Source organism: Parus major, chromosome 5 (genome assembly GCF_001522545.3).
Source record: "Parus major isolate Abel chromosome 5, Parus_major1.1, whole genome shotgun sequence".
Lineage (NCBI taxonomy): Eukaryota > Metazoa > Chordata > Aves > Passeriformes > Paridae > Parus > Parus major.
This window is the reverse complement of record NC_031774.1, coordinates 22,063,510-22,207,688: the sequence shown is the minus strand read 5'-3', so window position 1 is coordinate 22,207,688 and position 144,179 is coordinate 22,063,510. Positions and strand designations below refer to the sequence as shown.

Sequence of the window (144,179 nt, the reverse complement as noted above, 5' to 3'; positions counted from 1 at the left end):
ACAGTGCACAGAGTGAAGGCTGTATTTCTTCTGGCCATTTGTGACATTGGGTGGTTGAAGGCACCTTTCAGCCTCATGTCTGACTAAATAAGGGCTTCAGATCAAGTGAAATACCAGAACATTTGCAATTTCCCCTGGAAAACTACTTGGAAAGGAGGAACAAACTTCAGCTTTTCAAACTAAGCAGAGGATGCCCACTTTCAGTGTCAAACTCAGCCAACACAAAATTCTGAATTTCAAATATTTCAATTATTTTCTGCTGGTTTTGGTACAAAACTAGGTCAAGAGACTTCAACAGGCTACACAAAGGTAAATTGCTTTCATTCTAGTAGAACAGAATTACATTCTATTCCTAATGCTTAACTGTGAAAGTTCATTTTGTTTCTAATGTTTTAAGTGCCTCACTACAGCATTTAGTATGAAAATGAGATGGCCTTTTGGACCATTAACAGTGTTACATTTTCCCCTTCCCCTCTTCCCTTCTCCTTGACCATTGCTGCTTTTTACCCTTTTCATTTTCCTCCCTGAAGCAATTTCCTGTCTGGGTTTCAAACACAATATTTTTTCCCATTCATCTCTTCAACAATTAGCCATTAGATGCTCAAGTTAAAATTTTAATTGGTATTACTTCCAAAAGAGACAAATAGAGAACCACTGCATTCATATTTCAGGATGGTTTCACACTGGATGTTTCCTGCAGAAACCACCATAGTGTCAAAAGCTGCTGTCAGCTCTGTTCAGGAAAGCTATCTGTCGAACTAGATGAACTAAAAACTCCTTAAAGGTGGAGAGGAGGGGAGAACAGAAACAAAACCTTTGAAACGGCAAGATTCAGATTTCTATCAGAACACCTGACACAGCTGTTTCAGACTCTGCTAAGCACCTTTAAAGTGAACAGAACCACTGACACTGCTGGAGTGTTCTGTCCTTTCATTTTAATGTTTCTTAATTTTTTCGCCCTGAAGTTCTTATACTAATTCTGAAAGAATCACCGGTATCACCATCCTGAGCTCCCTAATCACCTTTTAAAATACAAAATTAAATAATAATAAAAAGAAAAATCCTTCCCAGTTTGTTATTATGCCAAGCCTTCAGCTCACTTAATCTCCCCCGTTCTGTAATGCTTTCCCACCTAAGTATTTATGAACAGTAAATGATTCTCCCTACAGTGTCTCCCTAGAGGTAGGCTATGCAAGCCAAGCTCTTTCAGGATCTAAGCCATGCAGTAGGGGTAGCCTGAAGCAGAGCAGTGCCTTCACCTGGCTCAGCTCACCCGTACTTGCTTAGTCCTGCATATTTGCATTAGCACAGCAGTGTTCCTGGGCTAATTAGTGCTGCCACTCAGCACAGCTAAGCTGGCTGCTCTGAAGATGCTGACACCATCCTATTGCTTTTAAATTTAGAGCTCTAGCATAGCTACTCAGCTCTCTGTGCAGTGCTGCACAGTGCACACATCCTCCCGCCATCCTCCTGTACAGCCTGGTCACCTCCCTGACCATGCAACAATTCCTTACCCACGCTTCTTCCCGCTTGGATCACCCCTTTTCAGCATGGGGGACCATGGCTGTACTCTGCTGAGCAGAGCTTTGCAAGGTGATATTAGTTCTTTCCTACCTCTGCTGGAAACACCAGACTTAATACATAGGAAAAATCAGGTCTCCTCCTTCTCAGTTGCCTGGTAGCCGTCTTTCAGTAAACAGAGCAATGTTCCTCAAACCTGAGGCTGTCAATATGGAAGAAAAAAGAGAAAAAAGTCATCTGTTGATATCTCTTCCTCTTTCCTTCCCTTCTCACTACTTATAGAAGCTCTTCCTTTCTAATGTTCACAGGAACAGCACAGCCTTGAGGTGGAGCCACTGGGGACAAAAGAAGAAAAGGCCAGTGGGATTAAAAAAGGCATTACAGCCACAGAAACGGTAACAGCAATCCTCTGACAGGATAGCTGTGGGGGTTTTTCTCATTGCTGTTTCTGCTCATTTTCAGGGATGACAAGACCAGGGGTAAATGGATAATATGGCAGCAGCATCACCATAGCCAGACTAGACTCATCTTCTTGCTGGTGATGGGAAAGCTGCAGGCAAAGGGACAGTTCCACTGAAGCTATGCTGTTGAGACACTCAGGTACAGAATTTGCCAATAGTGAGAAAAGAGCCCAGTGAGTGCAAGGGATGCCATGGTGTAGAGATGGCACAAATCAGATTCATAGGAAGCCCTCAGCTGGGAGCAAGGATGGAGGATTTGGGGATAGTTTTCAGCCTGGTGAGACCATTGTGCTCACTGCAGCTTAGGGCACAAGGAGTTTGGGATATGGAGACTTGGGCTACAAAAATTGTCACAGAGCACATAGAAAGTATGAAAAGGCTGAACTAGTGTCTTTCCTTGGTCATTTAGCATGCTGTAGTTAACAGCAGTAAATTCTGTCCTAGCCCTTAAACTCATACCATTGTACTTAATTTAATTGTTACACGTCTGTTCTTCCAGTTTCACCCAAATATCTCAGATGGAATGCCTTCCCTGTTCTATTTCAGTGGGCACACAACACCTATTTATTCCAATCCAAGGTCAGAAACTGGCACTGCAAAGCTAGAAAAAGTCCCTAAGGGTTCAGAAGAATTTCCTCTTGATGGGAGGAATCACTACCAGCAGAATGAGCTAGAGTAACATTTTACTGAAAGCTGACAGGAGACTAGAATTTCATAAAATGTGGTGGGTATGGCACCTGCATGGAACACAAGTCACATCAATCACTACAAAAGATTTGAAGCTGTGGTCTTCATGTTCCATGTAATTAACCTAGCCTCTATATTCTAGCAGCAGGCTATTAGATTACCCTGAGCTAGTGAATATTTAACTGTGTGCATAAACTGAAAGATTTCTAAGAGAAATACTTGATAAACGGAAATTGACTTTTTTAACTAACTGCTTTTTTCAGTTAAAAAACCCCCCAAAAAATCCCCTGATAATTTTTAACTATCATTTGAATTCCAGAATAAGGCTGAGCATTTTACAGAACACAGTTACTCACTACTGATCTCTCCCAAACTAAATATGATCAATAACAACAGTTCCATTTAGCATTAACAAGAATTATTATGCATATGTGGCATAAGCATTTCTAGTGTACCATGGCATTTGGCTGAAAGCCTGATAATATTTTTGTATTTATAGGGCAGAATCGGAACATTTCTTTTCTATCTTTCACACTTTAAATTATTTAAGCTTTATTTCTTGGCCCTGGAAAATAGTGCTATCCTGGGCTGTCATCCAAGAAGGGCTTCTTAAAGGACTAACAAGTTTGGATTGAGTCTGTAAGATATGAAGTCTCTTGATGTTATTCCAGACAGAGAAATGAAACAGAATTCATATCACTTTAATTTCTCAGTAAACATTTCTGTGGGTGGAAGTGCTTGGTGGTCAGCCCAGGAGAATTAAACTCTCACAGCAAGTGCATCACACGCACCCGGAGAGATGCATGTCCCTGCCTCAGATTGGATTGTTTCAGGAGGAATAGGAAGTGTAAGAGGCACAAAGAAACTTTCTTCAGTATACTGCTCCATTCCTTTTGATCCATTCTGGCACTTTGTTATAGGTGCTGCCACCACAAGCTTATGATTTCTGTGCTAAACTCATTACAGATACAGAAACAGAAAGGTAAATATAAAAAGGTAAGAAGGTAAGAAGGACAGACCAGAGAGATACTATGGGTAAAAATTGCTAGTGTTGGAACTTGCAGCACTTCTGAGAAACTTTTATGAGATGAATTACAAAACCCAAAGACATTAGAACCCTACTATTTTATTTCAGATTTTAGCTGGTTTAGAGTCACAGACTTATAGAACATTTGGGCTTGAAGGGTCCTGAAAGGTGATCCAGCTCCAACCCCCCTGTTCCAGGCAGGGGCACCTTCCTCTAGACCAGGTTGCTCAGAGCTTCATCCAGCCTGGCCTTGAACACTCCCAGGAATGTGGTATCCACTTCTCTGGGCAACCTGTTCCAGTGCCTCACCACCCCCACAGTAAGGAAATTTTTCCCTATATCTAGTCTAAATCTACCCTCTTTTTTTCTTTAAAAAACAACGTCTTGTCCTATCAAAACAGGCCCTGCTAAAAAGTGTTTTTTAAAATCCATCTTTAAGTGCTGGAAGGATGCAATAAAGGCCTCCCCAGAGACTTCCTTTTTCCAGACTGAATAACCCCAACTCTCTCAGCCTGACTTCACAGGAGAGGTGTTCCACCCTCTGATCATTTTTGTGGCCCTCTTCTTCATCTGCTTCAGGATGTTTATGTCTCTCTTGTGTTGAGGGCCTCAGGGCTGGATGCAGCTCTCCAGGTGGTGTCTCATAAGAGCAGAGTGTAGGGGGCAGAACCATCTCCCTCAACCTGCTGGCCATGTTGCTTTTGATGCAGCCCAGCATCAAATGTCTTTCTGGGGTGCAAGTGCACATTTGAGTGCACTTAGGAGAGAATCCCTATCTAAATCCTATGTAAATGTCACCATAAACACTACTTTGTCTTGGGAATCTTCTTCATCTGCTTGTTCTAGAGCAGCTCATTTCAACAGCAAGCGGAATTATTTCTGCCTGCAGCAAGTGGAATCATGTGCTATGGTGCTTCTGAGAATAACTGATCTCTACTGATGTGTACCAGCTGGGGTTCTGGGGATAGCTCCAGCTAGGGATTTTGCTGCCTGAGGCAAGACTTGACACAGAAGTGAGGCTCCTAAGTCTAAAGCCACATTCCAGGATACACACAGATATCTGCATTTCAAGTTTAGAGGCATTAAATTAACCAGCTATCTCCTTGTTTAACCTTAAAGTTTCCCAAGTTCTTAGAAATATGTGTGTCTACTCGTGTCCTGAAATGCCCCAGCAAGAGCAGCTGGTCAAGTATTTTTTATTCCTCCATCCTTCAGTACCTTACTGTGGTAACAGATCCAGAGCACATCAGCATGCAGGAACTCTTCCTTTCACAAAACACAGTAGTAACTTCTTTTTTAAAATATAAACAAAAGAGGTCATGCCTGCCTTTTATATAGCATCAATGTAGTTAAAGTACTACATAGTACTTTAACTACATTGATGTAGTTACATACTTAAACTACAGGATAGTTTGATTGACTTCCCAATGCAGGGGAGGGTTACCATTCTGGGCAAGAGCTCTCTCTGCTTTTCCTCTCAGAGCTGTGATAGTACAAATAGTAATTCAGAGTTTGCACAGTCAAAAGAGAAAAAAACAAGGTTAAGCATTGTGATTTTTCTGTATGATCTGGATGGGTTTCTTTTTTTTTCCACGAAACATATCTTTGATTATGTCTTTTCTTGGGCCAAGCCATTGTCGTACCTCTACTAACATGACAAAGGCTCCTCTAAGATGATAGGTACTAGGCAAGTGTAAATATCCTTTTGTTATTCATTCCAAAACTAAAGACCCAATTAGGTCCCAGATTGGTAACCATTAGAAATCTCTCTCTGAACCCTGGTAAGGAAATTATTCAGAAAGCCAATGGAACAGCTGAACAAGAGCAAGATCTTTGAATTAAATTCTTTGAAGGACACAGTGAAAAACATGGTACTCTGCTGCTGATAAAAGCAGATACTGAAGAGAAAGCTCTGTGCAAAATAAACCAAACCAGATTAAAAGAGTGACAGACTCAGTTTTGCAGACTAGGCACAACCAAATACAGTCAGCAGCAGAAAGTCACATCTTTGTCTCCCCCAGTGATGCGTTCAATTACTGAGACGAGGTTCGTGCAAAATGAACAGCACAGTAAGTAATTAATTGTAGTGCAGATACTTTGAGCTCCAAGAGATGTGTTATGTTCTGGCTGTCACCACTCGTTCTGCAAAAATCAGAAGATTTCACATGTCAACGTTTGTTGAAGACAGTTTCTTTATACTTTCCAAATGAACCTCAGGGAAGCAAGATGTGCTACAAATCTCAGAAGTGATTTACTCCACATTTTATATGAGCTTTATAGGTGCTTTAGACAACTCTGTACAAACATTAGGTAATTCATTGGCTGGGTTTTGGTGGTAGCTGTATCTAGGCCATCTGACAGGGGTAGATGGCATAAAGGCATGGTGGATGGGGAAGGAATCATTCATAGGAGGAAGTTTCCAAAGCAAAGTGGAATGGTAGTACTTGACAGGAACTTACTGGGAATAAGACTGCGGTCAGACACGCCTTTCTGAATCTTTGTTTCAAGGCTGTGAGCTTCACCTGTGCTTCTCTGGGAGAGCCTTCTGCTGTACAAATCATAATTAACTGGTCTTTATCACTGCCTCTTTTCCCAAACTATCATCTCAGTTGACAATTAGCTCAGAGCTGCTGTTTGACTACACAGTTGTGTCACTGCACACATGGCACATACTCTCTATGTAAGCAAACCAAATATGCAGCAGACACTAAAAATCAACACACACTGAAGTTCTTGCTGAGTTCCATTGCAAATTGCACTTAAAAGCCATCTCCTCAGTCTTGAACTCGGAACAAAAAAGTCCTGTTCAGCTTATGTCCATGCTTGTCTCTGTGTTTTTTTTCTTTTTTCACAAATATCCTTTTCCTCCTTTTCCAGCAGCACCTATCTAAAATTTTTGACCATGGCAATGCAGTTTTAAGCAGGCTTTCACTTGTCTTTATTAGACCACAAGATGTATATATAAAATAAAGTCATAAGATGAATAATCTGTAATTATAGGATAAATCGGGCTGAAAGGGAATTCAGGAGGTAAAGACTATTTCACTGAGACATCCTGTACAGGATATCTCCAGGAAAATGTCAAAAAATGCCATAATCATATTTTGAAATGGGTTTAATCAGTTTCTCTCCAAAATGGCCCAAACTGTATCCCAGTACCTATATGATCCAAATTTAGATTGTAAATTTCTAATCAGTTCTCATAAGAGAAGTATCTATCTTTTGACAGAATAAGGAGCTCTATTTCAAGGTAATTCTAAACTTCATTTGTTTTGATAGAGCTGCAGATACTGAGAAGTTTTCTCTTGGTATCCAGAAACAAAAAAAAAAAAAAAAAAAAAAAAAAAAAAAAAAAAAAAGTGAAGTTCTTAGTGTAATTTGTTGGAAACTAACAGAGCACATGGAAGAATTATTTTTGTTGAATCACCTGGGCACGAGAAAGTAGAATTATTAGCACCCCCTTTACGCATGAAGGAGAAAGGGGGATTTATCAGCCCTAAATTCTTCTTTCTCCATCCCCTATGTTTGTATTGCTCTGTGCAGCATGGAAGACCTGGATCATGTGCTCGTAGAAATCATCCTTTCAGAAAACTTTCTATCACATTTCAGCTTCCCCTATTGTTAAAAATAACAAGACTGCTGGTAAATAGACACGGTTATAGGTATGTTCTTGGTGGGATCTTAACTAAAAATCTTTATTTTGTTTCATTATTTGTAGCTTATAACATTTTAACACTGTTTTTCTGTAGTAACAGTTCTACTTATTACTTTATTTATAGCTTCAAAAAGATCTTTTTTCAGATAGATAATTATACTTTTCTGTCTTAGTAGTGTAAAATGTGAGGAATGAGCAAATTGCTGTGTCGTGCTAAGTTGCTGGCTGGGGTCAACTCATCATAACAATTCCACATGCTGAATTTTTTATACCTTACTGAGAGCTCTAGTTTCTGAAGGTAAATCAATATTTTAGAATTCAAATTTTGATAGTAAAAGAAGAAACAATAAAAGAAAAAGTAACTTGCTTGCCCATGATGTGGGGGAAAAAAAATCTGTTCTTTTCTTAAGAACTAATGAATGAAGATCTACTTAAGTTATTTTAATATTTGGAGTTATCAGCATTACCCAATTCATGTGAACATCTGTGCCCATTTGCAGTATCCATATCTGAAACACAGCTCTTAAGTCCAACACATGCTGACATATGTTTATATAGCAATTAAAGGGAGAAGCTGCTCTGCCTGCAATGTATGACTCTGCTTTTGGAGATCCTTGGCGTCTTTACAAAAGCAGCACTGGAGGTGGCTGGAAGCAGTTTTAATTCTTCTCCTTGTACTGCTGCTGTCGTTAATGGCTTCTGGCTGCTACTGCAAGGAACTGTGCCTCCTTCAGGGGATTCCTTAAGATGGATGAGGACTCCACTGGAGTTTTGTGGGAGGGTTGGTGTTTCATTCAGCAGCTGCAGGATCATGTCCAGAGATGCTACAGTTACTGGGAACCAGCATGGGACACCAATGAGATGGGCTTCTGCTCATGAAACCATTTATTCAGCACAGGAACAAACTCAGATGCAGAGACAGAGAGCCCCAAACAGAGGCAGGGTGATGGGTTTTGAGGGACAGAACCAGGGTGGAGTTCAGGGTCAGGGACCACCACTAGGAATACAGCAAGGGAGAAACTTCAGGGGTTCAATCCCAATCAGAACTCCTGGGCTGACACACCATGAGGGTCCAGGGTGGGGAAACTCTTCCAGGGCTCACAGGGCCGTGAGGCAGAAGTTCAGAATTCACACTAGCCCAGCTTTACAGCCATGCCTCTCACTTTAACAATGCTTATCTGAAACTGAATCTTTGCCTCCCTGGGCTGGGGGGCACCTCACAGGTCAGTAAATCAGAAATGGGAAACAGCCTCTGACCTTTTAACTACAGCACACAGGTGTTCCTGAGGTAGCCCACACAGCTACTCTATTCCTTTTTTATTTCAAGGAAAGTTGATCTGCTGGAACTTTGTTTATTTTCTGTGAGACAGATGAGAAAATAAAATCTGAAATCCATTTTGGGGAATTACACTGCTGTCTGGTCTCTGGCAAATTAGTTCAAGTCACACTGTTTCAGACCTATACAAGGAAAAGGCAGGAGGTGTAGGTCACATTTGACCAGCTGCCTTCTGTGCTGTTTGGGTAGAGTTAATTTTCTTCACAGTATCTGGTGCTGGTCTGTATGTGCTAGAAACATTGCTGACAACACAGGGATGTGTTTTGTTACTGCTGAGCATTGCTGACACAGACAGAGTAAAGGGCTTTTCTGCTTCTCACCCCCATCACCAGCGAGCAGGCTGGGGGTGCACAAAGAGTTGGGAGGGGAAACAGCTGGGACTGCTGATCCCATCTGACCAAAGGGATCATGACCACAGACCATGTAGCAACGTGCTCAGCATATAAAGCTGGGAGAAGAGGGAAAGGTGGGTTGTTTGCAGTGATGGTGTTTGTTTTCCCCAGTAAGAACTGCACCTGATGGAGCTCTGCTCTCTTGGGCATGGCTGAACACCTGCCTGCCCACAGGAAACAGTGAATTAACCCATCAATTTCCTTTGCTTGAATGTGCAGCTCTTGCTTTACCTCTTAAATTGTCTTTATTTCAATGCACCAGTTTCCTTACTTTTACTTTTCTGGTTCTCTCCCCACCCCACTGGGAGGGAGTGACTGAGGGCTGTGTGGGGCTTAGCTGCCACCAGGGGTTAAACCATAACATAAAAATCTAAATCATGTGCTGCAAACTGGTGAGGTTTGGGACTCCAAAGAACAAAGATTATTCAAGATACTACACTTGTCTTTTCCAAGACATTGTCCCACCATGGTCCTTTACTTCTAGCAGAGAAATTCTCTGCTAGAAGTGCTGCATATGACATGTCAAAGCTGTTTCTGACTATTCATAGTAATTAAAAATCAGGAAGGACATCATATTAGCTGTAGTAGTTTCCTATCCTTTGCAAACCAGAAATACATTTCTGTGATTTTAAGTGTTTACACTGTTATCTACACTACTCTTTACTAAGCACTGCAATTTTGGGATACTCTCTTACCAATCTTTCCCAGTTTAGTGTGAATGCAGTTCATTTTAATTACGGATACAGAAATATCTGCAATGTCATGCAGTTCCAAAGCTCTTCAGTCCTTTTGGATGAATATTTATGGGGTGCAAGTACTGCTTCTAACAATCTCAAATTACATAGATCCCATGGAAAAGAAAGAGAAATTTTACAGCATTTTGTAAGCTCACACTCTCCCAATTTTTCATCTAATTACCTAATTATTCTCTCACTGATATAAGTTTTGCACAAAGAGTACTGAACAGGGCTACAGAAAGGTGATACCAATTAATTACTAACAGTAATTGTCATTTCATAATCATATTAAGTTTTAATTTGCTGCTGCCAGCTTGTTAAACTGCCAATTACACATCTCCTTCTTTTATGTATTAAGAAAAATAGTAATCATGCACTTACTGCTTTTATAATTCCTAAGTTAATTTTGCAGCAGCTTGAGGTATGTCTTCAGTACTCTGCAGCCATGCTGAGCTCTTTGAAAAGTCCAGTGAATAGGAAATTAACACGCTGAAGCAGCCTCATTAGAACCAAATAAAATGCTCATTTGGAACACTTTAATCTCAACCATCAAGAAATACTCCACTGCAAGGAGACACTAAATGACACCACAGCTTCAGAGCACACACCAGTAATCAACATGGTGTGATTTTTGGCTGTATATCTTCCCTTTGTGGAAGGGGACAGGAGACAGCTTTGTATTCTCCCTACTTGGCTATGACAGCCTCTACAGCCACTGAGCAGGGGGTGGCAGTGCCAGCAGAGGGGCAAGCAGACAGTGTAGAAGCTTGCAAAGTCCAACTTCATCCTGCAAAACTCCAGGTAGAAGCACTTGTCCTGGACATTTCACCTGATATGGACAACACTACAAGCAAGCTCTACAAATTGGATATCAGTCCAATTTCCAGTACCATAACTATAGAATTACTCATAGTTCTTTATGGCTCAAGTCCTTTAAAAATAAGAGTCATATGATTCTAAGAGAAAGAGGAATCTCATATTAACTAGAACAGACTTCTAATATTGAATATCAGGATTTTTTTTATTTCTACTGCTCCTTGATGTGATAACAAAGGTCATGTACCAACACACACTAGCATTTTCAGATTTTGGTTGTTGGGTGAACAAACTCCCAAGTCTCTCTGCAGTTTCCAGGTCAGATGGATCTGGCTTTTTTAAAAGAAAGGTAAGGTATGGGATGTGAAGGGAAGGGAAGGGAAAAGAGAAATATTTCCCGTCAGTCTTTCTAGACCCCAGCAGCCTGTCAGAAACTTGATTTCAATACAATATCACAAAAAGTAAAAGCTACTGGCAAAACCCTCTTGAAAAGAATATAAGAGTAGTTGAGGTTTAGTGAAGGTAGGAGAAAGGCTCAAAGGAAAATTTTGTTATGAAGAAAAAGGAGTAAGATTTTATTGCATATAAAAGACATTGGGGAAAGAAACCCACTGAGGTACTTAGCAATTGTGACATAGCTGCAAATCTCTCTGATCTCTTTATTTCACCTCTTTCTTTTTCTCAATGCAGTGCAGAAGAAAATGACAACCTGAAGCTCAGCAAATTGCTTCATGTGTGTCCCACCTAATATTCAATGATTCTTTTATTTTCTCTCTTATTCTGCTGATGTTTTGTAAATCCTATTCTTTTTTACACAGTCCAAAATAATAAGCTCTATCAAAACTAGCCAAAAGAAACATATCACTGCATATTTCACTTTCTATTTTCCTCCTTTGTTTTGTTTTTGTTTGGGTATTTTTTTGTTGTTGGTTTTTTTTGCATTTTCATTTTTATCTTTTTCAAGTATTTGATGCAGGTACAGTCAAAATAACTGACTATTTAGGTTGAATGTCACAAAAGAATTTTGGCAGTGATATTTACTGACTTGTGAAATATTGCCCCATGAAAGTGTCAGAGCCTTCACTTTAAACAGTTCTTACAGCACTCTAGGGAGCAAGGCAGCACCAGTCTCCAGAAGGCAAACTCACAATATACTCAGTCTTTCCTGCTCACAGTCCAGACAGAAACACCATCAGATCTTACCCTGATTTAGCATTTTGTCTTCCACATTTTGTAATTACAGATCTAACCAGACAAGTTTTTTTTTTTTAATATTTTTACCAGAATTTCTCTGGGTGTTTGCAAATTTAAGGGTTTTGGTTCTGGTTTGAGTAGGAAGAAATATTGAGGTCAGTTCTATCTAGTCTAAGAAAATTCACTAATTTTCAATAAAAATTATTTTGCCTACACAAAATAATTGCAGAATTATAGTAATTTCCAAAGTATGTTTTATCTCTGTGACTAAAGTTACTAGTGACTACTGGCTGCTATCACTGGTGCAGTTTACCAAAACATTGTGAACCATATCTTTTACACATATCTTTGTTTTACATATATAAATATATTTATATATTTTACATCTCTTAAAACTAAAGCAATATTTCATTGAAACATACTGAAAAACAAGATGGAACCTTTAAGAACGATATCCTAAAGTCTACTTTTTAAAAATAGGTCTATGTTTAAAAAAAATTTAAAAATACTATTAAAATTACTCTTTTCTGTACACAGTTCAGTTTCAAAAATCTTCAGGATGTTTATTCAGTGTAGTCCAATCCATTTCATTTGGAAAGTTTAGACATTCACACTCAAGATTTTTAAACTGTATCATTATTATTGTTATTTGTTGATAGTATCATAAAGATAATAATATTTAGATAACCAAGAAAGGTGACTTTTTGAAGATACAACAATGTATTCACTAGGTGCTGCAATGTTCTACCTGATTCCTTGGACTCATCATGGAAAATGGTAATAACCGATATTGTCTGGATAATTTCCACCACCACAAGTTTTCAGACTCTGTGACAAAGTATATAGCTGATGATTTCTTCTAGAGTACTCCTCAAAAATTTGCCTAGGATTTTCATTAAGAATAATTTTCCCTCTTTTCTGTGGTTATGAAATCCAGTAATAATCATTTGGAATCGTTATTTCCATGGCTGCACGGGGCGTCTGAGAGCAGCGTGTCACTGATATCTGCTGTGTGAGGCTGATCATCTCTGGGTTACTGTGCAGTCGTAACTGCCAAGATCAAGTGCAGCAAACCTTCAGGAACAGCAACACTAACATATTCTCCAGTGAATTTGCAATGGAAAATAAGCTTCTGAAGTAAAATGACTGACATGTCAGGTCTGTCTAAGCACTGGGTGTGCAACGGTTCTACTTAAGTGCTCTCCAAGATATTCAAACACCAAAGTAGTTTGAAACAGCAGATAATTTATTCACCAAAGTCTATCATGAGAAGCCATCACTTATCAATATATAACAATTTCCTCAAGCAGAAACTGAAATCGCAGTTGAGTAACATAAGACTCTTACCTGCTGTAATAGCAAGTGAACTTTTTAATGGTATCTGTGCACTTCAATAAAACTCAAAGAAAATATAATATGAACAGAGACAAAACTACTTACAAAACTGATATTTTTTTGTAAGTCCTTAACTTAAGAAAAGTAGTTTACTAACAGTTTGTTGTGTTTGTTTTACAATCTTAAATGATTTTCCTTTGTTCAGGTTTCATGATATAGCCAGTAGCTTTCTTCAATATAACGGGAAATTTCTTGGGTGGTGTGAGTAGGGCCCATGCCATTTTAACAGTGAGCAGTGCTTTAGATTCTCCAATTTGTGTTTCCTGGCCAATGCACCAAATAATGTGGTGGGTTTTAGTGCTGACTAAAATCACCAGGGCACTTACTCATTTTTGCTGTGAGATATGGATTAGGAGAAGGGAAAAACAGGCTTAAAACTTAAAAGGTATAAAGAAACTTTATTAAGAGGACTACAAGAATAAGAAGCATCAGAATAAAACCTCCAGAACACCTTTCCTCCCCCTGCCCAAATTTTTCCTTTCCCAACTGACAATGTAGATACAAAACCTGGGATGTTAAAGCAGTGCCAACTATACAATAGTCTTTCATCATTCCTTGTAGGGAGGGGAGTTTTCTCTTGTCATGCCATGGAGACTTCTCCATAAGAAACAGATTTCTCATGGCTTTTCATTTCCCCATATAACAGCTGCCTGGGCAAAAAGTTCTGCATTGTGAAATTCCTCCCATTTTCACAGCCCTCCTAGAGGTGTGTCCATGGGCCATGAGCTCCTGGGGTACTATTTTTAGGATGAGTTGTTCAAAGGCAAAGGTTCTCTTCATCTGTCTCTGTGATCATCTCTGGGAACAGAGGTTTTCTTCTCTCCCTGGGGGCAAAGGGTCTTCATCAACTCTCATCTCTCTCTCTCTTTCTGTTCAAGCCTCTCATGGGATCACAGCTACTCCAACATCTGCATGGCTTCATCAAAGGATGCCTCTACTCAGATCTACAGTTTGAAGACTTCATCCCCCCATACTCTCATGAATTAAAGGAGATATTTCAGTATATCATTGTCCATCTCCATGGCCCTACCAAAAGAATATTTCAGCCCTGTCTGGTATCTCCTCATTCTCCTTCCACCTGTGGCTTGTCTCTATTCTTTACTGACCTTGGTGCTTTCATGTTGTCTTTCTACGTTTGTGTCATCACTCTGTCCTTTCCTCTCCCTGGAGAGAGGAACAAGGCCTGCAGGTTTCATCTGTGTAGTGAAAGGGTCAATATGTCACCCAGTGACCACAGCAGTCACAGTGATGGATTTCAGGCCGTGCTGGGCACCTGGCTACCTGGCAGCTGCTGGGGGAGGTGGTCCTGGCTCAGCCTGGAGCTGTCTGTGTGGGCTGGGGGTGGGGGTTTGGTGTCAGCAGCCGTGGCCCTGCCCAGCCTGGGGCCAGGACCCACAGCCTCCTTCCCTGCCCGGGAGCTGATGGGGTCTGGCCCAGCCTGGCCAGGACCCACAGCCTCCATCCCTGCCCGGGAGCTGATGGGGTCTGGCCCAGCCTGGCCAGGACCCACAGCCTCCATCCCTGCCCAGGAGCTGATGGGGTCTGGCCCAGCCTGGTCAGGACCCACAGCCTCCATCCCCCTCCCAGGAGCTGATGGGGTCTGGCCCAGCCTGNCCCAGGAGCTGATGGGGTCTGGCCCAGCCTGAGGCCAGGACCCACAGCCTCCATCCCTGCCCAGGAGCTGATGGGGTCTGGCCTGGCCTCCCCCGGGCCCCACTGGTGGGGCCAGCCTCACCAGAGCTCAGTTACCTTTCGAGGCTGGAAGCAAATAGAAAGAGTTCCTGGGTTTGTGGTTTTTAAAATGTGGATTTCACAGGGGTGGATCTAATTTCTCAGTGGTGCAAAATGTTGTGAGTTCTCAGAACTAGCCAGCTATTGGCCTCTCCTAGGCTCAGAGGAAGCTCCCAATAGCTTCTCTTAAAGAAATCACTTCTGTGGGTGGTTTCTTACTCCTTTCCAAATGTCAATCAATGTGAAACCACCACAATATGATACAAAAATAAGCCTACAAAGATAAATAAAAGAGTAAAATATTAGGGAGCTCTTACCTGCAGTCAACGCTGCAGTGAAGTGAAGATGCTCTGCCTTTGATCTTAATCAAGTTGTCTGGAGCACTGGTAGCAGTCTAGTTCTGATGTTACACATCTAAGAGGGGACTATAAGAAACAACAAAAAAAAAGATGCTTGGAAATACATGCTAGAATTTAGAACTAATTTGGACCCTATGTTGACACAAGCACTTTGGCATCAGAGCTGCAACTACTAAAACTGCACACACATATCTCCTACAGTAGATGCAGCTTTAGGAGAGTGCAGATTCAAAATTAACCACTTTCAGTGCTGCTAGCAGGGTCACACTTGGTCCATTCAAATATTTTTATGTAATGTGACCCACTAAAATTATTTTTTTAAAAAAAATTTCACCATCACTGAGTGGCAATAAAAATATATTGGATAAATCTTACCAGGTTTTCAGTTACCAGCCATCAATTCAGTTAATGGACAATATGCTTTATCCAGTGCCAAACTTGAATGAAATAAGCAATGAGGTGTCTTTTATTGCTGTTGATATTTGTGTCTTGAGAGTCTCTAGTCCAATTTTACAAAACAAAATGTTTAGGCTTTGATTTTGCTATGTTTGATTAGAATATGTTACAGAAACTGTTTCTTCTGAACATGTAGTGCCCATTTCTTTTGTACTTTTCCTTTTCTGAAAGGGCAGTTTCTTGGCTTCATCTGTTGGAAGATCTGTTATTACTTTAATAATGAGCATATTACACCCTCATGCCATGGCAATGCAGATGTTTGTGCTTTAATACCACTATTTTTTGACATCAATAGGAGTTACAGTTTTGCAACCAAAGCAGATCATACACTGTAATATGCAGAAGTAAAACTGGGGCAACTAGTTGGTGTCTTTGTAAACCCATTTAGAATAAGAATAATGGTGGGCAGAGGGATTCTATTCCACCTCCTTGTACATGTGATAATAGACCTTCATAGCTCTAGGGGTCAGTTACTGAAGCTCATCAGAGGAACATGGTTAACTACTTTTTGCTAATGATCTCTTCTGAATTTCTCTCTTTCTCAGCGTAGGGATTTAATCCAGAGCATAATGATTGTTCAAACTGATGTTAATTAGGAAAGTTGTGCTTTTCAGCAGCAACTTACTATGTTTGTCTATTTCACTCAGAATCAGGAAGTAAAAATTAAATTAACTTTACTAATAAAATTTTCCAGTGGTTTTTAACGTATTGTTATTCCGTATTATCCAGTAGAAAAGCAAGCTACCTTTTTCATCAGCTGTATTTTTCCTTTTATTTTTAATCTGCATATTCTTTCTGTGTTCCTCCTTCTACCATCAGGCCTCAGTCCCATTAGCTAACTCTCCTTTTTTTTCTGCATTTTATTTTTCTTTTTTTTCCACCAAAATGATAAAAGGGGTCTGTGGGGAAAAAAAGAAAACAAACCCAAAATACTCATGACAATATCACTAAAATCTGTGCTTGGCAGTGTATAGTATATACAGTGTATAGTACACCATCTATATTATAGTATATGCACTCATGATAAATCAAGCTTTCCTACAGAACTTGGCCTATCAAGCTTCCTAACATTTGAGGACTTGACTTTGAAATGTAGGTTAGTTTAGCATTATTTTTTAAAACCTAATACTAAAGGGTCAGAAAGATAGATGCATATAAAAATAGAGACACAACTAATTCATCAAAATAAGGAACAAGGGAGTCACAGCTCTCAATTACCATTGGAGCCATGGTTGCAGGCTCAGAAAGAAAATCATGTGCTGCTTCAAAATAAAGTAACACACAAAATATTACCCCTTTCAACGACCAGAGCTCAAAATCTCTCCTTCAGTGAGAAGACACATACTTAATACGCCCTCTGAGCTGCTTAAACACTCCAAGTACACAATATCCAGACTATGAGCCCAAGCATCTGACACATCTAATTTGGATCTTAAGTTTTGGGACCATGCACGAGTACTTAAAACGGTGTTGTTCTGCTTTTAACTGAGGTTTCTTTGAGCTATTGCTCTCTAAACATTTAGAAACAAAGAGGATTTTCCTGTTTGTGCAGTTTGCCCTACATCCTTTGTTGCATTGTGCTTAGGTCTTTAGGAAAATTCTTGTAAGGACTTCTCACCTGCCTCCTGAATCTGAAAAACAGCATTTCAGATTCTGTTCCCTGTATATAACTTCCTTCAAAGGCAGAGCCTTTGTCCAGAGAGCTGCTCTGGACGATCCTTTCATTGCTTACACAAAGGCATTTCAGGTTTCTCAGCCAGCACTCTGAATGGTCACTTAGAAAGAAGCCTTTGCTTTGCTACAATCCAAGTCATCCTATGCTCAGATGAAAGAAAGCTGTCAAAAGCCTGTTCCCCTTCCAACAGACAATAGCTGAAATAAGGCCAGTGACTTAGAAACATTAGGCATTTCTTTTTACATCCAAGAACCTGAAGCATGCCTTCCCTGCCAGTCAGTGGCGTCATTAAATCTCTTGACAGTTTTAATGATTAGTCCAACAGTTTCTTACCTCCTGTGCAAGCAAAATGCCAGAGGAGACAATTTCAGGCATTAGAATAGTTACACTGCATAGAGTTTTCACCAATGATGCAGTCACAGTCCTGAGTCTCTACATTTCCATTGCAAAAGGCTTCTCACAACCCAGGGATAGTGATGCCATGTTAATCTCTACATGAAGTCTTTTAAGGTCCATTATAATATTTCATTATTACCTCAAACTTAGTGTTAGATCCCCAACTACAGGAATAGATACAACACCTTACAAAGGCACAGCAAGAGAGAAACTAGATCAAAACATCTTACTAGATAAAATAAACCTTTGAAAGTGTTATATTTCTATGAGTTCTTAGAAGACTGTCTGAATGGTTTCAAATGATGTAGGATGGAAGTGTAATTTCCCTAGGGAGAATTGCTGAAATGGTGTGATACAACATTCCTTTTCAGATATTTAGTAATACAATAGTCATAATTCCAAGGACTAAAGTTGTATAACAATAAAGTTGTATAATAAAGTTGTATAATAAAGTTGTAATAAAATCAATAAAATCTAGCACCCAATAGATTCTCATGTTTCCTGCTCATCATACAACTCCTATGGAAGGATTAGCAGAGACTGGCAGAATGCGATAGGATGTGAGCTCAGTAGTGTAAACAATATCAGCAGAAGACAAAAGTGGATAAATCCTAGCTCTTTCCATAAACTCTAGCCAGCAGGGAATGAATCAATTTTAAAAGGAATTCAAATTTTCTAAGCTAATTATTATGCCACAGCATATCCCATTTAACACTGCTAAAGAACAGCTACCTCAAAGGCAGCCGCTGTTCACACCGTGATTCCAAGCAGTGAGCAAAGACAGGTCGGGCTACAAACTGCAGTTAATTCCACCGTGATTACCAAGGGACACACAGCATGCTTCAAGTGAAGATTTCAAAGAGCTGCAACATTTTAGCTCAGAGAAGCCCTTGGTTATTAAAGTCTTAACAAGAAAAATCAACACAGCACATTGTACGATATTCTCACTTCTTTTCCAATAGTCGATTTTCTTTGAACCACGAATAAGATACGACTAACAGATGAAACAGGTCAGAAGTAAGTCTGTTCATTCCACACCAAACCATCAACAAATAGTTACTGTACATGCAGCAACATGCCTTTTTTTTGTGTACACAGATGGCTTTTGAAAAATCCGGAGAATCTGATAAAATATAGGCAACAAGAAACCCATCTTTTTCTCACATCTCAGAACTAAAGTGCATGCATATGGAGACCGGCTTTTTTCTTTGAGCTATTTTGTGTTTCTGTTGCAGACTGTCACCCAGAGCAGAGGGAACTGTATGTGAAAACCAGTCACTGGTAGAAAAAAAAAATCATAAATTTCCATCCTTCAAGTTTTGCATTAATTACTTAACCTTTTCATCCTTGAAGTTTGGTGCAGCAAAAGCATCCAGCAGAAAATAAGGATTTTATGGATATATCTCAAAAATAGTGGTCATGGCTAAACAGTTGAAAAGAGGACCTCAGGCTCCTGATTCCTAGATTTCCTGGATTAGGAATTGTGCTGGAACATGCCACTTTCAGGCCTCTGTGACAGGACTGATGCATGGCTCTCCCAGGGCCCTGCCTGTACCAAAGGCTATAGTGGCCCTGAGCAACCACACCTCGTGGGCTTGGGAGCTGAGTTTGGGCTCTGGTCTGTGACAGGAAGAAATGAGAGCATTTTCCCCTCTAGGTGCTCGGTCTCCTTGCTGAAAGATGCCTGTTTCATGCTAAGGTCTGACTGTAAATGGATGAATTTAATATTGTACAAAGAGTATAAAATAGCCATTTAAGTCTCAGTGACCCTTAAGAGCAAGGAAAGAAGGGAAGCTACAAAGGACACAGCACAATGACACATTCAGTGTGTCACATTTTCAATCAAAAATGAACTGGAGGAAAAAGGTGTCATACATCTACGCCTGTGGAAGGTGAGGGTTATTAAGAGTATCTGGGACCAAGGAACATTTACTGGTGTCTGGGAGCCACATGTGTTCTGCTTTATCTGTCCCTACAAAGGAAACAAAATGCATCACAATAATTTTACAATTATACATCTAACAATGTTGGGTCTAACCTACACTCTTTGGTTAAAAAACACATTTTTCTTTTAAACTGTCATGAAACCAGAAAAATGACATGTAACTTACTATTGCCCTAATAAAGGTTGGTCACTAACCTAGAGTTAAAAGCCTCTAATTTTATTTTTTTTGTTGTTAATATCTAGTCAGTTGTTTCCATATTATAATGGTATCTGCTTATGTGAATAGCTAAGAAAAAGAATTGCTTTTTCTTAAACTTATTCAGTAGAATCTACCCTTTCAGCCTTTGTTTTTGCATTGTATTTCTTATTCCTCCACCCATACTGCAAGCATTTTTTATTTTTCAAGCAATGGTTGGTTAATTCAAAAGCAAAAAGCACCACATATTCATTGAAATATATACACAAAACTAAATTTCAGAAACAGTTTTGTTGTTTTACTAATACACAGCAGGAGAACTGACATAAGATTTTCAGTCCTAATGATTCATTTTTAAAACACTGAACATAATCCAGCACTCAACAGACTTTCTTCTGATGCCATTGAATTCCAGTTCAACCACCTTTCTCCATTTATGTATCTCCACTGCATGAAGTTAAATAGCAACAGGAAGCAACACTTCAGCTTGTTTCAATTTTACTTTATCAGAAGCTTACTACTTTTTTTCCACTTTTGAGACACAAATTGATATCTATTGTAATAAAAAGTGCACAATCTTTACAAAAGAAAAATCTGAAATCTCTGCCAAAACTGAATGAATGTAGCTATATTAAGAATTATTTTCCTTAGCAAGTTTTCTTTACTAGTGTAATGTGATAAAAATATATAACATATTGTTGGAAGAAAAAAAATAAGTACTCATATTCAGATAACTTTCTCCAGTGCTAAAGTATCCTGTATGTGTCCTGCATATACCTCCCCTGAATAATAAAGACACATCTTTTTTTGATTGAAAGTGAAAGCAAGCATTGTGTAAACACAAATTCAATTGGAATATTTGGTTTTGTTTCTAAGACAATTGTGAATAACTTTTCTGTCTTACACAGTGCATCACAGCAAATAAAATCCATATAACTGTCATTCAGAATTGCTTACACAAGCATGGATTTACTGTGGCTCCATAGATAAAATCCCCCAAGAAGGGCTGTAGCTTTTCAGGCCAGAAAAGACTTTTGCAATAATCTTGCCAAACTTTGCCTCTCATAAACAACTGAACTTTATCAACTGAATCTTTTAAAAAATGTATGTCCTCCAACAGAGCTGGATGTATGTTCCATGTGCATATCTTGTCTATATTTAAATGCCTTGGGGAGATTAATTTAGCACTTTCATAAAGAAGTTTTTCCAGCAGTTTATGAACTTCTTTAGTAAAAGTTTTGGTCTTACTGCTGTCTACAGTACAGCTTTCTCTGTTAGACTGAGGAGCTCTCTCATTCTAAAATCATACATATATAAGGCAGACAAGCCACCCAAAAAATAATTCTTTTCTTTTGTCTCTTTTTGTCATACTAACAACACTCTTTTTATGTTGGTTATTATGCTGTAGATATGCTACAAATTGAATTTTTCCTCCTTTGGGTTACACTGCATAGTTCTGAATTATTTTCTTCCCTGCTTTCCAAACTTCTCATTCTAGTAGTCTGTCCTGCATTCTTGACTCCAAGATTTACTGCCTGTTATTCTGGTGTATTAAATTCTGAGCTCAAGGGAACTCTGTTTATCAGGACATTCAGAAAGCTGTAGAACTGCCTTGTGTCCATAATTTAGTATGTCACAATATATTTCTGTCATGGGTAACTTTCTGAAGCTTTCTGACTTGTATTTCTACTTTTATTTTAGGACCTTCAGAGCTAAGATGCAAAGAATCAATAAATTTTAAAAATAAAAGTAGATAGAAATTAGTCTTATTAAATAAATCCTCTTCTGCCACAGTGCAATACATCTTACTGAGGCACCATGATTTAACACAGGGATGATTTCTTCAGGTTCTATTCCTTCTCACTCTTTTGCAGCTCTTCCTTTCCTGTAGGACACCCAACTAGATCTTAGTGAAAAAAAGAAATCCTACACTGTTCTGCGTGTATTCTTGTTTAGGTTGCCACCCTTTGAGAGGTGCCGTATTCCTGCTTCCCTGACCTACTTCTGTTCTGATGCTCCAGGCTGGTGTAAACCTGTTTAACTTTGGATGGATGTCTCAGACTGAACTCAGTGAGGGGGCAAACACATGTGGCTTTGTCACAGATGTGAAGGGAGAGTACATTCCTGCAGCATAGGGAGCAGGACCTGCAGGCAGAGCACACCTCAGCTGCTGACTCCCACCCTGGTTCACTGCAGGTGGTTACACCATTCATTGTGCAGCATGTGGGCTGCCTGTACTTCAGCCCATAATTTATGTGGTGCTATGAGTGTTTTCTGCTCAGCTGTGACTATTCCAGCTTTACATTCTGTTTCTGTAGAGCTAATTCATATTGCTGACTGAATTTTGTGTGACATTATGTAGGAACGAGACATTCCTAAGTGGAGATGTATTGCGTTTATCACTTGTGTAAATGTGGGCAATCCTGAATTTATCTATTACACTCTCCTGGTTTAGGGCAAATTTGGGAGAGAACCTCTAAACAAGGGTCCCCCCAGAAAAGCAAATTCAAGCCTCCCCCAGCTGGTTCAGGAAAAAAGATTTCCTTGGAGAAAAGTGGGAAAAACTGTTTATTTAACAGAAATTGAATAATATTAAACAATAAAACCTCTTGCTGTTTGATGAGATGGCAAATCCAGAAAAGTCCTTTTCATGTGATGTAGCTTGCTCAATCTCTTATCAGTCCCTCCGGTGCTGGAAAGTGCCGAGGCCCAGGCCCCAGTGGGTCACAGGCGTGAGCTCCGGGGTTTGGCTGGGTTTTCAGTCCAGAGCAGGTTTGAACAGACCCAGGAAAAGGAAAAAAAACAGTCCAGGGAACTTCTCTGCCTCAGCTAGTTAAAAACTAACAGCACAGGAGAGCTCTGTCCTGCTGTCTGTCCGTGCTGCAGACAGCACAGTCCAGGAGCAGGATGCAGGGGAGGGAGGGCTCGTTCTGAACACAACCTGCGGCTTCTTCTTCCCCCACTTTGCTCTCAGAGCCAGTCTCAAAGGTGCAGAACTTAATATGTAACATAAATAAAGCATTTGGGGATACAAGCATCATAAAGTCACCCCAGGACATAGACAAATTCTCTTGGTGTAAGTGTACAGTTCTACTCTTGAATTTACATCATCTGTAACCAGAAAAACATGAGTTTGTAGAAATTAGCAATAAATTCTGCAATTAACCAGTCTTATGTTCTAGAATTTTTGTCTATTATTTCTGTATACTGAGGGGTATTGAAACAGAACTTATAGCAGAAAAAAATAGGCTTTCTCTTTGGAGGAGTGTCTTTTGGTTTTACTTAGTAAAAATTAAATGCAGAAATAGAGAAGAATTTTGAAATCATTCAAAATGTACAATGAGACAAAAAAAAAAAAAAAAACAAGGTGGAAATTATTACAGGAATAATCTTTCATTAATCAGAGGCAGAACTGAGTAATTGGCTTGGTCTCACTTTTCCCTAATTTGTTTGATAAAGATTGCACTTTCTATTGAACTTTAGACATATCTTGGAGAAGAATATCACAATTAAGTATCATCCAAGGAGCTTGCCTAGAGACTGCATTTAGGGACGTCACATTCCTCATCTCTTGGAGCTTAGAGATTTTGCTTCTCCTCTAGCTTTCTCTGGGATATCTCTGGGATTTCCAGAGGTACAGAACAGACTGTTTTACAGTGATTGTCATTCTCCTTGAACACAGGATAGGGACCATCACGATCTTCCCCTAGTGTGTTCTTTGCCTTTCATGGTCTTTTGTCTCTCTCCCTTTCTCTCCTGTTCTCCATGTTAGCCCATAGAATTGGGAGATCTGAAAAACACTGTGAGCATTTCACTGGTACACTCTGAAATAACTACTTAGCAAAAAACATAGCGGACTCCTGCAGCACTTCCTCCAGCAGCTGTTTCTGCATCCCATTTGTCTGCAGAAACATAACAAGCCCCAGTAATTAAATGGATAACCCTCTTGTGGGGAGAGGTAAATAAAAAATATTGGGGAAAAATCTGCATGGGGATGAATTACTTCCAGTCATACAAGGCTGTCATTAAAGCAGATTGTCCAGCTATTGGGCTATGTGCTGGACATTTCTAAATGGTAGAACATTCCTACAAATTACTGAAAAGGTTTCTCTCTGACAACCTTGAGGGGGATGAAAATGTGAAGTAGATGTCTGAGCAAGCAATTAGCATCCTTATTGCTTCTGTCTTCCTCAATAACCTTAGCATCATTAAAGGGCAATAACAAAGCAGATAAGGGTTATCCTTTGAAGAGGCTTAAAATACAGGAAGAATAAAACAGAGTGGCAGAGTGACTACTTTCATTTGCTTTGCACAGAAATTTGTTTACACTGAATAATTCACATTTGGTGCAGTCACAACCTTTTCATCACTCAGAAAGCTTGCACAGCCTGCAAACAAGCCCATTACATTAGAAATTCTTGACACCTTGAAACTGAAAGGTAATCAATGCACTTGGGCAACACATTACATTACAAGGTACAAGTCATATATTTTATAAGCTCATTATTGGCACAAGACCCATTAAAACATTTAGTAAACTTATAATGAGTACAGACTTTGCAGCTGACATTATTTCAAGTAACAGGCTATTTTTTAGGCAAGGACTAATTTCTCTTGACAAATTTCTCCTATTGCTACCTAGCAGTGAAGGATTTAGGAGAGTAAGCTTTATCACAAAGTTCCTCGTGTACACAAAGCAGCATAGTTGGTTTCTCTTGTTCCTTAGGGCTTTTAATGGTTTTCCTGCTGTATCAGAATGAAATTCAGAAATGCTTCTACAGGACAATTTTTTCCAGCAAATCCTTGAGTTTGCTTAATGGACCTTTCAAGAATGACAACTTTCTGTCCTATTCCTAAGTTTTATTGTGCTCCCATCCTTATGAATACCAAAAATTCCTCCCCTTTTTTCTTATTCTTTCAAGTTTACTTTAAGCAATCTACTCAAAACCTAATTGAAATTTGGAGCTTTAGAAATGAACTACTTGTTCATTCTAATTTTGATCTAGATAGATTTGTTGGATTGTGATCTTGACAAGTACCATTCTCAGCAGTGTACATCATCACAGCACATTATTAGCCATGACAATCCTATGGGGAATGTTGAGCAGTGCCCAGTATGAGGACCAGAGCAAAGCCAGGCATGAAAAGACAAAGAGAAGTTCATCTGGACTGCAACATCATCTGTGAATGGAGAAAATTCTGGGATTCTCAGTGATCACCTCCTGATTGTCAAAACCCTTCCAAACTCCATATATCATAACTTGCTTCATTGGCAAGAGGTATAAGCTGCTCAGACAGCTGAAGGGATTCAGGGACAAACTATTATTGTCCCTTGAGTCTAACGTTTGATGAACTGAAGAGCTCAGGGAGATGGGAGGGTAAAGGTTTTAAGAAAATCACCGAATTTCATCTTCAGGCTAAGATGCACATCCTAAGGGTGAAAATCTCTTGGCAGAAAGCAATCAGGCTAGAAAGAGGGCAAACCTGACAGAAATGCCCAGTGATGTTGTCCTCTTGCATTAACAACAGCTTTCCAAAGTCTGAGGTCTCTGATAAATGGTCTGTTGGAGTCTGTGTCACTTGGAGACACAGCACTCGAGGAAAACAGACAGCGCTTTTGTGGTGCCAGAAACAAATGTGTGGCACTGCCCCTGCCAAATTCTACACAGTGGTCTGGGGGTAGATTCAGCACTTCAGGAATATGGAAATATATAAGAGAGGGAAGGGCACATCAGGTTCTAGACTCAGAATGAAAGCTGTTAGGAAGGGAGCTAAGAACCAAGAAATATTCAGATGGAAGATGAGTACTGGGTGGTTGTTTTTTCTCAGAAGTGAGAATGGAAGAGACCTTCTGCACCTGCCTAATCAAGCTGGGTAAGCTACAGCAAGTTGCCCAAGACCACATTCAGTTGAATATTTGACTGCATTGAGTTTTGAGTATTTCCAAGGGTGGAGCCTCCCTGGGAAACACTTTCTAATGTTCAGCTAGAGCAGAAAAGTGCCATATTTTACTGCCTCATGGTTTGTGCTCATCGCTTCTTGGCACTAGGCACTAAGAAGAGTCTGGGTACATCCTTTTAACACCCTCCCTTCAGATATTTCTACATTTTGATAAGAAGTTCCTTGAGTCTTCCCTTCTCCAGGCTAAACAGTCCTAGCTCCTTACCTCATACCAGGATGCCCTTGGTCATTCTTGTGGGCCTGGATGGATAGCCCCAGGATGGCCATTTTCTGGCTGGTTGGATAATTCAGCCCATCAAACCAGTGTCTTCTTTACCTTTCTTGACAATTATAAACTGATGTTCCTACTAGTGGTAATTTCTGTGACATTTAGCTTACAAACTTGAGACTTAACTTTTCCTCAACTGATGGTTAGAAAGAAATTTCATCATGGATCAGAGTGACCAGAAGACATTTATAGGGATATCAGTTGAACCAAGTACTTATATTGAAAATATCTCATGTTCAGACTGGACTCAGAGAATTGTTCTCTTTCCTTCTAAGGAGAAGTCCAGGTTACATGGTAACTGAATTTTAATCCTTATTACCCTGTAGAAACCTGACTGCTGAATAATTGTATTTTCATGAAAGTAGGAGGTATTGCTGTAATTCCTTTAAACTGTTTTTCTTCTGTCTCTAATAATAATTTTAAAGTAAAATTTTAATTTAATTTAAATAAATTTAAATAAAATTTGTGCTAACAGCAGTTAATCTCAAGGAAGAGAGCATGACTGTAAGCACTGCTGCAGGCAGTAAATCACATTTAAAGCCAAGTAGTTGAAAGTGGGGCCAAGTGACCCCCCATGTAAAGCATCAGCAACTGTCAGAACCCTGTTTATTCTAACATTTTCTTCTCTGATGCTTCTAGCTGAGCTCTTATATTGGCTTGCCTATACTTAAAATTATTAAAATGGGAATTAGTAACAATTATTAATAATAATTGTTAGTATAAGCTAAGAGCTATCACAAGCCCAGATTCCCACCAGGAAATATTCCAGAATGTCTGTGTGGTAAGCTAAAGCTTGTAGACAAGATTCTAGCATGGTTAGGAAGTTTTAGTAAACAATTCTTGAAAAAGACACACTCTCTCTAGTGTTTTCATTTCCTGGAATCTTCTTGCTGAGGAAGATTTTGTTAAATAAGAAAAATGAACACTGCCAATTTACCTGTGAAGATAATAAACTATATAAATATAAATTTATATATTCGTGTGTGTGTGTATATATATATATATATATATATGTATATATTAGTGTGTATATTTATATATTATTTATATATTATTTATATATAAACTACTATATGAATATGTAATATAAACCTAGGAACCATAGCATATGTATCAACCATATATTTTATATATACTGCTGTAACACAGGACTGCAATGGGATACACAAAGGTAGCTCTAGTTTTCAGCAAATGACTCATTTCTGCACCACTGAGGAAGAGGAGCTAACTAAAATTTTTTTTAAAAAAAATAACTTAGCATCTCAGAAGCTTAATAATTAAGATACCCCAGAAACTGGTAGTTAGAGGGAAGGAAAGTCTCAAGTGGAAGCATGGCTTGGAACTTAATATTTAGAGGCTGAACTGTAAGAAACTGAATGTTTAATGATCAGATTTTTTGGTTTTATTACATTTTCCCCTTTTCAGTTAGAAACCTGCCAAGGTAAAAAAATCACAAAACCAAAAGCTCAGATTTAGAAATGTTCCTTTCAATTGCATAACTGCTTGTCTTTTCTTGTCAGTTTTCTTGTCAGATTCAATTCCTTGGCACTAACAAGTCCCCATCTGAAAGCTGCAATGAAAAATCAAGTAACTGAGATGTGGATAGGAAATGGAGAATAGTGTAAACCTGGACAACAATTCCAAAAAGTCTATCTAGCTTCTTGGAAGTATCTAGTTTCTTGGAAATATTTGACACATTTACTTGAGAAAAAACCAAAAAGACACAATTAGAGCAATCTGAAGGGGAGGTCTAGTGCATTTGGGCAGAAAAAAGGCAGTAAAATCCTTGCCATCTGGTAAGGAAGAAGACAACTAATGGATAGTGGAAAGCAAGAGGAACAGCTTAGTTTTAATTGAGACAGATCATCTCAAAAACCGACCAAACAAACAAAAACAATCAAAACCCCCCCATATATCAAAGGTACAAAATTTCTATAATAAGGAAAATAATTCTATAGCACCTGCATGAATCAGTATTTGGTGCCAGTTTGTCTAGCACACCCTTGAATAAGATTAATCACTACGGTTCAGTATTAATTCAAATCTGATAAGTTCAGCCATTCTGGGAACTTTCCTAGACTGCCTAAAATTCTGAACATTTTGTCCAGGCTTGCACCACACACATTGTAAAACCTGGAATTAATTCTTCAAGAGTCTGCCTACTGCAATTGTTCTAAAGCCTTGTTTAACAAAGGGTGGGGAAAAAAAGTACGCGTTCCTAAGGATAGCTAAATCCCTGAAAATTATGTAAAAGGGTGAATTGTATGCGAGAGGGAGGGAAGGATGCAATTAGCTGTTCTCTGAATTATCCTAAGCAGAATGATTGGAACTGGAAGGCCATTGTGCAGCACTTCACATTACCCTCAGCAGGCACAGGGCTGTGTTGTGCTGTGTTCCACTTGCAGCTTGGCCTCCAGGACAGTGTCATGCTGTGCATGCCCCAGAAAAACTCATCCAGCTAATGGTAACAGGGGCCAGCTGGCAGACCCAACTCAGCAGCAGCAACTGCACCACCTGCCTGCCCTTGCCTTTATCTGAAAAGTGCAGCAACAAGTTCTCATGAGAACTTTTTGTTTGACAGTAGAAATGATGAATAGAGTTGTTTTCTTTTGAGAAAATCCTGCAAGAGTTCAAAGGCCAAAATGCTGAATGATCTTTCCATGGGTGGGATCTGCACAGTGTGCTCTGTTCTGATCAGAGGTCTGTTGATGCCACACAGCTCAGGGCTCCCAGCATCTAAGGGGAGGTAAAATTACCTGTACCATTCTCTTTCTTGTGTCAGTGTAAATGAAAAGTGTTTTAAGAAATACTTTGAAGAGTCTGAGTCCTTGTCCTACTGGGATCATACGGAAAACCAGCACCTCCTGGGGAAAAACTGTAAGAATACATCACTGAGAAGGTGGTAAGTCAGCAGAGAAACAGGTTTATTAGCGATTCAATATCATATTTATTATAATGCAATATTACATTTTAATTAAAATTAACTTCCTTCAGGATAGCTAAAATCACTTCAGAGAGGGGACAAGATGCCAGCATGTCTCAGTTCCACATAGAAGTACTCATGCTTTCAGCAAACTTTAATCTCTTCTTTCTTAAAGTTTTGCTTTAAGAAAAACTTTATATGAAACTCTTCACTGAAGTATCATTCACTAGAAGATTGCTCCATCAGGAAAACTACAATGCATACTCTCAGGAGAGAAGGAAGGAGGCAGACAGCCTTTGTCTATGTTGCTTGTGGAGGACAAGTCCAATGTACTAGACTTCACTGAGGATGGCACTTTAGGAATTTAAAAATACCATGTTTTACAACTGGTTGCTTACAGGACTATGTTCCATGCTTCTTTCTCAGTGGCTCTAACTCCCTGCCTGTGCCTTTTCTGCCCCAGGCCATATTATCCATTTTTCTTTTTTTGCAAAGTGATGATGTAAGACAGTCTTTTGATACTTGGAAACCTTCTGTACATGCCTGCAGCAGCAAACCTGAATATGTCTGCCAGAATATGCAAGGCAGGAGTACATCTGTTCCCCAGTTATAAAGTGGCTTCTTTCTGAGGGATTCCCAGTACTAGCTCATTTCAGTGTCAAGTTTCACATTCTAAAACCTGAAGCAATTTTCTTCTCTCCAGATATATTTTAAATTATTTTCAATTTAAACTGGTGTCACTTTGGCATGATGAATGCTTTTTTTCCTGCTCATAGTCATTCATTTTATTTTAAATGTTTTTCAGCCTGTCCACTTTCCTTTTATGCCAACACACTTTTTCATCAAAAGGTTCCATTAAATATTTAAGTATCCTAATGATGCTAATGTAAGTCTAGGAAGATGTAGGCAATGCAATTGCTCAGTGCTGTACCAGAGCAGCATTTCAAATGTGTGGTTCAGACAAATCTTGCACCCTTCCACTCAACAGATAGCAGCTTTCAGAATAGAAGTCTGGGTCTACATCAGTTTTCTAAAGTGTGAACATTATCAAACTTGGCCAGCATTTGGATACAGGTTCTTCTTTGGATCCAGCAGTTTCTATCTCAGTATTGAATTTGTCAAAACTCTGGAAACACAAACTCATGAGAGCTTTGAGAAGTGCACATCAGGCCAGCAGTCCAGTAATTTGTTTGTAAGTCTGTATTTAGTGAGAAGCAATATATCTTTAGTAAGTAACCATATGTCCTTTCAGAAAGTGGAACCATCCACTGGACACAGCATTCCTTTTAACAATATTTACATTACAGCTTTTGTAGCATTCCATATGACTGCTATCAGGGTTGCCTGCATCTCTTGGGTTGGAAAGGTACACCAAAAACTGCTTCCTCAATGGATCTTCTTTCTCATTATTTAAACAGGCTATCTCTTGTCTGTGAAATCAGTTCCTTGACTACCTCACAAAAAAAAAAATAGTTTTTCACACACCTCTCCAAAAATGAATCCTAAATATTTTCAATCATTTAAAAGAATCACCAAATCACTAAGCTACCAACAGAGTTGTTTCCTTTCCCAGCAATAATTTTTGTAATATCTGTTGCTGTGCACACTAAATTGTGCTTCTGAGATGGTTCACCTATTGGAGCCAGTCACCATTGTAATTTAGGAGGCTCTTCCCATAATTTTGAAAATCATAGATAAAAATATACACCTTAATATCATACTCTTGTTCTTCTTTTCTTGATCTCAGCTTTGAGTGTGACACCCTTTGAGGCTGCTCCCAGTTATTCTACAAAATACCCAGTGACAACAAAATTTCTCTCTATATTTATGTGAAAGTATACACAAAACCACATATACATATATAGATATACACATATATACACTATATGAATATATAAAAACATATTTATATATATAAAAGCATACCTCTGTACACAAACTCCTAGCTGCAAAATTTAACTGTGAAGGTTTTCAGAGGCTGTCTCAGATCTTTCTGTGTTTAAATACTCTTTCCCACACTGGCAGCTAGTTTCGAATTAACATCTTCAGACCTTGCATTACTACTGGGTACACTTGCAAGGTGTTTCATTTCCTCAGGATTAAACACTTTGTTCAGAGACAATGGAAGCAAATTCTTCTTCCTGTTGAAAGATTTCTGTTGTTGCCTTGATGCATCATGAATTTTTTGTTGCTCTGTACTGGTCTACTCAACTCCCCAGTGTAAAACTAACCAATCTATCTTGACTCCTTGTCTGCTCCTTCCACCTTTTCACTTGAAAAGGGTTTTTACTTCTGCTATAAACTGTGACCAGTTTTCAGTTCAGGCAGCTGTTGTATGATTTCTTGATCACAGCATGTTTTTATTTGCAGGGATCTCAAATTCTACAATTTATTTAATTTTGTGTTAACTGACTGATTAATGGGTGAGTATTCAGGTTTGCCCAAAGGTTAGCTATTGCTCAGATATGGTACTGATGCCTTCTCTTAGGTCACAATGCTGGTCCTGTGCAGGTTTTCAACCACAGTGGGTATGATTCCAGCTTTTGTTTGTTTCTCCCTGCTAAATTTTGAACAAAGTGGCTACGATATAGGCTGTGTTATGTTCTCTCTCCTTCACTGTCTCTCCCTAAACAGAAAAAAACTGGAAACAATTTTTTATGTGTCTGAATTACAGGATTCAAAAAAAAGTAATAAGCTGTGCTACCTTTAAAATAATAATAATAATAATAATAATAATAATAATAATAATAATAATAATAATAATAATAATAATAATAATAATAATAATAGTATTCCATTTACTCAATAGTTTTGTCATATAATGGTACATTTCTTTTAGCTGCTTCTCCCTTCCCCTTCATCCTATCTTCTTATGATGTTCCTGTAGCAAAAAAAAGAAGAAACTGGGAATGCCCAGGAGAGTCTTGGCACCAATACACCACTATGGGAGAAGAGATTTGCTGTAGGGGAAACAGACCTGTGGTGAGAATGAATCCACATGCTCCAGTGATGATAACAGAAGTTATTTTCAGCAGAGATGTTCCTCATATTACTTTGTTGCTGTTTTGCCATCGGGGGCAGCCAGCCTTTCAGAGACATGGCATCTTCTTTGGGTTGTTATGAAAACAGCAGATGCCACCACTGGTTTTCCTTTGGGACTGAATGAAATGTTCAGTAAACAGAGTGGCCCAACCTAAGGCAAGTTATATATTATATTGAGAGGTAACTGCCACTCCTTTCCTGCCTTTCATCAGTTCACACCGTATGAAATAGTAAAGCTGCCAACAATTCACGTAACACCTTTCATCTAGAAGCATCCCAAAGCCTTTACAGAGATCAGTTTTCCTTACTGTTAAAACATGAGAATCTTTAGCATCCAGTAACATTATACAAAATTCCGGGACTGGAAATGGAACACTAACAAAAATCCCATACCCAGACTAGCCAAAAGTTTTTCTGTTTTGTAGAATTAAACCTTCTGAACAACCTAGCAGAGCTGTCCCACCGATGTGCTTCAAAATTGCTCTTGAGACATCTACATTTTGGGAACAAAAACATATTCAAGCTTCATAGCCTATGCTTACTTAGCCTGACAGGAAACTATTTTATACTTTGTCTTTTTGATGAACCAGCCAGGAAACTGTGACAAAACAGACAGCCATTTGCTTACAATCCATCATTCAGTCAAGGATGACACGCAGATACTTTGCTCGTAAAGTAAGAAGACACTGTCGTTGCCCCGAATAAATTACATTATGAGCACAGAGATAAAGCAATACCAGTGGAAACAGAGGAACAGCCAAAATATTTAAGTACAGCAACAACATAATGGGTACCAAACTATTCCTTAAATTTAGAGGGACTACCACAAAATAAATACATAATAAATATACGTTTATCTCCACTAGGCTCTATTTGATCATTACTCTGTGGATTGTTTCTATCTTATTAAAAACGAAGGTTAGAAATTGAAAGGAGATGATAACAATGTAGAGATGATTGACACAAACTACAAGATAGATTAGCATTGGTGAGAAAAGAAAAAAAAAAAGGAGATAAAGACATTTGAACAAGGAAGAAATAGCCTATGCAGCATAACAGGCTCAAAAAAATCACCTTAGGACCAAAGAACTAGTAAAAGTAAGGGAAAAGTATTTTATATCCAAATGGGTTAGCAGGGATACCTTTTCATGTGTTTGAACTCATCTGTTTATTCTGGTTCTGAGGCAGTGTCTTTAGAACTAGGTATTTGCCACCAGAATGCTTTTTTTAACAATCACTGAAATTTTGCAATGACCAAACCGACTATAATAGAATTATTAGTGTGCTGTGCTCTTCCAATTCAGCTAGGTTAAATTCTTGCTCTAAACCTAAAGGATGAAAAATACTTAGGGAAAGAAAGCCCCACCTGCAATACATGAAACAGAGTGTTAGATGTCTGCATTGGGAAATGGGAGTGATTCCAAAAGGCTCGAAAAACATCCTTCTGCTATTTGATAATTACGAAAACTTTTTTTTTATTTTTTATTTTTTTAAAGGCATCAGTAACATGCTGACTGGTAACAGAACGTGTCACTGTAATAGTCTACGGAAATCGGCGTCTCCATCAGGGGGTTGTGTCTCGGCTGCACCTCGCTCTCTGCCTGTGCTGAAGTTTAAAGCTCTGCTGCCATCTGCAGGGGTCTGTCCTTCCTGTCACTGCAAACTCTGAGTGTTCTCTGGAAACTTCCCCATCAGACTCCATCATCACTGCTCTTTCTTTTATAGCACCCTCACCTGGACCCAAAAAGGCCAAATAAATTCAAGGTTAAACTGCAAAGAAGTTGAAGATATATTGGGTCCATACTTAGCAATTTATTACAATTTCCTTTCTCTAGATTATGTAATTTCTGTAATCTTATTTCTAGTATGACAAAATATGTCATTACCAGTTATGAAAAGTCTGCAAACTGATCAAAAAATTAATTTATTTGGACTTCTGCTCTATAAAGAGAGGTGTGATTGCTTCTTAACATGGAACAGTCCTGCTCTTGATCATCTTCAACAAGTATCAGTCCAATGTTTTCTTTAGACCCCCCCCCTCTTTCAATTAGCATACTTTAAAAAGCCCTTCATATCTGACACAACACTGACAGTTTCAGCTCTTACTGAGCTTTGGCTTCTTGTGTCTTTTGTGTACATATACAAACCACAACTCTGAGCCACATATTCTACAGATTCATTGCTGGAAAAAAAAAAATGAAGAGTTCAAATATAAAGATGAGGATGATTTTCAGATTTGATCCCTCTACATGTCTAAGAGCAAAATAAATGAGATAGAGTGAGCACACTCTTGCACTTGCAGAGACTAAAAAAAATCTCTACCTTTCTTTACACCTGAAAGCACTGGCTCCTGAGGTAACCTTTTACCAAGCCTGAACAGCAGTACTGGAGACAAACAGATTTATTGCTGATTCCATCAAAGTTCTGACTTATCTTTGGCATCTAACAGATTGATTTGTTTATAATTTAGAAAGTTCAGTTTCAGGTCATTTTCTGATTCCTCTTGATTTTTTTTTTGGCAGGGTTCTCTGTACTACATTCAGCATGACATCACTTTGATAACAGAAATCATTAAATATTTAGGATAGATAGACAAGAATTTTCTTTATGTGAACTAAGGGTAAAGTTAAATAATCCTCACCTTCAAATTTGTTTTGTTTGGAAACTGCTTTGGTTCTAAAAATGACTGATTTCATGAACAGCAGCAACAGAAGCTTGCGGCTGGCAAATGTCAGTCTTGAAAGTATTTGAGATTAAAAAGAGTTATAAACTAACACTGACATGTTATTTCCAGATTTGTTTTTTTGTGATGCAATCATTAGACACTGCAGCCTTGAACCTGCAGTCAAAAAAAAAAACCCAAAAAAAGAGACTGGAATCATAGTAAACCTCATAATGTTTCAAATGTATTGGTAACAGAGGCTATAGAGCTCCTAAGTGATATAAGTCTAAAAGTGTCATTGTTTGGCTCTGAAGCCCTCAACCCTAACCTGGAACTGCAGTTAAAAGTGAGCATGTGCTCTGACATGTGATCTCCACAATCTGCAGATCCTTCAGAAACATTCATCTGCTCTGCTGTGGGTTTTCTGTGGACAGCAGTGAATATCCTTCTTCATAGAGCATCTCCTCTGGTCTGGGTGTTCTGTCTTGTTCCTCACTCTTTTTGTTTCCTTCTCCTCTCTCTGTTAAACATTTTATACTCTTTCTAAAATACATTTCCACAGAAGTGCCACCAGCTTGGCTGCTGGGCTCAGCTGTGTCCTGGTGGGGTCTGTGGCTCTGTCCCCCCAGCTGGATGTGTCCAGCGTGGGGCCACCCCTGCAGCCTCTCTCTGCCCTGCTACCACAACCTTGCCACCCACACACAGCATAAAGTGACATTATAAATGACATAAAATTGACTTCAACTCATATACTTTTTGTTCCCAGTCCCTTCTCTCTAGAGATGGGCTAAGGTTATGCAGTGGAGGAATGACTGTGAGCGGGGCATTGTGTGACACTTGTCAGAGAAAATGGCAAGCAGATAGTTCTGGAAACAGAAAGAAATTATAGTCTTCTGATTTGAGCAGCTGTCATAAATGAGTGGTTTAGGTTGTTCAAAGAATCACCAGCAAAGGTGTCAGCAAAAGCAGGTTTAATATGAAAGTGAAAGCACAGCAAGGTTTGTTCGCAAGGCTGACTCTACTACTTACTGGATAGCTGAAGAACACAGAGAAAAACTGGACTGAAATCTAAAAAAATCAATCAATTTAAAACTAAAATCAAACAAAAATTATCTATGCAGAGGCTGGGCATGGGAAAGGGCAGGGATAGAAATGCTGAAGGATGAAAAGGAGGAAGGAGGCATCCTGTTGAGTCACAAGGTTCAGGGTAGACCCCTTGGTAAAGTTTACCCTGAACTAGACCAGTGGTTTACATTTAGAGGTTTTAACAGTACAATCTAGCAGCACTCAACTGACAGCTCAATTTAAACAATTTAGCAAGATACTCATATAAAATTTACTATAGCACAACAGTAACTCACTTATAGTTACTTACAGGTCTAAAGATCTAAAAAAGCTCAAAAAGGAACATTCACAGTATGTTTGCTGCAGCATATTCACACCTGCACACAGGCAGAGATCTAAAGGAGTATGTATAAGTATGCAGTATATATGTGCAAAGCATGTGCCTGTGAAAATTCCCCTCAAATTCAGTGAAATATTTGCACCTTCTCCATGGACAAAGGGTTGAGCCTGCAGGAGTGGGGGTTTCAGCCCACGTTCCATCATGGACACTCGGTGGCAGCACTCCAAGTATAGCAAATTTGAGTTTGCTGGTTCTAAGAGCTGTCCCACTGAGAAGGAGATTGCTGGTTGCTGCCCACTGCAGTCCAGGAGAGCACGAAGGGTCTCACTCTCAGGACTGCTGCTCATGGGGTCCCATCACAAATGTCTTTGGACACAGTGATTTTCCATCCTGACCGCAATTCACGCTGGTAGCGCTTTTTGCAGGTCTGATAGCAAAAATGTTACTTCACTTAGGTTGTTATTCAGGCAAGAAAAGTAAGTTCCCAAGGCTGTTTGTTAAGAAACTAAGCTCTGCAGCCAGCTCCCAAGTTGCTGGGAGCAGATGGTGTTTCTGATAAGCTCAGAAGAGCTGAGCACAGGTGCTGCTCATAAATGACGAGAGCTAACCAGCATTTCTGAGATCGTGGTGTGGCCTGAGGAGAAGGGTGGGGTGTGTTCCACCACCTCAGCAGTAAAACTGCACTCTGGAGAAAGAGATTTAACTCCAATCTTTGCCATAAAATTACTAAACAGTACTTAGCAGTTCTTTAAAGCAACAATGACCAAACTCTCTAAGGCAGGGAGATATTTTTTCTCCAACACTGCAACTCACAGCTAACAAATTAACTGAATGAGTACACAAGCAGATCTTTAGCCACAGAGGCAGATACCTAGAACAAGCCAGGTATGAGGAGCATGGCATTAACCTGAGAGAATTTATAGAGGGTGAGATCAGACAATTGGTAGCTGAGGTCCACCTGGAGTTTTAACCAAAGACTAAAAATGCACATACTGCTGAGCTGGCCTTTCCACAGCTCTGCACCACGCTGCATCAAAGCTGACAGACTCCATAGACCTGAGATGACTCTTCACAACCTCTGAACTAGTGTCTCTGCATCCTCAGCTTCATTAATTTGCAACCCAGATAAATCATCCATACATCATTAGCAACTGCACATCCAAGGATGCTCAATTTGTTCCCATATCCAGATATCCTTTTCCAGAACCTTCATTTTTATATGATCTCTCTCTGCTGCACAAAATACACACACACACTCCCCACCATGCCCCAACTTGAGACTACATTTTCTTCTACCACATATAAATTGGCAACTAAAAGGTCCTTGTCCTACCTCATGCACGCCTTCTCTTGAAGGTGAAGACTGAGAATTTAAAAATTAGGGTTTGGTAGCTCATTCTTGCTCTGGAGAACTTGCTTAAGGTTTCCATTATGTTCTTTAAAAGCTGTAATGTAATTAAAGCATTTTCCATTTTGCAAGTCAGCAGCCAGGATATCTTCAAAATGTTAAGTGGTTTGTTTAAATTAAAGCACTTGTTCTGTGCTTGAGTTTAATGCTTTATATCAAAATCAATAGGAACAGAATACAAGTCAGGTCAGAGAATTTAGACAACTGGAGAATCTTAGTTCTGCTTTTCAAGACATCAGATTATTTAGTAATAATTGTCTTCTAAAGAGTAAGTTGTATTTTTACTATCCATATATAATCTACACTGGCAATCCAATGAAAAAGAGACCACTCTCCAACCTCTGCAACTGGAACAAGCAGTCTGTTTTAAGCAGGAGTAGCTTGAGGATGCTAGGTGGATTTACTAAATTTTTAATTACTGAAATAATATCACCCATTGGCTCATAAAGTGCGGTGTTATTTACATTACTTTCAAATGCAAATGACAATGCCTCTTGCTGAAAATTGGTTCCAAATCTAAAATCACTTACCATTTTCTAGTGAACTAAAACGAGCAGGAAGCTTAGTTGTTCATTCAAATCTAGGCCTGGATTAATGATTTCAGTTTCAGTTTCACAGTCACTAACATTCAGACACTCATGCCTGATACAAGCTGTAACTTTTCCGCAAGTATCAAGCCAATTCCACCAGCCACATTCACAGCAAAACCAAAATGAACCCACAGCAGCACTTTATTAATCTCTCCCTGCTGCCCATTTTTTTCCATCAGGGTGGCCCTGCTTCACGTCACCATGTAGCTCAGCTGGCTGTACATGTAGGATGTCCACTGTTTTTTCTACATGCCAAGATTACTGTAAATGTGCTGCAGTGAATTCGTAAAGAAAGTCAATTTGTACTACTTTTTGTGTTGTGGACGCAGTATCTCGGCAACAGTCATGCCTGCTGGAGACACAGAGTGTGTGCCCTTGTCTCTGGTGTCTAGCTCTGAGATCCAGGAGAACACTGAATTCCATATAACACGAAATCTATGAGCACGTTTTCATGTTAAATTTAGATAGAAAAGCTAAAACTGTGAGTGTGTAGATTAGAAAGTTTTCTTAAGTCACTGGGTGAAAAAATGAGAGTTTAAGCTGGTTTAGAAAATAGAAGGCAAGATGGAGGGTTTAGAGTGTTGTCTCTTTTCCCTCTTCTTTCTTCTTAATTTTCTTCTTCTAGAGGTTTTTGGCTAATAGTAGGTGATTGGATAGAAAATGCAGCAATGCAACACACAGGTGTTGGGTCATTGGGTCATTAAGAAAAACAATATACGTGTCTATTGTTAATTGGATAAGAATAAGTATAAAGATAAAAGAACTGCGTAGTTCAGGGCCATTCTGTGCCATCAGAGCCAAAATGTGCCAGGTTGCAGTGAATTAAACTTGTGCAGAAAGTCTGGAGAGACCTGCCAAGTTTTGTGATAACATCCTAATAAACACTAGAAACAAGATCTTAGCAGGCTTTGGAGTTTTCTTTTGACCTGGAGAACTGAGATAAATGGAACTCCCCGTGAAGGGTAATTCCGAACGACCCAGCTCAGAGGAGACTGGGAAATCCACGTGTGAGAAGAAGTGGAGCAGAATCAAAAGAGAGAAAAAACAGACTAAAAAAGTTATAATGCCTGCTTTTCCCTCTGCAGATGCTTTGCTGACTCACCTACTCATTGATACAGCAGCTTTATTTGGCTGTGCAGCATCAGTGTATTTATATATATAAATATGTATTTATATACATAAATACAGCATTTACTTCTCCTTCTGTGGAGCACCGAACTATGCAACTTCCAGAGGATGAAAAATGGGTGGGTTTGCTTTGGCTGGGCATGTGCTGCTATGGGCCTGGGGGTTAGAATTAAAGTACAGCAAGTGAATGTGTGCAAGCTGTGAAGTCAATAACCTACAATGAAATTTTTGGCTTTGTTTCACTTCCGGCAGCTGATGTTCTATGCTTTTCTCTGTAAACAAGCAAAATTCCCATGAATTCTCTAATTATCATGCCATGCTAAGCACCAGTAACCATATAAACTGTTATTTGAAAAAGTTACTTGCAGTAAAACACTGTAAAATAACCTATATGGATTTTAGTAAAAATGTATAGATTTTAAGCTGTAAGTTGGGAAAATAAGAGCTGTCACAAGCTTTTAAAAATACTACTTTTTTTAGAGTGCCTTTTTAGAACTGCATCAGTCACTAAAAGTGCTCTTCCAGACAGACCACATAAAAACATAAGAACAGTGAAAGTTACACAATACAAATGCAAAACAGTAAGTAGCATGCATATCCCTACTTTAATTTTCACTTTTCTCTTATGTTTCTTCCACTTTTCAATGTTTGTATTGCTTCTGCTACTTGCAGTTCTTCATTGCTTCTGGTAATCTCAGTAATTCTTTTCTTGACTTAATGATCTGTTCAGTCATTGGAAAAATCAAAACAAAACAATGAAAATAAAACAATCAATTGAATCAAGTGATGCACAATGAAGTGCAGAACTTTTCTGGAATACACCAAACTGAAAAAAGAAATAGTAGATTTAAGAGGTTAAATATAACTAATTAAATACCTCCTTATCTTTTAGTTATGTTCATTTGTAAAATTGACTTAGGTTTATTTTCTTTATGCATCAGAGGGAACTTACTAATTCTAATAACATAACCATTAATATGACACATTCTAATATAGCTGTCGGCTTCTCTAGGAACTCAGTTTTTCTCTCATATAAAGGGTGATGAAAATGTGTGGAATATCTTCTCATCCCTTTAAGAAATGTAAGAACTGCTCTTCCAAATGGCAATCTAAACTGCCCAGTGACATCACTGTTTGGATGAGATTGCTCTGGACAAGACGACCCAGGAAACTGCTGGAGTTCTCATTTCTGTCTTTGTGGGTTTTGCACATAGAGAAACAAAAAGGCAGGAGAAGTATGAGATGCATAAAAAAGAAATGAAATTGCCAAACGGAAATCACAAGAGTGCAACAACAACACCAACTCAAATACTACAAGGTACTACTCAGGGGAATTAATGAATTAGTTCTTAAAAATATTGAAGTGTATTGAATTGTGGAGTGCAAAACCAGATTTGAGCCAATGCTGGAGAACACTAACCTGGGGCCAATACTGGACCAGGTACGGTATAAAGAGGTATATCCAGTGCTGAATAAATGAGTAACAGATGTAGTGAATGTACTGGATTTATCTCTAGAACCAGGAGAATCAGTTTTCATATGTCAGTTCTTCATACACTATTGTTTTAACTTCCTTATAATACTCCTCTAAAGAGCATAATACTTAGGGATTGCTACAAATATCTGAGGAGAAGTTGTGTGTAAATGATTGTTACAGAATGGCTTGTAATGAAAATTCAAACCCTTAAAAATGGCAGTAAAAAATCGTGTCATATCATTCTGTAAACACAGATAAATAGTTTCCTAAAAGGGTGATGTAGATCACCAAAAAACCCCTTCTCTCTATGAGCATATAATTTTCTGTGGTGGCTTACATATTTACTATTCTGGGTACAGATGGCAGACCTATGATGAATTTTGGAATTCAGTCAATATCCCAGTATTCTGCCCTTTAAAGTTGGCTGTTGTGTGAGACAGAGTCTTTGCAGAGGCGAGGCTTTTAGACTAAGACAAAAAGAAAGTGCTCCCTGGAGAAAATGGGTATTGGACAGTGTCTCTTCAGTTTTGCCCAAGTGGACTTTGAGATAGCTGCTCTTCCTCCAAGAATTGATTATTTTCAGACATTGTAGAATCTCTGCAGTAAGATTGGCTCTGTCTCTGGAAAAAGAAAGTGGATCTCATCAACAAAAACCAGAGTATTTCTACATATTCAGGAGAAGAATGCACAACTTCTGTACTTACAGAAAATATTACAGAGAGAAATTTCTCCCATAGTCATGGAATAAATAATAAGCCAATTAAAACAAGTGAAATTATGTATTTGTGTGAAGCTTGGCAACGTGCCCAGCTCTGCTGTATAGATGTGAGATTCATAAACAGCTCTTTCATCAAACTAACATTATTCCCTCAAATGACAAGAAGAGACAGTTAATATGTCAATTTAGATGTCAGAAGAAGAGATTTTGATCAAGGATTAAAAAACCCCATTCATCTACTCTACAACCATCTACTGATAGTGCTCTCTGATGTTTTTGCTGCCAAAATTTCTAAAGTGAAGTAATCAATAACTAAATTAAGTAATCAATCTCTCCAAATCATATTATACAGAAAGAAAACTTATTTTTAGTGACTGGACACTACAGAAGTCTAGAAAATGAAGTGAAGGGAAAAGGCTGTACTCAACTGAAACTGCTGAAACTGCAGGGGAAATCTAGGTCAGCAAAATTCAATTACAAGAGCTGTGTAAGCAATTGAAAAAAAAAAACCTCACTAATATTCATTAGAGGAAAAAAAGGCTTACTTTAACTTTTAAAAATAAATTTAAATTTGAAAGCTTAAATATTCAAAAAAAAATAGATGTTTGAATGTGATTATTCACACTTTAAATTCTAAATGGGAAATGTGTGGGTAAGCTGCACAAGTGACAATTACAATGCAGAAACCATACTACTTAGGCACTGAATTAATGCCATAATTTGAATCATGAATATCCACAACAAATTGTTCATAAAACATTCAAGGGAAAATGTTTACCAAATAAATTTACAAACTCAAGCAATAAAGTTATTGTGAGGATTTTTCTGAGCATTTTGTCAACAGAAGAAAGAAAATAATGTACTGATTAAATTATCCTCCAGAAATAGCCTCTTATTTTGTGATTACTGAGTAGATTGGCAAAAGTAACAAGAACTTTAATGGAACTGAGTATTAACATTTCATTGTACAATTTATTTAAATGGGACAATTCAAGGATATTTAAATTGCTTTAACTTGCAAGTCTATCTTATTTTACACAGTTGATTTGGACATATTATTTCCACACTGGGATAGCCTTGTCCTAAATAATGTTTTAGGGAGAGAAGAATTGTATATCCAGTAAGGAAGGGGAAGTTTTTTCTGTTTTGAAAACCACTTGAATGTTATTATCACTATTGGAATAGATTTTCTCACATGTCAGTCGAGGTAAGATATTGTGTGAAATCTAAATGTCAGTCACCTTACCAGAAAATGGTAGAAACAGAGCCAAATAACAAACTTCAGACTAAAGCAAACTGATGCATTTAGTTTTGCAAAGATATTTACTACCAGCTCCATTTTATTATGCAGAGCATGACTTTCAGGGTAATACCAAAAGATCTGGGGGATGAGTTTAAGTAGAGTGCTACTTTTCTTTTGTTTATGTTATTTTATAAATATTTATTCTCAAACCAATGCTAGGAATCCATTTCCCATTTATCCAGTGTATCATGCACAGATCCAACACACACAGATGCTAAAAATAAACATTATTAGCTGACAGACTCTTGGAACACTTTTAACTGGAGTGTTGTCCATCAGCTGAGATCTTAGTATTGCTTAGATACAAAAAGCAGCTCTTGATTGCTGTTAGAAATGGCATTTATTTGGCTAAAAATAATGTCTTCTGCAAACAATGCAAAGAGGAGTCTGAATCCTATTGTATCAAATACACTTTGAGTTAGAGCTGTAAAAGTATCTTGCTAAATACCATGGAAAGAGGCAGGATAAAAACCAGAGGAGATTTAATGGGCTGTGTATTTTGTTTGTAGAAAGACCAGCGATTTCACTGCCTTTAAAAATTACAACTAGGTTTCATTCAGAAAGGAATATTTTAAGCTCTCTTTCACAGCTTCATTCCTATGAACAGCTGTTTTAATTCCAAGAGATTAGAAGGATTACATTTGGGAGTTTAAGTTGTAACTGCAGCATCCATTTACTTCCCCCTTTGGGGCGCTCAGTGTTGCACTTCTGTGAATGAGTCATGTCTCAGGCTCTAATAATTTATCTTAAGCCTAACCTGTAACACCTTACTTGAATCAGTTTTTGGGGTTTCATACAGCTTTTTGTGTTCCTATAAACATAAATTGTGTTCGTTGTTCCTATTTTGTGTTCCTATTTTGTGTTCCTTTTTTACTTCTCTCACCTAATATAATCCTGAGTTTGCAGTCAAAATGTAATGTTGATAGTGGGTTTCCACCAGCCAGATCCATCAGCTACCCCTAAGTTAATACTTCTGCTCCACAGTCCTATGTCCTCGTGCCATTTTACTTCAGGCAGAAATTCACAAATGAGAAAAATTACATCTAAATGTATTTGGAAATCTAATTACCAGCACCCATATGTGCATTTGAGAGGTGGATCTATACAAGCTAGTGAAGGCAAAGTAAGACAATGAAGAACCATTAATATCTAGAAGCTGAGGCCTCTGAGCCAGTTTTGGAATGCTAAAAAAAACCAACTTTTGAATCTTTATATTAAGACGATCATAAATCTTCCTAAAACACATAAGATTCTTAACTCCTTATGGCTAAATCCAATAGAAAATTTTCTCCAAGTTTGCCATGTACAATACAAATAATAAAGTATATAGCAAATGGAAGCTTAAAAGTCAACTGAAAATAATTAAAAACATGTATCTCCTTGTGTGAATGTTCTGTCTGGGTTTATTGCTTTCAATTTAAATTGATTATGCACAGACATAATACAACTGAATTCAATCATTACAATCCCATAACACAATGATGTAAAAGGTAATAGCTACAGATTAAAAGCATCTGAAAAGATGTTCTAGAAGACAGCTATGTAATGGAAGTATACATCCTGCACCAAGACAGAGGAGTGGAAAGAAAGGCAAAAGATTCTGCCATCAAGTTGCTTGAAGTAAGAGTCAAAACAAATAAGACTGAACAAGCTGCCAGTAGGACAAGGCACCAGCAAGACCATGGAATAAACAGGCCTGGCCTATCAGTGTTCACATATTAACACTCAACAGAGGAGGAGAGTTAAAAAATAAACTCCTATCATAAAAAATAACTCCTATAGTATAGTTACTGACTAAAACCAGGCCCCACAACTCTGGTCTGTAATTCAGACTGAGGCTTGAGAAGGATAGAAAGCATTATAATGAATCAAAGAGTTACCTAAGCATCCTCCTAAGATTTAAGCACTTCCATTGTGCAGACAGTTTGAGAGTACCTTGTTCATGAGGCTCTGCAGTACTCGCTGTCTGGTTACCTTGGTGCCTACTGCAGAGCCATCCTAAGCCTGTCCTAAACCACTGGCTTCCAAAAGAGCAGCAGCATTCCCAACACCATTTTATTTCTTGCTCACAGATCCCTGAGTGCACTGAGACCTTAATTGCCCTGATCAGCTTCACCCAGGAGCTCCTTCCAAGCCTTCCACTCATGGGCCTGGGAGCCTCACTGCAGCTCAGACCAGCACCTTCAGTCTCTGGTTTAACTATACGGGAGGTGTGTCCTTCTCCTGTGCTGCCACAGCTGTGCCTCTACTTGGCCATGAACCCTATTCATCCTGGCCTGGGGACCAGGTTCTCCCTCTGACATTGGATCTCCCTGGTCACTGTGAACTTCCCTGGTGATCACTGGGCTGTATCTGCCTATTTCTTCTGATACTGGCTTTACAATTTTCCCAAAAGAGATATAAAATAGCAAAATTCAGGCAACATGTATTTTGCCCATTAATAGCAAATAAAAAGGCTTTCTTTTCATTTCCACTGTTTGGTCTCTTATATCTATCACTTCATGTAAAAGGACAGGCATTCATTGAAGATATAGAGTGATATTACTGTTTAATTAACTTCTGATTGTGCTTTGAGTTGTAACTATTTTCCTGGAATCTCCTGGTCAAGAGATGATGCCAATTGCTTTGAAGCTTGAATGAGATTCAGAATAATTGTTATGAATGACTGTATGCACTGCAATTGAAGGGAAAAAGGTAAGGTTGTAGTTTTTGTTACTTTTATTTTTTATTTTTAACAATTCAAAGTAGTCAAAAAGGCAGACTAAAAGTCACTACCTTTCTCTAAAGAAAAAAAATGTTATCCCTCATATAATTACTGAGTCTGTGCAGTGCCTAGTGAAGAAGTATTCAGACCACAAGGGAGAAACATACTGAAATAAGCATGGCAATTAGAGACTTCTACCTCCTCATAGAAAAGTTCAAACAACCTGTCTGTCATTGCTGGGTGATACATCTTTTTTCTGCTGTGGTAGTGGGAAAAAGGAAAGGCACAGTCAGTAGCTGTAGCAAATTTGCTGGCACGTGAGTGCAGGATTTTCCACTGACAGGTCTCCTGTGCTGTTGGTGAATGGGGTATAGACCCTGTGGTCATGCCATAAACACTGCATTCCTCCATGATCTTCCTGGGTGCTGTGTCATGGGAATTATGCCTTTTGTTATCAATACAGGCTGTTCTTGTAACCCTTGTTTGACTGCTTCTTCCAGTGATTTCCCGCACGAGCACATTTCCATCCCCACGGCATTCCTGGAAATCTTTGTATTTCATTCCACAAGGACTGGCCCAGCTGGATTGCTATGGATGTAGTCTGGGGGAAGAGACAGTGTCCTAAAAGACATGTTTAGCTGCATCCCTTGGAGGCTTTGCATACATGAAGTTTTCCACATTCCCAAAGTAGTTTCGGTTCAGAAGTCTCAGCTTCACACCTCTAGGATAGCACCCCAGAAATACAAACTTGCAGGGCAGCCTCAAAATGTGCTTGGTGCTCTGTTCTGCCACTACAGCTTCCAGACTAGGACTGCCTGAGGGAGATGCCCACTTCTGTCCCAGAGGAGACTGAGCACATATATGCATATGGGTCCAGGACAATTCCCATCGTGAGTTGTGATGCTGCTCTCCTTGCTGAAATATTCTCTTGCTCAGCAGGTGTTTTCTTCAGCAAGACAGTGTCTCTGAAGATGATGGTTCTGCATTGTCTGATATCTCTTCTGAAGATAGTCACAGATGAGAAAGAGGATGCAGGAATAGCTGTATGTTTGTGTGTGTGTGACAATGAGTGCTTGAAGTGAACCGGGCCCGTTCAGGGTAGCCTCGTGAAACCACGCCTAGGCTGACTCTCAGGTAGTCCTGCAGCCCTGTCTGTGGGGTTGTGTATGTCCCTAGAGCTGCAGAGAGACCCCCACTTGCATGAGGGAAATGTTACACTTTGCTATAGGGCAGTAAGTAGAGATGTTACCCCACTGAACAGGGTGGCTTCTACCCTAAGGTTGAAATTAGGACAAGGGGCATTTATGGTCACAGCAAGGGGATGTTAAAGTCCTCAGGACAGAAATGGTTTTCAGACACAGACAGGCTGCCTGGTACTGCTGTCCCTGTACATTCCAGCTGATGGCTGACACCAGGTCAGGTAGCATCAGTGAGTGCCTGGGCTGCCCACCACATCCACTGGCATCTCATCCTGGGGCAGCTGAGTGGTCACACCCTTGGGCTGAGCCTTGGCTCTGTCTCTGACCAGCTTTAGCCCTGTCCTGTGCAATAAGGATCAGACCAACTCCACGCAGACCTGGACTTTGCATCTTGGCAGGAAAGTGGCTCCTCTTCCGGTGACATTAAAAGGAGAAACTGCAGGCTCTTAACATCAACTGGATCTAATTTTCTCTTGGCACAGATTGCTTGGTTTTCCCAAAAAGAAAACTTCTTAACTATTGTAGCAATTTCAGCAATACACAGATGGCCACAGCTTTATTAATTTCTCAGCTATTGCCAAAAATATTTCAGAACTTTTACTGAAATAATCATTCCTCCTTCAAGGGTAAGTATCTAAATCACCTGCGACTGCCTTTTCATCATCAAGCGGAACACCTGAAATTCCTCTCAAAAATAGTGCTAGGATGTCAGTCCTTACCCCCTGGTTTTGTAGTGTTATTTCCTCCAATTTGTTTTGCAGGGGCTTAGGAATTAAAACTGACCAAAAAAAAATTCTGGACCTGCATTTTTAACAGCATTTTAGATGGACTACTCCTTTTATGATGTGTTGATAGCAGCACTTGATTGTTCAGAGTAACTCAAACAACATATCAGAAGCTGAACCCCTCTTGCAGTGTCTGAGGAGCTGAAAAAATGCCTCTTCTAAAGCAGACTCAAGATTGCTGTGTTCAGAGGCATTTGCACAGCCACTGTAGGTAAGGAGGCAGTCTTCAATGGAATTAAACCTTCTCTCAAGAGCTGACCGATTTTTCATCATATTGTATAAACACAGACATGCCTTTGAGCAAATTCTTTCAGATTAAGTCTTTTCGGTGCCTCCTTTAACAAAATAATAAAAAAAATAATTTTCCATTATCCATGTAAATTTAACTCTGAGATTCAAATTAATTTCCCATTTTTCTTTTCTAGAAATGCATTTCTGTGAGAAAAATTTCAAGGTTTCTAGTGTTACAAGGTAAGAACAGGAAAAGTATTCTCTTTTTTTTGACTTAAAAATACAAGTATTAAATACTCAGATTAGTCATATCTTTAACTATCTGCCTATGCTACAGATTAAAATAGCAGCCTATTTTGTTCTCAGATCTATTACAGGCTTGTTGTGGTCAAGGGAATGTAATTTTTAAAGTGTGATTGCAGGCAAGGCTATAAAATGAACACTCCAGGACTTGTGACACTCTTGCAGCTCTCTTATGAGATCAGAAGAGAAGAGCTTAGCTACTTTCTTAACAAAAAATTTCTTCTCTGAACATGTGCATGAATTCTAGTAACATTATCTGGTCCATCTCTTGTCGTGTGAAAGGTTTAATAATCTCAGTGGGACCAAAAATGGCTTGTGGCTAAATAAGCACCCTTAGCTGTCTCCTGCCTGCCAGAACTGTACCAGAAAAACTGCAATAAGAGGTACCAGTCCTTCCCTGGAAGTAGATTTGTCTTGTCCACCTTTCTTGAGATTTAAGGATGTAACAGGATTGGGAAGAGAGAAGCCATTTTTTTTTTTGAAATGTTGTTTCAAATGTTTTGTTTGAAATGTTAGGCTGGAGTATGACGATGCCCAGGACCTTTTTGTGCTCAGGACTGTGGAGACCATAAAATGGTATTTTAAAGTTTGGAGCTGGTCTCTTCAGCCAACTAACTAAACCCATGATGGTGTCAGTGGTAGACTTAAGAGACATCCCTAGGACTGAATGAAAGGGGCTAAGAAGTCAGACCACATTGATAGTGTGTTTGACTGGAAGTGACTACTGGAAAAGAGAAATGGAAACTCTTTTTTTAATGAAGCTTTTTATTCAGTTGTTAAATAGAAAGAGGTAATAACTTAACTGTGCAGACAAAAAGAGGAGCACACCAGATGTATAGAATTTGTACATTCATATGGCTTGGGGAATAAACTTTTTCAGGAAGATGAAAACTTTGATTCTTAATAAAATTAAATTTCATACTGATCCAAGCCAAGATAGGAACAAAGTAGGAAACACATAATTTCAATATTCACAGAATAGGTTCCTCTTCATTAAGTCAGTTGTGGATGCTAGATCTTCTTTGGGTCCTCACTGCAAATGAAATAAGAGAATACTTAGCTTTCAGAGGTGTCTGAACAAACCATAGCATCTCTAAAATATGTGCATGCTGAATCACAGTTTATCTGGCAGCTAAGATTGCTTTATATTTGTGGACACATCAAGGTGGCACTGGGAGGTTTTTTATTTTTCTTTCCTTCCATAGCAACAGCAGACAGAAATAGATACTACAAAGAGACAATGCAAAACTGCTGGTATGGTTTGGGTATACGGTCACGTTAGTGCATTTCAGTGGATTCATGTAAACTCTGTGTGCTTGCTCTTGTCCCATGGCAGATACAAGGCTCATGACACAGCCGAGCTTCCTTTCCCCCCAGCTCAAGCTGCACCGTTGTGCAGTTGCTGCAGGCTGCAGTCACACACGCAGGAATTCCTTTATTCCAGCTGGTACACGCTAACGCGAAAGCCTGCGGTCACTTGATTGTTTAGTTGTGGCCTTAGTTCTTAATTAAATGGGACTGAAGAAAAAGTGTTTTAACTGGAAAAAACCAGGAATCCTGACCATGGAGATGCTGCCTCTCTTGTCATGGGGCTGGGTGACCTCACCCACTGTAGATTTGTCTTGCTCTCTGAACTGTGTGATTAAAAACTGCACCTTTTCCAGGGGAATGATATATTCAAATGCTGCATTATGATTTATTGTCTCTCTACTGTGCTAGTAACACTAGCAGTGTCATTGAATTGATTGCCCTTATTGGCACATGCTTTGGAACGGCACATATCTGAGAGGGAAGGTGAACAGTGAATCACCTGGCTAACACCACTTATCCTGAGTGTGGCTCCATCTGCATGAATGAATAAATGAGGTCAGTGTAGAACTGATTCCTTATATCTAAAGCAAGGAAGGAAGTGATGACCCTCATGGAGAGCAGCTCTTCCATGTTTTTCCTGAGTGAATAGAAAGGCTGATTTGACATGGACTGTTTTCCTTGCCATTCCCCATGTTCTCAGACTTACCAGCAGCAAAGGCAGCTTGGAAACCAGAAGCTGTATGGGCACCATCTGTGATGAACTCTACGAGCATAAGATTACTAGAAGAAATAATGCTATTTGGTATCTTTGATCCACAGGTCTTGTCCATTAGAACTGGAGAAGTCTTGCTAGATCCATCATAAACTTTAACATAGTCACCCTGACAGCCTCTAGTGTTCTGCAGATGAAAGGCTTGAAAGTGCAGGGAAACCTGTAAGGGAAGAGAAAATCAGCTTTTAATATATAAGAATACTTCTTTCATGGAATGTCCTTTAAAACAGATAGAATCTAAACGGTAGCCAAGCACGGACTCACAGACCAGAACTGCTTACTCTGATTTTCCTCTCTTCCCCTGAAGCTGCAGGGTTCAGATCCAATCACTGAATGCTCCCATGCTCAGAGAGCTTTGTCTTGATTTTGCAAACCTGAAGCCCAACATGTGGAGGTTTTTCAAAATCACAACTCTGCACTGTCATTGCCTGTACCTGGCTTAAGTACATAAAAGGTAGACTAGTCTGACATTCTTCTTGTGAAGAAGATCTCATCTGGCAACAGCTGTACAAAGCACAAGGTGCTTAGCCTAGAAAGAAGTTCAGCCATATTTGAAGACCACTATTAACCTGCGGTTACCTTTCTGGATCGGGTTCGGATGAGCCAGACGCAGTTGGTGTTATCTGAGTAATTCCTTGGATAGTTGGCAGATCTCAGTGAACCAGAAGGTCCATCAAGAATCGTGCTGCAGCGACCTGAGGAAAAAATGCTCGCTTCAGGACTGCAGAAGTTTTCAGTCATTCACAACTACAATCTCTTCAGAATAGACTGATCTCTGTTGTCTGATCTATCACCATCCATTTCAGAGTACTGCTACATCTTGATTAAAAGGAGGTATCATGTTGTCCCAATTTTCACATAATGCATCAAAGAGAAAAGTAAAGTAATGCTCTGAAAAGCATTCAACTTTTATTGATTCACTCTCTCATTTAGCAAGAGATCTCTTTCTGCAGCTCTGTAAAGAGTGTCAGAGGATTCAATTCTCTGCAGTTGGTGCCACTGTTTTCCATTGAGAAGGGGAAGTGATGTCAGAAGAGTCAAGCTCAAATATGATGCCTCTGCAATGCTTAAATTCTAATCTTAGGAGGAGCACTTGGGGTACAAGAGGTAATACTTTCATCAGTTTTTTTTCCTCTGATCGAATACATGTCTGTGATTGTGTATAAAAATTTATTCTAGCAGAAGTTACATATAAAAAATTTAAACATACAATGGCAAACTTTTGAAAACTGGACAAGGCAACATGAAACTGTTCAAGTTCAAAGTTTTGTTTTGGCTCAGGTCTTAAATACCATCTGCCATGAGGAGTGGTGATTCCTGGCTCTTTTGGGATTTATAGTTGTCTGCTGAACTGTAAGAATCCAAATTACTCCATTGAAATTCAAAATGTGGTATGCAGTTTCTCCAGTTGCACAGCAGTCACTTATGCTAACAGCAAATGTGTTTGATTTAATTTAGAGGCAGTTTCCATTTTCTCACTAATCACAATGTGTCTCCAGCTTCACCTTTGCATCCCCTCCCACAGTAACCCTAGTGGGTACCTGGAATTCATGAGAATAGTCGAATAGTCGCACAGTCTGATGAAAAACTGCTTTTTCTGCAACATGCCCAAATCTGAGTTGAACATACTCAACTCAGTGAGTTGAGATATGGTGGCTTTGAGATACTTACTGCAGTTGTAAAGTTTGTTGATTTTGGCCACGTCCAAGTTGCTCATCCCTTGTCTCTGTCCAATGTGTACTGATCCATCAGGGATTGGTACAATAGTTGCTTTCCCAGTGGTATTGCTGAATGTGTATCTGAAAAGACCCATGAGAAAAACCGTTCTCTAAGCACCATAACTTCTTTCAGGATTCAGTAGGATGCTTTGGAGGGAGAACAATAATTGTACATGAGCTGTTGCAGTGATTAATAGTGCTGTTTAAATAGGTCTCATTGAGATGTCCACCAGTAAGCAGAGTCAATGTCCAGATGCCCTCCTTTGCTTCCAAGCCCAGCAGTGGAGAGCTCCCTAATGGAAAGCTAAGGGATGGAGTATCCCAGTCCTCGGGAGAAGCTTGTCTGGACTGACTCATGGTGTTTTTCTCAGAAGAGGACTTGGGGAAACTGGTAGTTAGGAGAGAGTTACGATAGAAACTAGTTCTAATGTAAGATTTGAGTTCCTAAAATAGTGATGCCATGCTGCTACTTACGGGCCATAGTGCATTACTGAGGAATAGTCATACGGAAGATCCAGGTTATTGGAGTTTTCAAATTTCTTGAAGTCTGGTCTGTCAGCTGTAATAAATGATATTGTACTTAGAGTATGCTTCCTACCTACTCCCTTCAGGGGAGAAGGAAGACCTGGGAACAGTAGGATGTGTCACCACTTCCTACATGGAGGAGCTCAAAGTACTCACCAGGACTGATGTACTGCCACATGATCTTTACATGTTTGTCTCTGTCGCTTCGAGAATGCTCATGCAAAAAGCCCAGAGCGTGCTCCAGCTCATGTTGAATTACTCCTTTCCACATGCAGCCTCCTTTCATCACAGAGACAGTCTGTCCACCTCCTACTTTCCCATAGTTGGACCAGCAGCTGAGAGAGGCATTGAACAGCAACAGAAGATTTGTGGGATTTTTATTGGCAGGCAGGCAAAGAGGCAGAACAGAAAGCCTTGCTTCACACACCTCTTGTGAGAGTGGAAGGATTCCTCTCTCTTCACTGTGATAGTCAGAGTGTACAGAGGCAAAAGTGATCATGGCATATAAAAGAATGAAGCATAAAATCATTGCTAAAACTTTCTGTAAGACTTCTGTTAGCACAGAGGCTCCTGAATTCTGACTTTACCAGGATCTTGACTCCCTTGAAATAACAAATTTTTTGTTTCAAAATACTAAGGACAGTATCAGAGCTGGAGATAAGATGGAGATAAGATTTTCAAGCTATGTGTTGAACAATTTTCTCATAAGCTCTAATTCTGAGCCCGATGGACAACAGTGTGATTCACTGTGTTTCATGAGTTGAAATTGGTTTATTTTTGTAAATAGCACCTGCGGTATTCAATATATGTTGGGCTGAAGTGTGCACTATACCACAAGGAAAACAAGCTTAGGCATTCTTTCCCCCTTAACAGTGCTTTTCCAGCATTTGTATTATTTCAGTGTCTGCAGTGAGTTCCTGATGTACCTGATGAGCCCTTGCACCATCAGGTATCCAAGGAAGATACCTTGGCGCTGTGATAAAACAAAAGCCTCTCTGAGGTCACACAGCATCAGTGTAGGAAAGGATTGAAAAATTCAGTGGAAGTAACTTGTTAATTTATCATTCAACTCACCCATCAGCAGATCTAATACTGAGGTAGTCACGTTCTGTCTTGCGCTTCACAAAATTAATGCAAGTCAGCGCTTCAAATTCTGCCATGGCATCATGAATCCCTTTTATATGGTTTGTCTCTGGGGAATAAAGGGTTCATTTTAGGGGTCACAAGAAAACGTTAGCAGATGCCATTAAAATCTCACATACTCTCAAAAACAGGGTAAATGAGGGACAGAAACATTGGCCTAGGTTCTGTCTTGTTTTTTGCTCAGTACTGAATATTGTTTAAGATTTTAACAGCTTGGCACAAGATCCTCTTTATCCAGATATTCGTCCATATGTATTCAGGTGCCTCTTTTTCAATGATTTGTTCTTAATTATACTGGTGGTTTTTGATGTATCTTATTGGACACTTGGAGACAATTCTGGGAAACTGTTTTGCTGATGAAAAGCAGACCATTGAAGCTCCACCGTAATAGTCATGAACCTTATTCTGGAAGACACCATTAGAGGGAATGGTTTTTGTTGTCTCCAAGGGACCAGTCATGAGACATGATGCAGGCAAAATGTCTCAATGAAATTTGATCTGTTTCTGGTTCAGGTCCTTGTAACTTAAAATTTGTCTACGCTTGCACAGCACCAGTAAATCCTTAGAACTGATTTATTCAACTGTTTGTGTGCTCACTCGATGTAAGTTTCTCTCTGAAGCATATTGAATGAGATCCATTAAAAAAAACATTGAAATTTAAACCCACCATAAGTAGGATCCAATTCATAGGGAATACGAACGATCCCATCGCTGGACTGGGGCCAGTTGCAATGGCGACAGTTGATGGCACTACGACCCCTTCGTGGAACTATGTCACCTTCCTGCAACAACTGAGAGCTGTCTGGTGAGAGAGAAAGGGTGCAAACATCTGAGCCATAAATTGCTGGACACTTGCTAAGCACACTTGGAAAAACAAGCAGTAGCAATAGTAAGAATGATGTTCTACTCTGGTACTATTTAATCATACATCATGTGACACTGAATGAGTGGCATCAGATATCTCCCCCAGAAGGTGTTGGACAAAAACAGGAGGTGCCAATAAGGAAACCCCAAGAAGCTGGGCAGAACAAAAAAAGGAGTGTTGTCAGGAGAAAACTGTAGGAATATTTGGTGTCTCCTTCTACTTTATTTCAAGTAAAGTCACTTGAATGACTCTTGGAGGAGAAAATGTGAGATAGACAAGCTGATAGATCAGGGAATGTTTGGAAGGATGAGGGGAAAGGAAGTCTGGAGCAGGGAGCATGGAACTGACTGCAGCTTACTAGCAGTCTGTACTGAAAAGCCAAATAATGGCTGAATGCAAGAAAAAGGCAGTTAAATAACAAAGCATGCAAATACCCACACTTTATGTCCAAAGAATAATAAAGATGTTGAAAGCTAAAGCTGAAGAAACTGTCTGAACAGTTTTCAGTTGCCTCCACACCTGGGAGCATCTCCAGCATTGACACAATAATTTTGAGACACTGTAGGGCTTCAGCAGACCACACTGTAACCCCAGTGGTATCTCTTACATGGTGGTGTGTAAGATGGCAAAAACATTTGCACAGATTTGATAACACATCGTACTTCCCACATCACCCCAAAAAAGCAACAAAGACAGGCCCATTACAGACAAGAATTTGGTGGCTTTACCTTTGTTAACTTTCAGAATTTTGTTAAAAATATCTTCGTCCTCCTCATCAGTCTCCGTAGGTGAAGGAGATTCTATGCAGAAGCACAACAGTATCACTTTCTCATTCCCAGAGAAAATATGAATCCTGATTTTGTTACTCTGATGATGCATGATTTTTCCAGTGACGCATGTGAAACTTACGGAGCCTATTTAGGGGCTGGAGGGATGTTCACTCCTGTAGATGTTTGTTCACTGACACAATCTTGAGAACCTCCCTGTGCTTATTTTGGCATTAACTTAGTCCCAAGAGCCATTCTCCTTCAATTATTTCATTCTCTCCTTGTTTTTTCTTTTCCTAACCATGATATTTTTAGGCCTGAGATGGCACAGTTTTACCTCTTTATGAGCAATTCACACTCAAATCCCCAACATAAGATACCAGAAGCAAAAATAGACAGAGAGCAGTCCTTCTTGCTACTCCAGCTTGCTGGACATGATGACCTCTTGCAAAACCCTCAAATCAGTGATTTTGGAACTGCATTCCTGCTCCATGGGCCAGACTGATGCCCCCAGCTAAACCCAGCATCATGGACTCCTAGGGATTGCTAGAAAAATGAGCTAACTCTGCACATTATGCAGCAAGCCTTGACATCAACAAAAACCAGAAACACATGACCTCTGTGTTTCTTCTAACCTTTGGAAGTGACTTAATTCAGGACATTACTTAGGCAGAGCTATTTTTAGCAAAAGTAATAGCTGAGGTTTTTAGCAAGGCCAAGCAATTAGCCAAAACCAAGAGACTTTGCTTAGTGTGAAACATTGTGGTGAGTGCATTCATTTAAAATTCCTCATAAAGGTTAATTTGTGTTAAGCATGTGTTATTTTCTGGAGTAACTGAGTAGATAACAATCAGTATATCCCCTCAAATATGTACCTGAAGATGGAGTAATACATACCAAATATATCCTCTTGCGTAGTAACCTGCAAGAACAATACAATAGTATTATCTCACAATTTATAATATAACATTAAATAATAAAACATATAAATTTTCAATAGTGTCCAGGCTACCACTGGAAGTACCTTTCACCAATGCAGCTTTTATATATTGTGCCATGTGTAAAGGACCATGGGGTGGTAGATACTCTTTGGTACCTTGGCAAACAAGGGTATCATAAAGGCAAATGCAGTATGAAGTGTGGAGTTCAGATTCACTCTGATGCACGGTTGAGCAGAGAAGACTTTGCTGCCCAGGTGTAGATACAGGTGGAGTGCAAGAGTCCTGACCTTACTTTCCACAATGTTAAACCCCAAAGTGATCAGAAGAGCTGAATTAGCTTGCCTTACCTCTGTAGGTTCTGTTGCTGCAAAAAGAAAAAAGAAAAAAAAAGACAAGCATTAGATTCTGAGTGCAACTTCAGTGTGTTCAACAGCATGAACCTCCTCAGCCATGGGAATGCCTTTGGCAGATCCCTTTGAGTGGAGGGGAACAGAGTGCACCAGCTGATGCACAGGCACAGAAATTAAAGGGATATTTAATCAAATGACTATGAAAATTCCTAGTAGATTGTGTTGAGGAATAGAATCCTGATCATTTACCATCTAAGAATCAGCAAATCATTTTATCCGTTTCAGTGTGGAAAATTACAAAAGAAACCAGTGACAAAAACAAATTTTGTCCCCAGATTTCTCTGCTACAGGTGCAGGCTAACCAGCTGAACAATATCCCCTGGTTTCACAGTGTCAAAGAATAAGGTTCCAACATGTGATAGAGGCTATAATTTAGCATGGGAAAAATAATCTCAGCTTCAATATGCACCTGACAGCAGCCTGGTACCATTTTGAGTCTTAAGGTGCCTTTCTACTGTGATGCCTTCTGATTTTTACCAAATATGAGATTCTAGATACAAACCAGGACTGAAAATATGACCTGATATATACATTCTTACTTTCACTGTTATAATATAAAAAAAAAGCTTAAAAATTAGAAGGACCTTCAGAGGTCATCACTTTGTCTGCTTTCCCTAAGGCAGACAGAGTTTTATCTGTACTATTCCTGACCACAGTTTGTTTGACCTGTTCTTAAGTATGATGGATATGTTGAAAGCCTATCTGACAATCTCTTCCAGTTTCCTAATAATTGCAGTCTTCCTTGTCAAAGTATGAAACAATTTTGTTTTTCCAGTTCAACACTGAAGCAGAGAACACTCATATAAACAGTGGTTATTTCCAAGCCCATCTGTGCCCCAAATTTTAGTGTAATTTTTTTCAATAAAAGATATGCCAAGCTCTATCACACCTTGAAGCATCATTCCCTTTTTACAATTATTGCTCAAACGTAATGAGAAGATGTCTTCCTTTACAGATTTTATCTAGCACCCACAACAGAATTGCTTTTATTGAGCCAAAAAGGCTTCAGTCTGTGTTTTCAGGCTGTTACTTCAGTTATATGGCAATGGAAGTCCACTGTAATGATGGTGGCTTATTATAGAAAAATTCAGTCAGTTCCCACCAGCTGCATCAAAGAGATCCATGACATCTAAAAACATCCTGCAGGGAAGAACATTTTTGAGATGGGTTGACCAGATCCAGAATTTATGCACCCAAGAGGCACTAGATTAATTGAGTAGTCAAAGTCAGTGGAAATTAGGCTTCTGGTTCCTCAGCACATAAAGCCTGCAACTTCTTTTTAAAACCCAAATGAGACACCACAGAAGGCATCTGCCATCTCCTTGAAGAAATGAACATCTGGTGTGATAAGGCTTTCAAAATTATACAGCTCATGATTTCCCTACACTCTAAATACTGAAAGATATCTCAAAAGGCACAAAAAGCAGTTAGGATAAATTACAGGTCATTGTATGCATTTGTTCCAATAAACCTGCAACTTTGAGACTGAGCAACAGACTACCTTGAACTTGAGCAAGCATGTCCCTTGGTCCCTTCTAAATATACTGAGCAGTAATTTTCCAACATCCTTTTTTTCCCATCCCATAAATGATAGTTCAAAAGCAGAATTTGTCTATTTTGTCACTGACTTGCTCTATGTCAAGCGAATTTTTCCAAGGTGTCTTCTTTTTACACACATTACACCCAGCCTGTTAATTTTTTGCTGTAGTTAAAGTCTGCCTACAGTTTTCTTTCCATTGACCTCTGAAGGTCTGCAATTATCTCCTCGGATTTTGCAAGTTAACAAAAGCTGTTCAGCTAAGCCTATTCCAAACAGGAACAAAGCAAAGCTTTCTTTGATGCCTGACATCTCTTTCTCATACAGCTGTACTGAGGTAGGCAAGGAGGCAAATGACTAGCAGTCTTATTATAACATTCAACTTAATGAAGAGGTATCAAGATGTCTAATTAAAATTTTATTTTCAAGCCAGTGAAAGCGCATCTTATTTAACCTAAGAAACCATGCCCCAAAAGTCTCTATAAAGCACATCTTTGTAAAAATACATCTGCACTTAGCTCAATAACAAGTTATGAAACATAGCCTTATTCAAAAGGCCTGTCAGTGCTTTCACATGCTCTAAAAACAAGTCAAAACCAAGTATGTAACAAACAGTCAAGAAATAACAGGTGTTTTTAAAACATGCTAGAAATCACACTTACTTGTTGTGCTGTTCTCATAGTTCTCCTGCAAAACCAACAGGTAAAAGTCATTACTCTTCCATAGCTGACAAATGCAGCAACAATAATATCAACATCAGCTGAACGGAGGAACCAAATCATTACATTGCCTTTATTTATTATCATACCACCAACATTTTCTTGCAGGAAATTTACCAGAGCGCGCCCTGGCAGTTTGTCTGGCGGCAGAAGAGCCCAGCAGGAGGATGGAGCCCCAGTGCGAGGAGCAGCTCTCACCTGGACGGGGAAGGGCAGGGCGGCGTGCAGCAGGAGCGCGGTGAGGAGCAGGCAGCTCCGCAGCTCCATGGTGCGCTGGGGACCGAGCACCGCCACCGCCACCGCCGCTACATATACCCGCACAGCCCGCTCCTCCGGGCTGCCGGTCCTGCCCCAGCCAATGGCAGCCCCGGCAGAAAGAAAACTGCTTTTGCTGCCTCAAGAGCCGGTTTAGCCCCCAGGCATGTCCCGGGGCTGCGCTATCGCTGCTGGCATCGCCATCCCTTTGGCCTGCCGCCGTCATTCGAGCTGCGCTGTAGGGCTGGCTCAGCCTCATGCTGGTGCTGCCATCCGCTTCCTCTGCTGCTTGGGGGGTCTTTCCTGAAATGTTCACTTTGACTGTTACCACATAGGAAGCCCTTGTTCCAGGGTAACTCTCCAGTGAACTGGATTGTTAGGATTTCAGAGCGTAGGTGACTTTTTTCTTTATGTCACTGAGATTACAGAAGGCCATGACAGAATTGTGCTGCTTTGAGACACAGAACACATGGCTACCCAGGGAGCTTATGACTGTGTATTCCCTGAGACAACTTATGGTTCTAGAAGTACAGATTTTTTGGTTTTTCCTGTGTGCTTCTTAATATTTCATGACATCAGGACTGTCTCCTGTGTCCCATTATTTCTGGCAGCCTGAGAGTTACAGGTGCCCTTATGAGTTTTGTGACCGGCAATCAGAGAGGGAGAAAAGAGAGCAGCAGCATAAGCAGCACTTACTCATTTTGAGAATGATTAACAGATTTTTCTTTGCTGGAGTGCACTTGTCCAGAAGCGGAGTGCACTCGTCCGGAGGAAGCAGTGAGCACATCTAGCAAGAAATGCTCGTAGGAGGCAAACCAGCAACCACTGAGCCTCTTATCACAGCAACCTCTTCTCACAGCAAAGCTCTGCTTAGTGAACCATTTGCTGAAGCTCCTGGGAAAGCATCTGGTCTCTTTTAGTTTGTGTCAGGGTACACTTTCCATGCATGGAAAAGGAAACTGAACTATAAAACGCACTGATTCTGTCTCTAGACCATGCTAGTGCGCAGATACCCTCAGAGTAAGCTTTAAACCCACTTCTTATTTCTGCATGGAATAAGATGCTCTAGAAATTCTCCATGTTGGTGAATGAATAAAGAAGCAGCAGAAGGCTTTCCATGTATTTGTCTCCAAATCATACCCAAGAGTAGGCATTAGATGGAAATGAGACCTGAATTGTGTTGGACGGGATAAGTCTTTATCTTAGTGATGGAAAATTCACAATGCACACTGCTGCTGAAGAAAGTCTGGATTGACAAAGTCCATGGATAAACTTTTATCACCCCCACAGAGAGGCAGCATAGGGGGATATTACTTTTCTGTCTCTGCACACTGACTGAAGGAAGGTCTGCCCTAGGCACGGGTTAGTAAACAGCAGGGTGGCACATGGTCCTTGTGACCATGAAAGAGCATCAAGTGGCCATTGTCAGCATGTTAATCCTGCTGGCTGTCCTTTGTACACATAAATGTTCTCAATAAGCAACGCTAAGTGTCTTTTTTTAATACCTGTCTTTCAGAAGGATGAAAATCTTCCTTGTGCTGAAGCGAGGCTGGGCAGGTCTGGTCTGCAGTGGGAGAATGCTTCTCCATGTTTCTCACTGAATACAAGGACAAAACAAAAGCCTATGATGCCAGGTACCTTGGCATGCCAAAACCATACCAAAACACACTGCAACATGGGGCTTGCACATAGTCTGCTTTCATTACAGTTTAGGAGGAAAAAAGGGAGAAATCAGATCACTCTCAGGGAAAACCAGTCCAGGAGCAAAAGGAAGGATCAGAGGTAGTGGGGCCATAAAACAAACTTAAAAAGAAAGATAGGAAGGTTAGTGACCTCAGCATATTTTTAGCATGTTATTGGGAAAATGCTACTCCTGAATGACTGATTAGCTGCCTGCGCTCAGGAAAGAGTGAGGCAAAAAGGATGCAGAGCATTTTATCCTGGACATATTCCTATGCTGACATACTGAACAGTTCATGGAATAGATTGCTGCATGCCACATTTCCCATAAGCCAACAAATAGTGCTGATGGGGGGGTGGCTTCGTGGGATCAAGGATGGGGCTGTGAATGCTGCAGCTGGCAAAGTACACACAACAGACTGAGGGGGAGTGCTGGTACTCATGGTTCCTGCCAGTTCTGAAGATCTTGTCACCTTGTGCCTGGTATTTAGAATCAGTATTTGGTTATTTTCCCAAGTGTGGTACACATGGGGGAGGAATTGTCAGACCTGTTTTCACTAATTGAAAAACACTCTAATTTATTGAGATATTGAAAAATCAGGGCATAGTTTCAATAGATAAAGTAAAGGTGGTAACTCTAGTGAGGTAACGTCAGAAATTTTCTAGAGAAAATGCCACAGAAATTGGTTTGAACCCTTAGGAACCAAACAAGGACTCCATAAAGAAAAAATGTCTTTGCATTTTCACAAGAAAAACATGTGGGAAGTTTTGTCAGACCCGAGTCTCCTGTCAGTATATCCCAGTCTCTGATGGACAGTAGATTTTGAAAGAGAGATTTTTAACATGTGAACAATTATTAGCAGATGTCCAAAACCAACAACAAAATGTCAAGAAGTTCTTTAACAGTGTCATAATCTGCAAGAAGTCTTTCAGCAAAATATAGCACTGCTCCTAAACGACGACTACAAAACTTGGAGTTATGTCTGAGGACATTGAATTGTTTGCAGAAATATGTAGGCATAACCAATAAAAAAACCATACAGACATACCAATTTAAAAAAAAATATTTTCCCTTCTGTTGATATGGGAATTCACAGCAAGTATATATAGTCAAAATCAAAACAGCAGATGCATGAAAGATACAACAATTCTGTAGAAATCTTTCAGATTTTGCTCAGTCATATGTCATTTAGTCATATGTGTTATTCTCTTTGGTGCCTTTCACTGTAAACAGCTTCCAAACTATAATGTAAACCATTGAGATTTAATTATGGAAAGAAATTGCACTAATTGCTACTAATGGTTGTGCCATGAAATGCAGGGAAAAAAATAATTCCAGGAACTAAAAGAAACCTTTATGTCGAACAGCTTGTGGAATTTATGTGATAGCTACCATAACTGATTCATGGTAAGATACAAACTAATCTTGAAAGTTTAAAAGCATCTGGTTTTACCAAAACCATTGAAGCAATGGTATGGACCACACCACATAACTGAAATTACTGTGGATTGGCATCATATGAATAAACACCACACAATTACATCTGCAGTCTGGGGTTAATGACAAATCTGAAACAGGAATATATTTTAGGTAGAATTGCTCAGTATCATTTCCCAGGAATGTCTGCTTTGTGCAGCATTTCAGGATTTTGGCTCACTTTCATTTGGAAAGGGAATTCTGGTTTCCACTGAGCTCTGGATTCATGAATTCTGAACCCCCATCCTCTGGCCAGTAAGTCTGCTCCTGCGTACTGCTTTCAGCTCAGTGCTTTTTGTCTCCCTCTCACTAATTCCAAGTGCTCTAATCACACAGAAATTGCTTCCTTTTCTGTCGTGTCTTTATGATCAGACACTTTTCAGATAGAAATCATTCCTCACACAAGCTTTTTCTGTGCTGGCTTAAAGGATTTTCAGCCCTTTAGTCTAATAACTCCACTCTTCTTGATTCTACAATTATATTTTCATTCCTTCCAAGTTGCCTGTACCTTTTTGGTAGTACAGTGATTTAGGAGTGGACGATTTCAGTGGAATTCATGCCAGCCAGTACTGCACTTTGCTGGTTGAGAGTATTATTGAAGCGCTGGCACCTCCTGAGGGTTTCACAAGTAACCAGCATAGACTTCAAGTCCCTATATTGAAGACTTATGTGTGTTATAAAAGACAGATCTAGACAAGCCAAAGTGGAGTTAGAAGCTGTTTCCCAGAGCCCATGAGCATACTTGTATTCACAGATTTACTTGTCCTTCATGTCCCTCTCTACATTTCTGCTTTGGATCCTGTCTCCCAGAGAAGACCTGGAGTTGTTTGGGTTCCTGTTGCACTTTCCGTTTTTGGGGGGTTTCCATGTCATTGCTAACACCATGTGGAGCTATGAATCCACATGATTCTCAGGTTCTTTAGCAGAACAGTGGCACATCCTCCATGATATTAATCCAGACTAGCTCCAGCTGCAGTCCTAGCCCTGACTGTTTATTGAAAGAACTCAAACCTAAAATTATGAATATTGGCTTCCTATTGGTTAGTCACTTTTCCATTCAAAGAGCCAAACCTAGAAACTTTGAACTTTAGTCTGTAGTCAGAAGAAGGACAATGAAGGAAAAAGTTGTTTTTTTTCTGATGTGTTCTTCACAAAAGCAAAATATGGAGTTAGGAAAAAAAAATAGTAAAGAAACAAGCTGAAATAATAAAAATGTTGGAACTTCTAAATTAAAAGTTAGAAACATATTGATTTTAATTTCAAAATCAGATTTCAAGGCCAAATTTAGCAAAGCATCATGTAGCAATTAAACTAGTATTTGTAATGATGTGTGATCCAATGGCTATTGGGGTTGAGGGAAGGAGATTGGAAGTGATGAAACTGGAACTTTAATTTGGACAATTCTAGTAATGAACTTCTGATTGCTTTGAAAAAAACAACAAATTCCTTTCTTTTATCAGGAGAAGCCATCTGATTTGTCTGCTGCCCTTAGGCGAAGAAAGGATGGATCAAAGGGTTTCCAGCCTGCAGAGCAATGTTATGCTGATTGCAAAGGAATCCATGTGATGGGGTAAGGTGCAAGCTGTTTGAGCAGTGCCTGGGGTCATTTTTGGTCTCTGTGCCCTCTGAAGGGAGCCACCCAGTGCTGCCCCAGCTGGGGAGATCTCCTTGTGACAGATTATGAAATGCCAGCCAGCTCCTCTGCTTGGTTTATCTCCTGTGAACAGAAGTGTCCTTTTGCCTACAGGGAAGCTTTTGCTTACAGTAACCATGCCACTCACCCTTGTGAGTGCTTGCTCGGCAATTTAACTAAGGCAGGCAGAGGAAATCCCTGTGTCTGCCTCTCAGGTGAGCACATGGGAGCTACCTGTGTCTGCTGAAAGTGGAAAGCACATCTCTTTCTCTACCCTGCACCGATCTGCCTGATAAAGGGCCCATTACTGGTTGGGCATTGTCCCTCACTCAAATGCCACCGCACTGCCTTCCTTTTCCTCTGTCCCTCATCAGAAAGGCTGTTTGTGCTCTCTGACTGTGCTGCTTGTCTCAGTACCTGTCTCAATACCTTTCCTTTTATTCACATATTTGCTTCTCAACTGTCCTCTAAGCAGGATTTTTTAATATTTCAGTGGGAGACTCCAGAAGGCTGTTCCGCTCTTACTGTTCTTTTCTAATGCCAGTTCCCTGCACAATGTGAATTGCACCCATTCACCAGGTTAGCTTATGGATTTGCATCCTCTTCTAGAAGGACAATTTGTAGCTCTTCTCATCTTGTGAGCAGGTGAGTTTGGACACTACTATTTCTGATTTTATTTGGATCCACAGAAAAGTACTTTAAGAAAAGATAAAGCTCAGCTCTCATAGCCCCTGTCTTGTTATAAGCAAGCTGCCATCCAGGCAGATACCAGTGGCTAAATATTAACATTGGAAACCTGATCATAAACTTCAAAGTTATTAAAACAAAGAATCCACTTGCATGTTCCAGGAGTCTCTTGCCAAAGAGAACATTTGCCAAATGCAATCCAAAGTGCCCAATGATCTATGAAGCTTTGACCACAAAGTCAGTAACAGTGCAGCCTGGGTTCCCGGGCATGCAGGACAGGCAGCAGTGTGCTTTGCTCGGTGTCTGTGGTGAGCACGTAACCAAAGCCTGGTGAGCCTCAGACAGACACACTGAGGGCATGCTCTGGCCTGGGGGCTGAGGGTGCACACTGGACCAGCAGGGTCTGCCACCCCCCGGGTGGGACAGCAGCAGAGCTGGGGATAGCAGGGACAGCGACTGGACAAGCAGGTTTGATGCAAGGGATGCTGCAGCAGCAGCAGCAGAGCTGCAGAGGGATGGGGAGGAAGGGTGGGAGGCCGAAGGCTTTCCTGCTTTGTGTTGTCAGGCACTGGGGTGGTCTGCACAGCACAGCCTCGGCCCCAGCTAACCACCCTGCCTTCTCTCATTGCTGTGGTTTAGTTCTTACAAACTAGTTAGTTACTAGTTGGTTAGTTACAAGGAAATAATTCAGGTCCTAAAATCTACCATTGTGACTTGAACCATTTAACAGGAAATCCACCCTTAATCCTCTCTCAGTTTCTGAGGGATACCCATTCCTGCCTCTTTCTTTGTGCTATGCTAGGGCTCCTGTTAAAAGCACATACAAAAAAATGCCCATCATGGATTCACCCTTCCAGCAATTCCATCTAGAAAGGAAATATTTTTTTTTTCCTTTTTTTGCAGCAGGAGAAGCTGAACATGTACTTTTATGTCTCCACCTCTCTCCACCTTCCACTACTGATTTTATTTGGGTCACCACAAATTTGAGGATTTTTTTCTGTAGGGTCTGGAGGGATCCTGGAGCATGAGGGTGCCAGTCTGTTGCTCTCACCATCTTTTTGGGGAAGAGTGAACCTAACAGAGAACAGAGGATGGCTGCTACCCAACCCATGAATTATCTATCCATGATGCTTCCCGAGGGAGCTGTGGCTACATTAACCTTGGGTTACAGCTGTGATTACATTAAAGAAAAAGCTTCCACAGGGGCCTTTCTTTTCCACTCATCTGAAGCGACTATCCCATTAGTTACTGAACACATTAATGGCACATTGACACATTACCTACAATTACAATTTCTGAAGTCCTTACCAGGGTTCCCTCTGTGCTCACTGAACACATCTTTCTCTTCAGAGTAAGTGCAGTTGAAACAAATTAGAGAGGCTGTCTTGAGATCTTCTGCTAAAGAGAAAAGCCTATGTTTTCATATATAATTTATTTTAGATTTATCCAGCTAGCTGATAGAAACATACAGGACCAAACTTGAATGTTAGGGCCTTCAAGTCCAGCCTTTTGGCTTTATATTCATCTTTGCTAATAGTTTAAATTCTCCTCAGTGAACTCAGATTTGGCTCTCAGTTCACAGGTTTGTATGCAGGAAAACCATTTATTTGTACTGGACGATTTGAACTGCAGCTCTATTTTTTTACAGGGATAGTTCTGTTGCAAATCTGCACATGATGCAGTATGAGTTCAGCAACAAGTCAAGGCACTCTGAGAAATCTTCTACTTAAAGGTCTGCTTCCATCCTTTGCACATGTATTTGCCTTCTATCTCTAATAAGAATGTCATAAACAGGTTCTGCGTGTACATTTGTATTCCTCCTTTAAATTCTTTTTGCAGGAAATTGAAGTAGTGAATGATGTGAAATATTCAAAGTTCTTAGTCTCTGCAAGTGAAAGAAGGGTGGAGTATTTATTACTTTCTTTATTCTGATAATCTCTTCTGATCTTGAAGAGAGAGAGACCCATGTGATACTCGTTTTGGACCACCATAAAAAGGAGAAGAGAATGTAGAGCTCGTCTCTCCAAGAATTTATGAGGGCCATAGAGGTAGTCTGTGGCCTGCCATTAGATGAATTATGGCTGTAGCCTCGGACCATTGCAATTCTGATATCTTCAGATCTGTCGAAAGAACAAGGACTAAGGTGCTGGTTTGTGTGATGACATAACTGAAAAGAACAGTAAAATGCAAATAGAAAAATAAATCTATCAAATGGTCAAGTCAACCTCTTTACCCAAGAAACCAGAAAAACTCTCATTTTTATTCCAAATCATTAAACCAAGTGGGCAGCAGACTTGCTGATGTACTGGTCCTCACAGGAGCAGGATCACATGTGTCTCTGCTCGTGGGTGTACTTGATTAAAGCACTCACAGACTGAAATGAATGGTGATGCTGTTTGCTGTCACTGGAGACTCTCGTCCCAAATTATGAGCTGTTAGGAGACAAAGATTTATTTTTTTTTCCCATACTCTAGTGTATGGTTACTGCAGTACATGGTTATCCTAGGGTGATTTAAAGAAGCCTTTCATTAAGCAGTATTTCCTAAATTGCAATGTGTTTGTATGTGGCACCACATTTGGCAGGGACTGGGGTCTTGTGCCTTGTCTTTTCTCTGGCTGTGACATGACACAGAGTGGGTTTGGGAGCTTCCTCACAGTACCATTAGTATGACCCAGTAAGCACTGTTCAGTTCACTGTGTCTGGAACAGAGTCACCTAGATTTTCAGCATGTTTAGACCATCTATACGGTTGTTATAAAAAACCAAAGTAAGGTATGAATCATAGTGTGGTTTCCATGCCCCCATCACTTCCTGATCTGTGCAGAGAAAGCCAGATTGGGTAAGATGTTGTAGGCAGCCATCTCTCCTACACACCTGCCATGCAACCGCTGAAGATTACACAATTGTCCCTGTTCCACAGACAAGGGATGACCTTTCCCTCCTACTGTCTGGTACCAACTGTGTCACAACTTTGAACAGGAATTTTGACACAAGATTCATGTATTTTGTCACAATTTAGATGAAATGCAAGATTTAAACTTTATTGGAAAAAAACCTCTTTCTCTTCTAAAGCTTCTAAAGCACAGCTTCAGCACGAACGATTTAAACTTTATCACATATTTTTGTCTGACAATGCCATGAAACACCTTCAGAGGAACTGGTACTTCAGAGGAGTTAGGCTGTACAGACAAGAAGAGCCTGGCAGTGACGAAGAAAGTGCAAACTGCTGCTGATGTGATATGTGTATGCCATGCTGGGGACACCCAGGATGTACGGGCTTGAGTGATGAGGGCTTTTAATGCACAGTGCTGTGAGAGAAGATGCTGGATGCATGGGAAAATTTGGAGTTTTAATATGACCATATTAGGCCCAAGCTCATTTGAAGTCTCTTGGGAAAAGACGTCAGTGTCAGCCTGAGATTTCACATTTTAAGAAAACAGATCAGCCAAATGTTGGTATGGGATCTGTGATCTATTTTTGAAATATGACAGTGGGAATGGATCAGGAAAACACTAAGTGGTCTAAAGTACAAAGAAAGAAGAATCATCTATCCCCTCAAAAGTTACTGGATTCTCACATGGTGAGGGAAAGACCTACAAAATGAACAGATAAAAGGAAAAAGAGGAGGAAACGGTTTACGAAAGCAGAGGGAGGATACAACTGAGTTTTGAAAGTCACTGTTGTCTTCAGGAAAAAATGACAGAGTGAGCTGGCCAGTGTAAGCACAGCAGTGAAGAAGAGACTCTGGAAACCAGAGTGGAAACAGCTAAGTCAAGAAAGGGAATTTGTACTAAGGGTTTTACTCTTCATCATTACTGTGTCAGGTTTCCTCCTACTGTACCCAGGGAAGGGCCTCTGACCCACTCTGCAGATTTGCAGCTCAAAGATTATTTCCTCTGGAGTTTTGACAGCAGGTAGGGAACAGCTGGGGACACAGGGCTTCAAGTCAGTGAGCCCATTGGGAAGAGGACAGTCTCCTGAAGTGTAATTTGGACAGCTGTGAAAAGTAAGGAAACAATTTCCCAGAGCTACTGAAAGGAGCACACATGGGAGGGCTCCTTTCAAATTTGGATGTAACTTTTTCAGTGGGGAAAAGGGGAAACTTTGCCCCAGTAACTTCGAAGATGTGCACTAAGCAAGTAGAGCCCTCTGGGGCCATCACAGGCAATGCCCCTGTGATTTCCACCACAGAAGTACCTAAATCCTAAAGGTGGTGGCTATCTCAAGATCATTTAGATTAGGCCTGACTGCAAAGCTGTCAATAATGGTGCTGGCAGTAGTATAAAATGGGAAAGACCTACTGCTCTATTTCTCACTGGATGACATCAATTCTGAGCAGCAATCACCTATCAAACTTGACCAAGATGAGGTCAGATCTCACTGTGATCTCAATCTGAAAAACCAAGCATAGTATATATTTCTGCAAAAACAAAACCAATCCCCTGTCTGAACTATTTCAAAGGAAGGCAAGGAGGCCAGAGACATCACAGCAGTAGAGGAGTAAGGCAGATCCATGCCATTCTTGCACTTAACTCAGTCAGTAAACTAGGTGAAAGGCATCTGTCCTGATAGCTGGAGGCTGTTTTCTGAAAATGCTGTTCTTGTAGAGGGTGTTTTTCTCTCAACTGGAAGGTCTGGCTTCACAATCTTGTGTGCCAGCTCATTTTATCAGTGTGCTGGCTGAAATTTGTTTGATAGCAGTGTCATGGAAAATATTCCAAAGTCTGACAATATCTTGTGGGTCACAAGGAATGGCTAGAGGTGAACATGAATAGAATATAATTTCTTGAGTTTGAAACTAGAAGATGTGAATCTTTATTATCTTCACTTATTTCCTCCTCTTTGTTCTTTGTTTCTATGTCAAGGAACAGGATCAAACAAGGTCATCTTATGGAAAAATGTTCCTGTACTGTTCTTGATGTTAAAAGTAGTAAAAGTGATTCACTATTAGACATTAAGAATTACCACTGCTGAGGTACTTGCAGTTTCTACTGATGGAGGTAGCCAGCAAAAGACCCCAATAAACACAGTGAGTGACTACATGGAGCAGATCTGTTCCCTGTCTATTCATTGTGCCTTCCTGCCTCTGCCTCTGACAGATGGAGGGGATACATGAAAACTTCCACGGAGACTCAAAGGAAACATGGAAGGAAACAATAAGAGACCAACAGCTGCTTACAAATTGCAACTTTATGTGAGTCAATGACTCAAAATAATGTTTCCAAAACCCAAGATTTTTAGGTTTTACCTAAAAGATGTAAGAAATACAATTTTTATGGCATGGGATGGCTTCTGGAATAACCATAGGCCGCTCTGACCCTGTGGCCTCTCTCTGGCATGGGCCAAAAGTGGCTGCCTAGAAGAGCACATAAGAACAGGGCAAACATATAGAATACTTTCCCCTTGTTTTGAACATGAGTCCTACTTGAATCTTCACTGTAGTTCTTATACTACTATTACTGGAATTGGGAAGCTGGTCCCTAGATAGCTTCTCCCATGCACTCAGGATTTGAGAGACCTCTTCCTTCTTCCCTTGCACTATCTGTTTTCCAGGTTGAGAAGCTGTAATTTGCTCTTTCATTCCTTTACACAGAACCAGTTCCACACCTTGAGTCACCTGTTCTGATCCATCTATGAACTTGATTTTATTTAATGACATCCTATTTTAGACTGGAAATGTAAGAGCTGCATGTAACATTTAAGGGAAAGGCAATGTGCTCCAAAACTGGAATTAACGGACACAAAAGCAGTTGTTGCTTTGGCCATTTTGCTGCCAGTTTGATTATTGAAGTGCAGTGAAAAAATATGCCAGCCTTTTTTGTTGGGTCTTCCCTATCTTTCTCTGGAAGTTTTTCTGCAGTGACAGTGGTATCTTCAGTCTGAGAGGCAGTGGGATGAGGAGCCAGATGTGGAAGACAGAGCCTCCAGGCTCTGCTGCAAGTCCAGAAGGACTGCTTGCCTGCTTGGGCTTTCTCCCACAGTGGTACCTCCTAAAGAACAGTTGTAGGTAGCTTTTTTTCAGTTTAATACCACACAGTGCTGCTCATGTCCCAACACAACTTCCATGGAATTTTGCCACAGAAATGAGCACAGATATCTTGCACAAGTCAGGCCACAAGTGCCAGGTTGGGTGTAAATTAAATGAGAAAAACCCCATGTAATTATGGTGCACATTTCTAGCTGCTTAAACAGTAATATCAGCCAGTAATTAGGAATAATATTTACTATGATCTACTCCTTCTCTGAAGAGAGGCACATATAAAACCCAGATGTGTTCAATACAAAACCCTGATTCATTATCAGAGTTCATCTTATCAGCAAACTATTTACAGTTCATTTGCAAATAAAATGGTGTTATCCTGTACTTAAAGGTTTAAAGACAAAGCTGACATGAAAGTGAATAGATCTAGGGCTTTATAGGCAACCATAATTCTTTAATTTCCTGGCATTGCAGACTTAACATAGCTGGAGATATAGTTTTAACTAAAAGTACGAGATCCAAAGATTTTCTCTGCAAATTATCCGTCACAGCATTGGTGCTGCAAAAGTTTGAAACTCGGGCATGTTAGAAACTCTAAACAGAAACTGTAAGAAAAATATTGTTGCCTCTAGGAGGCAGCCGCTCATTGCAAATACAAACTTGCACTCCGGTGTCTGGCACTTCGGAAGGCTTTGAATTTTCTCAAATCGCCTGTGGTTATATATAAAAAAAAAAAATCTAGTGGAAATAAACGTGCACTTGCAGTGGAACTACCTGCCCAGATATGGGCTCTGCTTCTCCAGTCAATCAAGAGCCAGGTCTCACATTGAAAGGAGTTAGTCACAAAGCAAGCTCTGTTTTCCTGGCTTTTCAATGGCAAATTAGCAGAGTTCAGTGGAGAAGCAGGATATTTATCTGAGTTATCTGCTCTCAGCAAGATACCCTCTCCCATATAGGAAAGCATTTACTCATGTGCTTAACTTCACCTGCTAATTTGGCTGACATTTAACATTTTGTCTGCCACTTTACCAAGCAACACTGTCCTTTTAGTGGCATTTCCAGTGACACATTTTTCATTCTTTCACATGGGCCTGTCCTGAGCTGGAGCCAGAATTTTCTTTTGAATCTGCATTACTGAGGTGCTCACACTAAAGCAATTCACCCAGTAATACACAGGTATTGTTCTTCTGCTGGACTATGTGGTATGGTGTGACCTTCTAAAGCTGCTTTTCTCATTGCAGCTGGCCCTTTGATGCTCTGAGAGGAATTGTGATTTTTTGAAAACTTGCTTCATACAATAATACTCTCTTCACATCCCACGTGGTCCCCATGTACATATGGGACAACACAGGACAGCACATCGATGGTGTCACTGGTGGTTCAACAGCAGTGTAGACCACAACTGAACAAAAACAGCCCCCTAAAAACAATCTGCACAACACTAGTCTTGATTTCTAAACCACCCGTGTTGGATGGCCCTCTGCAATCCCTCAGAGATTGCTGTTGTTTATGGAGCAGAAATTATGCCCATTGCTGGAAATCTGCAACGTTTTCACTCTGAGTTTATCTGGCATCAGCTTCTGGACAATAGCTCCTGGTTACACATTGTTTGCTCAACAGGAGAGAACCTCTGTCATCAAAGGTTCATTCCACAACTGGGTCCTTAGGGATTTTGACCAAGACACCCCTTTTAGCCTTTTCATCGATAAAGAGACTGACCTCCTTGAGGCATACTGATGCACTACCTCACATCCCTTAATCCATTCATGTGGGGCTTTCATGAACTCCCCCTAATCCCCCTAATTTTCTAATAGTGTAACATCCTGCTACAGCAGTCACACCAATGCCAAATTTTCATGATACAGACCCTTCCTATTCCTCCCCAATGTTTGTTTTTTTCTCTCACCCTCCTGTAAGGCACACTATCCTTCCTGACTGTTTTTTGCTTTTTTAGCCCCTTCTCTCTACTTTCTAGTACTGAGTCTTCCACCCTCTGGCAGTATTCATCCAGTGTTGCTGCAAGGGATGCAAGAGATGTACAACAGTCAGGTTTCAGTGCTTGCTGGTGACAGGGGGTACGTGGCAGCCTCCTGAAACAGGTAGACAGCCATACTTTTCCCATAGATCTCCAGAATTCCACAGATTTTCAGCTCAGGGCAGTATAGTGTCTCAGTATAGCATCGTTAACCACAAACCCTTCACTGTATCCATGCAACTAGCTGGACCCTCCACGGTGCCAAATCCTTATCATCATCCTGAGGGTAAAAATGTGGACAAAGACTGCACACAAGGCTGGCAGGTGGTCCTGTAAGTCTGGAGCTTCTAGGAGTTCTAAATCCATTAACATCAGATGAAGCACCACACCCTGAAGCTCATTTTGTTGAGGTTGATAGCTTCCTTTTAGAAACTGATTCTTTGTTCTCCCCTTAATTACTTAATTTACTTGATTTAGATCTATAGATCTGTTTCAGTGACAGTGATAGAGGGACCAAGCCCACATTCCTCTCACAGAGCTTCTTTTTTTTTTTTTTTTTTTTTTGCATATGAATATGTAGAAACAACTGCTTTGTTTTAATAGTTCTGCAAAGGATTATTTCAGTGATTTGTTAATACTTTACCATCTGGTGGAGGAACACCTCACCATTTGGAGGAAGACAGAATCTCCTTCTTAAAGCTTTTACAACCTGAGGCAATAGCACACAAAAGCATAAAGTTATTTGCAGTCATTGCAAGCACAAGTCTTTTACCTTCACTTCTGTTTTCACAACGTTTTGTTTACATTTTGTTTATTAAACAAAACGCATGACAGCCTTATGTGGTCTTCTGTTACTAACTGACTATTTCAGTGGCCAAAGTGGATGATATAAACACCTTGTTATGATCTGGAAAGTTATTTTAGACCACCCTTCTGTTCAAACTGTTCCATTTGTGTAGCACAGAATCACATAACAAGTCAATAAAAGTGAAAACACGAGTTTACACCTTCAGGCTAAATCTGACTGTCAAAAGGATTTCCCTGAGAGAGAAAAAAATAAAAAAATCCTGAACAATTTTCTTTCCCATTTCCATCTGTTAACTCACACTTCTGCCTGGTGAAATGCCTCAGTGAGAAACAGAGTATCTCTGATACCAGCCCCTGATGGAGTGGAGTAGGCTGAGTCAGGGAAAGTAGTGTGAAAACATCTTCCATTCAGATGAATGTCAGCTTTTCCTTCTGCATTCTGGAACTTTAATTTGTGTCTTCAATTGTCAAAATAAAGGTGGGAAATCCCACCTGCTTATTCAAGTGGTTGGCAATTAAATTAAAGGGCTTTTTTTTTTTTTTTTCTTCTGTTAAAGCATGAACTGCAGCTAGGCAATGCAAAAGCTCTTGTAATTCTCCATGTGATCTGTACTAGCAAGACTTCATTCAGAGTAAGCCTCTCTTACACAGCCAATAAACAGAAAGGCCCAAAATGTCAGCAGAAGAGCTCACAGCAGGAACAAAGAATTTAAAAGAATTTATGGGCACCAAAGGTTTACTGGTACCTTATATTTTGTCATGACAGAGTATTCCTGCCTGAGTTACCAGAAGCTGAAAAACGTGTATATGCCTTTACCATTCTTATACATGCCTTCCATCAGAGTGTAGAGAAAATATGTGGATAGGATGACTGTGAAATATGTTGTCAGGCCTGAACCTGCCCTTAAAGTCTAGATTGCAAAAACAGGCTTTCATCTTTCTACTTGGCAAGCCTCCTTCTAATGGCAGATGTGACAGATAAAAAAGCTATGCGGTTCTGGACAGTATCAGTGTGAATGGCCAGTGAGAAAGGTCATTACCTGACCCCATTTTATCCTGCTTTAAAGAAAAATAAGTGATTTAATTATTGGGTGTTGGTGTTGAAACAAGCAAGTTCAAAAGATTTGAAATGCATTTATGGCCCAATTTTTTTAGAACAGAATGTGCTAAAAATAAGCAACCGTGCAGTGGCAGTACATGCCAAAGCTACAGATAAATTATGTATCGTACATGCATCAGTGCACACACAAAAATCTGAAATCTTTGGCCTGTCACCTTGTAGAAGCTCGCATACTGATAATATTCAATGTCTGAGGAGAGCTTCTTTGTTTTCCTAGCAATAGCAACACAAGGCTGTTGCCAGTCTGTTACTGTCAAAAAATGGTATCTGACAATGATTATTTATTTGTTCCATTTCATATCAAATACAGTTTCTGGCAGGAAAACTTAATTTTCCTATATAAGCAGGCAGAAAATATCTCAGAGATCATGCTATTAAATATTGTCTTGCAGAGAAACTTTGGTGTGACCTTCCTTCCACAGCATGTTGTAAGCAGTCTTTGTATAATTCTCAGAACAGCTTGTGGGAAACACATCAAGCTTGCATATCCTGAATGGACTGAAATCTCCACTCCAAATCTCTCTCACTGTACTCTACCCTTAACAGAACCTTTTTCCTTTTCATGTGGTTTCCAAATCTCTGGGGTGTCCGACCTAGCAGTGTAAGATTTCATTAGCACTTCTAGAAAGAACCCATCCTGTGGAGGAAATCAAAGGCATCTGAAGAGTGTGTCCATCGTTTTTGTCATCTTTCGGACTCATCTGCTTCTCTTGAGTGGTGGTAGAAGTCCGTAACAATATGGTTCCTTCTTCAAACTCAAGGTGAGACCTCATGGCACCATGATTACAATGTCACCTGTTCAGCTGTGGGCTGAACGAAATCTCTGTTAGATAAGTCAGCAAATGGTTGGAGCAGCCTACTTGTGGCAAATTCACATCAGAAGAGGTAAGCACAAGGATGCTGCTCCAGGCTTTGGAATCTCCTGAGACACAAAAAGCAAGAAGCAAAGGGATTGTTTAGTCAGATTGCCCAATCTCCTCTGTATGATGTTCTTGCCACTGCTGGTCACAGGGAGAGATGTGCCAGTGGTCCAGCCTGGTGTGGCCAGCTTTTGCTCTTGTAGATAGAAGACAAAGCTCAAGGTTTTACTTCTATGAGGGGAGCTGAAAGACCAGTTTCCTGTTTCCACGGGCTCAGCAGTTTATTAGGGAACTGACTCTGCTTAAGGATTTGGGATTTGATTCTTGATGGGGGTCCAGGAGGCTTGGAAGTGAGGGGTGAGACATGTCTGACAAGCCAGGTAAGGTGAGGAGAAGGGGAATGTCCACTGCAGCCTTTAGGATGCTGCATCGATACAGAGGAATCTAACTACTGAAGTGAGGCTCAGATCAGAGTCTCATCTCTCATCCCTCAGATGTGTGAGGAAAGTTTTGTACCAGGGAGGTTAACATGTCATCAAGGAACAAAGGCTGAGTGAGTTGTCATGAATAAGATGTGAAACATCAAAGGGAAAAAGAGTCAAGAAATATATCTATGCAAAACCTGAGCTACAGAAAGATCAAACCCCCTGAATTTCTAAACAATTATCTGTACATAGTTATTTTTTTTTCCTGATCTATGGGCATCATGTATTCCAAAACAGAATGACAAACTCCCAGGAGAATCAGTAAAACTGGGTATTTTTTGGGATATTTTGCATTTTGCTTACTATTTTCACTCTGGCTGAGAGATAGAGTGACCAGAATTATAATCACCTTCCGGCCACTAGATTCTCCTTGTGAAATACCCAGAAAAGGGTTGTACATGTCATAAGAAACATACTAAATGATAGCATTTATTATCCTCTTCCCCAGGCTGGACATTCTGAGAAATAAGGCAAAAATGAATGAGTCAGAGAAAGACAATCACTCCATCACTTCAAGAGGAAACTGGGACGGACATCTAGCTCTTCAAGTCTCTTCATGCAGGTTCTTCTCCTGTGCTCAGCAGCCCACTGCCTGACACCAGTGTGGTAAGCACTATGACTAATAGCTAGCATATGTTGTTTGCTTTCTCATTTTCTCCAGAGGAAGCAGCATATGCACTAGTGTGTCTTGTTTGGTAGGATTTTCTGCTCTATTTTTAAATAGAGGTGCTGCTCTGCATTTATCCTGCAGAAAGCACCTCCAAAAGGTTCAGACCTGTGCTTTGAGGGGCAGGTGGTGAGGCATGGGACAGTGTTTAATTCTTGCCTGTGTTTGTTCTGCAGCCTCTGAAGGATGAGAAAGTTTTGCCTGATTTATACAGAGGCTTTACTGTGACTACAGAGTTATCGTGCACTGCTATCATAACAGGGTTTCTCGGGCCAGCAGCTTTTGGCAGTCACTATCTTTGCCTTAAGACAAAAAAAATGCAACCTCTTGAGCATATCAGCAAGCCAACCCCGAGAAATATTGCTAGAGAGATGATCAAACATTTGGATGCACTTTCTGTGAGTTAGCTAGCAAGGCCAGCCCCTTCTGCTGACGTCTTTCCTCTCTATCACACATCAGACTTTTCCCAGTGGAGCTGGAGAACAGGCTTCAATGAAAACTGCCTGTTTGCAGCTACATGGAGATTGCAGGCACCACAATTACTATTTCCTCTCCCTGACCTGGAGCAGCAACTCCATCAGCAGGATAGAAAGGTAGCCTTGTTGCCTAGCAAAGGTGGGATGATTTATCTGTGTGTCTAGATTGGTCCCTTTTCTTTGCTGCACAAGAGAATTGCTTTCAGACTTCCAAGGAGAATGAAGCCCGGCTAGAAACTGGAGTGGATGTGGGAGAGCTGCTCTCCCAGGGAGTAGAAAGAACCACAGGGTCTCTGTGCTTTCTGTTCCTGTGAAGCGCAGGACAATGGTTTTGTCTGCTCCAGTTATAGCCCTGGGGGCTACCTTAGGGACTGCAACTAGCATCCTTGCCCTCTGCGGTCTCACCTGCTTCTGCAAATGCAAGCAACCTGGGAAAGGACTCTCAGAAAAGGACCAAGAGGAGGAGACGGAAAATACTAAGCCCAGTGTGCTTCAGCCAGTCCAACAAGTAAGACACAGTCTTTAATTTACTCAGTGATTTTTCTTTAAATGCAGAGGGTGGGAATGTGACTTCCCTGTTAGGCTACTCAGCATGTGATTTATGCTGCCTGTTTATCTGCTTACGGTGTTCAGGATATAACAACATGCCAGTGGGAGGAGGAGTGAGGGGAAAAACAGAGATGAGCTGGGTACCACAGAATTACCGGAGCAGGAGACAGCTGCCACGGAGCCAAAGAGAAAGCTGCTAATGGCAGAAACAGGGGATGAGGGCTGAAAATGCTGCTTGGTAGTAAAAATAGATCAGAAGAGAAATGATTCCCTAAGAAGAGAAGACTGGACTGTGCCAGGTGGCACGCGGCATTGTGAAGAGGAGATGGCTCCTGCTGAGATCTTGTATAGCAGCTATTTAATTCTATTCACAATATCTCATAGTTCCTGCAGGATAGCTCCCTGTCAACAGCTGGTTTCTTGTGAAAACCTTCCCTCCTCCTCCCTCTGCCACTCTAACTGAGGGGATTAATAATGTGTGAAGTTAAAACAAGGCATTGCAATCATAATAAAAAGCTAGTGAGAATCTAGATTGTGATGACTGGACAATCCCATCACATTGCGAATTTCTTTTTCACTTACTGTAAAAGCAATGTGGATATGGATAATGTCAGACATCCCTACATGTGCTTTCATTTTTGTTAGAATCCAAACAGCCTGATTTACTCCTGAGCTCAGTGCAAGAGGGAACTAGGGAAATTATAGAACGCTTCTAATATACTTATTAATGGCAATCTCTTCTCCAAGGGGAAGTGTTTGATGATTTCCTCGGTCAAATGTGGTCTTTAGCATGAGCTATAGCACCAGTCAGTCTCTGAAAGTATTACCTGTTGGCTGTTGCTCCTGATATTTGTATGTGCCTGAGTCCTTTTCACTTTCACCTAGCCATTCAACCAAGTGTTATGCCATAGTAGCCCGTTCCGAAGGCCTGTGCTCCATTGTATAATGTGCTTTGTTTGCCTTTTCATTATTTCAGCTATTATTTTTGTATTCTTAAAGAGTGTAGCACAAGTCCTAATGGAACTCCTCTGTAATGTTTGTAATTAAATATTCAGTCTTTCCCTGGCTTCCCCTCTTCGGCTCTTAGTAGAAAAAAACCTTGGTGTCCTCGTGTTCCTCTTGCAGTTTATGCTTAGGAAAGATGACCAAATCTACAAACAGTATTGTAAGAACTGCTGCAGACACAGAGAATGGCAGATTCTTACAGATCTTGTGATTGCTAGAGTGGGGAGGAGAGGTGTGGGAGGATGGCTCCACTGACCATGGATTAACTTCTGCGTGGAGTTTAGGACTTCTCAAGAGATTGCTGCTAATTCCGAGTTTCCCTCCATAAGCATGGTGCACAACTCCTAATACCCGTTTGCATTTTCCTAGGATGAATTTCACCTGCTATTCTGCTTGACAGCCTAGTCATGTCCCTTTCAGGCTCTTTTCTTGTCTTTTCTATCCCATACAGGGCACTTGCTAATACCTATATATAAGAATGTAAAATAATGAGGAGATTTTTCCAAGTTCACTATTAATGTGAATGAAAAATGTGTAACTTTGACAGCCATATCACTTTGCATAGCAATTTTTTCTAGCTGTTATCTGCAGCAACACAACCCACAGACAACTTTACCATCAGGCTCTTTCTATGAGAGTTTGATGTTGTAATCTCCAAGCCTGGAAACATCTCAAATCTTCATTTTAACTCCATCCTTGGACTAGGCTTTTTTTTTTTTTTTTTTATACAACCTTTTGGGAAACATCTTGGAGAAGTGTTAATCCATCCTGGATCTTGTCCACAGGGGTGCTATCTTGTTTGCAGGACTGAAATAAGCACTAAGTCTCCATATTGTTCAGCTAAGCCTCCAGTACCCAGCAGCTATTCAGTTATGGTCCTCACAATACTTCTACATTCATCAAGTTTTGCCATGACTGAATCCAGTATTTGACCAAAAGGGGATAAAATTATTCGACCTACCCTAAATGTGTCATTATTACCTGAATGATTGTATTCTTTCAGCATTGTAGACTTTTAAATTTGAAGTATTCCAGTGTTACTGGTTTTTTGGTTTTTTTTTTAAAGAAATCTGAACATATTATAGCAGCCGAGTGAACATTCTGTCACAGAAATGTGCAAAATGTTCTTAGTTTGCATATTCCATATGTTTAGTAATTCTTTCCAATTAAAATAATTTTCTTGCCAGGAACATGAATTCTGCTATGCAGTCACTGATTCAGAATCAGTCTCTATACCTTGAAGAAATGAATCTCAATTTGAGTTCTGAGCTTGTGCAATTTTATTATCTCTATGTTTATAAATTGTTCTGCTGGGACTTTTTTTTTCTGACTACATTAGTACACAGTATGTCCTAGTCAGTGTTGGACACATTTAATTATTGAAACCTGTCAGGGCCACTGATTCTGATAAACACAGATGACAAAAGAAAGATGTAGCAAGTCTGCATTTTGTTCACTTGGCATGTCTCCCATGACAGTGATGCTTGTATTTGCTATAGACAGAGGCTCCCCATGGGCATGCCCTGCATACATGAGGAGGAAGAGTTCAAACACAAACATACATCTACAAAACAATGAGAAACTGCAGTAAATTTTCAAAGTCTCAGCAAAGCCTGAGGAATGAAGATTCCTAAACACATCCATCAATGGCAACAGTCTGGTGCTTTGAGTGACACTGGGCAGGGACACAGAAGGATCATTTGCAGCCTCCTTGCTCCTTCTGGTTTACTTGCTTTTATGCATTTTTGCAGAACTATCTGAACTCTTCTGCTCATGTCCTTATTTAAGACACAACTGCTGAGTTGCAAAGGGAACTTCCATAGGGCACTGCTATGTAACTGGATTAGCACACAGCACTTGGGAAAAGAGCTGGCAGCAAAGTAATAAACAGAGGCAGATGCAGTTGGAAGAGGGGGTGGGCTAGTCCCACTGTGCTTGCATATGCCTCTCGTCTCTAATTCTGCAGAGCAGACAGACAAGAAGAATATTTAGACCCAATGGAGTTCTTAGATGCTGTGTGCTGATGGATTTTCTGACTAAATACCTGACTTTTACCAAGAGGAAGAAAAGATTATACTAACAATACATCAAATTTGGGTGGTGTTTTTCATCCCAAAGGATCTGGAAGTGCTTTGTGTGCTGGCAGCAGAGAGCAATGCAGGCAGGAGGCTCTGGGGTGTGGCCAGTGAGGGGTAGGACAGCAGTCTGGCACAGCAGCTCCAGGAGACAGGACAGCAGAGGCTGACCACCATGTCAGGCTCTGTGTGTGTGCTGGATGCCTCATCTCTGCACAACAAAATCAACCTGCCTTTTCTAGCTGCTGTCCAGTGATTCCTCACGTATTCTGCTTGGTTGGTTTGCTTCCATTTTAGAAGAATGGAAAACTGCACTGAAAGTTGGGATGAATAACTTCACATTTCCTAGGTATTTTAGGACTGATGAGGCTCACATCTCTGTAAGAGGGATCTCACAGCCCCACACTGTGTAACTTACACACTATCTAAACTCAACTGAATGCTAAGTGAGGATGGCACACAATGATGTCTCTTTTTCTCAGCCAACTTCTCTTTCAAAACCCTTGGAATTAGGCAAGTAAAAATGCTACGTTGCACAGTGTACTTCCAAAAGACAGGTGCACTGGCTGCCTTCAGAAGATGGAGTCACTGGCCTAATTACTTCTCTATCACTGCAAAGTGTATGCAACCAGGATCTCCACAAGCAGAAGATGACTAGGTTAACATCCAAGACAGTCCTCTTTCTTCAGCTCTCTTTCTTGAGAGGTAGCTATGCTTCCTTTGGACATACAAGTTGGGACCAGGAAATCCCAACACAGACAAGAGTTTCAGGGCACAATCTACATTCATTATTAATAGGAAACAATAAGACTAATGAAAACCTTTAATTACAATAATGAACCTTTTGTGTCTCACCTTCAATCTTGAGAAAAAGTAGGTTCACGGGCAGTAGGTTGGAGATAATCCCACTGCACAATTATCAATCAAAACATGTATTTTACTCATGGTTTTTATCTTTTGTGTTTTGAGAACATTAATAAAATCTATTGCAAGGGTTGGGGTCGTTTGCTAGTCAGCTTTTGTTCTTCCCTATTGATGAATCCAAATATAAATGCATCAGGAATTATTTCAGTTGTAAGAAGGCAGAATCCTTTCTTGGGACATAAGCAGAAGGGAACTGTTCTATTCCACTAAAATTATTTTTTTTTTTGTTTTGGGACAACGGTAATGCCTCTTCTGCCAGCCTTTCCTTGGACTACCTGAGCATCTTGCAGGTTCTTCTGCTCATCCCATGTTCATGATTCAGCAGGGAATTGAAATGTTAAGAACAAAATCAGACATAAATCCAAATTTCAGTCCTAGTACAGTAAAGGGAAAATGTTAGCCTGATGGTCAGATGAAGCTCTGATCCAAGAACCAAGAGGCTGAGATGACCACTGAATCAACTACTCTTGGTTTGCCAGTCTAGGGCACATTTGTTCAGCTAGTTCTCCTTAGTCTTATTGCACCATGGACATACTTACTTCAGGTTTGATTTATGTCTTTGCACTCTTAATGTTTACTATATACTCACCTGAAATATTCTGGGTTCTCTGACATGGCTGTAGCCTCTTGCTCTTGGATTTGACTTCAAACACGAAGGTAAAAATTGCCATATCTTAAACAAAGCAAAATTAACTTCATGGTTAATTTCTTTACTAAAATGAAAGGATTAACTTATGAAAATATTAACAGGTATCAGAACAGAGGAAAAATCAAATTATAAGAACATATCTTTTCCTTATAGTAGTCAAACATCTGTAGAGGAATAAATCTGAAAAGAAACATGCCAAGTAGAAGGTATCAGTGCTGGCAAGAAAGTCTCCAGACATAAGTTGTGTTGGCATAAGTCTTCAGTCTCCAGGCAGTGGCTTCTACAAGCCAGATAAAAATGGAGGTAGGACTGACCAGAGGCACAGCTTTTTTCTTGTCTCAGCTCATCTAACATTAAGAGAGTTGGAGGAATTAGTGTAATTAGTGCAAGGTAATAAACAAGGTTTTAATTTTCAGTTCAACGTTAAGAAAACCGCAGAGCCAGTCCAGCCTCGAGCACTTCTGAAGTTTCCCAACATTTATGGCCCCAAACCAGAAGTAACTTCACCTGAAATTGTTAACTACACACAGTACTCTCTGAAGACAACAGAAGAACCAGCTACTGGGAAGCATACTGCTTTGGATGAGAATAGGATGAAGATACAAGTCAATGAAGAGCTGTTTGTTCTCCCTCAAAACGGTAGGAGCTTTTGGTCTTCAATTGCTGTAGGGGGTGTAGATCTGTAATACTTGTAAGCATAATGTGATTGTTGTTAGATAAATAAATGTGGAAGTGAAGACATGGGATGCTTTTCACTTTCCTGTCAGGAGCACTCTGAGTCTTGTTTTCAATATGTCCTTTTAGCAGAAGGTAGTCGTGGAGCTCATAAGGACAAGCTGTAGTTGTATCTTGTTGAATTTATTTATTTTTTTTTAACCCAAACATCTTTAGTTTGGGTAATCTGTCTCCCTGGTAGCAGACATTTGGTAGAAAAGCACATTTAGTGTAGTTGTGCTGAGAGCAGTTGCCAGAGTATGTGGGAAATATCTGGCCAAAATTAGGCAGAGTATCTCCTCCAGGTCAAATGCTAGCTGTCCAGCAACTGTCCTTGTCAGGGACAGGGGCGTCAAAGCTTCTAGTTTTCTCTGCTCCTTTATTTCCATGGTTTGGTGAGATGTTCTTGGCTTACTGTAAGGTGCGGCGAAACTGAAGGCTGACACTTCAAAGGTTTTTGCCAAACAGAATTCCTGTTTCCCAGCCAGCCCAAAGGGTAACACTCCAAATCCTGTAACATAAGATTTCTAGAGCCTGAGAGAAAATGCAGTCTTAATTATATGCATCTGGCAGCATGTCTGGTATTCTTCCATACTGATTTTTAACTTCACAGCCATTCTTTACAGGATAATTTACTCTTATGGTTACCACTTTAATAAAATCTTCCTGAAGATTTGCCAGCGAGACAACACCATCTGCCATTATTTTAATTGAGTACTCTTTTTAGTTCTTTTTAATTTTTTGAAATCACATTTTTTCCCTTCTGGAAGGACAGTTGCTACCTTTACCCCTCCAGCTTGAGGCTTGTGAGAATGGAAGAGAAAGTACCATGGGAAACAGATGCACTGGAGGAAGAGGCTGTCTGAGCCACATCCTTAGGTGTCAGGGAAAAGATTATAGGGTGGAAAGGATAAAAGATGATGGCTGCATTTAGGCTAAAGCTTTATTTAAGTGTTGGTGTAAGAGCCTCTCTGCACTGCTAATGGCACAAGCAAGTTTCCTTCCTGTTCTGCCTTATTTTATAGCTCAAGTGTTGCTAAAATTAAGCAAGAATTGTTGCGTTCTCCTTTTGATGCCACAGTGAACTGGTCTGAACTGTGGCTGAGATTTTTAGGAGGAAGTGTGTTGGTCCCACTATTGTTTTCTGTGTGAATCAGAACTGACCTTGCAGATAACAGTTTTGGATGACAAAAGTCTCTGGCTTCTCTTTTAGTCTTGCAACTTGCTTTATTTCAGTATCAAATACAAACTCAGCTCCAAAATTATGCATGGAGAAACTGCCTTACGTATTCCAAAATTCATTGCCTTCAGCCTGCTCAGGTGCTATGGAAATGGATGTCATTTGAATGACAAAGACTTTGCTGTTAAAATGTTAAAAAGCCAAACGAAATGTTCAGAGCAGTCTGACCTAATGCAGAGCTGCACAGCAGTTCAAGAGCAGACTCACATTCTCATTGCAGAGAACATATGATTTAATTTATTAATGCCACTTAAAAGAAAAAAAAATGACAATAGATGAGTGTCATTTGGACATCTTTGTCTAGTCATAAGGTAAAAGAGCAAGTGTGTGAACCATCACAGAGCACAAGGTGGTGGAAAGCAGAAGGCTTGTCCAAATGCTGTAGAAAAAACTGGAAGTGCAAGTAAAGAGAGCAAAAAGGATGTGTGATGATGGAGGAAGAAGGAAAATAAATTATATTCCTGCATACCAAGTGCAGAAATCGTGAGACATTTAGAATAAAAGTACAGTCAAGAGAAGGTGGATTTGCTGTGAAGAGCTGCTCGCTAAAGGGGTTATTTCAGTTCCAGGTGTGGTAAAGGACGTGTGTGTCACGGAGCACCTGAAGCCCGAGCGGGCAGCCAGCGGTGGCCAGGCGCCCGAGCTGCACTACTCGCTGGGCTACAACCCGCAGCAGGCCGAGCTGCGCGTGGCCCTCCTGCAAGGTAAGGCACAAATCTCCCTGCTGGACAGGGCAACACGCCTGGGGATGGTGCTTACACACAGCTCCCCTCCTGCCTTAACACCAACGGGGACCCTCAGGACCACTGGGTGTTTCACTGGCTCTGGGCTTGTGGGACAGGGATACCCATCGAAGCCACTGCTTGGAGAGAGGGCATGGCTTGGGAAGTTGTTTGCACAGCTTTGTCAGCAACCAGGATGGGCTCCTCCTGTCCCAGACATGGTACAAAGCAATGTCTTCTTTTTATTTTTTCCTTTGGGGGCAAGAGGAATGGGGTTACTATCTCCTTCCTCTCTATATCTTTCGTTCCTCAACCCAATCCACTCCCAACTGCCTTTTCCTCAAGTTGAGTCAAAGCCTGAGCTGGAGATACCAGACTTATTTTGAGAAAAGTCCCTCTGGCAGTGCCTGGCCAGGCTGCCAGGCTCTGTGTCACTCTCTGACAACTGTAACAGCTCCTCCACTCAGGGCTGGAGCATCATCAGTTCCTCTGGGAGAGTAAAATAAGCTGACTGAATAATTCATGCGCAGCGTAGATCTCTGTGGAAACCTAATCAAATCACACCCTCTGAGATGAGAATTGAAAGGGTGCTGAATGGCAGCTACAGCTGTGGGCCTCCTGCCAGCAGCAAGCCCACAGCTCCCCTTCAGGATGGCCACCCATGCCGGCTGGCTGCCACCCTGGCACTCCTGTGCACAGGACCTGGCTCTGCTCCCCAGTGCTGCTCCCCTGAGAACCCATGGCTCCTGGCCACTCAGCAGCAGCTGTCCTTGGACTGGCTGCAGCAAGGACAACAGCTTTTCCCTCAAAGCTGTCATATTCCATGACCCCTTGGAGGAGGGTGTGTTCCTCTTGCTGCTGGAGAAGGAGTGCAATTCTGTTGATGCAGCTGAAGGAGTGTGAAATGCCATTCTCCCTCTAGGCTTTTCAGCCTAAAAGGGATATAAAATTAGGGATGAATGTTTCTTGACACAGGTCTTTTGGGCTGTGGGACGGCTTCTGATGGATTCATTTACCAGAGGTTGCACCAGCAGAATGCAATAACCCTTAGACATATCCTATATTGGCCTGGAGGGATGGATGTGTGCCAAGGGAAGCTCTATCCCATCTCTGATGTCTGTGACTGACCTTCCTGCTTTTAAAGTCATTGTAAGAAGCTTTTTTTGTGTGTGCCGAGGTAAAAGTAAGTGAGAACTGCCAATTCCTGTTTCATGCTGCCTCATTTCAGTGCTGTTCTGCATCTTTCAACAGAATGTGTTTCCTTGATCTCAGCTGTTGCTCTCCCAAACACTGGTAGCATCTGTCTGCAGTGGCACAAGGACAGGGACATTGTGCAGCCTGAGGAAAACACCACAGCATGGTCTCACAGCTTAATCTGCCCCCATGCAGGCAGGAGCAGGGGTCAATGTCTGTGCAGCTGTTTTATCTGAACATGAAACAAGTGATTTAGCCATAGATACTTCAGGGCTGTCCTTTGTGAGAGGTCCTTACCATCCATCTTTTCCAGCTATGCATGGCAGAATGAGTGGGGACCAAGATGCTGGCTGCCACTGCTACATACTGGGCACGCTGGAGAGCAAGGCTGGTATTGCTGAGGCCCAGACAGAGCTGAAGAAGAAGGTACTTCACACCCTTTGGGAGGAGGTGCTGCGATTCCCATTAACAGAGGAGGAGATGCCAGGAGGGACACTGACCCTCACCCTGAGGAACTGTGACAAGTTCTCCAGGCACAGCATTGTGGGGGAACTCAAACTGAACCTTGCTGAAATGGAGGAATCCTTTGGGAAAGCCCAGTGGGAAAGGCTAAAGAGCCCAGAGAAGGTATGGATTCAGTCTGTGTCAGTAGTTCAGAAACCCTAATGATTAAGAGTTTGGACAAGAGAAGCTCTTGTCCTAGAGAGCTGCAGATGGGTTGGTGGCTTTATTTGTTTGGAGGGGTGATGTGTGACTGCAGAGATCACTCAGCACAGCTCTGTACTGGTCTGTAGCTCATCATACCAGAAGCCCTTCTGTTTATTGCTCCCAGCCCTTCATGTGTCACAAGTCCCTCAACTCCTCCCCAGTTAGATGACAATCTGACACTGTCATCTGTAATTCAAATGTTATGTCTAGAAAAAGGTGTGTGAGCTTCTGAGAATTAGTGATACAGGACCAGAGTGGCAAGAGCTGAAATATCAGAGTGCTTACAGAGCCCTATGGAGTGACTCTGCAAAGCTGGGGGTGGTAGGGCACCCCAGGGAAGTTAGGACTGAAATACATTGTTGGGGCTGGAATGCTGGACTGAAGGACACTTATACTTACTGGAATCAATCTGGTGCTATTTGTTCTGGGAGATGTCAAAATATCATTCATTGCACCATGTTGGTTTCCCTAAACATCAAAACCTTCCTTTTCTTCCTTATCCACATCTTCACAGTTGCACAGACAGGAAAAATGGAGGGAAGAATTCCAACAGTTCTTGAAGTGGGTACAGGGGATGCTTCACGTGCACTAATTTCTTGCACATTTCCTCAGGAACCTTCTCCCTGCCATGAGCTAGGTTGTTCTAGCAGCAGCAGTTCACTTAACATGGCAGCAGGATGCTGCTACTGCTGCTGCTGGTCCATCACAGCAAGTGGCACCTCTTGTAATCTGCTGTGGTACGGCTGAGCAATGCAAAACAACACCAGCACCGCCACTACACACAATGAAACAAATTATTGCCTGTCACCATTGGGGTCAGGGCTCTCCACTAAGCTGGCCACAGACACAGAGTACAGAGCTGGCATTTCTGATTTCCAATAGTGCTGATTTATCTGATGACCACTCAAATACTAATACGATTGCCCACACTAAAAAAAAATAAAAAAAAAATCTGTCAGGGACAGAGGCAACAGAAACAAATGGGTGGCCTGAATGAGTTTATTAAACTTCAAGCACGAGACTCAATATTTGCCTAAGAGCTGTACCCTCCCCCTCTCCCCCCATCCTGAAGCATCTGCTTTTTTAGCAATACCCAAGAACAGCCTGTTCACAGCAATGATAAATTGTTACTCCAGTGCACCTGATGGAGTCCTGATATACAGGGAATTCTGCCTTGGTCCAGCTTCACAACCACACACAGAAACAAGACAGCATTCATTTCTTCTCCAGGCTGATAGCACAAGGTTAACACCAGCAGTACTGCTGAACAGTGCCCCAGTTTGAGCTGAGGATGTGCAGTGAAAGCTGAATTTGCGTCATCTGGGACCTGAGAGAGCCAACCATTGCACAGATAGCTTATGTATACAGATCCTGAATCATTCATTGAGAACCAGAGAGGGAGGGAGTGAGGAAGAGCTGATCAAAAAAGAGGAGCTATTTTTGACAGCATTCACCTAGGACCAAAGTTACTGAGCTTTGTCAAAAGTGTGACATTTCCTTGAAATGCCAGGAAGGGCAGAAATTTCGTTCTTACCTTCCCAGTAATTCTCCCACACAAAAGGGAAGGAGGCCAGAGTGGAGCTTACAGCTAACCAGGTAATGCAATTAGCATTCAGGAATTCACTGATTCCTGTGAGCAATGCAAAACGTAGATACTGTAGACTGATATCCTTGTCTTCCTCCCACTGCTTTGCTAATGACAGTGATGATAGTGGGTTGATGATAGTGTGTTCTTGCATAGCAACTTCCCTTTTGTGATTTCGTGCTGTCCTGCACGTAACTCATTGATGACTCCTTGTTGCTTTTTATTCATGTTGCATAGAAAGAAAGACTGAAGCTCTGATGGTTGAATTTGCAGGATTTCAGCACAAAATGTAGGTTATGGATTTAATAAGAAAAAAGAAACAAAGAAAACAAAGCCCAGAAGGGGAAGGAAAAGTACCTCTGGTCTGATCACACAAAGCTCCAGCAGAGACCAACCAATGTAGGTTTTGTTTTCATCTGGATACAGGCTGGCCAAAAACTTAATCAGCACTCTAGGAGCTAGAAAATCCTAAGATGTGAGTAGGGTGTGAGTGTTTGTGCGTGTGTGCACATCCACAGAGCCCCATCCCTCCCAATCTCCACCGAATCAGTCTGTGCCTGGAGCTACAGGAAACAAATTCTGTCGCCAAGAGCTATAGAATGGGACCTGCTGAGATGGAGTGGGGGTAGATAAACAAAAGCAGCTTATGACATGCCCAAACTCTGGGTTTGTGTTGAGGTGGTGTTTAAGCTTGTCCCTCAGTGTTCAATTATTTTGTAGTGGGCATACAGGCACCTGAACCTGCCTCTTTTTATGTGGGCTTTGCTGATGTCCACTTCAATTTAATACAGGATTCATATAAGTGAAATGCATACAAGCCCTTCATTGCTACCTGAGTGCACGAAAAAGAGATTTACTTGGGCTGAGTTGGGATTGAATTTCAGGCTTCCTTGCTAATGGCCTTCCACCTGATTTGTGCAGGACAAATTAGTCACTCGAACCAGACAGCGATGACAGCCATGTTTTCTGGAGAGGCAATCAGCTCGTGGAGAGCATACAGGGGCCTGTCCTTGCCTGTTTCGAGTAACTGGTTGAAAACTTAATTTGAAATATTTATGGCTCACTTACTAGTGACATTGCAAAGCTCAGAAATAGCCTGGAGAAGGGCTGTCTATCCTCGAGGATGTAGAACACGCTAAGGAGCCCAGAATGGCTCTGTTGAATTGGCATTGGCTTTCTGGGACCCTTCTGGGTCATTAACCTCACACTAAACCAGATTTCTGTCACAAGCTCCCACTCACTGAGAGAATAACTACTCCCCTTTTGTTCCTTGCCATGGGCTGTCAGCTCTGCACACAATGGTGTGGGATTTCTCTCCTTCCCTGCTGGCTCTGAGATGGAAATGGCATTACGCTCTTACATGAGAGCAGTGGTGGTGTGACTGTGTCCCTAGGCTTTCCCCTCAAGGGCTGCTTGTCCAGGGCAAATGGAGGAAAGGGGAAAGGGAAAAAGGGGAAAAGGGGAAGGGAGTCCACCCCAGGGGAAGCAGGGAGAGCTGCTCACAGTCCTGATAGAAGGCAGGTGGGAAGGAAGAGTAATGTACTGTGCCCAGCTCGTGGAGGATTTCAGCTTCAGGATGTTTCTCATATCAAATAGGGTGTCAGGGAAGGTGTAGCTCCAGCTCCAGGTCAGACTCAGCCCCAAGCACCACCTCTGCTGTCCCAGGGAGCCCTACCCTCCTGCTGGGCAGCACAGGCTGTAGGCTGAGTCCAGCCAGAGCCTTCTGGGAAATGGAGCACCTGAAACCAAAACTGAATTATGAAAATCAGTAAAATGGGTAGTGGACATAAATAGGGAGCAGTTAGGTGGTCTCTCAAAATAGGAATTTCTGACTATTTGCATTGCATGTCTGCCCCAAATCTTCTTCTGACTAAATCTTCCACTAAAAGTCGATGTCAGGAAGCAGTTACTTTCCAGTGACATAAGGATTCAGTAACTCATGTTATCAGAGCCTTATGAGTGGAATTTTGTTTTCATCCAGTGTAACTGGAAGGATCTCCTGTACAAAGACAGAGAGGCAACTTTGTTGATCCATAACCTTCCAGCCATCAGTCTTCTACTGTTGTTTTTCTAATGTTCTGGCCAAGATTATATAAAAAATTAACCTTTTCTGTGTCTCTATTTCCAGGAGCCATCCACAGGCCATGGGGAGGTTCTGCTCTCTATTAGCTACCTGCCAGCAGCCAATCGCCTGCTGGTGGTGATTATTAAGGCTAAAAACCTTCATTCCAAGCAGCTGAAGGATCTACTTGGCAGTGGTAAGTGTTACAGCAAGGAAACAGATATTGTTGTTTCTGCTATTATGTAAATCTAGAAAGTAAGTGGGAAGGGTGAAGTTTGGCAGGAAAAAAAAAAAAAAGGAGATGTCTGGCTTAGAAAGCTAAAGAGATTTGAATAATTTCTAAAAAGTAAAAACCAAAAGCCTCCTGATCAGTATTTCTTCTGTGTTCTCTCAATTTGGTGTCACCAGTGTAAATTCTTTTACATTTTTGGGTGCAGATTCAGGCATCACAATATAAAAAAACATTAAGATATTAGAGAGTGTCCAAAGGAGGTCCATGAGGATGGTGAAGGGCTTGGTGGTGAAGCCTTTTGAACAGTGGCTGAGGTTGCTTGCTCTGTTCAGCCTGGAGAAGAGACTGAGGGGAGACCTCATCATGGTCTTCAACACCCTCACAAGGGGAAACAAAAGGGCAGGCACTAATCGCTTCTCTCTCCTGGGCAGGGACAGGACCTGAGGACACAGCATGAAGCTGAGTCAAGGGAGATTTAGGTTGGTCACAGCACCAGCCTGATGGAGTCCAATAAGTGTTTGGACAACGCTCTTGGGCACATAGTGTGATTTTTGGGGGGTTCTCTGCAGGGCCAGGAGCTGGACTCCACGATCCTGATGGGTCCCTTCCAACTCAGCTTATTCTAGTCTGCTTGTTGCATGCTCGTTGACTTGGTGTCTCTCTCCCCTCCCTCTACAGATGTTTCTGTCAAGGTGACACTGAGGCATCAGTCACTGAAGCTGAAGAAGAAGCAGACCAAACGTGCAAAACACAAGATCAACCCAGTGTGGAATGAGATGATCATGTTTGAGGTGCCTCATGAGCTCCTGCGTGCCTCCAGCGTGGAGCTGGAAATGCTGAGCCAGGACGGAGCTGGCCAGAGCCATGTGCTTGGCAAGTGCAGTCTGGGCTTACACGTCACAGGCACAGAGAGGAACCACTGGGAAGAAATGCTGAGGAACCCCAGGAAACAGATAGCCATGTGGCACCAGCTCCACATGTAGGCTCATCATGATTACTGACAACAAGATTCCCATCAGGCCTCAGAGCCTGGGGGAATAAACTGGATTTCACCTTCCACCTTCACCTCCATGAAATTGCTCAGCACAGCACTCTTACTATACCATCCTTCTCCGACCTTCCTGCCCATTCTAGCCCAGGAAACTGTCTGGAAAATGTATTTAAAGGACAATCTCTCACCTAATCAAGTGGTTGTCTCCAACAAGGAATTGGCTGCCTGGATGGTTTGAATTAATTTTATTTGCCTGCCCACTGTCTTGTCTGAGAGGTCCTTGTTTCTGCAGAGGAGCAGAGAGGAGCAATGAAGAGCAAACTTATCATGGAAATATAAACCCTTCATTGGCACCTAGTGCTGTCAGCCCAGTCCCTTGATGAGTGTTGGCTCCATGATCACAAACACACAACTGTTTTATCAATTACTGCTTTTCATAATGCACAACTGAGAAATGAAGACCAGAGAACTGACTGTCATGGCAGGCACAAAGACTCAGTATGAAAAACAGAGTGGAGCCAAAGTACAGTAAATGGATAGAAAAAGATACAGAATGCAGAGAACAGAGGAAGAAGAAAGGGAGAGGCAGCCAACACCCTCATCCTGTGCAGCCTTTGAAACAAATACTGCTGAACAAGAAGTCAAATACCTTCCTTTACTTTTGTTTCCTGGAGAATTTGATTCCTTGTATTTAAGATTAATGAAAACTGCTGAAAACATGAGTGTTTCAGGACTCTTTAGCAGAATACCTATATTGTTTATCTTTCTATGGTGTCATACAGGAAGATCCTAAATATGGACAAAAAGTTATTGTTGATGTTACCTCCAAAAACTTGGACCAAATTTTTACTGCCATCGTTTCTGTTTGGGTTTTCCCCAAGCTTCAAATATGCTAATTATATTCCAGGCAACATCTAAAATTAGGCAAAAGAAGTGGGATCATTCCATACCCTAGCAGCTGATAGATGGTTTTGGTTTGACAATTAACTATTGCACTCAAATCCTCATACCAGCATTATTCAAAGACAACCCTAATTAACTGCCATGTATTTCATCACGTCCAGACAGGAATTCACCAACCAGACAGACTCTCCAGGGCTTGTTTTTCGTGTGCACTTTCAAGATTTGATGTGGTGTAAATGTTACTTTTGACTGTCCTTTTTTTTGTGTCTCTAGAGGGACTGAAAGTCTGGCATTGGCAGTGATGATGTCATGACCCTATAAGCACACTGCTTGTCCTGCTACTTTTTTTCAAGTAATGGACACAACTTTAAGTGACTTCCATGGAGACAAGACATCCAAAAATCTGGGAACAGAACCATATAATTTGTAGCCCTGAAAATCTCAGAGAGCTTCATATTTGCAGGGTCAGATTACCCCTTGTTTAAATAAAAATATTAAGCCTAACATTGCCTACTATCCATCCCATTCTGGTGGTGCAGTCAAATAAGGCTAGCAGCTTGTCAAGGGAAGGCTGCCATCCTGTTGGCAAAGGGAAAACACCTTTGGAGCACCAAGCACAATGGATTATGAACAGGGAAATGAAGTTCAGCTGGAAGTCAGTGATTAGTGACTGGGCTGGTCGTGAGACTGACAGAGTTTAGCACCCTCATAAATGACCTAGACAATGGTGCAGAGCATGGCCTCAGCAGGTTTGTAGATGATGCAAAACTAGGAGTAGTGACTGATACACAAGGCTGTTGTGCTGACATTCAGAGGGATGCTGAGAGAAATGCTGGAGTAATGGGCTAAAAGGAACGTCCTCAAATTCAACAAGGAGAAGTGGAAAGTCCTGCACCTGAGAAAGAACAACTCCTTGCAGTGCAGGGGTAAAGGCCAACCATCCATAAAGGAGCTTTCCAGAAAAGGACCTGTGTGTCCCGATGGACACCAAGTTGAACATGAACCATCAGTGTCATCTTGCAGCAGAGAAGGACAACAGTGCCTTGTGCTGCAGTAAGCAATGCCAGCAGGTCAAAGGAGGGTGATTCTTTCTTCAACTCAAAGTGCCCAGTGAGGGCACTTCTGGATGCTGTGTCTGTTGCTGGACTCCCCAGTGCAATAAATATATGGAGTTTCTGGAAAGAGTACAGCAAATGGCCATGAAGATGTTTAAGGGACTGGAGCATCTTCTGTAAGAGGAGGGGCTGAGAGAGCTGGAACTGTTCAGATCAATGTGTACAGATACCTGACCTGGGAGAGGACAAAAGAAGATGGAGAGAGACTCTTTTCACTGGTGTCCAGTGACAGGACAGGAGTAAAAGTCACAAGCTGCATTGTAGGAAATTCTATTTGAGCACATGAAAAATACCAAGAATAAAACCTTTTTGTACTGTGAGTAAAATCAAATATTGGAAACAAGTTGGCAGGAGAGGTTGTTGGGGGCCCTCATGCTTGGAGACAGTGAAAATTTGATGTGATACAGCATGAACAACCTGCTCTAGTTTATCCCACTTAGCGCAGGAGTGAGTTTGGACAATATGATCTCCAGAGGCCCTTTATATCCTCAGCAATGCTATGATTCTGTGAAGAAACTAACAAGGTTGATGCACACTGAAAGCTGCTAACTTTACACTACTATTTCTTTTGTGGGTAGTGTAGCCAGGTAAGTTACAGGATCATTTTGAAAAAAGCAATAAAATCAGCTCTGAGCAACCAGACAGACAAAAAAGCCAAGCATGCCCATGAATCTTACACCCAATATTTTAATCTCTGATTTTGATCTATTGGCTAGAGGGCATGTAAACAAAAAGAAAATTGATTTCTTGTTTTGCTCTATGGGGTTTTTTTTTGCTAACAAAAAGCTGTGAGTAAACTGGACACAAGGGTCTAGTTGATAGTGAATTCTTAATGCTTACTGTGATCCTGATTTGCCTGTAGATATACCTATAGGTTTGGAATAATCATTGCCATGTAAGTGCAGAATTTATTGGAATGTTGGCCTAATCCACTTATAGGTTCCAGGCAGCGCTCTGATTTTTTGGGGGATAATGATACGAAGGATAACTTCACGGTATGATGCTATTTGGCTGGCACTGGAGAGCCTGAAGGGGCAAATACTTGCCTTGCTGCCAACTCCTCTGGTTCTGCATCCTGCTTGTTTCACTGAGCCTTTTATAACATCTTGATGACTGATTGTAAACAGCATTATCTGCCTGTACCCTGGTGATTCTGGCACACCCTGTAATAGGTATCAGTCCTATGGCATTTAAAAGCATAGATCCTCAGAATCCGACGGCTCTGGCAAAACAATGTCCTGTTTTTACAGCAGACAAATACAGTATACACACCACTTAACCACAAATCCGTCTTAGGAGCAAAGCGGTGCCATCAGTGCTAATGAACGGCATTGTTTCCTCCTTTGCTGCAGTGAGATTTAATGGGAAAGAGAGAAAATGCATACATCTTCCCAGGACGGATCATTCTTGCTGTCTGGCATTTTAGCCTGCAAAGAATGCCCCTCGCCATCGGCACAGCCCGAACAAAGGCTGCCAGGTGTGGGCGGGGGGAGGCAGCCGCTGGCCGGGGCTGACAGCGGGCACGTAGCGGGGACCAGGAATGCTGTGTACGTGTGGTGGCCGAGAGCAGGGACAGCCAGCCGTGCCTTGTGAGCCCTGCCAGCAGGAGCTGGGTGTCACCGCATTCCAGCGGCCGCGCAAGCCCTGCCCTCGTCTGCCTGCGTGTCCCTGAGCCTCAGCACCCCAAGGACACAGGGGCTGAACTGGCCCAGCAGGCGAATGGCCGGGAATGGTCGTGGCAGCTGGCAACGTCGTGAAGATAAATCCGAGGTATTTGGAAATGCCACTGTATCAAGAGGTTTCAGCAACTTGAGCTGTCAAAGCGTCGCTGAAGTGCACTAAGGACAGAGCCAGACAGATCCTCGGTTTTCAGCTCCTGAAGCTGAAAATGCAGGAGCATCAGCAAGCACTGCTCTGTATTAAATTTAAGGATGCTGCTTATAAATTACATCATAAGAGAAGACAAAAAAAAAAAACCAAACAAAACAATGGGAATGAATGTTCCTGATATGTGTGACCAAAAGCAGCCACAAGAGTCCCCAGTGGCTAGTTAGTGGCTGGACTGATTATTTTGCCTGCTGTAAGCATTAACATGAAGAAGCTGGAAGCCAAGAGACTGTAGGGAATAAGGAAGAAGAAAAGAAAGAAACCTGGTCAGAATGAATGATCCTTTTCTCTAAAGGCCAGAATTGTGAGTTTAAGGACAGGGATTCGCAGTCCCTCATCCAGTGATAAAGCCCAAACAACCACATTACTGTAAAACAGCCTGGAAAATGCAGCTTCCGTATATTACCCAGCTTTGACTGGGAAAGATGGTCTCCCGAGGCAGCCTCTGCTCAGCGGAGGGGGCTGAGAGGCCAGAGGAAATGACCTGTGACTACACTGAGTTCCTTTGTTAAAATATAGACTGTAGCCATCTGTTGTTTTGCCTCAACTTGCCCTCAAAGCTAGATCTTCCTCCTCAAAAATTGTCTAGTGTGATTTTAAGCAATTTGTCCTACAGTAGAGGATTAATAAGCAAAAATCATCAATAGTCACTAAAATATCTGGGCTGTTTTAGCCTCATTACTACCCGCAGCACCCTTCTCCAGTTGTAAGGGGACTTGTTACAGCTGGTGCCCTGTAAGGGTAACATTTTTTCAGTGCAGGGTCTTCCCCTCAATTGTTGTCCCAAATATCCTTGCATGGTAATAAGAAACATGTTTGCTTTGCAAAGAGGTAATACATCATAAAGCAATGGAAAATTCCCTTCAACAGGACTGGGAAGATTTTCAGGCTCAACTATTCTCCCAGGTACTGATGGGCTTTCAACACCTTGAACAGCTGTACCTTGAATTTTGCTAGCATCTGTCATCAGTATTATCTGGCAGTAGCATTCAAAACCACTCTTTTTTTCCCCCCAAAAATGAAGTAGGTTGTTATTTTGGCTCTAGAATTACAGCCCAAGGTTTGCCCAAATTTTCCTGATGTTGAAGATGAGTTGACTACAATGACATTTAATAAGAACTGGAAGCTAAAGTGGCTTGGATCATGCTTCTTGCACTCTTTTGAAGGTCAGTTTGAAGTCTGATTGAATTGAAGGACAGAGCATTGACAGCATTTTTATGTGTTTCAGAATTTAACTAGGTATTAAAATGTATTTGGTTAATTTGTTGCAAGATAAGCATGATGAGTAAATAGTAACACTCAACACTTCATATTATTTCTTCTGTTTTCAATATGCAAAAAGAAAAGTAGCAAAGTGAAATAGTGATTTGTGGCCTTCCAGCATGAGGGGGCTTTTCTGTTTAGTTGGTCCTTTAGTGTCCCAGTGTGTTTATTGTACAGAGCCAGATATTGTTTGTCAAGACTCTATATTGTTCTCACAATCCAACGCACAAAACCAGAGCATGATGCTCAGCCATTGTGTCTAATATTATAGCACAACATGTTAAACACTGCAAGTAAATAATTCCAAGCTGTACCAATGCTGTGTCTGCATTGTTTACTCTACAGTAAGTCTCCTCTGCTTGCAGCTCATGTCAGGGGCACAGAGTGCTGGCATGAGTCAACAGGAGATGCTCTGAAGGGTGCCATCAAAGGATGGGTGTACGATGAGAAGGGGAGCAGTCAGCAATGGAGTCCTGTCCTGGGCAAGCACAAGAAATCTATTGGCTTTTTCAGCAAGGTGGCAGCTTAAAAAAAGCTCTGTAGGCTTTCCAGCAGCTACAAGGAGATTAGAGAATAGGATCTGGGAGCCAGGTTCTTCTCAGACACTGACTGCATCTCTGGAACAAAACTTAGAAGTGAATTCAGAGGGGGGGTTTTATTATTATTTTGTTTTTCGCCAATCTCAGTACTTTCAAGCTGATGTTGACAGTACTCTGTAAACCATGCATTTTTAAGGAGGAAAACATACTTGGCTGACCTAATACCATCACCAGAATTAGCTGGTTCCTAACAAGAAACACAGATCAAAACCTGCACATAAAAGTAAAAAAAAATAAAAGATTTTGGAGCAGGAGTGGGAAGTATTTACCTCACTGACAGTTTGGGGGCACTCTCACCCATCACAGTCCCTGTTAAAACACAAGGAGAGAAAACAAAGCCAGTCTGCAGAGCCCCAGGCAGGTGCTGGCTTCACAAAGAGGGGGGTGCCTGTCAGCTGCACAGCGAGGTTGATGGCACTGAAGAATTTGCTGTAGAGATGAAGCAAAAAGCTGTATTTTTGCTGCACAGTGAGCTGAACATGGGTGGTGCATTTGCCAGGGACAATCCTTCCCACCTAAGGGATTTGCACAGGGTTGCTCAGTAATTCCCAGCTCAGCATATTGAAAAGCAGCAATAGCTGTCACAGAACCATTCTTCTCTTAACCCTGCTGTTCATTGTCAGTTCAGATTTATTAGAAGCTTTTTTCCCCCTACGGTATTTAAAAATTAAACTGGAACCGTCCTGTAATCCTCTGTCTGCCAAGAGAGTAGCACCTAATCCAGCAGCTATATCACAGTCATTGCCAGTGCTGGTCCTGAAGGTCTGCAGCCAGTCCCTCCACTTCCCTGAACCCCTGGTGATCACTGAACGGAGTAAACCCAGCAAGGACAGGGCTCCAAGATGCCCTGGAGAAAACAGGTCACATCTAAAACCAACACCTACGTCTCCAGACAGTTCTCCTGAACACCACAAAGTTCAGTGGTGGCCTGGAGTGCAGCTCTGCCACTCCTGACCCTCTGCTGCACATGGCTCCCCATCCCATCCCATCCCATCCCTGGCACCTCTGCAAGGCTCTCCCACCCCTGTGTGCCCCCAGACGTACCACCAGCATCCCCAGAAACAGGGTGTCTGGCAGCCATGCAGACAGCACACTTGTTTTTCTCCTTGATCAAAACAACTTCAAACAGGGAACTTCAGAGAGTCAAAAAGTCTAGCTAGCACATATGCTGTGCTGTGGGAGCCTTTGATTATCCAGCAGATATTTTTAGAGCCCTTTGCAAATGAGCTGTGCGGCGTACGGCGACAGCTCTGCCAGAAACAGCCTGTGTGCTGCCGCAGAGCTGCCCTGGCACTGCCCAGACACCTGCCTCTGCCCTGATTTAAACATCTTGGGGGGCACCTGTTTAAAGCCACCCACGTGCTCAGCTGCCTGTGCTTTTCCCCTCAGAAGAGTAAGATAGGGAAGACAGGCCCCAGGAAGCGCTGCAAAGCCCCTCTGGTTATGCCTGTAAGCTCTTGGCGTCATAGGCTCCACACCTCCTGCTTCCAGGAAGAAACATGTTCAGGTTTTTTGGTAAATGAAGTTTCTAGCACCAGCTGCTAACAACAGTCATCTCCACGGAGCATATCCAGGACACCAGCAGAGCTGGGGAAGTGTGTGTCAGGCATTAATGCTATGACAACCATCACTGAGGAATTTTTCAATTTCCTTTTCACTCATATTGACATGAGAATCACTGGTCCTAAAGGTAAAGCCCACCTTTCGCCCTAGATCAGATGAATTTTGTGCAAGCTTCCATTCCTGTAAAAAGCTCAGATAGTACACTTTGCATGAAGGGATCTTGGTTTTAAGTTCTTGGTTTGAAATTACCAGCAAGGAGGCAGATCACTGCCAAGGGTGACTAACGAGAGTCCACAGCACAGAATTGCCTGTAGGAAATGGATCACAATGCAGCAACGCATTTCACAAGCAGTTCTGGCTCTTTGCACGTGGCTGAGCTGCTGAAAGCAAAACATTGCCCTGCCTTCATGCTGTCAATTGACTAGCAAAGGCAAAAACCCCAGAGATGAGGTTTTCACTGTTGACTGACAGGTGCCCAGGAAACCAAACTGAAGTTAAGCCCTGACAACCACCAAGATTTTGCTGGGCTTGCTTACTGCTCAAAAATTAGCAACTTTAAATCACTACGGTGAGAGCTGCCAGAAAATGACAAACTGTGTGTGATACATGGTCTGCTCAAGGAATTGGACTTTGAGGAATTCACTAAAACAACCTTTCCTATTGGACCTTTTGGATGACTAATTTGGGGCTACTTTCACTTCTCACCCTGGAAACTGCCACTCACTTCCAGCTCTGGTGGCTACACTCCATTAAAATTTGGAGGCATTCATTCTGAACCCAAAATTTCTGCCCAGCCCTTCACCTGTGAGGATTGATGGATGTACATTCATGCTTCCCCTGGGGCAATTGGAAAATCAGGATTCCTTCAGACCTGATTAAAGAGCCAGTCCTGTTGATGCTTCCATCCCTAGAAACTGAAGCTCAGTATCAACACTCACAGTATGCAGCACCACACCTAGGATCCACACCGGCAGCTGCACAGCTTGCTCCTTGTTTTCTGCTTCCCTCCACTGCCACATGGACACATTTACAGCTGAACGAGCAACTGTTTGTGCTGGAAGGGCTTTGTTTTCTGCCTGTGTTTCTCCCTGGCTGTAGCTATCACCCAGGGATGTACTAAACTTTGCAAGGTTGTCTCTGCTTGCACTGCCAGGCAAACCTGAGCCTCAGTGAAGGAAGGATGATCCATAGTTCCTGTGGTGCCTTTGCTGCGAGGTGTATCCACAGCAGCAACCAGGCTCAGCCTGTGGAGGCAATGTTTTCAGCTGTTTGGTCAGCAAACAACCCACAGCCCAGGGCTAATCCGTGGACACGTACTTATTTCAGATGTTTGCTCTCTTGCCCACAATGATTTAGCAGATATGAGACCCTCTATGCACAAAAATACTCTTAATACATTGAACTGTTTTAAAAGTTGCACCTTTAGTTAATCAACTGCAAGCCCAGTGCCAAAAAAGAAGAATCTGAAGTTAAGTCAGCCCTCTCTTTTAAGGAAAGAAAAAGCTCAGCTTCCCGTGGATTTAGAGCTCAGGAAAAGTGTCACCATCCTTCAGACCAAACCAGGCACATATGTAAAGCTTTGTCAGTCCACATTACAAGCCCAGCCTACCACAGCAAAGCTAATGATAATGCTAGCTGTACCTGTACCTGACTAGAAAGGGAACGCAGAGCCTCAATGACACCCACTCTGCATCCCTACCCAACAATAGCATGTGCTGAATAGCTGCCAGTGCTGACCCAGAGCAGCCCTGGGCTGCTGGGAGGTGTCAGCTCCTGGGCTGCCTGCTGCAGCCTTGGCAGGGGATAACCCAGCTCCTGGGGAAAGGGGGCAGCTCCAGCACAGGACACGCTGGACCTGCTTGTCAGGATTTTGTGAGGTGAGGGCTTCGAGGGGCTGCAGTGACACTCAGCATGTCAGGGAGCCAGTCACTCAGGAGGGAGAACTACCAGCACCTCAGGGGGCTGCAACTAATCTTTCTGGATTAATCAGCACTGGATCTACTCTTCATAGTCCTGGGCTGAGGGAAAAGAAAGTGCATCAGCTTAGACAGATGTCCTTCATCTGGCAATATGACATTAACCTCTGAGAACAATTTAAAGAATTAGCAACCCAACTTGATAAATTTAAATGCTTTTTTTTTTTTTTTATTAACAATCATTTTACATTACAAGGATAATATGACAAAAGGAAAGTTCTCGTGTACATACTATGATATATCAACATAGCTCTATTCGTATCCAGTGTCCTAGGTCCTTTCACACAGGTACTATAAAGCATAGTCTGTAAAGTAATAACATTTTAATGTCTCCAAAAGAGTGATATTAACATATTAATACATATATAGTAATAGACGTCTAGATATTTTTCTCTCATTTCATATGTGTGTGTGATGGGTGAGTGGGTGGGTGAGAGCTTGAAACAGTTCAGCAGGGCTGTGCTTGGATGTGGATACGGAGAGGTTAGAGACAAACCCTCGTTTTCTGGAAGTAGAAATGCATTTTTGCTAACTGTCAGGTGAGTCTGTGAGGATGCCACGACTGGCAGAAAACTCCGTAGCCCTCCTGTAGCATTTGGGACATTACAGCATATGAGACATGGTTCCCCCGCGCGGCCCAGCGAGCTTATTCGACATGAGGTGCAGTGCATGGGAGCCCCTCGCCGGGCGGCAGCACCACCCGCAGGGCGGGTGGGAGGCGAGGCCGCGGGCTGGGCTGACGCGGGTGTCAGTGGCATGGGAAGGAGGGGGCTGGAGCGAGAAAACTGTCTCTGAGGTTTGTGAGGAACAGGTGCCGAGAGCTCCCCGCCGGTGCTGCGCGGCTGAGGGGCTGCGGCAGAGCGGGGAGCCGCCGCCGGGCAGGGGCGGCTGAGGTGGATTACCAGTTGTGTGGAGGAGAGAGGCCTGGGAGAGGGCACTGAGGTGTGTGACAGGGCTCGGCGGCAGCTTGCACAGCGTCTGCTCATGCAATACCAGTGTAAGGAGCATTCGGATGTCGGAATTACAACTCACCCTCCTCCCGACCAAAGCCAACAAATAAAACAAACGGCAAGGAGTGCAGTGGTTGCCAGGCGTGGAGCGGAGCTGCAAAGGTAAACCTCCATGCTTTCCCTCCAACCCTTGTGGGGAAGCAGCTTGCTGACTGACCACCTGCTGCCAGGCCGGCCAGAGGCACCTCTCGGGTTTCCTCAGGTGTCAGCCAAAGGCTTCAGGATGCAGCAGGGCCAGTGTCCTACGAGTGGCTGTGTGAGGGGAGGGATGGAGGGATGAGACAGCTGTCCATCCCACAGGCATCAGCAGATAATCAGGGAGGGTTGATTCACTGCCCAGATCCACCCCCATCCCAGCACAGAAATGCTGGTCATGGGAAAGCAAGTGTCTCTGCACGGGCAGGGTAAGAGGGCTGCACCCTTTGGTGCTTCAGCCTGGCAAGGTCTGAACGCTGTGTGCTGAGGCCCAAAGGCACACATGCAGCACCGACCATGTCTTCCATACAATCACATCATTCCATTTCCTCCAGAAAGCCTCCCTGGAACCCTGGCCAGGCAGGCTGCTCACGGGCTGAGGAGCGGCTGTGAGACCTGAGGGAGCAGAGTGGCTCCTGCAGCAGACAGCGGCCAGCCTGACCCAACAGAGCTGAATGCGCCTTCCCAATTGGGATTACGCACTCTCGTCACCCCGACTTCACAGTTCCTTCTCGTTTGCACTGTTCCAGCTCCATTCAGTATCCCTGCAACCTGCAGCTGCGTGGCCGTAACCCTTTCTCCACTCAAAACCGCCTTGGCCCTCCTGCTGCCACAGCTGTGTCGCTGACCGATGCCCACAAGCGCACCCACACTCTCGCTGGTGCTGCGTGAGCACTGGCCAGCGCAGGGTCTCCCTGGCAGTGTGCCGGTGACTGCTGAGGAGTGCCAGGTGGAACAGCAAAAAGCCACGTTTCCACAGCACCGGTGCCTGCAGTTGCCAACCACACCCATGCAGAGAGACAAAAGTGCATATGAGGGTGGGATATGTGTCTGTCCAAGTGTGAACACACGGGACCTCAGCAAGAGGCTTTCTCAGGAGAAGGACACCCAAGCATTTTCCCCTACCAAGACATTCCACTATTAAACAAAGCTTATTTATCACTTGGTTAACATGCCAGCAAGGAAACCCCTTGCCCTAAACACAGCCAAGCCCCTCTCCATAGAGTGCTATACATGTAAATGTAGGCCTCAGTGTATGGCTAAAACCATCCCAAAGTCCAAAGTCTTCAGTGTTACGTGCCTTGTGCTAAAACACAGGGCCAGCCTTACACAAGGGTGGTTGAGTCTATCTCTATATTATATCTTTATATCTATCGAAAACATAGAAATATATAAATATATAGGATTTCATTTATAGATATATAAGCATGTGATTTTAATCTTTTGTACTGTGTGTATATGTACTGGGATGTGCGTATATACAATATATAGACCATATGCATATGTACTGTATACATACACTAGCTTACATGCACACACATCATACGTGTCTCCAAGGGAGACAGGAATTGCATAGGCATTACTGCATTGGATACAATGGCTGGGGGATTAACGTACCATTTCTCTGCTTTTAAGACCTCTTTTGACAGGGCTGAGAGGGGAATCTGCAAAAGCAGAGGCTGTTGCTGCTTATTTAAAAGCCAGCTGTCTGGGCACTGGTCAAACAAACAGCAATCCTCATGAGATAAGAAAGGAGGAGGACTCCAAAGACCCCGCGGGCCATCTGGTTGAGTTTGTGCTGTGAGAAAGAGATGGACCGAGCCTGAATCATGTCTGAACAGTCATACCAGCAAAAGCGTGACGAGCACGGGGCACATTGCTGCAGTTGGCTCAAGACCCAAGGCAGACACCACACGCTGCCCACCGTGTCCCCTGGCAGCCCCCGTAACTTCCGTGTGCTTTTGCTGGCATGGGAAGAGCTTTGGTCTCTTGTGAGGATTATCCCTGCTGAGGTTGACCTCGTGGCTGGAGGGCCTGGACCCCTGTGGACACAGGTGAGCCCTGCAGAAGGACACGTCTAAATGTGCTTCACAGATTTCTGCTTCACAGCAGGGTAAAAGAGGCAAGGAGCCTGAGCAAAAAGTGGGGAAGGGAAATTGGCAACCAAAAATCCCACGGGCTAGAAATACAAACCCGAGGGTCTGGAGGAGTGTGCATTATTCACAGTCAGATGCCATAGCTACGATGCAGGGGAAGGAGACAAAGAGCTCATTCAAGAAAAACTGATCCCTCTGTCTTTGCAGTCTAACCAGTTCAAGATGCTGTGAGCAACACGTTCAAAACAAGTCCTCTCGCTCTCTCAGCACAGCAGGAAAGGCATTGATTAAACCCGATGCACTGCAATCTTGGAGCCATGGAGGAGGCCTCCCTCAGCACCCTGCTAAGCCCTCCCCATGCCTGCTGCTGCTCCCTCCTGGCCTCACTGCCACAAGGCTGGGCCCAGACAAACAGGGCACATAAATGCACCTGCTTCTGGGGAAGGCTCAGGAGCCCTGGGAAGCCAGGGGTGCTTTGCATTTATTTTCCTCCCTCCTCCCTGTCTTGTCTGTGCTGGTAGTCATGTTTCCATCCACAGACTATCCATGAAAGCAAGAGCTACAGATCTGAGATAGGCAGGTTAACCTGGATGGAAAGCTTGCAAAGCACCTGCATTACCCTAGGAAAAAAGGCCAGGTTTATTTTCTGATGTGCAGGTAACAGGGAATTGTGTTGGAGAAGCTGGTATGAGCTGGGCCAGGCCAGCTGCTCTGCCAAGCTCTTGTTTATCCCCATCACCAATGTAAGGGGTCTCTGACCTTTCCCATTACGGGTATCCACAACATCCAGTGGCAGGGAATCACTGTTTGCAAGCAAAGTTACCTGCTAAAGGAACAAGTGCTCTGCTTGCGTCAGCTGGCAAAGAAAATCACCACACACTGAACATTTCACTGCACCATTAGAAGTAAGAGCTGCCAGTGAAACGTGTCACTGATGAAAGCAGGTTTTGCAAGTGAACCAAAAGGAAGGAGTGACAAATTGGAAGAGTAATTTCTGAACAGGCCTCTGGCAACTCTTACCTTGCCATTTTATCTGCAGTGGCAAAAGTTAGGAGGCTTAGATCAGGAGTTGTAAACAGGCCTCCTGGGCTGCTCAGCACAAGCTCTGGCCAAGCATTCCTCTCTCCAATGGTGTCTGGAGACTGTCCCCAAATGTTCCTTCCCTCCATGTGGGCCAAGCACTTTGACTGGCCTCTGTGCCAAGGAGCTTTTGCTGCTGCAAACAGAAAGGCAGGTGATTTTTCCTCTCCACCCACAAAGAGCTATGGATTTCTATGGATTCTATGATCTATGTTCACCTTGCCCATCTCCAGTCAGAAACTAATGGAGCAGCAGTTTTTATCTTTTTACACCTCCTCAGGTTTTAAAAAGGAAGGGAGCCTGCCACCTCCCTGGCAGGCAGCAGCTCCAGAGCTTTGTGGCACCACCCTGAGCAGAGCCAATTCACCACGCCTGGAGAGCTATGAGCACCTTGTGTAAAGAAGTCCCTACTTTACAAAGTAAAGCAAACCAAGGCTGCACGGCTGGCAGAGGGTTTCCAGTTTAACTTTTACTCCTCTGGAGGAATGGATCAATTTGATCACATCGTTTATAAGGAAATGTAGGAAAACATGAAAACAAAGCCATTTTTCATGCTTGCTAGGCGTGTCATATCAATGCCTCTGTGTTGCAACTGTGTGATGCCCTGACCTAGCTGGTGACATTTCCATGAGGAGCACAAGGAAGAGCACCCAGCGCCTGCACCCCTGGTGGCAGTTTGGCAGCAGATGGGTGCCTCTGGTGCAGGTGCCCTCTCCTGCCCGAGCCAGCCTCAGGCTGCACGTGCTGTCAGAGGTAGGGCAAGGGGTAAGTGCTACAGAGGCTGCTGACCAGCCCTCGCTGCTACATTCACAGGGTCCGCTCTGCTCCGCTCGGACCATTTATAGCAGGCCCCATTTTACAGCAAAGGGGCGGCGTCAGGACACAAGGACAGGCCACCACTCGTGCTCTGGGTGGGCTCAGTCCCTCCTCAGTCCCACAGGGACAGAGGCAACACTTCCAAAATCCTGACCAACACCAGCCTAGCTGCTCCTGTGGGGTCTGAAAGCTGAACCAGCCCATAGTGGCTGGGCTGCACACCTCTGCCAGTGCTGGCTGTGAAGTTCTGCTGAAGGCAAAGGGATTAGCAGGAGGTGAGTGAGACCTAGGTAGAAGTGTGTGTTTTCCCGGGGAAGACAGTGCGTGAACCCTGGCAGTGAAAGTGACTCAGAGAGAGATCGGTTCCAAACATGCTACATCTCCATTGAAAACAAACAAAAAAGTTTAAAAAATAAAATAATATTATATATATATATATATATATATTTATATAAATGAAAAGCTATCAACTAGCAGCAATGGTTCTAGAGATATCTTAGCACCAAGACCAAGGGCAGGGGGGTAACAGGAGAAAGGAAAGGTTCAGTGTTGCTGATACCACCATCATGTTTCCAAACAACACAGCTTGGCACAAAGCTCATCCCTCTGGGAAGTGAGAACATGTTGGCTTGGACACCTTTTGGACAACACGTCTCACTCCCACGATGGTCTGGTCAGGTTGGTGCTGTCCATGCCACATCAGCAGGGCAAGGCACTAGCATCTGTGGAGTTTTTGCACCTTTTTTGTTTGTCTGGTGTTTTGTTTTTTTTTGGTTGGTTGGGGTTTTTTTGTGGATTTTTTTTTTTTCTCTTTTCTAACCTGAAGTGATATTGTGTGGATGCCTGGAGATTGTTTACTTTAAAAGAATAAAACAAAGAAGAGCCCCAAGCCCACAAAACAATCTCTTTGTGATGGAAGGTGCAAGTCCCCCATTCACATTTCAGCTGGACACGGCATTCCTTCAAGAAAGGAAGAAATATTTTGCAGGAAGAAGAGCATCCCTTCTTCCTGCTGTCATCAGTCTGCTGTGCTGTGGAACATGTTACCTTGGTCACAAGAGAGTAAGTGAACCTTTGTAGGACATCACACATGAATATAATCCAAGATAATCTTGCATTGATAGCTCCTGCCACCAAACTGCAGCAGGTTTTTCTTTCAGTCATTCCAAACAAAACAAAACAAAACAAAACAAAAACCCCACAACAATCTAGGATTATAAAGACATAGTATAAATAATGTAAATTAGAATATAATTTTTTAAGCCTTTGAATCTCTGCCAAGAGGTGGCTCTCGATTCATTGGCTGTCTAGCTTCCACAGCAGCCCTGGTTTTGAATGAATAGTTGTATATATATATATATATTTATCTCATACAATATAAAAATATAAATGCAAAAATTTCCCCCTGCCTTCTCTATTTTACTATTTTATAGTCTGCACATGACATCATGTTATAACATACGTATGATAGACTGGTACTGCGGTTATCATAAAAGGAGCTGAAAGCCAAGTATTACTCTACAGCCCAAAGGTAGGGAGAACTGAGAAAGGGGCATCACAGTTTAGTGGAGGCATTGGTTTCTAAATCAGAATAAAAACCCAAAATCATGTCCCCAGCCCTTCTCTCCTGTCAGTAATCTTTTGAGTGAAGAAAGCTTCCACTCAACTGAAGAGAACTGGGTTGAGCTGGGGGCGACACAAACACACGGATGCTTTGTCGGAAATCAGAAATCTGATGGTTGCCAACAAAAGGCTCAAATGGCTCAATAACTGGGCTGAACAATTGAAAGAGAGGCAGAGATTGAAACTGAGGGGAAAACAAACAAACAAACAAACAAGCAACCCCAAAATGAAACAAAACAAAACAGAAAACAACCCAGCAAACTGACAACACACATACAAAGGAAACTGCTGGGAGGATGAGGCTGACAAAGACCCGTTGTCTAGCTTATAGGTTGTTAGGTTTGAACATGTAGAGTATGGCCCCAGCACATGCTTCTAAAGAATGAAATGTTGCCACCTACATTGCAGCTGCCATGGTTGGAGACACCAGTAAATGTCTAAACATTGTCTCAATCTTTAAAATTCTGCTTAGCTTCTATCAGACGCACATCGTCTTAACTTTTAAATTTTCAGTGTGGGTTTTTCCTTAATATAGATAATATATATATTTTATATAATATATCAAAGTTTAGAGTATAGATTAAAAAAATTATCTGATCTGAGGCATTCCTTCCTAAATATCAGGGTAAAACTCAGAGCCATGGTCCATGCTCTGCAACATCGGCTTCTGCTCAAGAGATGACATCCTGCTCAGCATTTCGGCCGAGAGCGCGTAACTATTGCCTGACTTCTCCTCGAACCAGCTATCGAGTGCCCTTTTGCAATCGAAGTTGGCAATGGGCGGCCCATTGACAGCAATCGTCAACAGGTCACTGAGCTGCTCCAGCGTGAGCCGAGAGCGGTTGTTCTTGCGCACTCTCTGCAGGGCGGTGCGCCCCTTCTCACAGCAGGCCGAAGAGGTGGGAAGGACTTTGAGGATCTGAACTATTTTATTTAGGAGGGGAAATCTCTGTTTGTATTTACAAATGTGACTGAGCAAGTCTTTAAAACCATTTTTGGTATAATAATCCACCTTGAGTTCTCGCCACTCCATCAGCAGACTCCCTCGGGTGTCCATCCCCTCTCTGCAAACCTCTCTGGAAAACGATGGGACTGTCTCCAGGTGTTCAAATATTTGTACCATATCCTCCTTCCCATAGCTCATGAGCTCATCAGTGCTTCTGGGCCAAGCTGCAAGATCAAATACCTGACAGGCCTTCACAAATGTCCGGCTGCGGGAATCGAACCTTTGGGCTAGGATCACCTGGGTCTTCTGGCAGATCTTTTCTCTGATCGACTGGAATTTGGCTTCAGCCACCCGTAGATTTTTCACAGCAATGCCATTAAAGCTTTCACGGAAGTTTTCCTCAAACTCCTGCAAGTACTCCCCAGGGGAGTCTGCTAGCCGGCTGATCTCCTGGATGGCCTCCTCTATTTTATCATCCACCTGCGACACAAGAAGGTACTCCCCTTGGAAGACGTAGGCAAGGCGCGAAAGCACAGCAATCACATCCAGCAGGAAGTAGATGAGTTTAATCGACTGGTAGTCCATCAGGAACTGCAGGAGGGCCAAGGCAATGGCAGAAGCATCTGCCCTTTGGGTCTGGCCACTGACATCTTTGAGATGGGCCACAACCTCAAGGTAATCCTTGATGAGAGCATTGAGCACGTTCTGCTCCCCAATGATCCACTTCACTGCTCGAATGTCCCCCAGGAACTCGGTCTCCTCACACAGAGTGGCAGCAGTGACCCTTAACTCGCACATGAGTCGGGGAGAATAACGATAGAAACTGAGCAGTTGCTTCAAATTGTTTTCTAGCTCCTCCAGACATGGTAGTTCCTTCCCACTAATGGCATCCAAAATTTCCAAGTGGGGCCTATGCACCATAAAGGGAAGGCAGAGAAGCCAGGGCAAGGTCTTTCTGATTGTCATGAACAAGTTGGCTCTCAGGCTGGCGGTAATGTTAGCACCATCAACTCCCAAGCCAATAGTTGGCTTCTCATCCTGCAATCGTATTCCCAGGCTGGAAAAAGCCCGGTCCAATGCTTGGAGGTAACTGTCTGTTGTAGAAAAGCCGAGTTCCTGAAGAGACAGGAATTCAGTTGCTGGAGGCCCATCACTGCTCGTGTACTGCACATAGACAGCAACTGTATCTGCAAGCAAGTCGTCGCTCTGCCCATCCAGAATGATGCTGAGGAAGGGAGACTGCCGGATGCGCTCAACCAGGTCCTCTCGGAGAGCCCGGGCGATATGGTGAATTAAGATCTGACAGTCTCCTTCATTCATGTACTGATCCACCACCTTGAGTTCACACTTTCTCAGTAGTTCTGCCAGAGGCCGAAAGTCGTAGTAGGGCCTGCCCTCCAAGGCCAGGTGGTAGGCTGTATTGAAGAGCAGGGTCATATTTCGGCACATCTCTTCTGTCTTCTCTGGGTGCATCCTGAGCTTGTAAAGCTGCAGGCACTTCTTGTGGAGGTTGCTCTGGCTGTGAAGCTTTATCGTGTGTATCTTGAACTGCTTAGAGCCAATGATGAAGGCTGAAGTCCGAGAAGATTGCACTGTGTACTGCCTACAGACGTGGCACCACATCTCATTCAGTGTCGGGGAGTACCGCAGAAACCAAAACTTTTTAAGCCACTCTTGCTTGAACCGCCGTATCCTCCGGCCCGTCGCAGAAGACATCTTGGAAGGCTCATCTGTAGCAGCAATCATGTCATTGGAAACTGATTCATCGGCAGAATCCACCTCTTGGTCATCGTCCTCCATGATGGTGGGAACTGAGATGATACTTTCTGAAGCTGTAGCAAAAAAATAAAAAAAGGAAAAAAATATGGTATTTACAAAGCTGCTGAGCTAGAGAAGCATCCTACTGGTGACAGTAGAGCATTGCCCAAAGAGCTGGCCACCACCTCTCTTCTCCTTCCCACAATGCATTATGGATAGAATTTGAATCACAACTTGGAAAAGGAAAGAAATCAGTATTTCTGCATAAGAACTTTGTCTCCAGTATGCCACAATGAACAGCAAAAAAGGACACTACCTCCTGGCCACTTGAACAACACACTGTGTGACCCAAATATTCCTTTACTGAAGGCTCTTGGCTGCTTGACAGCATATTCCTGGAGGAAATGAAATGTATCTTCAGAAAGGGACACGAGGTTGTGTAAAGGCAGTGGAGGAAACAGAGAGAGATTTCCAACAAGGGACACAGCAGGACATAATTTCATACACAAAGAGAGCACATTTCAGCATTACCACAGAGTCATTCATACTTTCTTGGTAGCATGTGAGGCATTGTGGAGGGGCTTCCGCTGAAAGAGAATGCATCAAAAATACAGCAAACAAACTGTCTGCAATGGAATGTCTTTTTTATTGGCAGTGCATTATCAATTACAATGGCAACAAATAGAGCAAATTGTCATACAGAGTCTTTCCCAGACAGTGTTTTCCACTGTACCCACAGCATCAGCTCCTGGCCCACCCAGTCACAAAACCTGACAAAGAACCTTCCATGGAACAACAGGTTCACCTGAATACTCAGAGCAAAATGCTTTAGGTGGGTACACAGCACACAGGCACCTCACTACTCTCCTTAGGCAGGGTTTGGAGAATGCTCTAACTCGGCAAGGCTTACCTGTGGGGTCTGAGAACTCTTGGAGCTCGGGTACCTGGGGCGGTAACACAGGTGCCTCGGGTAACTTCCCAGATCTCAGCATGTCTAACTCAGCCTGCAGCTCCCGGATTTTCTTCTTCAGCCGGATGCAGTTGGGGCAGAAGGACGTGGTGGGGATTTCATGGGAGTTGCCTTGCGCAGAGGCCAGTGACAGCTCTGTTGGGCTGTCTGCTTTAAGTGACAGGGGCTCCTCTTCCTCATCTTCAAGGATGCTCATCTCCTTGGCTGAGATGAAAGAGGAACTGTGAGGGACCTTCCATTCCCTCTCGCTCTGGTTTCTGCTGAGGCTCAGGGAGCCGTGTTGCATGGCACTGCCACACTGCTCAAAGATGTCTTCAGCCTGGTATTTAGATGCTCTTCTGAGGGAAAGTGGTGTACTTGTTGCTAACTGGTTCTCTTCAAACTTGGCAGATTCCAAAGAAGCCTCCAGGACATCTTTGAAGATGAGGTCAATTTTTTTTTTCTTTGTTTGGGGGTGGGATTCCCCCTCGTCACAGCTGCGCTTGTAGGGGCTCTTCCCCTGCTTTAAGGTAGTGAATTGGAGTGCTCCCCTTGCATCCTCTTGACTTTCTACATTCTTTTCTGACTTTTCGATCAGTAATGTTTTGTCTCCTAGAATGGAAAATGAGGGGTGGGGATTATCACTGGGAACCGAGCAACATCCCTCAATCTAAAACTCAAACAAAAAAGAACAAAAAGGCAGACTGAATCCCTGCAGGTCTGCATGTTATGTTACAAGCCAGGGAACTGACACAACTCAATGGAAACCGAGGCTTGCAAGAGTAGAAGCCCCGCTAATGGGCATGTCTGCAAAAACAGAGACAGTCCTGGGTAACCACAGCAGAGCAGAACCCACACACTTCAAAGAGAAGAGAAACTACAGGCAGCTTGTTTAACCTAAAGGTATAACCAACCTGTGTTGGAAGAGGACTATGTGGTGAATGACTGATCATGGTGGAAACTATACCCAGAGCCTAAGTGCCATTTTGGCTGTCTGGAAGTCCTGTGCCTGTTTTGACTTGGTAAAAGGTATCAAGTGTACAGCAGTGCAGCAAGAGATTTACACCATTTCATGACAACCCCAGTGTCTGTGCACGCCATGGCACAAAGTCTGCTAGCCCCTTTACTCTCGTTCAGTTTGGAGGCTGCTCCAGAAATGCAAAGGTAAAGGAGTAAAAACAACTTGCACACTTAAAACCTAAGGTACACATTGTCAACTGAGCTACCATGGGTGAATGCCCTCCAAGGATGGGAACATCTAGCTTGTCCTGGTGGAGTCTGAGAGCATGACCATTCAGTAATCGAAAAAAAAAATATTAAAAGCAACCTCATACAAATTATTAATTGCTTAAAATAAAGGGAATAGCCAGATTTCCTTACCTGGAAATTCAAAAGACGATAGGTTTGGCTCAATTTCCATCACTCTTCTATCTTGTAAATAACTTCAAGCATTGATGGCTTCCCAAACAAGACGCTGCTTTATGCTGATTTTTGGTTTTGTTTGCTTAAAGCGTATTCATGCTTTCAAAAGAGTTATGGAGCAAAAGCTACCACTCCCTCTCTAAGGAGAGCAATGCTAAGAATGCAGAAAAGATGCAAGACTCGAAACAGTTAGAGTAAGGCACTGTAAAAAGGGCTGGCCTGAATGGATGGGATTTTGCACTGGGTTTGGATGCTGGCTGGGAAACCCGGCCACTTCTTTAGTGAATCCATAACAACAGATCTCATTTTCAACACATTGATGAGAATTTCTATGGACAAAGCTTTCAGCCTCTCTCTTAGTATTTCCCCTGTTATGGACCACAGCAACTACTGTGAGCAGTAGGGATTTAGAGAACCACTTCTTCCTTCTCGGTGATTTTTCCCCCAACCAGCCGAATGCTTCAGCCCTATGGAAAAGCTAGAAATCACAAGACAATCCCTCATAATATTGGTCTCAACTCCAATGATGAGGCGGGTCAGAAACTATCAACAGAAACAAAACCCAGGAACAATGTTATTTTTCTGTGAGTTCGTTGAGTGTGCCACTTCATTTGACAGACTCATCTGCAGGGAATTGAAATCTTTTAAATAGAGAATGACTCAACAGATTTTTCTTTTTCTGTGTTGCTTCCTGACCACTTCCCAGTGCCCTCCCAGCTGAGGCTTTGATGTCTCTGGCAAGTCTAGCAATGGCCCAGGTGATGCTCTGTTTTAACAACATCTCTGTGCCTCTTTTGTGAAGGCAGGCTGAGCCCAGCTTGCAGCAGGATGAGCTCACCAAGATGTCAGGTGTTTTCTGGAATGGTCTGCCTAGCCATGTGAGTTTCTACCTGAGGGTGCATTATTTGGCTGTGGCAGGTTCTGGAGAGTCCTGAGGAGGATCTTTGCCATGCTTGTAGCACAGAGCAGGCTGTGAGTTACCATTCCAGCTCCCACAAACCATGACACCATGACAAAACAGGACTAAAGGCATGTCTTCATGGCAGGGCAATAGCTCATAGCCTTGGTGCCCCTGTAGAGCAGCTGCTCCAAGGGCACAGACTGTCTCTTGCTGTACTTTCAGAAAGCACTAAGCCATCTGGATGACTGATGTCTGCATGTTATTCCAGCAAAATCAATGTGGCCTGTACCTAATCACTCACTGGTGCTCATTAACATAAAAAAAAGCAAATTCATACCAATGTTAATTCAGAAGTGGGAACTGCCCAAGTACAGCCACCAAGATGTAACATTGCAAGTGGGTAACAACCCTAAGGTGATAGATAACCAGTTTTTTTCAGGACATCTTGTCCACCCCGTGACTGAAGAGGAGACACCTTTTACCAAGTCAAGGCAGCAACAGCAGCTGTGTAATAATATACTCAGGAATCATAATTACAAAGTTATATTTAGTGTGGCTGCCCCTCTGAGGCCCTGCCATTCTGCATCTCGCCTGGAAATAAATGTTCCTAATTAACTTCAGGTATCAGCATTGTACAGATGAACAGATGCATTAAGAATTTTTGCTTTCCTCTAAAGCTTCCTATATTGCTGACAATACGTGGGCCCAAAGGACTGCTGGGTTTGTTTCAACATTGCTACTCTTTAGACAAGATAAAAAATTTTATCCAAGGAAGAATCAATCTGACAAGTACAAAGCCTCCTGTACGTTGTATACACATTCTAAGGTTGTGAGACTAAGGAGCTGATGTCGCGCTGATCCCAAATTATCTTTCTGAAGAAAGAGGAGATAAATTAAACGAGGAAAATGGACATACAAACACACCAAGGAAATCTCATTCATATGGACTCAAAACCAGCCAGAGCTCCCTCAAACAGGCTGCTCACAGGAGCCAGAGAGAGCAGCATGTTCAGAGGAAAAACCTAATGCTGTCTTGTAGGATCATCAGCTTGGCAATCTTCAGGCCAGAAAGTCTCATGACAGGGGTGCTCTGTGATCCCTGGGCATTGCATCAGGCCCTTGCAGCACACACACACACAACATGGCACAACACATGACGTGACACATCACAGCACAAATCTTTCTTTCATGATCTCCATGACTGAGGGTACCTTACTCTCCTTGTACACCCATCCATCTATGCCAGGCAGAGCTGGGGGCTTTCACCCAGAGGCACTCTGCTTCTAGAAATGCAGCTCTCCTCACAAAGCCTGTGCAAAACCTACTTCACCCACCACATTTGGCCCAACTGTGAGGCAGCCCAAGGGGATCAGGAGAGAGGATGGAAAGGGAAGGGACTCACCACTTGTGAAATTTCTGTTGATGGTTTCTTGGGACATACTATGCAACCGCTTCATGTAATCCTCACTGTACCAGACCCGCAGCTTCTCCCCAGGGTGGATGTCACGGCAGGCACGGAAGTAAATCCTCTCGCTGTGCTGAAAGGCCATCAGGTTCTGCTCCCTCTCCTCCCGGGAGATGATGACGTACCTGAGGGCAAGGGGACAAGGCAGGTGTGAAGCACAAACTTCTCTCCCGTGCCCGCCCCTGCATCATAATGACAACCATGAAGAAGCCAGAATGACCTTCAGAGAGAGCCATCAACACAGCCAGGCTGGAAAGCATGGAGTTACAAGCAATGGTGTGCAAACGAGCATGGACACCCAGGAAACACTAAGCCAGTGGGGCCATTTCTTGCTGGGGAAGGGACGACACAAATGCACATCCAGTCTGAAGGGATGTCTACCAGCAAGGGTAACAGATTCTCCCGGTCAGAAACATCTTTGCCTAGTCATGGAAACAGGGATTTCTGGACTCCCCACCATCACTCCACATCCCAGGGCTCCCTACCTTCTTCTCAGGAATATTTGGAATATGGCAGGGTACCCCGCCTGTCTGTTTCCCCAAAACACTGCCTTCTTTTTTTAGTTGCTAACAGATTTTCTTGCTTCTCTCCTCTCAGACAAGCAAAATTGGGATTCTAACGACAGAAACACAGATACCTAATGGGCATGGAAGTATGTCCTGCAAGGACAGGACAATATTGGAAGGTTTTGCACTTCAGAGTTCAGCAGGGTATGACATAAAAAACCAATTCAGCTCTGCAAGTGGAAACCCCAGCACCACATTGTGGGGATCTCCTGGCAGTGCTGATAAAAAGATCACTTTCAGGGCATGGGATTAATTTTCCTGATTTAAAACAGCTACATTTTAGTTCAGCAGAAACTTATTTATTCCTACTCCAACCAACCGGCCCTCTGTGCAATTTGCTAAGACAGAGATCTATTGCTCGGGTCATGTTGTTTGCTCTCACACTCCTCATGTTCCTGCTAGAGGACATGAAAAAGGCTTGGTAACACTGGATCCAGCTGCCACCAGCAAGAGCATACAACACCTACCCAGGAAGGAGGCCCTGTCACAGCATGTGCAGACCCTCATAGTCAAAACTTATTTTTCTCTTACACCATTTGCCTTGTTGTTCAGCACTCCCTGCTGCAGCAACCTCAGCAAAGGCAAGGAGGCTGCAGGGGAGCATACGGCTCCTCTGACATCTGCTGCCATTAGTCCTTGCCCAAGTTCCCTAAAGCATATATAGATATTTCTTTGGCTTAAGAAATCTCTCAAATTTTTTGAATATTCTACCTTCTCTAGCCGTGTGAATGCACAGATAAAGACACAAGCCCATCTGCACGTGATCCCACTAACCCACACAAATAAGGTCACAAACTTGGTGAAACTTCCCACAAAACATAGAAAACAAGTCTGCAGTGGCAGTGTCTCAACTGCCTGAGGCTCAAGCAATTCTGGTTTTAATGTTAAGCAACCGTGCATGTGCCTGCAAGCAGTTGTATTTTTCCTGATGTGTGCCACCTAGGATTCTCTGCCATCTTCAGTAACTAAACAGCAGACTGGTACTACCAAAATTGGCTTTTATTAACCCTTATTTACTTCTGCTCACAAAACAAAGGAACTTTTAAAGTACCAGTTTTTGTATTTGAGAAGGAAGAGAGACCTGGACCAGTGTGGTGGGAAGGAGATCCTGCAGTAGCACACAGCTGCCAGGCTGCTGCTTTTGGGTGTTAGTGATCACCCCTCAAAAGGTGTATCAGGCCTCCAGGCAGCCATGAGATCACAACCCTTGAGACAGACCAATGTGCTGTGGTTAGTCTGATGTCTTGCAGCACTGGAGTTCCTAGAAGATGTTCTATCCAGTGCAAGCAAAATGTCAGGATGCTTCCTTGCACCAGCTAAGGAGAGACTCTGCTGTGCATTCTACTGCCCACAACAGATCAGGCTGTCCCTGTGAAGATTTACTAACCTAAAGTCACTCAGAGATCCTTAATATGACGTACATGACCGGTACATCTGCAGCCAGTGGCACCAAGGAATTGATGCAGCAGTGGCAGGATGGTCTAGTGCATTTTCAGCAAACTGCATTTGACTGTGAGATGTAGAAAAAACAACTTTGAATGGGAAGCTGACTATTCCCACCAGGACTTTTATTGTGAAGTATTTTGTTCAGCGTGAGCATGAACTTTTTCTGTTTGCTGCTCTCCTTCTGCCTCTACAGCTCTCCACATTTTTGCTCGAGTATCCTTCAGCTCTGCTGCCCACATCCTGTGGCTCTGGCCATCTCCTGGAGCAGCAGGGAACTGGGATGAGAATGCAGGCTGGAGGGCATGAGCTGCAGCACTGCTGCAACACTGCAGCAAATGCTGCCTGGTTGCTCATCCAGCCTCCTGCAGCCATTGGCACAGCCAGTCTCATCAGGAGCCCCCAGCAGAGAGTTCTGGGATAATCCAGTCACAAACATGTTTCTTCACAGCTATGCCCAGCTAGCAAGTGGTTTATGATCCTAGTGAGGAAGCTTCCATCTGTGATACTTCCCTGAGTTAAGGTAGATGGGATGAGATCATCCACACAAAAGAAACTGTTTTGAACCAGTGCTGCCCAGCCCCAGGCTTGAGTTTCCCCAGAGGCACGAAAGACACAGGTTACAAAGGACTGCAAAAACCCACATTCCAACTGTTGCTCTGAGACACTTAGTGCTGCTGCACACCACAGCTGAGAGGCAGATGCTTTCCAAGAATGGAGAAAGTCATTCTACAAAAGGGTAGCCAGCTTGATGAACCAGGAGCACAACTACCTGCTGAGGAGAGACTGCATGATCTGCCTTCCCTGATATCCATCCCAAGGCCAAACTACTCACGTCCTGAATAACCCAACCCTTCCTGTGAAGGCTGCACAGTGTCCAGTCCCCTTCCCAATGCCAAATACTCCATTTGGATTGAAGCAAGGAGGCTATGTGGGTTTGGACACCCAGGACTGGTTATGCTGACCCGAGCACTGCACACTGATAGGCAAGGCCCTGCTTGCAGAGCAGGTTTCCCAAGGGACTGTGATCCCCAGAGGAGGAGCAGGGTCATACTGCTCCTGTGGCAGACCCAGACACCCTCAGCTGCACCTGGTCCTGCAGAAAGGCATTGCCACCAGCCACAAATCCACCATTTCATGTCCTGTCTAGTCCTTGGGACAGGCCAGCCTCCAGAACACCACAGATCCTGAGCAGGCTACTCAGGACCATACACTGCACCAATGGAGACCACTTGTGACCCATCTGCAGCTACTGGGGCTGGGATCAACCCCACAGCTGTCAGGGGCACAGCTCCTTGCTCTGCAGGACCACCTTTCCCACAGACTCTCTAGCTAGCAGCAAATAAAAGTCACTGTTTCATTTTTCCTAAGCCCCAGCCCACACAGGACACCAAATTTCCAAGTTTTGGGATGGCTAAGTGAGCGTGCCCACAAAAATGTCAAGGTATTTTTCTGCAGGTGGGATCATCCCTCCCCAGGAGAGGAACAGAGCCTCTGGTGAGGATCCACAAGAGACGGTGAAGAGGGAGGAGACCTCTGCAGCTGGAGAGAGGCTCAGGCTTCTCCCCTTCTCCCCTCCACTACCCTGGCTCCCTGCTGCCCACTTCACAGCTCACCCTCTGGCTGGCCTCGGGGGTGCTCCCTGACAGCCTGCCAGGGCGGAGCACTGCAGGGAAAAGGCCACTGGCCTTTCCCAAACCAACTTTGGGCACAGAGCCAGGGCAGGAGATCCCATGCAAGAGAGCAGCCAGCAGCCCAGGCTGATACCATGGGATGCCATACCTGTAAACCCTGCCTCAGTGCGCTGATGCCAAGTGTCTCCCGGAGACCCACACCTGTGACAGGCTTCTTACCAGCTCCGGCAAAAATTGTAGAGAGAAACAAACGACTCAACAGCAGCTGTGTTAAAAGTGTTATATATTTATTGCATTCTTAACAAAAATACTTTTAAAGAGAGAATTTTTTCAGCATGTACAGGACATGGAGATACTGGGGTTGAGCACAGCAGTTTGCTTTGACACAGACACTTACTTCAACAGCCAGTTAGCATGATAGGTGCAGGAAGAAGTATCCTTTGCGAGCCAATACAGAAAAGCCACTCCACCGAGGGGTCTACACAGGGCAGGAGATACGTCCCCAGATCTGGGCCAATCTGTAATAGTCCACAGAGGAAACTAGGGGAGACATCAGGCAGTTTATAGTAAAAGGTCCTTTCTCCTGACCAGTGCCCAGCCTTCGGGGATTTGCATTGAGGGCTGTGCATCCGGCACCAGGATTCTCTCTCTAAATACATCTGTGTGGGCAAATTGATGGCACCAATGATGCTAACTCCCTCCACTGCCCAGCACCTGCAGGAGTCTCCTCCTCTGCAGACCTGAGGGCTTCCAGAAGGGATCCCCCTGGACAACATCAAAGGAGCTAATCATATGCATGGAAGGACATCAGTAGAGACCAAATATTATAAAAATATAAAATACTAATATTAATATATAGCAGCAGCACTGTATTGACTTAGAAAGCCTTTAACATATACCACCCTTTTTTCAGCTCTCTCTGATTCATAAATTAGATCTACTTTTGACAGATTTCCCAATCTCCCCTTCATCTGAAGAGAGACTGTGACTTTTGCAGAATACAAATATTTCATCAGGAGTAAAAGAACATCCTCAGTGGAAGACAAGCAAGTTCTGCCCTGGTCTGGCACAAGCACTTAAAAGGAATGTCCTCTGCATGAAACCAGTTGGGTCATTCCTCAGAAATGAGGCTTTTTTCCTTGCCAGACCACTATTTCCTTGAGCAATCTTTTATTGCACCACTAAAAATAAATTACTTTAATTAGAATTACAGAACATCTTCAAAAAAAAAAAAAAAAAAAGAAGAAAAGCATGTCAGGAATGACATGCCTGACACAGCAGAAATACAAAGAACTTTTCAGGAAAGAAGCTAGTGCACTATACTTTCAAAGAAGAGGCCAGACAGGTAAAAGACGACCCTTGAAGACCACAAAAAACAAGCCATCCTTCTGCTACACCACGCTGCCTATGTTCAATTCCATGGAAGTTTCTGTGACTTTTTTGCCAAGTCTGTAGCCCAGCCATGGTAGGATGATGCTCATTCATATTTACTGGAATAGTTTCCTGCAACCAACCTCCAAACACAACAGGACAGCCTGGAGAGCACGGAGTGCTGCTATGTGATTAACACCTTGACCCTTTTCCCTGCTGAAGCTTATCAGAATAATGGTCTGGGTTTTTCCAGAGATGGGGGCAGCATGCTAGATGCAGAAGTGCAAATTAAGGAGAAAACAGACATATTATAAAAGAGGTACCACATACATTATCACCACCTGAAGTGACACTATTAAAGCCTAGTTCCAGAATCAGTGTTGTACACGGGAACCTCACACAGCTCTAGAGCAATTCAAATGCTGTAATGCAGTTCTTTCTTGCATCTATATGGGGAAAGAAAGCAGTATAAAACCAGCATGCCTAAGATTTTAACCTATGTAGCTGTGAATTTAGACTGTAAACTCTTCATGAGAGGAGAACACAGCACAGATCCCACCCTAAATAAAACTAAGTGCAAAGTAATTGTACTGAAGATGACAGAATTACAGCAAAACCAAACCAAACTGACTTGAGGTCAGAAGCAGGCCCTACATCTTTTCTCATTTCTGTTCAGACATTTTGAAGGGGTGAGGTAGTTTGATTTGACAACATGCAAGAAAATATGATACAATTATCTTTAAATGTTTTCATGTGGTGAAATGACTGTATTTTAACTGCAATTGTGAAAGGTAGGGGTTTCAGACTGGAGCAAACAGAAGCTGAACTCTTTAACACAAGTGCATGTGACACTGCAGGATCCATGCCTATGCTTTTTGCAACCCTTCTGAGCAGTCTAAAACTCCATGGTGCTCAGACCTGTCCTCAGAACCATGCCTTCTTCCCTTCCCTGCACAAGCCCTGCTTTTACGCTCTTCTCCCCAAAGCTGTGTTTAAGTCACAGTAAGCCCCAGGCAGCCCACTACTGCTGAATGAGAGATAAAAGCCATGATCAACAAGAGTTTTTAGAGTCATAAGGCTGTATTTTTGCACATACTGCATATACGAATATTCAGGAAGATTATGGGAATGCAGTAGTAGGATAAATTTGTGAGTTGATTGCAAAAGGATCTCTGTAGCATGCTGCTTCAGTAAAAATATTTCACAGGCATGGGAAGAGATACAGATAACGATTTCTATTGCATTTCCTAGTTTATACAGCATTTAAAGCATGGGGAAGCCAGTGAAAACTCTCAATCTCTGTGAACCCAAAGATATCCTACATTCCAAGCTCTACAGAACTTGAGATTCTTCTTTGCCATTGCAGAGGGCCGGTCCTAAAATTAGTTGCCATACTCATACTGCTCTGTTAGCCAGCAGGGGGGTGGATGGGTTGGGTCAGCTGTTGACCTTCCCCACGGAGTAGTGATACACATGGGGAGGAACATGCAGCAGCTCAGGAAGTGGCATCCTTCTTTACTTTGTAAAATACAGACTAAAACTGATGTTTTCTTTTTCGTGACCTGCTGGCCCGTGCAGGAGTTGTCCGTTTTAGAGAGTTTTGGTTAGACTCTGCACTGGGCTCGGGGGGCTGTTTAGAGCAAGCTGCTTGCAGACAGGACCCTGGCATGACACTGGGATCTTGTATCCTATGGAAAGCCCGGACCCCATCACGTATTTCTGTCAGCGTCTGGCACATCTGGCTGACCTGGCTGGTGAGGTCAGCCACGCTCTGGCTGACGGCATGCATGCTATCTGCCATGTCCCTATGGATGGCCACCAGCTCCTGGCAGAACTGCCTGAACAGGTCTGCTTGCTGTGCATGGCAATGGAGAAGCTGGCGATCGAAGCTGGAGAGGGGCGGGCTCCTGGTGCGGGGGTGCGGGGGTCTGCAGGCCGAGGTGGTGCGTGGGGATGGACAGTGCAGTTCCTGCCTTTGGCTGCCAGCTCCCGAGGGTTCTGATGAGGAAGAAGTGTGAAGGAGGGAGGGCCTGGAGAACGGACTGACACCTGCACCAGCCCTCTGCAGCGAAGCGAAGTGGTGTTCCTGAGAAGTGCCTGGCATCTCTTCATCTTCATCAGCTTAAACAGAAGAGGAAGCATGAATTATTAATGTGAAATCCCTCTCAATGCTGGCTTGTTTCAGGATATCTCAAAGAATATGGAAAAAGGGTTTTCCCCTCCCCCCAGTCTGCCAGCTCAGACAAGCCTGTAGCTTCTGATGCGTAATTCAACATGCAAAAGCTGCAGTGTTAGCATCTGGGTGACAAGCTTAGCCATGAGAAATCTGAGAGAGGGTGAACCCAAGCTATTGTGGTATTCTGTACAGAGCACTGTTCATTACTAGAATATGAATCCATTTCAGACAGTAGCAATGACTTCTCTCCCTCTCTCAAACCCATAGGTAGCTAGCATAAATATTCTAGAGGAACACAGACTTCCCATGGAAAAATCCTGCTCTCCCATCATTTCTCACATCCTCTGCACTGAGAAGAGCATAGATGTTGTATCTGCTGCTCCCAAAGTGTGTTCTGCAACCATTACATGGTTTGGCATCACTAAGACAACCAGGCAGTCAGATACAGCAGCAACAGGACCCTATGTTAATCAGGCAAATACACTTGATGCAAAATCAAAACTAAAGCAAAATGCCATGGGAAAATTCTCATTAGTCTGATAAATATCTAGTGATGTGCCAGTTCACAGGTATATGCATGTGAAGAGTAAGAAGAGACAAGGTTTCACCTGGTGCAGCTGCCGACTATTTCCTTGCATAACCTATATTCTTTTTACCTCTGAAATAGTGCAACTGGCTTCCAAGAGAGATACAAAGAATGACCAAGTCCCACCTTGTCAGTTCTGGAAGATTTTGTCCTTGCTCTCCCCCTAACAACTTAAGACATGAGATTAGACCTAGTGTGGTAGGACAGCGCCACCCATGAGGTGTTAGTTGACTCACTTCCCAAGAAGTTGTCGCCTCCTTCTCTCCTTTGTATCCCTAAAAGCTCACCAACGAGAAGCTGCACCTCCACAAAATAAAACTATGTGTATAAAACTATGGAATAAACCTGCACAAAGCAGCTTGTGGTTTTGCACTGGAGGGTGTCTGAGAATTGTGGTGTAAGATCAACTTCAAAAGAAGAGCCAGAAGTTTCTTTAAAACCAGTGAAGAAGGAGTTATTACTATCTACCTTTTTTACAGTGTTCATGCTGATCCTTCAGACCACTACTGAGAAACTGTTAGTGGCCCAACCTCAGCAATGAACACCAGTGATCACTGAGACCCCCAAAGCTCTCCTGGAAGTGATCCACTGGTGACAGACAGGTGCCTCTCAGTTTGGCAGCATTGCTGTTTTATCAAGATGAAGTTCTCCTAATCCTTTACGAGCATTTTTTCCACAGACTGGAGGCAGTCATACTTCAACTACAGATGCTTCCTTGCCTGTAGGACTAATTCATACTTACAACCCATTATCTACCCTCAGACGACAGTACAGAAAATAACCAGATAAACAGATAAAGATGATCTTAACTTGGAAACAATCCATCTCAACATTCCACAACCACCAGAGCAGAAACCAACTACAGCAGAAGGACCTGTCTTGACAGGCAACCCAGCCATCTCACACAACACACAATGCTCTTCTGGTGTCAAAGGGAGATATGTAAGCATAAGACAAAGAGGTGTTAAGGCAGTGGTACTTACAGCTCGTGGATGGGCTGTCAACCACGTCCAGATCCGCTCTCTGGCAGCCGTGTCTCTGGTGTGAGGAATGCAGCGCCGATTCGATGGCTCTCTCATGGGGGGTCAGGACGATGGCTGGAGGTCGCCCCGCACTGCCGGGGCCGGAGAGGGACCTCTGCATGAATGCCAGCTTGTCCTTGGTCCTTCTCTTCATGTCGTCCCATCTGTGCTTAATGTCTTTTACAGACCTGGGGACCTGGCTGACTGATGTGATCTGCCTGGCTATGCCTTCCCAGATCTTGTCCCTGTCAGCATGGGACAGACGCACCGTCTCCCTCCCAAACAGCATGGCTTCATTTCGGGTCACCTCAGTGACCAGAATGTCCAGTTCCTCCTTGGAAAACTTGGGCTTCCTCTTTCGTTCAGCCATGTTCCTTGGGTTGAACATCCCACAAAGCATAATTGGGTAAAAGGAAATCAGCGCAAAGCAACCCCCTGCATCCAACCACTTGGCCAGTGCAGTACTGGGGCAGAGGAGTTTAGTGGGATCCAGCTCCCCCAGCCCACAACAACCTCTCACCAGGAAAGGCAGCTGTTTTGTTTTTAGAAGGCAATTTTCAAGCTTCAGAAAAAAAAAAAAACAAAACACCAAGCAACACCAGTGTGAAGCAGCCTTCTCAGCTTTAAAGTTAAAATTATATTTTACACATCATCTGATACCCTGACTTACATATGAGATTTTCAGTTCACCCTCACATCACTTGCCACAGTTTGTGCACAGAAAAAAAACATGAGAACTCACAACCACAGTGATAAATTAGCCTCTAATGTGACACTACTCAAAACTTAGAGGAGATTTAGAGGCATATCTTATTGTTCTACCTGGCACAACATGCAGTAGAAACTTTTACATCACCCTTTCTGTTACAACTTGCAGGATGTCATGGAAAGGCTTCATCAAATTGTATTTTTTTAGGGTAGGTAGGTTTTGACTAAACTGGTGGGCAATATCTGTAACTCACTTTCCCTAAGGAAAGATCTCTTTTTTCAGCATTGTGGTACTCTACATCCAGCATTTGTCTGCTTCACAGCAAGCTCTTGTTTTACCCAGAAATGGCTGCCATTTCCCATTGTTCTCAAAAGGAATGAGGCCACACACTTGTTTTTCCTGGCTAAGCTTTCCGTCACTGCCACCGACATGAGCCTGCACCCAGTTTCTGCTGCTTCAAATGAACAAGTTGTACCCTCATCCCATTGAGAAAAACAGGCAGACATCCTGAGAACAAGCAGTTTTGTCCAAAGGGGGTGTGTGTTAATTTCTTCAGCCACAGGCAAAGAAAACTATAAAAATAAACAAAACATTAGTCCTAACTATGTTCTGTTATTGGGAAAAAAAAAGGCAGTAGATCTATTCAATAAGGAAGGAGAAAATAGACTCTCTGAACCTACAGAAAGGCACTGACCCATGTCATTCTAGTTCCTTCCTGGTGCCATTAACACTGCTGTTTAATCAGTTTCACTGACAATGCTGCCTGCCACCAGGGCAAGTGTCAGCTTGGTTAAAGCTGGAAAACCAGTAGGAGATGCTGCTCAAATCCAGGCCACATCAGGAAGAGCTGGGACCTAAGTGCACAGATGTATTTCATGGGAACAAACACAAATGAGTGCTTGAGATACTGTCTTGGTGAAGCTTCTTTTATAGAGAAAAAGAAAGAGCGTTTAGAGAAGATGGTAATGAAATGATGGAGAGCCAGCAAAGCATCTGTTACCCTGAATATCAAAAAAACCCAACAAAAAAAAGCTCACCAAACTTAAAAGAAAAAGGAGTTCTCCCTGCTAAACACAAGAAGGGAAAAGGCTGCACAAAACATTGAGCAAGGAAACACTGACAGTTTGACTTTTATTGCATTCAGCAAAATTGGTCTTGGTGTATCTCCTCGTCAGGCACGCATGACTGCACAGCATCATCAGTGCCTCCATGAGGTGGCAACAAACCTCCACTGACAAGCTGCTCTGGCAAAAAAGAGTAACAGTATTCTGCGAAGTGCTCTGGCTAGGAGTGAACGTACAGAACAGAACAGCACTCTCTGCAGCCATGGGGTCACAAAACCTGGTTCTCCCTCTTCTCTGCCAAACTCACAGCTGCTGTCACCAGCAAAGCGGTTCTGATGGGGAACTGGAGCCCTGTTTGCTCTTCCCAGACAGGATATCTCATCAAGTGCACTTAGGAGAGCTTATGGTAGGCCTGGATATTCAGATTTCAATGTTTCCACTCATATGCTCCAGCACTACTTGGGTCAAAATAATCTAACTTACATATTCCAATGGCAACCTTGCCACACATTGAATAATGAGCTCTGGGCCAGTTTTAATCACAAATTCAATTAACGTTAGATTTCTGGCAGGCACATCGACCTCCTCCTTATAAAAATGCAGACACTGTTACTATCCGAGGGATTTTCTTCTCCTCTAGCATGTTGTATGTCCCGAGAGGCAGTCACTGATATTTACAAGTACCTCTGGTGATGCCATGAGGGTTTTAGCAAGCTCCAGAACAGCCCCAGCTGTGAGGTTGTGAATTCACACCTCAGCCCAGGTCAATCTGAAAGTGCAAGACACATTGAACAGTGGGCACTTAGTGATTACCCCACAAAAATATCAATCAACTCCACTTTTCTTGGCCTCTGAAAAACAAGCATGTAATTTTTCCCAGGGCCTTGCAGTAGTTTTTGGTTTGGCTTCTTTTTTTTCTAGGATCACAGTCCCACATTAATTTAGGATCCCTTTGCTCCACATAAATTTGACTCTGTAATAGACGAGAACATTTGCTCCACTTGCTGCAAGGTAGGAGAAATCAGTTTATACTATTCATCAAAATGACACTCATAGGCTGGTGGCATCTACTCACCCTGAACACAAGGGCAGTCACAGTAACCCTGACCATTTTTTAAATGCTTTTTAAAAGGTCCTGTAAACTCGAAACAGCAGTACTTAAAAGATCTACTAGTCCAAGTCGGGCCTGCTTTAAGCAGGCTATTGGAACACTTGACCAGAGCTCCCTTCAAAGCTCTATTATTGTGTGAAAATCGAATCAGAAATGCCTCCATTATAAGGAGATACAGGAAGAGTTACAGGACAGCCTGGCTCCCCATGATCTCTGTCACTATGTTTGGAGAGGAAAGGGGGCAGAAAGGAAGGCAAAGGAGAAAGCAGTGAGAAAGTCTTGCTTCAGCCTTTTCACATTGGCTAAGGCAAAAGGATGGATTTGTACTGTGCCAAAAGCCTAAGAATTCAGGTACTCACATGTAAGAAGGGCTACAGACTATAAATGCTCAAAGTATGCTGGAAACCCCAAACATGAGGCACTACTCTTCAACAGTTCAGTTAGGAACCACCAGTTTCTATCCTCCATCTCATTCCAGGCCAAGTTATACACACACAGAAGGCTTTCTGAATTACTTTCAGTTTTTTGTCAGATCCATTATTTTTAGAGGACACCAACAACTAAGAGAATTTACTCAGAAGCTGCCAGGAAAATGGATGGTCCTCTACAACCCTTCAGAAGCCCAAGACCTGCCATCAGCAGCCATTTACAGTTTGTGTCCAAAAAAGCATTAATTTTGTTTGCTGCAATCCATGGTTATCAGCTCCCAGAAAAATAAAAACAGAGGAAGATGTTTGCATATGTTGAAGTCATGGAGTTTCATGAAGTATTGCAAACAGCAGGGCTTTACTCTGGGCAGGGATGAAGGGTGCATGTGGCAGCAGCCAGTTTAGGAGAACACGCCCCCAGCATCAGGAGTTTGTCTTGACTGACTAACTGATGAGGGAAAGGGCAAGAGGATGTTACCATTGCCATGACATCTGCTGCACTTGTTACTCCTTCCTCCCTGTCACCCACTGCCTTGGGTAAACAGGCATTTGAAATTAAACCAGCAAGTGCTGCAGTGTACGTACTGTCCTCAGGCAACATGAAAATGGACTCAGGTGTGGTATTCAGACAACAAAAACAATAGCCAGATCTACAAGAAGAGAGAGGAGTCAGCCCAAGCTGCCCTCCCCCTGCCATACCCACCTACCCAGAAGGTGAGTAGATCTGCTTTGCAAAGCACTCCATCTTTGAGTGATAGCAAAGAGCACCATCTGAAAAACAAAAAGAGCGCTGTCTACAGCGTCCTGGAAGTCAAGTGTGATGTTTGTGTGTGATCTCAGTGTCAGGTGATGTTCTAGAACAGAACATTGAGCACACCTTAGTCTAAAAGGTGCTAACAAACAAAACCAAGGCTTTTTGAGGACTTCTATTGCCACTTGAACTTTCAGTCAGATTCTACATAATACTACTGGTTATAAGCACTTCTCAAGAGTAAAAATCTGAAAGGTCAGTAGGACTGGTACAGCCTGCAGAGACCCTTTGATGCACCCTTCCCATGAAGGGTCGCAAACATCCCCTTTCCACAAAGCCATAACCCCCATGCCTTTCAAGGCTGTACACAGTGGCCCAGACCACCATCATACTGAGACTGAACCACGGCAAATACAAGTTTAGGCAAGAATATTCTGCTCTTTGGTGTTAGGACCACAACTAGTGCCCATTTAAATCCAGATGTCAAGCTTATGTTCACAGCAGTCAGAAGAAAAGCTCATCATAGAACTTTTGCTTTCCAAGACTGTGTTTTGCCCCAGCTTTGTTGTCATGCAGATCACAAAGGTCCAGATCTAAGTAGATTTCTGAACTTTGCATTCTTTACTTCTAGATATAAATATGTTCGCCTACCCATCTCTTCACTGTATCACTGCTTCTTTTTGAAGTGATGACTCCAGACTCAGCCCTGGTCTAGTATTTTATCTCATTCAGCAGTGAACAACTGCAACAGCTGGAATCCTTACAGAAAAATGAAATCCTTCGCTGAACTTTATGAACATAAATGTCAGAACAGCTGCTATCCGTGTGAAATGAAATGGCCAAAAGTGGTGCAACTAGATACGACCAGTTAGGTCAATCTTGCATTTACCTGTACTGCATGCTTTTTATTCCCTCAGTGAGGGACAACTGAAAATCCTAGACATCCAGGCCCACAAACCAGGTAATCCCACACCACTTTACTCTTGTAGGAAATGCCTCTTGATAACAACTGCTTCCAAAGTTTCCCGCAGAAGCAGGACTGGCCTGACGGGCCTCACCATGCAGCAATGCCCCGTTCTGGTACGTTTTGCAGCTATATGCCAATAGCTGAAGCACTGGCCCATGGCCCCACAGGGTCCCTTCCTGCTGCAGTTCCCGGAGCGGAGCCAGCCGGGGCGCGGGGCCAGCAGAGGGAGCGCAAGGACACAGCTCTGCCCTCAGTCGCCCAGCTCGCCCTTCTCCTCGCACAGGACAGCTGACACTGCCAACGACAGCCAGCACCGACAGCTGGCTCAAATGAAGCCCAGAAAGCAAGCAAAAAAAAGCACCTCTTCTAGTATCTGTCAAATGAGTAGGGACAAAAAGACCCCAAACAGAATCAAATGCTACCTTAGGGGGTAGTGCAAAGCATTTTGCAAATATTTGAACGTAACATAAAAGAAAATGAGTAAAAAAATGGAGTGAGATCTGTCAGTGCTTGTAAGAGTGGATAAATAGGATCATCTTTAACATTTATCCTCATTCCAGAAAATAGTGATCCTCCATATACGCATCCTTGTCTTTTTTTAGACCCTTTCATTGAATCTGATGCCAGAGAAACTCATTACAATAAATATTGAAAGAGTACAAGCACACCATTTGCAAAATGGGTGGTGACATTTTGGTTTGGTTTTCCAACACACAAAACAATAAGGAGTATTTGATGGCCTCTCTCTGGAAGACAGAGTCCCGAAAGGGAAGGCAGAAGAGAACTGGACTCACCTCATCCAGTTTGCTTTGGTTTCATCTGTCCCATCAATGGATTTGTAGCGGTTGTTCTTATCAACGATCTGTGGAACAAGAGAATGGATGCAGCATGTCAATCTCAAATCTCAAATCACTGCCTCAGTTCTAGCCTTACGTTGTGGTGTGAAACTCTATGTTGTGAATCTCAGCTCTCCCAGTACTACAGGCTGCTGACCTGGATGAGTGCTTAGAGGCTACTCTGAACTGAGAGGCATTTTCCTACATACAAATAGCTGTAACAGAACTAGGGATGCAGCTGACAAAATCACTAACAATCCTGGGATATAAAAGATTAACTTCCCTTTTGGGACAGGGCTGAGCCACATATTTATTTTACAGACAGAAGAGTGTGAGGGGCATTTCATATCAGCAGCTCTCCATTTTTTCCCTAGTAATAACTCAAGTACCACATTGCAATTCTCATAATAATTAACATATGTTGATCCAGTGATGTTTCTATCTCATATGATGACATCAGTGATGTCTCTATCTCTTAATCTCAAGTAAGTCCTGCAGTGTGAGGAGAAGAAAGTTTTGGTGCTGGAATCTGCATGTAGATCAGTTCCTGATGGACTGGATCTCTTTTCTGGCCTCTTGGCCACCTTCTCTGCTCAGGCAAGCTGGGAGGGTGTGCTAGAAGCCCATGAGAGAGCTCTGCAATCTCTAGATCATCTACCTATACCCTTAAGCTGCTAATATTTAAGGCAGGTCAATGCTGACATAGTGCCCACGTGGCCAGCAGAAGACCTCCAGAGAAGGGGGAAGATGTCTAAGGCTTGGCTGCACAAGCCCATGACATCCCCAGCTCTGAGCTGCACGTCACTGAATTGAGGAAAGGTGTCACTCACCAGCCACGAGAAGAATCCTGCAGACCTGTCCTGGCTAGAGATCTGCCCCTCGTACGGCCCAAAGATGTGACCTTTGGGGATCACCTCGTTCATACAGCGCACGTCGTTCTCCCCGCTGGGCTCTTTAATCACCTCCATTCCAGGCGGGATGGTCAGCGCTGCCCGGTCAGGAATGCCAATGGGCACCGGGGTGTCAGACACAAACACTGGGGGGCCATGGTTTGGACACTCATCCACAAAGTACTCCTGGCAGGACTCACAGACTGCAGATGTGAAGGAAACAGGGGTTAGGTAGGGCAGACATGAGGCACGTGATGCACAGCACTCGGGACAGCTCCCTGTCCTCTCCCTGGCCCAGCTGAGCCCCTTCCCCAGACTACAGCCTACACAAACGCACAGAATCTTCACTGGCTGCTCCCTTGTTCTGCCCCAACCCACACCTGCCCTACCTGCCTTTTCCCTGCACCTGTGTAAGCCCTGGTGCCCTGCACGTATCTGCCACTGATGGCTGAACACGTGGAAAGGCCCTGCCACCGCCTGCAGAGACAGAGGCTGAGGGCTCCCTGCACATCCCTGGTTAGCAGCAAGTCCTCCAGCCAAAAGGTTTGGTTCCCCACACACCAGATGGGAGCTAAAACAAGCATATCTGAAAACAAATACCCTCATCATATAGCCTTCATTCTGTGCTTTGGAGAGAGACAGCATCCCAGGCAACTGTCCTGTGTCCAGACAGAGATGCAGGTCTTCCAACTGGTAATTCATAGGTATGTCAACATAAATGGCACCAGTTTTCTTTCTGGGAAAGAGCTGTCATCTGCCCAAGGCTCCCTTTGCAGTTTCTGAATTCAAGATGTTGCGTTTTCCAGCATCTCAGTGTTTTCCAGTGTGCATTTTCATGTTTCCAGCTTGCCTTCCTCCTACCTCCCTACTTCTGCCTAGCCCCTCCATGGACAAACTCCTTTTGTGCATCAATTTCCCTACAAATCATGCCAATCTTTTCAGGTGAGAATGCAAATTTATCCCTGGCTTTTTTTTCCCCCTGCTTCCTGCCCCAAACTGACAGGGAAGACCAAAGTCTACACAAGCAGCAGTGGTGCTTTTCCCTTATTCACAAGACACTTACACCAGAAATCCACTTGCTGAAAGCTCTTGGTCATGATTACATCCCGTTTCCCTTTCAGTTTCTTGGGTTCCATCTCTACGGACTGTGAGTCAGGCCTTCCAGTGCTGAGGAGGGAGCAACAGAAGAATGATGTTAACCTAGCAAGATTCTGGGACTGCACATGGAGAGAAGCTGAAGCAATGAGGCCTGACCAACTCCTTCAGCCTCACAGATGCAGCAGAGAAATGACTAAACTTGCCACCCAACCTTCCAAATGCTGGTATCACACATCCTTAAGGCTAAAGCCCACAGCAGATAATGGCTTCAGCTAGAGTAGGTGCACATGAGTAGGCGACCACCCCTTTCAAACAACCCAAGGCAGATCTCACAAGGAAGAGTTTTAGTAACTTCATGCAGCTCAAGTATATTCCTCAAAACCACTTTTAAGCTGAGAGGTAGGTGGAGAGAAGGGGTTAGAGTACATCAGACCAATGCTTGGCCACATACCAAGGCTGTCCATACTCCTGGTCCTGGTGTGGAGAGCAGGCCTCTGTTTTTATCGTCACCATCTCCCCTAAGGAAGCCTGGGTCTGGATCAAACAGTCCTTCAAGTTCTCACTCATGTTCTGAAAAAGAATAAAGGAAGGGAGGAGAAATATGAGTAGCTGAGAACTGACAACCTTGCTCCCCCAGGAACCACAGCCTTCCCCCCAGGCTGGGATGAAGTCAGCAGAACAGGCTCCCTTCCGGCACCAAGAGCCACCATCCCACACCAGAGCACCCACACGCCCACATGGAAACCTCTTCCTAAACAGCTCGGCTGCAGGTCAGGTGAAGAGCATGAGACACCACAGAGCAACCTGAGGCATGGAGAATCTGAAGTATGCCTCACGCAGCCCATGAAAAACACATAAGGGATTTCCAGCTGCACATGGAATTGAAGAGTGATGGGTGTGATGTGTTCTGGGAACATGGAGCACCACTACTCAGAGCAGGTCTTTGGGGGCAGAAGGACAAGAAAGAGGAATGAAAATTGGGACCTGCTTACAAACCTACATATGCCAGTCTCCATCTGGAAACAGAGTACAGTGTCCTACACCCTGTAGACAGAGCTTTCTGTGTGCTCTGGACACCCCTGACAAACAGATAAGTGTCTACAGTGCCCTCTGAGACTTCACCAAGATTGCACAAATCATGCTCGTGATCTTCCTTTGCAGCAGGCAGAGCTGAGCCACCACCACCCTTCTGGCACACAAGGCTGCCGTAGTGAAAATGCCGCTCCCTCTGCTCAACACAAGAGCCAGGAGGCACTTCACAGAATCACAGAATTATCAATCATTTAATGATAGTTAAGGACAGCAAGCTCCAAAACAATAACACTTCCCCTCCCATCATGGCTGATGCTGAAGAGAAAATATAAATATGTCAAGTGATAATAATTTGGAATGGATTTAATTTACATTTTTGGAAGGGTCACTAAGCAAAAGAGCACCTCAGCTTGAGAAAAAGAATTAATTGGAGTGCTGCTCATCTCTTCATTTACATTCATCTTAAGACTTCCTCTAAGGCACATAAACTGCTCTCAGCTACCACACCAGATCAGACAGATTTCACATCTGCTTCCCCCAGATCCCCTGTGATGGCCCCTTCCATGTCCACTGCCCAATGACATGCTCTTTATGCTGCATACTTGCAGTGCTGACAGAGGGGCCTCCACAGCTCATCAGACCATTTCTGTCAGGGAAACTGGTGGAAGAGCCCATCCCCATCATGACTCGACTCAGGGCATTTCAAAATTCATGTTCTAATGTCACAAACCCCTGAAGAAAGGAATTTTCTTATTCCACACATGCTTGTATGGGCCTGAACACCATGGAAGTCTGGTCTGCATTTCTGCCCTATTTACCACCAGAAGGAATGCCATTCCCAACCTCTCTGGCTCCTCTTTGTGCCAGGGGACAAATGATTTGTTTTTCCAATCGAACTTCTCACATGCCAGTGTGCAGCCTGAAAGACCTTTATCAAGCCTTTATCAAGGAGTGTTACTTAATACTCATACAGTGGTCTGAAAGCAAAGCCTCTGCGTAGGTACAACCAGACACATGCAAACACATGCATTTTTAAGCCTTGACAGGATGTCCAAAACAAGACACATTTTCTTTCAGAATTACCCCAGCCATTCAGAAGGAAAGCGATAGCAATGCCAAAGAAGGGCTCATTATTTTGGCAGGCTGAGCCCCTTGTCTGCGCTCTCTGAAGCAAGAGGAAAGCTCTGCAGCCCTGTACCCATGCACCAGCCAGTGCTGCAATCAGGGCCTACCTGCCCTTCTCAGAGAAGAAAAAGTATTTTCTGCAAAGTCTGCTGTAAAGCAGCTGAAGAGGGAGAAAGCCTGGGGTGCGGGAAAATGTTAAAAGACAAGAAGAGATAGGTGCTGCCCCAGAGCTGGTTAGCTGTGGGGCCTGCACTGTCCCAGAAAGGTGTGTGATGCTGGCTGTGGGGCAGACACTCTCACTCAGAACAACCACCTGTTTTGGAAGCCTGGCAGACAGGACACCCGGAGTTAAAACACCCATATCCCCCAAGAGATGCACACATTTGTTTCTGAACATAAAATGACTTTCCCTTTCCCACTCTTGCCCCATGGAATATTAGAGTGAGAGGAACCCTGTGATGACACAGCCTGACCTCCTGCCAAGGAAGGTCACCGTGCTTCCTTCAGTTCTGGTTAAACTACTACATAACTCTAAATAAAGGGAAAAAAAAAAAAAAAAAGAAAACAAAAAAAAAGAACAAAGAAACACTGCATTTACTTTACACACGAAGCTCTGTGTTTTCCTGCATAGTACATTATGCAGCCCTCCCCTCTCCTGGTCCTCCCTGAACTCCCTCCAACTTATCAGCAGCATTCCTGTGCAGCACGCTGGCAGGAGCAGCACCTTGCACCGAGATAACGCCCTCCCTGCCCCAGCTCAGGATCCCGTGTGTGTGTCCAAGTGCTGCATTTACTCTCTGGTCACTGTGCCCAGCTGGGCTCCTGTTTTCAGCGAACCACCGTGCTGCTGTAAGAGCCCTTGCTCCTGCAGCAGCTCCCAGACCACCACACGTCCTGCCAACCCTCCCACCTGCTCTGGGAGTAGGCCACTGCTTTAAGAGTGTCACACAAGTCCTTGTTGCCTCACCCAGTACACACACAACCCCAAGTTCACCACTAACTTGCCTCTTTTCACTACTTACAAGTTACCCAGTTTTTATGTTGCCTACAAATCCAAATTAACTTCTTGCTTTGTCTCCCAGGACACCAACAATCAAGAGAATCATTCACGCTGCAAATAACTTTTAAGATCATCGTGTCCAACATAAATCTAGCTCTGCCGAGTCCATCACTAAATCATAGAATCATTTGGGCTGGAAATGACCTTTAAAATCAAGTCCAACCATAAACCTAGCATTGCCAAGTCTACCACTGAACCGTACCCCAAAGTGCCAAAGTTACATGTCTTTTAAATACCTCCCAGGTTGGGGACTCAACTACTTCCCTGGGAAAATTTTTTCTAATGCTTGATAACTCTTTTGTAATATCCAAGCTAAACTTACCCTGGTGCAACCTGAAGGCATTTCCTCTCATCCTATCACTTGTTAACAGTGAGAAGAGATCAATTTCTGCCTCTTGATTAGCATTGAGCCAAAAAACCCAAAAATTCCCAGCTGAGACTACTACACTATCAACAATGGGGCACCTTTTGCTGTCACACTGTGACCCCTTATTCAGTCAGGTTTCCTTTTATGCATTGAATCATAGAATGGCTTGGGTTGGAAGGGACCTTAAAGATCATTTAGTCCCAATCCCACTGCAGAGACAGCTTCCACTAGACCAAGCTGCTCCAAGTACCCTCCAATATGGCCTTGAACATGTCCAGGGATGGGGCAGCCACAGCTTCCCTGTGTTCCAGTGCCACACCACCCTCACAGTAAAGAAAATTTTTCTCATATCTAATCTAAATCTACCCTCTTCCAGTTTAAAGCCATTCCCCCTTGTCCTATTGCCCACCTAAAAAGTCTGTCCCCAGCTTTCTTGAAAGCTCTCTTCAAGTACTGAAAGGCAGTAATCAGGTCTCCCTGGAGCCTTCTCTTCTGCAGGCTGAACAATCCCAACTCTCTCAGCCTGTCTTCACAGGAGAGGTGCTCTAGCCCAGTGATCATTTTCACAGCCCTGCCTCCTCTGGACTCACTCCAACAGTGCGTGTGTGACACTCTGAATCATCCCACCTATTTATTCCTATCACTTGTTGCACAACTTCAGTGCATTAAATGTGCCAGACTTACCAATAGGTTTACCTTTATCAAGTAAAATTAAAGCAATACCAGAAAATCATACTATGTTAGAAAAGAATGATTAAAAAAAAAAACCTGTACAGACTGACTATTACAATTATTACCCCCTAAAATCATGACCAGTCTGATCCCTATCAGCTATTACATTATTTTACTGGAAGTGAACATCAGACTGTGGATAGCCTAGTTTAATTTGCCCAGTTAAACTTGAAATTGGCTTACTCACTTATGAGTAACAGACAACACTATTTTAAGCCTAACTCATTATGCATGCTTTTTTTATTATTATTATTTTTAAATTAGCATTTATAGCCCAGAGAGCGCTGCTCAGCCAGGCCTTTTAAAAATCCCTGGACGCAAGTAAGCCAGAATAGCAAACCTGAAAATGTACTGCTGTAGTAGCTGCTATTTGCTAATTTCCTAAGCTACTGCTACAACAGAGAGTATTACACTGCTGCTGTAACTGGTACCACCTTCAAGCTTTTCTTCCAAGAAAGAAACATATAACATTTCTCCAATTCCAGACCTCAGCTAATGACTGTGCTTTTAGGACTCTTTTAGCTTCTGTTGTATTCAAAGTGATGTTTAATTTTTTGTAATTTCACTGCTCATTAGTTTCTCCTTCTTGCCATTTCTCCTCCTCCTTTAGCTTTCCACAGCTACAAGAGTCTAGTTCATATTCTGCAGTTTCCAATCCCTCCACTTCATTGTTGTGGGGTTTTCTTGGCATTTTCTATAATTGTGTTTGTTCTAGCACCTAAATATGAAGAGCCTCTGAAGATTTCAGATGATGTGGAGGAGCACCATGTAAGCATAAGCACAGCAGGATCCTTGGTTACTGCTAAAGGGTATTCCCAGGGGGTTCCTGGCCTCACCTGTGCATGTCCCTGTGCCCTCCCAATGTGGGGACACAGCCTAGTGCAGTGTCCTAGCAGCATGTCAGCAAGGGCAGTCCCTCAGTGAGAGGGATGCTGTGATGACCCAGGTGCTGTTTGCACACATCAAGTGCTTTGGACAGCAAAGGAAGCTGTGCATCGTGGTCTTCAGCAAACCCAGGACACCAGTGTGACTGCTGCAAATCCCAAGAGGCACCCCTGGATCATCCCTGGGTTCACATAACCCCTCCTGTGTTCTTTACAAAGTAGGCAAGGACTTGTCACATTTCTGCATGACACCTTAAGACCTCCAGTGGCTTTGCCATATTGCTCAAAATCGGGGAAGTAGAAAACACAAGAACATCTGAGCTGTTAATCTCTAATGCAGGAAAAAAAACTCCAAAGGGGGTTAAGCATGAACAAACCTGTGAATTCCTGTCCTCAAGTATGCTGCCTTTATCACTGCCCCTCATGTAGTTACTAGTTAACAGTCACGGGCTCTTATCTGCTTGGATCAGCCTCCAAAAGAGAGCTTTAATTTTACATTTTACTGGCAGGTTTCCCAGACTGGGACATTCTTTCATGTGAAACAGCCATATAGGAATCCATCCCCTCCTCAGCACACAGCTCCTTCACTCAGTTTCTCACTGCTGGTCTTCTGGAGGTCATCCCCTCTTCTTTTAAGGCAGATCTTGCTTAGCTTGCACCACATTTTAAAGTGCAGGCCCATGGTGAAAGATGGACATGAGTTCATACGCTTTTGCATATTATTACCAGAAATAGTAATCCAGAACAGTCAGCCACTGACAAACTGAGAACAGGGAATAAAGCACAGCATTCAAGGCTCTGAGCTCTGGCCCATACAGCCATGGAAGACCCAGGCTGACCATTCTCCCTGGGGTGAATGCCCTTCCCGAGGTCCTCGGCCATGCCAACCACTTCAGGTCACTTTATGAAGTACCAGCTGGCTATGCAGGCTCATGCTTACAGCCAGCACAAACTCTGAAAGATCAAAGATCCCACAAAGTAAGAGGGAGAACCAGTTTGCTCAGAGGAGGACCACTGTTCACAGTCAGATGTAAGCCGATGCTCCACTGGGAAAATTGGTTTTGCCTAGACAGTTGCCACAGGACTTTACCTACAAAAGTACAGCATTTTTGTGGGTGAGGCTGTCTTCTACCCAGAGGTGCAGCGGAGCAGTGTCCTGGCACAGCAAAGGCTGGTGGCTGCAGGGCAAGACCCCATGACCTGCTTCCCAGCCTGCTGCAAGGCCAGGGCTCTTCTCTGATGGCCAAAGAGCAAGGGGCAATGAGCTGAAGCAGTCACAAATTCAAACTTAATTTAAGGTGAAAATTATATGTCATGCATGATGTAGTATCTGTGACCAGGACTTGTTTAACTCATTGCCAATTACCCCACTACGCTCGGGAGCCATAAATTCACCGGAAGTCTGAAATATTTTATCTGAGTTTCAAATTCTGAAAGCACTGAAGAAGGTCAGGACTACAAGAAAGATACCTGAAAACACCACCACTTTTTCTGCAGCTTTCTGAAAAAGCTTGGCTAGCAAGCTTCAAAACCACAAGACTTAAACCTGTTTTACAGCAGGGAGGGATGAGAGTTTCCAGCGGTTTTAACTTGCCCAAGACCAGCAACTGACATGACAAACAGGATGGGGCGCCACAACACCAAATTCCTACTGCCATCCTCTCTGCAGACAAGGTGGGAACGGGGAAATTCCAGTTTGCCAACCTGGAACTCCTCCTGTAGTCTCAATGGATGTGAGATGAGTTCACGCTGTCACTCCTACATGGTTCACTGGCTAAGCATGTCATCAAAACCCTCCATGATCTGCTTCATAACAGACACATTTCAGAGGGGGAAGAAGACAGAAAACCTCTGAAATAACCCCTGAACCAGTCTGAAGTTTGTTTTATGACAGCTTCTAGTGAAGATGAAACATACTGATAACTTTACAAGATTTGTTACAAAGTTCTGTGTTGTGGTCTCAGAGCATTTGCCCTTTGTTGATCTCAGAGAGCAGGAAAAGGATCCATGTGCTGGCCCATGGACAGCCTATGCAAAGCAGGCATTACTCGATTCAACTTCTCCATGTTAAGTGTTGAGCAAGAACTCAAACAAGCAGGATGATGACAATGTAAAGCTCCCATACAGCCTGAAAGCCTCTGAAACATGCAACATGCCACAGAACCAAGCAGGTACTTACTGCAGCCAAAAGAATACATAAGTGACTTGCATTTTAAAAATACATGGAAATTTCTCGGTTTTTGCTGTACTCAGCAAAATTGCATTGATCTCACAGAGTCACAGTTTCAAGGTGGAAATGAGAATTAGGACAATGTGACTGACACCGTGTACATCCCACTCCTTTCCTTTTAGCCTACAAACAGCACAAAACCTCCATCTGAGACTAGCAAGAGGAAGAGAAGCCAATATTTCATGAGTTCATCTCAGCTGTTAATCCCCATAACAGACAAGTCATATGTGATTCTTTTTAGTTCTGGGCACCAGGCAGCAGTTCTTTCAAGGGGCTCTGGAATCTAGTGGGAAAGGCTGAAATACCCAGCATGCTAAGACACTGCTTTGAGCAACTGGAAAGAATTGCTTCCCAGGTTAATAGCTGTAATAAACTTCACCATCTTTGGTCAGAACTGCCAGCTGCACTTCTCTGCCTTTGGCTTCAACATAAATATATACCTACATTTATAAAGTTAAAACAAACAGACACAAACCCCCAGTACTAAAACTAGATGTTATTTCACCATTTTTCTCCCTAAGGACAGAATAAGAGTACAGAGGCAGCTGTTAGCCCTCTTCCTTAAGTCACTACTGAAAGGTGTTTGGATAGCAGTAGTGATAAGCACAGAATAATACCACATACATAGCAGAACCCTGGGTATGAACCCATGAAGTATCTTCTCAGCTTTCCAACAATTTGTATCATTCTTCTGTGTAACTCTTCCAATTTTCTCTGTATTACTTCAGGATGCTGGCACTAGAAAGACACACTGATGTAAGATTGAATCTGAAGTAAATAAAAGGTTTATAGACACAAAATGACCACCTCACCCTGATTCATTACCACCCTGTTTGTGTCCAAAATCATGACTGTCTTTTCCAGCTAGGACCTGGCACAGAAAGCTCCCCAGAGCCGCCTGCCCATTCTGACCCCCATGTTCTCACATGGAACTGCTCAGGACACAGCCTCCCTTCACAGACCACGTTCAGGACATGCCTTTCCAGGTTCATAAATATACACTTGTCTGTGTGAAAATGAGGTTTCAATAACCTCATTCACCAAGCAAACTGCATTACACTGTCCTGCCCCTATCAACAGCTACAATTCACCAAACATGTTTCATCTACACATTTTGCCAGTGATGAGTCATGTCTTCTTCTGCATCACTGAGCAAGTGTCAAGCAGAACTGGCTTCTCCCTTCCCCTTATCTGAAGAGAAGGGTCATCAAGTCTACTTCTTTGAAAACACAGCCTCCACATATCACGTTGCAGAGACTCTTCTGTAAAATGATCAAGCTCTAGCTTAAAATAGCTGGATTATTTGCTCCCCTCGTCTAAGGTGGCAATGCCAGAACCGTGATCTTTTGATGCTGAAAAGATGTTTTCTACATTCATCTTAAAGTTAATCCTGAAACAGTTGATTCATTAGTGTGCTAGTACTGTCCTTTAGCTTAGAGTATCCTTCATCCCCCTTACTGTTTATACTGTCACTTCAGTTTATTTATCGGATGCTGATTCTCTACCAATCACTACCTTCACTTCCTAAGCCACATCTATTTTATTGATATTCTCTGGCATTGGATATTAATTGGGTTCTCACACACTGACTTAGCTGCCTTTTAGATGTAAATATATATCACATTTAGAGCTCTCTCTTTAAACCAACAGTAAGCTTCTCAAAGAACAAAATCAGACCTTTTTAAGAAGTACAAAACACTTTCCATGACACCAATTTTCAGGCATGAGTAACTTTATATTTACCCAGGATTGGTGTCATGCTACCCAGCATATATTTTCCTGGGCCATCCACTTGGCAATTTTCAAAACTGTCCCAACACAATCACTCATTCAGTCTCCTGCATTTTTTGTGATCCACCAAGACTGATTAGAAGTGCACATCAGCAAGCTGGACATATCCTCTCATTCATCTAGTGCTCAGTGTATTTAAAGGGGATGTGGACTTTTCCTTAGCACAGCTGCCAACAAAACTGCTCACCGACAGGACCCCACACTACGCAATTCCCATGTGGGCCCCTGGGTCCCGACTTGTAGCATCAGCTTCAGACAATTAACTTACCCATCCCTTGCTGCTGGCCCTGCTGTCAGCTGCAATGGCAGTCAAGGGCACACAGCTCAACAAAGGGAAGCAGAGATGTGAATTTACTGCCCAAATGACCTTTTACTCTCATTCATGGACAGACAAAAAAGCCAGAGAGAGGAAGTGTTTGGTAGGCACACGACAGGCTGGGCCACTGTCACACTCCTGCTCTTCTGTGGTGTTAGGAGAGGGAAAAGATACTGGACTGCCTTTAATGTTTTATAAAGCACGTGCAGGAAATTCAAGATGCCCTGGTGATCCTGCCAGCATCACTGGGACCCTGCCACCCCCACTGCCCACACTGAGGTCACATGCACCCAGAAGACCCCTGCACCTGTGCAGCCTGGTCAGCCTAAAAATTTTTGTGGGTGAGCAACACTAGTGATTCATGTATTTCAACAATGATGGTGGTAAAAAGGGAAAGGGAAGGGAAAACATGGGGGAGGGCAGGAAACAAACCCCAGACATTAGTTTCTAAATAGCAGATGTGGCTATTCTGGCTAGCAAACTTCCACTTTAATTTCTAACCCACAGAGATGGGAAATGATTCATGAAAAATCAACAGGATAAAATTAGCTGGAAGGCAGAGAGATAATTCATGCAAACCAACCATCATGGGCTGAAGTGCCAGCACTACCAGCACCGCCTGGCATTTCAGCCTCTGGTGTCCTTCAGTCACTGGCACCTAGCCAGCAATCAGCTCTACATATATTTCCTTAGTGTCAAAATTAGCCCCCTGAAAGCATATCCATCTTCTAACAAGACGGCCTTTCACTCAACACTTTTCCAGAAGTTCCAGCTTTTCCTCTCTTTAAAAAGGAAAATTACCTGCAGTATGCTGACTTTTTCTTCTGCTGGTGAATGTTTAGTGGTGTCAGAAGACCAAATGGATGGACAGGCTTGCACACACATCTGTGAGCCATGGCCAAGCTATGCACTAAAGCCAAACTGCCCCAACAACTCAGAAAACTCAGTACATTTTGCCAGAGCTCTCTTTTCCTGCACAAAACAACACACACAACAGCAACAACCAAGTGCTGGTCTGCCCTTACATATACCGGTGATTTTTGTTTTAAGAAAAAAAAATAAAATTGCTGCTAAATTCTTTATCCCAAAGGCTGATGAGAAACCTCCACTCCTCCAAGAGACCTCTGGACTTCCAGGAGGTACCTGGTTATTCAACAATGCCCCCTCCCACCACCCAACTCAAAAGCTTCAGGAATCAAATGTAAAATTGTAAAGCCTCTGGAGCACCAATACCTCTAGGCAGGCAGTTTCAGGTGCAGGGGAATCCCTATGCCATTGGGATCTATGAGGACAGATGTAAAATAAAGCTAAAATCCTGCTTTGGCACCGTTTATCTAGTTGGTGCCTGTTTCTGTGGAAAGATGTTACAGGACAGCTCCTCTATGCTTTTTACAGTGGTTTCACTCTACTTGGACTTCAGGACACAGCAGGCAGCTCCTTTCTTTTTACTTGTTCAGCAAAAAGGGAAAGAGTACGTGGGAGAAAATGAGAAGGTAAGAGCAGATCTTACTTTCACTTGTTCCCAAAATTCTGACAAACTAGCTCAGTCCTTTAAAAGCACTAACAAACACAGCAGGCAAGATGAGAACACATCAACTGTTCCACAAAATGCAGAGGAAGCAAAAGCAAGAGCAGTATTTATTTCTCCTCATCTGTACCCTCTTGCAGGCCATTAGGAAGATAAGATCTCACAGCACAACAGACATTATTCAGAGCTGGTAAATCTGTCTACAGGTTAGGGACTCATGTTACATGGCCTGGATGAGTAGCGGTTGAGCATGGGTCACACCGACCCCCTTTTCCTTGGGGCAGGCAGCAGTCCAGATACTCCCAGTGTCAGATCTGCCAAGAAACCAGATATCCGTGTGCTGAATTCACCACCACCACAATTTGATCTGCACATTCCCTTCCATACAGAGAGAGGGGTGCTCAGACCCCGTATATCCTAACACAGCTAACTAGAAAAAGATTTCCAGCAGGGGCCAAGCACTTCTGGTCTATACATTCAACCTTAAGTGCATTTTCTATATAAAGGTACTGGGTTGCACAGAAATACCTGGTCCTTTACACTGCGTACATTTTTAAATCACTGATTAGCAGAAGCATGGAAAGAGCCTAAGAACTGATTCAATTCCAGCCCAAAAAGCAGAGGGACTTCATGTGTACAAGTCACTAAGGGACTACAAACATTCACCAACTATCCTAGAAGAATTCAAAAGCAACATCTCAACACCTGACTAAACCTGGTTAAAAAAAAGAAACCCAGCAGAGAGTATATGATACCATCTGTCTCAGCACATCCAGGAGATGCAGTCAGTGGATCTGCTGTTCTGGAGGTACCACCTTTGCAACAGCAATGCAGCATTAGCTGGTGGGACTCTGTGCTGAGAGTCAGGCACTTCTACACCCAGACAACAGCCCTTCACTACCTGAGGTAGAATTCTCAAGGAAAAAAGTGACTTAGAAACATACCATACATAATAATGTTGTTTTTATAATCACAAAGGGAAGAGAAAACCAGTAATTTAAAGGCTTCTAGTCTTCAAAAGCTGATTGAACTAATTTGATCTTGGGAAAGATAACCGGCAAGCCTAGGTGTGAAACTTGACAACTACAGAACATATTTTATTGCTCATAAAAGTATGCTTCTGTGTCATCAGTATTGATTTTTCCTTCAGTCAGTTTCCAAGTGTTTTCATTAATTTCCCCTGAATTGATAAAAGGACTGGACTCTACAAACTGTGGAATATTTAGCATTCTCCTAAGTGCTTCCAAGCAAGGAGTCTTCAAGTCAAAGAAAGCAGCAGACCACATGAAGTACTCCAGCAGCATCAGAAGAAATTTAAAAACCCAAACAACAGCAAATCCCCTTGATATACACAAACATGTGGAAGTCAAGGTTTGTACAAATGAAAGGTATAAAGAGGAACATACTGGGTCAGATTTATGATGTTTTTCAAAGATGCTGTGAATACTTAGAGTCTGCAGTTGAAGGGCCACTTTTAACTCCACCTAGCATATTATGATGCATTTATACAATACACTTTCAAAATAAAGCTTCATTTTACTAAAAAAGGAATGTACTGGAAAATATTT

General features: G+C 42.6%; 2 protein-coding genes across 10 annotated transcripts; one reads left to right on the top strand and one right to left on the bottom strand.

Moving 5' to 3' along the window:
- Nucleotides 1-48,858: 48,858 nt before the first annotated feature.
- PRDM11 (PR/SET domain 11) lies at nucleotides 48,859-135,739 on the bottom strand. 8 transcript variants are annotated; one of them, XM_015630558.2, is made up of 20 exons: nucleotides 135,540-135,739; nucleotides 131,998-132,116; nucleotides 131,512-131,615; nucleotides 130,389-130,651; nucleotides 129,517-129,584; nucleotides 114,832-115,019; nucleotides 82,039-82,122; nucleotides 60,555-60,646; nucleotides 58,738-58,762; nucleotides 56,476-56,492; nucleotides 56,085-56,109; nucleotides 55,149-55,220; nucleotides 54,223-54,357; nucleotides 53,487-53,604; nucleotides 52,569-52,747; nucleotides 52,362-52,446; nucleotides 51,841-51,968; nucleotides 50,749-50,864; nucleotides 50,104-50,329; nucleotides 48,859-49,119 (listed from the first exon to the last, which is right to left on the bottom strand). In XM_015630558.2, exons 2-20 carry the CDS (start codon nucleotides 132,111-132,113, stop codon nucleotides 49,085-49,087), a joined length of 2,076 nt encoding a protein of 691 aa, XP_015486044.2. In that variant the 5' UTR covers nucleotides 132,114-132,116; nucleotides 135,540-135,739; the 3' UTR covers nucleotides 48,859-49,084. The 8 variants fall into 8 exon arrangements, with proteins under 8 accessions (XP_015486044.2, XP_033371329.1, XP_015486039.1 ...); XM_033515438.1 differs by lacking the exon at nucleotides 82,039-82,122 and having other exon boundaries at nucleotides 48,860-49,119; nucleotides 135,540-135,737; XM_015630553.3 differs by lacking the exons at nucleotides 48,859-49,119; nucleotides 50,104-50,329; nucleotides 50,749-50,864; ... (9 more) ...; nucleotides 60,555-60,646; nucleotides 82,039-82,122 and adding exons at nucleotides 100,995-110,231; nucleotides 111,068-111,718 and having other exon boundaries at nucleotides 135,540-135,677.
- Nucleotides 76,856-97,027, top strand: SYT13 (synaptotagmin 13). Of its 2 annotated transcripts, none has more exons than XM_015630561.3 (6): nucleotides 76,856-77,404; nucleotides 82,515-82,737; nucleotides 84,616-84,756; nucleotides 86,282-86,595; nucleotides 90,390-90,519; nucleotides 91,234-97,027. In XM_015630561.3, exons 1-6 carry the CDS (start codon nucleotides 77,222-77,224, stop codon nucleotides 91,536-91,538), a joined length of 1,296 nt encoding a protein of 431 aa, XP_015486047.1. In that variant the 5' UTR covers nucleotides 76,856-77,221; the 3' UTR covers nucleotides 91,539-97,027. The 2 variants fall into 2 exon arrangements, with proteins under 2 accessions (XP_015486047.1, XP_015486048.1); XM_015630562.3 differs by having other exon boundaries at nucleotides 76,857-77,404; nucleotides 84,622-84,756.
- Nucleotides 135,740-144,179: the final 8,440 nt, after the last annotated feature.

Excerpts from the sequence above, each read along its gene's own strand:
- PRDM11 (XM_015630553.3), bottom strand. The coding sequence starts at position 132,113 with ATGAGTGAGAACTTGAAGGACTGTTTGATCCAGACCCAGGCTTCCTTA. Across the intron at positions 115,020-129,516 it reads ACCAAAGCAAACTGGATGAG|GTACGTCATCATCTCCCGGG; the intron begins GTGAGTCCAGTT and ends CCTTGCCCTCAG. Across the intron at positions 111,719-114,831 it reads CAACAGAAATTTCACAAGTG|GAGACAAAACATTACTGATC; the intron begins GTGAGTCCCTTC and ends TTTCCATTCTAG.
- SYT13 (XM_015630561.3), top strand. The coding sequence starts at position 77,222 with ATGGTTTTGTCTGCTCCAGTTATAGCCCTGGGGGCTACCTTAGGGACT. Across the intron at positions 77,405-82,514 it reads TGCTTCAGCCAGTCCAACAA|TTCAACGTTAAGAAAACCGC; the intron begins GTAAGACACAGT and ends TTTAATTTTCAG. Across the intron at positions 86,596-90,389 it reads GGCTAAAGAGCCCAGAGAAG|GAGCCATCCACAGGCCATGG; the intron begins GTATGGATTCAG and ends CTCTATTTCCAG.